Source organism: Tursiops truncatus, chromosome 15 (genome assembly GCF_011762595.2).
Source record: "Tursiops truncatus isolate mTurTru1 chromosome 15, mTurTru1.mat.Y, whole genome shotgun sequence".
Classification (NCBI taxonomy): Eukaryota; Metazoa; Chordata; class Mammalia; order Artiodactyla; family Delphinidae; genus Tursiops; species Tursiops truncatus.
Genome location: NC_047048.1, coordinates 43,604,041 through 43,742,815, shown reverse-complemented (window position 1 = coordinate 43,742,815; position 138,775 = coordinate 43,604,041). Strand labels below are relative to the sequence as shown.

Below are 138,775 nucleotides of genomic sequence, written 5' to 3'. Positions count from 1 at the left end.
CGCATCCCACTCCTAGCGCATCTGCGCTTTATGCTACCAGCCTGGCCGGGGACGGCTCCGAAAAGCCCGAGACGGCTGTCGTTGAGCCACTTACACCCCGGCCAGCCTCAGCCTGGCGTGGCGAGGAGCCGGGACGCGTCCAGGCAGGGAGAACGAGGGAAGCGGAGAGCACATTCGTGGCTGGCCACGGACAGGGGCTGGAAACTTTCCCTGGAAAATATTGAGCGGAGAAACCTTTACTGATTAGTTAAATCCCAGATAATCCTGGTTGATGAAGGCAGATCCGGACCCCTTAACGGATTTAGGGTTCCAACACGACTCCGGGGGTTGACCCAGGCGGGGCGCGCTAGATGGCTCTGGCTCTGTCCGCAGATTTGTATATGTTGGGAGGGGAGCTGGGAGGCGCCTACCTTCCACCCCGCCGGCGGCCGAGGGGTTCCCCAACGCTGTCGCCCACTTGCGTAGACTCGGCAACCGCCCGAGCGCCCGGAGGGACGCGCGGAACGTGGGTGGGCTCGGAGCCGGCTCGCTCCATTTCCAAGTCTCCTAAAGCACTGGACGCGCTTCCCCCACTGGGCGGACGCTGCGCAGAGCGCTCGCCGGCTCCCCAGGGGTGGGGTCTTCTGAGCCGATCCCGCAGAGTCGAGGGGCGCGAGTGGACCCGCGATCCCCCTCAGGAGCTAGGGGTGGGAGTGGTGGCGCGGATTAGCGTAGCAGGGCGGGGCGCTTCTTACCCGGGAATGGGCAGTAAGAATGCCCGCCCGCGCCGGGCTCCCGCCGCCGCCACGCCGCGGAAAGGAAGGCGCCCGGGGTTCAGCTCTCCCTCCATCCTGGTCCCTCCCGCGGTGTGGCCGGAGGAGGAGGCAATGACTCTTCTGTCCAGGAATTGCAATGTCCCCTTATAGCTCCAACCTCGGGGCTCTCGGGGTCTCTCTCTGCTTCGCTTTGCTCTCCTGATTTCTCTCTCCGTGTCAGGTGTGTCAGGTGTGAGCGGGTTAATACACCTCAGGTTCTCTCATCTGCAAAATGGGTTTTATAATATCCTTCCGAAGGGGTTGGAAACCGGTGTGCTGTTGGCACTGAGTGGCGGTCACCGTGTGGTGCTGTCGAAGTTGGCCTCCTCCCGGATGGCCTTTTGGTACCTCTGGATCCCTGGCCATCTACTCGAGGCCTCCTCTGACAGAGGCTGGGGGACAGAAACTTCGAGACCCGGGCCCAGGCGAGGGGGTGCCGTCGGCCCTCCAAGCTGCCGGTGCGGCGCACACGTCTGCCTCTGAGACCGGCCCTTGCAAATGTCCCGGGCGGGGCCACCTCAAGGCCAATTGTCCAGCCTGCCTGCTCCGGACGTCTGCAAATGTGTGCATCGTTAGCTGTCTTCCTTAACTGAGGCCCCAAATTATTATTTACAAACTTCTGCTCTGCCGGGCCAAGAGCCAGAGCATCTTGGCTGGGTCCTGTACCCCTAACACCTTCCCCTAAACCCAGAGATAAATTTAGGGAGAAATTACTGGCGGAGCCAAAAACGACGCTGGCGTCTGAAGCCGCCCCCACCCCGAGCGACTCAAAGGACAATTATCCCAAAGGAAAGTTATTGTTTTGCTAATCCCGGGAACAGCTTGCGATGGGGAGATTTGGGTCTTCTTTTAATAATGAGAAGTTAATGCGCAGCCTCTTGTAATTATCTTTATCGGAAGCCCCTCGTTTAATCCTCAGGTTTGCAGAGGACCCACCCCGAGGCGCAGCCAGCTGGAGATCCACTTTGCCGGGTTCGGCTCCAGCTCGGGTTCCTCCTCGGCTCGGGTTCCGGTTTGGCTCGGGCTCCGGCTCGTCCCCGCTCGGCTCGGGGTCCGACTCCGGCTCCAGCTGTGCTGATGGTGCGCGCAGAGACCCGTGGGGCGTCCGCGCGGCGCTCTGAGAGCTGCCGCACCCCTCGCTGGGCGCCCGCCTGGCCGCTCGCCCGGCCGCTCGCCCTCAGGGGCAGGACTGAGAGATTCTGCTTCCCGGGTTCCGCGTTGGAGAAGGGTGGGCTCAGGGCTCCGAGCGATTCAGGTTGGGTGGGCTCAAAATTTCGGAGTGCGAGCCAGGAGAGGTTTACCCACGTGTTTCGTTTCGCGCCCACTTTAACAAATATGGGCGCTGCACGTGAAAATCAGGCTTTCTTTGAATAGTCATAAAATCTGACAATAATTTGTTAGCCTCCATGAAGAGGGGTGGGTCCCAGTAGACAGGTCCTATTTTCCAATTTACCATCCCCACTTAGGGGTCGCCAGATAAAATACTGGTACACACTTATAATTGAAAAGAATCACAGTTCATCTGAAATTCTGATTTCACTGGACCTCCTGTAATGCAGTTTGCAAAACCTGGCGCCCTTCTCCGACGCCCTGGCCCGGCCCGGCCGCTCCCGCCTCTCTCTCCTTCTTCTTCTTCAGCTCCTTCAGTGTGTGCATTTTGCGACCCCGACGGCTCGGCCATTAGAACGCTGGGGTGGGTTTGGCTGGAGTTGGAGTGGGCACGGGTTAAATGAACGTTTTCCACTCCTTTCCCCTTGGGGATGTTCGGGGAAGGCCTTGCCTCCAGCGGTGGCGTTGGAGGGCTGGAGGGGGTCATATTGGTAGTGTTGAGGGTGTGGCTGGGAATGGGGCCTTGGTCTTAATGGGCGACTGGATGCGGGGAGGGAGGCTTCAGGGAGGCTGCGAGCGGGGCCTCCGCCGGGGTATCCGGAAGGGGAGAGAACAGAATCGGGATCTGGAACCTGCGGCTTTCAGAGTAGAGGTTGCGGGAGGGGACGACTCTACTTTAGGAATAGAGTTGTCTGCTGCCTATTTTCCTCCCACCGAGAACGGGAGTGGGGGTGGGCAGGGGGACAACTGGAAAGGAGAGGGGAGAGGGGAGAGGGAGCTGATTGAGGGGACCGCAGCTGGGAGGGCGGCGACCGAAGGGAGGGAAACTGGTGGCGTCCCCATCTCGCGGGGTCCAAGGCGTGACGCATCCGCGCCCCGCTGATTGGAGCCCTCCTGGCGCCCGACTGTATAAATCGTCCTCAGAGCTGCGCCCCCTCCGCAAAGGTGACCGAGAGAGGGTCCAGCCTCGCCGCCTAAGAAGCCATGACCGGTCGAGACGCGCTTTCCGACGGGCGTGCCAGGAGTAGGGCACTGGTGCCCGGAGGCCCGCCCACCGGCTCGCGCCCCCGGGGCTTTGCCATCACCGACCTGCTGGGCCTGGAGGCTGAGCTGCCCGCACCTGCTGGCCCCGGGCCGGGATCCGGCTGCGAAGGCCCCGCGGCCGCGCCGTGCGCGGGTCCACGGCTCTGGGGCTCCTGCTTGGCGCGCGGGGCCCTCCCTCTGGGGCTTGGCCTCCTCTGCGGCTTCGGCGCGCAGCCCCCTGCGGCCGCCCGGGCGCCCTGCCTCCTCCTCGCAGACGTGCCCTTCCTGCCGCCCGAGGGGCCTGAGCCCAGCGCCCCGCAAGTCCCCGGCCGCCCGCCGACCCCGGCCGCCCTCCAGAAGCGCAGCGAGAGCGTCTCGACGTCCGGTAAGGAGGCCAGTCCGTGCCACTCCTGTCCCTTCCCTCGGCTCGGGCGCGCAGGGTGACACTCCGGGGCCCCGCCAAGCCCAACGCAGCCCCCCAGATCTAGGGAAGTCGGGACCCCAGAGCGTGGCCTCGCCGGGGAAGGCATTCTCGCAGCCGCGCCCTCTGCCCCTGGCCTCTCCTCCGGGTCTGGTCGCCGCTGCCCCGCGGACACCACCACCACCCGGTCTGGACCCACCCTGGGGTCTTAGCGACCCGGCCGCGGTCTCCGGGGGCCTTTCCCCCGTGCCCGCGCGAGGTTCGGCCTCTGGGAACGGTGGAGGGCGGGAGGCCTGGCCCTGCCTCGTTTGTCAGTGGCACAGAACCCGGTGCCCGCCAGAGCTGGAGGGTTCGCTGAATTGATTGACGAATTGTCCGGCTCTTGGAGAGCGCGGGGCGGAGGCCTGGAACTGTCCTCCCTGTGCTGTAAAGCGAGTCTGGGTACCGCGCTTCTCCCCTCCTTCCAGCACATGAGAAGCGAGCTCGCCCGTCTTATGGTAGCTGTGCCCATCTCCTCAGACAAGTCGGGGTGGATTGTGGGGAACAGAAGGGAGCAATGGAAATCTACAAAGACAGGGCCGAGAAATAGAGAGGTTTGGGGTGTGGGGGAAGAGAACGGAGAATTACACGAGAAGGGGTGGATGGAGAGAAACTATGTAGCGGACCGCAGAGCTGAGCATCCAGGCAGCCGAGGCAGAAAGAGTGTAGTGGTCTCCACTGCTGATTAAAGGAAGCAGGCGGGGGACTTCCCTGGAGGTCCAGTGGTTAAGACTCCGCGCTTCCACTGAAGCGGGTACGGTGGTCCGGGAACAACTAAGGTCCTGCATGCCCCGCAGCAAGGCAAAAAAAAAAAAAAAAAAAAAAAAAATAAGCAGACGGGATCAGCAGGCAGGCCAGCGTCCACCCAGCTCTAAAAGGACTTTGTTTCATGAATGTCTAGATAAGATCAAATGAACCCCACTATTAGTTGTTTCACTAAAAATGCAGGAATCACCTTCATAGGATGGACTCTTTCCATGTGAGGACCATAAAACTAAAGGCAAAATGCAACTGCATCCTAGTCTGTGAGGGCGTTTCTCAAGACCAAGACCAACACTGTCCAGTAGAAACATCATGTGACTGCAAGTAACGATTTCTCAAAGCCACGTTAAAAAGGAAAAATAAATAGTTGAAACAAATTTAAATACTCTATCTTATTTAATCCAATACATACCAAACATTGTCATTTTACATGTACTCAATATAAAAATTATTAATATTTTACTTTGGGGGGTATTAGGTCTTCAAAATCCACTGACTATTTCACATTTACAGCTGGTCTCAATTCAGATTGGCCACATTTCACGTCTCAATAACCTTATATATCTACTGGTATACCAGATTGGACAGCATGGATAGCATAATATTATAATCCAATTTTTCTGGTGAAGTAATTGATGTAGGAGTAAAACTGACATTATTTTTACTATTTTTGCATTTCTTAATTCACTTGTTAGTGTTTTGAAGCAAATATGCTTTTTAACAATGAACCTGACAATAGTTTGGTCTTCTAACCTTCATTTCAACCTAGATCTTTTGATATAATGGATCTCAAAAGATAAAGCATAGTGGAGTGGGTTCTTAAAATTATTTCACCTGCCATCTATGAATCATCTGGGCCCATTTGCCAAGAATGAATTTCCCAGATCCCACTTCCAGAGGTTTGGAATCGGTACAGCAGGGCAGGGGGCCAGCTCTGATGAGGGTCTGATGTCACAAACCTCCGTCCTCCCTTTGAGAAATGTTGGTGTATTGGTTAAGATGAGGAAGGTGAGATGGAGGCAGAAGGAAGGGGATGCATTTGGAAGCTGAAGGGACAGGAAATGCAATTAGTGTTCAAGTAGCTTTGGCTTCACACAGTCTGGGGTTTGAATCCCAACCCCACTGTTGACTACCTGTGTGACCTTGGGCAAGTTACTTAATCTCTCTGTGACTTGGTTTCCTCCTCTGTAAAAAGAGAATAATAATAGCAGCTGTCTTGGAGTTGTTTTAATTTATGGAGAAGAACGGTGGCAATGCACGAGCAGTGCTAAGCTCAGCACCCGGAGCGTGGTGTGAAAAATGCGAACTTGTAAATATTCGCATCCCCAGCAGGTTCACAGCGTCAATCCTCAAAGTAAAATCCAGAAAACAAAGTGAAAAATGTGCTTACCTTGAAAGTCCTCCCTCTCTCCTTGTGCTCACAGATGAGGACAGCCCATGTGAAGACAGGAGTGACCTGAAGGCGTCCCCCGCCCCCGGCAAGAGGAAGAAGCGGAGGCATAGGTACCTGCCCTCACCCCTTTCCTTGGGACACAGTGCCTGAGAACCAGCTGGCCCTGCATTAGGGCAGCAGCGGGAAGGGCTCAGTAGCCACTTGGGAATGTAATTCTGCAGTTCCCAGGGGGCTGCAGGTCAGCCTTGGTAGCATTTTAAAGACACAGTTTTGTGGGGCTTTAAAATGGGTCTTCTTAGAATGAGTTGATGGAATTCACTGAGGAGAAAAAAAGACCTAAAGAACTTTGTTTGGTCTGAACTAAATTGTGGACTTTCCAGAGGCTAATCATTCAGAGGTGGGGCGTCCAGTTTTCATGAAGTAGACAAAGAGGGGCCAGGCATGGGGTCCTCTGAGGCTGGAAGCCTTGCAGCCTCCTGTGGACATGTGCCCACGTGTGTGTTCGGCCCTCCCTCCAGGACCGTCTTCACAGCCCACCAGCTGGAAGAGCTGGAGAAGGCCTTCAGCGAGGCCCACTACCCTGATGTGTACGCCCGGGAAATGCTGGCCGTGAAGACCGAACTCCCCGAAGACCGAATACAGGTGCAGGTCCCACCACCCAGAGACACCACAGAGAACATGCTGCCCTTACATGCAATGAGTCAGCCCATAGCCACCTCTAAACAGCCCAGCGCTTCCCCCTCCACACCCAAACCGCAGGTTACTTAGATGCTAGAGCTTTCCTTTGTGTTCATTTAGAGAGGATGACCCCTGTAACCGTCAAGCCTTTTTTCCTTTTATTAAATCATTCTTAAAAATTACACAGTGTGTGCTGCATCTAGAAACTATGTCAAGATATTAATGAAAAAATGACTATCACTCCATTGCAAACCCTCAAAGAAACCAGTGTAAATTGCCTGACGAGGCTTTTCTGTAAACTGCCCCCATGCCATATGCACATCTGGCCCTGGAACATGCACTCACGGGCACACAGGATTGGTCTTTGTCTTTCTAGAAAGCCGTCCTGTGTGTGCCTCAGCCTCTCTGCTGACAGCACATCCTCGCCAGGTCAGAAGATATGCCACTCACTCTTTTTAAACAGCTTAACAATAGTCGACACTATTATTAAGATAAAGCAATCCAACAACCGAGGTTAGAAGAGACCATTGCCCTGGTGAACTGCTCCCATCAGTGTAAAAATCAGCTTCTTTACACACTGTGGGATACTCTGATTTTGTTTTGTCATCCCTGACCCCGTGGAGACCTCGGTGGAAACTGGTCCCGATCACCCAGCACGACCAGTCCTGCGAGCCACGAGAAAGGCCTGGGTCCCAGGTGCCCCCAAGACGGTGCACCTGTGCCCCTCTGCGCTGCGGTCTCCTCCCGTAAGCCCTTCTGCTTCCCCTCCCGCCTCAATCCAGGTCTGGTTTCAAAACCGGCGGGCCAAGTGGCGGAAGCGGGAGAAGCGCTGGGACGGCAGCAGCGTGATGGCTGAGTACGGACTCTACGGGGCGATGGTGCGACACTGCATCCCGCTGCCCGACTCAGTCCTCGGCTCCGCGGAGGGCGGCCTGCTGGGGTCCTGTGTGCCCTGGCTCCTGGGTAAGGAAGAGGGTCCTGTGGCCGCGTCCTGCCAGAGATGTTGGGGGTCCCCATGCCCGGTGGCCGTTGCCAAGCCAAGCAATGTAAATTTACTCAGATTCAGGCCCAGAATATCACATCCGATTTTTAATGAATTACAAGGCTTGGACTCTGATCAGTTGCCTTATTTTTCATTGGAACTACGTAGGCAGTGTGTAGACAGATCCAATCAGGCCCTGGTTTTATGAGTGGAATGACACACTTTCATTATATGAAATATGTTTCCCAAATGTTGAGAGCTGTTAGAGGTTTTGGAAACCATACAGTTCAGAGCTCATGGTAATAGGAAGCGGGAAGGCACAGGCAGTGAACCTGCAGACTGTTAACCCCTTGCACCCTGGACTCAGGAGGTCCAGTTCCTGGTCCTGGCTCGGCCATTAATAATCTGCCGTGTAGCTGTTCTGTCCCCTAGTTCTTGGTGCTGGGACAGTCTTCACTGGTGAGGTCCAAGCTTTGAGGCTGGTCATTCTGAGGAGCTGGCACCCTTCCTGGTCTGTTGGCTGTTACCAGAGACACTCGGGCTTGGAGGAATGAGTGACAGACAGCACGCTGGGCAGGGTGTGAGATTAGGATTAGGGGGCCGAGGGGGCATTTTAGGCTGGGGAGGAGGAGGGGTTTTGTTCAGCAAACACTTTTTGAACCCCTACCCACCTGACACTATGCCGGGACTGAAGAAACCAATCACCTTTGCCCTCAAGGGTTGGAGAGCCTGGAGGGAACTTTGGGCAGGTAACCGGGCCCACCCCTCTGAGTTTACACGAGCAGGTGGGGTGGAGCTTACTGAGTCTGCAGGTCTGTGGCCGAACAAGAAACTGGGCCTCGTGCTGCCAGACGTCTGACTTTTTGAGAGAAGCTGGAAGTTTGACTTTTGATGTAAATCTCCTGATTTTAAAATGTTGCCAACAAGTTTTAAAATAAAAATTTAAAAATCACCATGTCATCCAAACAAGGCACTTTGCTGGCTGTGTCCAGCTGGCAGACACCAGTCTACAACCCCTGATGTTGAGAGTTACCTACGAGACTCTCCTGCAGGCCCCAAGACAGGTACCAATAAGGGAAATTCTAATGGGATGTAGAGAACAGTGACATGGAAGAAATTGACTTAATTGCTGTATTTAGAGATATGTTTTTATTTATTTTCCTTTTTTGCAAGGGATGCATAAAAAATCCACAGGGATGATAAGGAGAGCAGAAAGAGAAGAAAAGCTGGCAGGACTCTGGGGCTCTGACCATCTCAAGGAAGGTTCTAGCCCACATCAGGCAGGACCCCAGAGGGGCTTGGAGGAAGGCAGCCCTGAGAGCGGCTTGGAAGACGTGGCCATTGATCTCTCCAGCACCACACGTCAGGAGACCAAGAGAGCGCAGCAGGGGTCTGGTGCCCAAGGATGTTCAGACTCTGAGGGGCTAGAGGGGCTCCAGCCAGGGAAGGAGGGGGCCTTATGAGGCTGCAGGTCCCCTCTCCCCCACCAAAGGCTGGAAATGTGCACATTCCTCACCAGCTTTTTTCAAAAGACAAAAGTTGTCGAAGACAAATACTCTCAGTTGGATTTTCTTCTTCCGGTGTCAGGATGAAATGCAATGCCACTTGCTTTAAGAAGACAAATGGTGACTTACGGAAAATTCCATTTCATTCTAGAATGGAAATCATTCCTTAAAGGCACATGAATCAGTTAATTTGGTGTAAAACTTTTATTCTCTTCTGTAGAACTTGAGGAGGGAGGATATTAAGTCCAAAACCCATTTTCACTGCCAGACATCCCAAGATTTGGTTCAATGTACTGTGTAGACTCCCAGGTTAAGTCTGCTGTCCTTACTCTGAATCCAAAAATACAAAATTATTTAACCTACAGAGAATCATATATCTTCATAGATACTGAAGACTTCATGCAGACCTCATATGAATGAAACATAACATTTTTACCTTGAACTTGGCTTTGGACTTTTTCATTTTCTTGTTAGGCAATGATTCTATGTCCTCCTGAGTGTCATTTGATCGGGTCTGTCATTCCAACCAAGAAAGTCCTCTCTCCCTTCCCTTCTGAAACAGCACAGGACCATATCCGAACAACTGTTGAATATCTATAAACAGTGTTTTAAGTTCAGACCAGGCTTCTTGGTTTTTTAAAATTTATGTTTGAGAGCACTTTAGTGACTTGATTTCGTGAATGTTTCCTCGCCTGTATTTCCTTTATTTATTATTTTAAAATAAACGTTTTGTGGTGTGTTGGTGTCTCACACACCCCCTCTGTGTGCACGTGCACCTCCTGCTGCCCCTGCTGAGGGCACCTCCATTAGCCTGGAAACATTATACCCCAAGTGTTTCACGCTCGGGCTGCAGCACTTACCCTGTGTCGCTCTGTAAACTCCTATGGGGCAGCGTCGGTGTCTCATTCTCTTTTCTGAGTTCAGAGTCCAGAGCTTACACCTTGCTGATGGGGAGGCTGAGGGGGAAACACGGCTCTCCTTGAAGAAGAAAGCGTGGGAAGGAGGGTGAGGACCCTCTAAGCAGGTGGCTTCCTCTGGGAATGGGCGCCGCCGCCCTTCGGGCTGGGCCTAGCTCTGCCGTCTCTCCGAATGAGAAAACACAGTTTCCTTCCTTTGGTCTGTTTCTCTTATCCTGTGATTGTCCCAGACTTTTGTGAAAATTAAATGTCACCTATCCTTACTGCAGCAACAGCAGCTAACAATGAGCCCCACCTTCTCTCATTCATTCTGGCACCAAGAGCTCAGCTGAAGCCTGGGGCTGACGGGAGGGCAGGTGCTGGGAAGAATCTGGAAGTCACCATCTCTCTGTCCCGCTGGACCTGCAGAGCAGGCCCTGAGCGATGTGGCCACACCTGTTCTGGACCCTCTGCTGCCTCAGGCCGGTTCTCAGATTCTTGCCTCCATCTCTCTTCCTAGTTTATCCAGGCTTGAGTTTGGGGGAGGGAGCTAGTAACCTGTGCAACTTACATACAGCACACTCATCAAATAAAATATTATGCAGCCACTAAAAATGATAACAATGAGGCATACTTACATGGAAAGATGTTCATGAGATGTTGCCATGTGGGGGCTTCCCTGGTGGCTCAGTGGTTAAGAATCCGCCTGCCAATGCAGGAGACATGGGTTCGAGCCCTGGTCCAGGAACATCCCACATACCATGGAGCAACTAAGCCCCTGTGCCACAACTACTGAGCCCACAAGCCACAACTACTGAAGCACACACGCCTAGAGCCCGTGCTCCACAACAAGAGAAGCCACCACAATGAGAAGCCTGTGCACCGCAGTGAAGAGTAGCCCCTACTCGCCACAACTAGAGAAAACCCATGCGCAGCAACAAAGACCCAACGTAGCCAAAAATAAATTTTAAAAATTAAAAAAAAATTAAACGTAATTATAAGCTGATTGAAAACTCCTAAACGAACCCAAAAAAGGATACAAGTAGAAAAAAATATGTAAAGCAGAATAAAAATGAAATAAAGAAACTTAACTGCCATAGAACTATACAAATAGTGGACAAATTTCTAGGCAAAATTATCTAAAAAAGGAGAAAACAGGAAGAGGCAAAAGAGAAAGGGACTAGAACCAGTAATATAGACCATTTTAAATGTATAAGGACACTAATGTCTCAGTTTTTTCAGTCATAAAATGGGGATCATAATAGAACACCCTGGTTTTCGTGAGATTAAATGGAAGGATGTGAGTAAAGTGCTTACCTCGGTTTCCAGCGTGGTAGAGAAAGAGCAAAATAAATACTATTGTTACACTATTACTGGCATTCCCGTTAGTATCAAGACCCCAGTGAGAACACTTGTCATCATCATTATTTAGCAACATGGGATCCACTAAGTAAATCATGGGATAATAACCGGTTGGAACACTGTGCAAACAGCGTTTAAGAAGAGCCCCAGGGGCACAGCAGAACTCCACCCGGGGGCCGCTGGGCACAGGAGAGGGACATGCCCAACGTGGACAACCATGCACTGTCTGGTGAACTTAAACCTGGGCTGCGCCTTCCAGCAGCTGGGGGACCCAGGTAGGGTCTGTCCTTCTGCCTCCTTCGCCTGTCCTGTTTGTCCAGGCCAGGGTGCTTGGCGCTCGACAGGCTTCCTCACTCCCCATTGGTCAGAACTTCTGTCACTCTTGGGCCTAAACCAATCGTGAGTCAAGGGGGCAGAATTCCTCGTTGGGCTTAGACCAAAAATGCACCTGCATTCCCCAAGCTTCTCTCGCCCTAGAGCTAAGTATATTTGGGCTCCGTCCAGCAAAGAAAAAGGAGTGGCCGCTGACCAGCCAAGGGACAGGCTGGCCACAGGCAGGATGTGAAATAGTATATGTGACACTAAAAAAGAAGAAAAGAAGGCAGATGAAATTCCTTTGAAAGGTTCAGAGCATTTATCTTTGGATCATAGGTAAATGGATACTTTTGGTCTTTTTTTCATACTTTCTAAGTTTTGTAAAGTTAGTATGTAAAAATATAATAAAATAGTGATTATTATTATTAATAATATTATTAAAATAGAAATTCCTCTTTCTCAATTTAGGGCTAAGCACATACAGGACAAAATCTCATTTAAAAATACAATGAAAACGTTTAAGGATAGAGTCCGTATTTTGCCTGCATCTCCTGGCAGGTCACCAGAAGTGCCAACTTGACAGGAAACACAGAGTCCCCTTCAGCCCTTACTCAAATCATGCAGCAAATTGGAATCTGACCACTGACAGCAGGACTGAATTGTTTCCAGCTTTCAAAATTGCTTTCCAGCTGAAATGTGGCTATAAAAGCCTAAAAGGAGGTTTTTAAAAAATTATAATTTTAGCAAGGCCAATTTGGACAGACTCTTCCTATGAACCAGTGTCACCCCCGCTGCACTTTGGTGACAGGAGCAGCACATCAGTGCCTGAGAAACATGCGTGACTCCAGGAGATATTTTCAGAAATGACAGAAGAACAAGATATAGCAATCAGTGTCGTTTTCTTAAGTTTACCAGTATAAATACAATAAACTAAAACTATCATTCTCTGTGGTCTACAAATCATGTCCATATTGTCTTTTTTTATTCTCACAGCAGGTGAGAAACTGAGCTGCAGAGAAATTAAGTGGACTTGCTAAGCTGATTCTCAAGTTTATTAGGCTCAGGGCCAGAAGAGCTAAGCCAGCCTTGAAGCAGACGGAGGCGGCGACTTGCTTTTCCACATGTGGACACTTGGGTGAAGCTGTATGCTCAGGCCTGAGAGTGCTGGCTGGGGAAGCAGACAGACCCAATAGCAGGGAGCATACGCGCATGCGGATACAGAGGTGGCAAGGCCGGCCACGAAGGAGAGGGCTCACTGTTTGATATGTTATTGGGACAATTGTTTATCCAAACGGGGAAAAATGAAATGGACATCAGTTTCACACCTCACAGGAAAATATGTGCAGGTGGATTAGACAAATGTGAAAGGCAGAACTATAAAGCTTTTAGATGTTTGGGTCTGGAAGATGCTTCAGTTGCCCCAAGGCTGTGGTTCAAAACAACCATTTTATTTTGCTGACAGTTTTGTGGGTCTTTCTTCAGCGAGGCTTACCAAACCTCAGCCCCTCTTTCCATCCGTCTATCATCTCATCTCTCTGTCCACACATTATATTTTTCCGAACCATTTGAGATTAAGATGCATACACCATCAGACCCCTTATCTCTGTTTTTCCAGCTTGATTGAGATATAATTGATTGATATACCATTGTGTAAGTTTGAGGTGTACAATGCGATGATTTGACACATGTGTAATGGCAGCCAAAGAACCCTGGGCCATCGATCTGATATTGGTCTTGGGATTCTTAGAGCCTCACTTTGGAAGCTGAGTAGGGGTTGCAAAGGTTTCAGAATCCTGGGAATGGGACCAAGAATTTTGTCTTGGGTATAGCTCTAGGGAGACCTGCTCTCAGAGAATTACTGTGAAACTCTCTGTTTTCCAATGTTAACTTCTGCTCATTCAGGTCCCGTTCACAGGATTTCATCAGGGACCCCACAGGCTGCTTCATACCCTGTTTTGGTGCATGACCACCTTCAGCTACACCCTCTGATGTTGCCAAAGTTTGCTCCTCTGGGGAGTTTCTCACACAGCTGTGTTCTGCCCAAAATAAGCGTGCTGTGTCCCTGTCACCACTGATGGTCCCTGTTAGTGCGCGCCCCACGTGCAAGGCTCCCCGATGATGCAAAGGGTTCAACAACCTTAGGACAGAAAGCACTGATCTCCCCAGTGTATTGTATTCTTTCCCAAATCTATTACCCGGCTGGTGAGAGCAGAATCACACCCACGACATCTGGGCCCAAGGAAAGGTGCGCAAAGCTGTTCTTACAGAAGCGCCCTCCAAGTTAAGGCTTCCACACAGATATCTGTCAAGGGACTTCCCTGGTAGCACAGTGGTTAAGAATCTGCCTGCCAATGCACGGGACACGGATTCGAGCCCTGGTCCGGGAACATCCCACATGCCACGGAGCAACTAAGCCCGTGTGCCACACTACTGAAGCCTAGAGTCCGTGCTCCGCAACAAGAGAAGCCACCGCAGTTAGAAGCCTGCGCACCACAATGAAGAGTAGACCCCGCTTGTGGCAACTAGAGAAAGCCTGCGTGCAGCAAAGAAGACCCAACGCAGGCAAAAAAAAGGTATCTATCAAAAGGGAACGGTAGAGACCCATGGTTTCATTCTGACTTCTTTGGATCCTCCCCACTTAAAAATTCATCCAAGGCTGGCTGCCTTTTCGCCCTTTCCATCAAAATAAACGGATAAATAAATCAATCATCACCAATAACATGCTGGCGCCACCTGTTGGCAGGCATGTGGCTCTGCTCTGGCCTGACTTGCGGGTCAAATATCTAAAAGCACAGCTTGAACCCGTTTGTGTAGAGGAATTTGTTTTTCTACCCATCCTTCCAACCCACCCACTGAGTCACCGGTGGTGGTCGTCTCCCCTTTGAAATATCTACAGTCATGTAACTGTCTCGTTAGCCACCCTTTCTGTGGTTAAACTGCCCAGTTTATGATACTTTGTTATAGGAGCCCACACGGACTCAGACACAAAGGCCTCATCTTTTTTCAATTTATCATCATTTAAAATAAATAATTCCCGCTATTCCCTATGCCCAGTCCACCACCTTAATCTCTCTCTGCCGCTTACACTAGATCTCTCCTCTCCTTCCCCAGATTGTCTGTCCCTCAAGTTCAGGGCTGTTCTGGACGCAACTAGCCTTCGTTGATGAGGGCCTCATTGTTCAGGATATGCTCCTGGACTTCCCTTGATGGAGATGTGGCTTCGAGGCCCGCGCTGTGTTCTTTCTGTCCACTGGTCCTGAAGCAACTTTAAAGTTAAAGGCAGAATCCATCACTAGGTGGCAGTGTTGGCCAGCTTTAAAGTTTGTCCAAATGGGCACTGGGTACTAGAAATTTGATTGTTTTGTTTTCTATCCCTCATCTTCCCATTCAATCAATCCACAATCAATCAATCAATCCAGATTCATTGGGCCCCTGCTCAATCCACACACAGCTTCTGGGATTCTCAGCTGGTGCCTTCAGGGCTGGGCTCTGTTTAATTTCTTTGGGACCCCCAGGGGCCAGCCCCAGAGGAAGCGGTGTCCACCCCAGGCGGTCAGCACATGTTTGCTGGCTGACCCTTCCCTGTCGTGGCCTTTGTCTCAAGGTCGTGCTCATATCATAAACCCTCACTTTTGGGTTGATTGAGCTGAGAGGCTGGGGAGCCCCAGAGACATTCCTGAGGCCCCAGGTAGGGACGGTGATGTGTTTTCAGCTGCCTCTGCTGTCTCAGGCAGAAAAAGAGACCGATCTCTCAGACCAGCCCAGAAGCGTCTCCCTGGTTTCACTTCGTACCTCTCATCCTCCTCTGATCCTGAGGAGCCCAGCATCCAGGGCGATCACCGCCAAACGAGCGTCTGAGCAGGGATTTCCACTGGCCTGAGACCATGAAGGGGACAGGGCAGCCACCACTGAGCATCGGGACCTCGGGTTCAGAGTGAGGGCACTGCACAGGCCTCTGCCGGACGATGGACCTGCAGGATGAACCACGAGGACAAGTGGCCACGGGGGCTTTCTGGCGTGTGTGGGAAACCCACAGGCTGTTCAGGATGAGGTCTTGGTGTGGGAGCTGGCTCTTCTAAGCAGTGTTGCCCTTGGCCGTCCTGCCCCCTTGCCCTTGGCAGTAGACGCATCCTCCCCCTCTACCTGCCCGCTGCTCGCGGTTCGGTCTCAAAGGAAACTCCGAGACTCACCCGAGAGCACCTTCCCTAGCTGCCCAGCCCCTCAGTTTTTAATTTTATGCGTGTCAAAATACAAACGTTCCCAGCCAGAACTGCTGCCATTCCCAGAAGCTGTTGGACCAAAATCCGTTTATCCCTGGTTGCACTTGAGTCCAGGATACAGTTGGTTCTAGGGGGACCGGCTTCAACAGGAGACCGCAGGAAGTGAGCTGGGGTTCGGGGGTGAGGGGAGGGAGGCATGACTTCACTGCTGGAGCCCTGAAGTGGGAGGAGAAACAGCAGACTGAGGGGAACAGCAGCCCTCTAGCTGGGAGGGGGCAGTCTACTAGTTGGGAGCCAAAGAAAGACAAGGGAAGGGGCGGGGAGGGCATGAGACTTAAGCTCATTAGCCCTTAAATACGCCTGTGCGACCCCCATGCCTTAGAAGCTATGATTTTACGGAAACAGAAAAAGCCGGATACTCTGTCTGCCATATCCCCATCGGGATGAACACAGCACCTGGCGTTCGAGAGCCGAAGGATTCAGGGTCTGACTCCCACTCGTTCATCTTGCACATGACAACACCGAGGCGCTTACTGCACGGTGGGCTGGGGGCAGTGCAAAGGCCTGGTGCGCTTGTCCTGGCTCCCTGACAGCGCCCTCTGTCCACCCGGCTTCCTCGAGGTGGACGGAGGAGGAAGCCAGGGCTTGATCCACGGGTGACAGTGGCCACGGCTCACAGTTCCTAGAGCTCCGCCCTCAGAGGGACCTTCTGTGTCTGGTGATTGCCCCTGGCCTGCTGCCACAGCAAGTGTCCGTGCAGAGAGGCGGGAGGGGCCGTGGCTGTGAGGTCCCTGTGGACCTGGGCAGCGAGAGAACCGGTTCCTGGAGGTACCAAAGACACATCACAGGAGATGCCGCTGTCTTCTCTGATGGCGCTCTTGACCATTGTGGACTGTGGGAGTGTCTGCTGGGGGCCACGGAGAACTCAAAAGCCAAAGTCCTTCTTGTGGTTTGTGGATGGATGACACCTCAGTCTTTCCTGCTCACAGAGGGCTAGAGGGAGTTAAGGGGTTCCAGGATCTGGTGTTGACAGCATTTAGGGAGCTTGTTGCAAGAGCTGCATGAGAACAGACCCACCCCGAGGTCTGCTGGCTCCACATGGCCCCATCCTAAGCAGATGGGGGTCCCCAGCTCTGGGAGGACACCACTGCCAGCCCTGTGCCACCTGGAGTCTGTTCTGGTTTTCACATCTGGTCTCTCCCACTCGTTGGTGGTGAACCCTCCTGCCCTGGGGCTGCTGTGTGCATGCTCCCTCCCGGGGATCTGGTGTGCAGGGTTACAGGGCACTGCGTGGGGGTCCTGGAGACCCAACTGCTGAAGCCACGGATACGAGTGTGCCCACACGTCATCGCTGCCACTGAGGTCATGGGGACATCGGGAAATGCGGGCCTGGGGGCAGGGAGCCTGATACCCCTGTGCAACCCATCCCAGACCCCCAGCAGCTGCATCCTCTCCTTCCTCCTACCCACTTCAAGGCTCTTAGTGTGGATTTTCTGTATTGGTTTTGCTTTGCATTTCAGTCATTTGATTTGGTGCCTGTTTCCCTGTCTCCCCCTTTCCTTGGTCGTGCCCTTGGGCTCAGGGGCTGTGTCTAGTTCATTGCTGTTGAGCTGACAGCCTCCATGTTGGCCCAGGCACACGGGGTGGGTAGTGGTCCATCACTGAAGGGAGTTGTGGGAGTGAGGAGAACAGGGGCCAAGGAGCAGGGAGCTCTGGTGGCTCAGTGCTGGGTCTGCTGAGGGGGACAGGTGGGTCTCCCGAACCTGTATCTACAAAGCTGCTTCTCAGGAGGGTCCAGTGCTCCGAGCAATGTGGGAGGTAGGGCCTAAGAAGTTAAACACCCTAAAGCTGCTAAAGCTGTGAGCGCTGGGGGCCAAGGCCCCCAACTTGACAGCTGTGCCGCCTTAGGTGGGTGTGTCCCCTCTCTGTGTTTGCTTTTTCATGTGTAAAGTGGGGACCAGGGCAACCTTCTCTTAGGATTGTGAGGGTTGCTGTCTCCGAGTTGAACATCAGGCCTGAGACGTAAAGTGAGCCCAGCTCCCCTGAAAACCCTCCCAGGCCTCCCACATCGCACCTGCCAACTTGCAGCCTTCTGCAGCAGAGGGTCCTGCCTGTGTTAAGGGCAGGGGCTTCTGTGACCCACGCTGCCTAGACGACCGGCTGCTCTCAGAACTGCCGAGGCCCCATGGGAAGCTGCTCTGTGGATGTGGCCAGACGGGCGGTGGGGTATGGCTCTACCTGCCATAGTTCCCAGAGAGCCGCTTCCAGGAGGCAGCTGGTGGCCTTGGCCTCAGTGGCCTCATCCTGGGTAAACTGGGCTGCAGGAAGTGCAATCTGTGCCACCCGATTGGCTCAGCAGTGTTTTCTGTACCCACAATCACTTCTCTTTACCCAGCCTGAAGGAAACACCAGCTTTGTACTTCTTTCTTTCTTTTTTTGTTTTTTTAGATGTTGGGGGTAGGAGTTTATTAATTTATTTATTTTTTGCTGTGTTCGGTCTTCGTTTCTGTGCGAGGGCCTTCTCTAGCTGTGGCAAGCGGGGGCCACTCTTCATCACGGTGCGCGGGCCTCTCACTATCGCGGCCTCTCTTGTTGTGGAGCACAGGCTCCAGACGCGCAGGCTCAGTAGTTGTGGCTCACGGGCCTAGTTGCTCCGCGGCATATGGGATCCTCCCAGACGAGGGCTCGAACCCGTGTCCCCTGCATTAGCAGGTAGATTCTCAACCACTGCGCCACCAGGGAAGCCCCTGTACTTCTTTCTTTAGAGTCAATTCCATGTACATTGCCCACTGTTCTTGTAATAGGGGTGGGGCAGTGGAGCCACCTTTATGTGGCTGTTACAGTCAGCTGGCGGGTGTCCTGGTGGCAGAGAGTGAATTGAGAGGTGGATTGCGGCCATCTGCCCTGGGGGGCCCGGGGACAGGCTGGGGGCTGTGTCCCACGGAGCTCCAGAGCCCTGGCCTCGGCTGCCCACTGGCCGGGCCCAGGCCTTGAAGCAGAACGTACCTCTCCCCCATCCCCACCTCCGCAACCTGATGGCGGCGGCGGTCTCCATTGGTCACAGTCTGAGGGACCTGGCCCCACTTTGGGTGACCTGAGGGCCAGCTGGGTCCTGGGCACCTGGCTCCCTCAGTGATGATGGCTGGGCAGGGTCTGGGGACTTGGCCGTGAGGGTGCCGCCAGCTGAGATCTCCCTCTTCAGTCGGGCCTGGGCACTGGCAGGAGGAGCCGGACTGGGTGCTGGACGAATGCTCCCAGGTAAGGTAACCGGCCAGCGCATGCACCCCCTCCTTTTAGCCTTGGAGGGTGAAAGTCAAGCCTTGGGACCTTGAACAAGTAAAATGAAGGGTAATGATGTTGCTTTGCTTATGGGATTTGTTAAGTGTTAAAAGCCGCAAGGAGGCATGGAGACAGAACTAAATGCCTCCCCTTCCCTTTCTTGTCAGAACAGAGAATAACATTTGTTTTGGTGGAGGTTTTCTAGGAACATCGTCACCTGGCCATGACCTAACCTCAAGAACAAAGGATCTGACACCAAGAAGTCTGCAACAACTAACCACGCCCCTCCCTCACCTTTCCTATAAAAGGGCTTTGCTGAAATCTTCTGGGGAGTTCAGGGCTTTTAAGGCATGAGCCGCCTGTCTCCTTGCATGGCCCTGCAATGAATGTTTCTCTGCTCCAAACTCCGATGTTTTGATAATGTTTGGCCTTACAGTGCATCAGGCACACGGACTTGCATTTAGTAACATTCTCTCCATGGAGTCTCTTCCTCCAGAAGGCTAGAGCTTACAGTATGGCAGCTGGGTTCCAGGACAGCAGGAGCTGCAGCTGTGGCCTTGCAGGGCCTGGACTGGGACAGTCAGAGCAGCACTGCTTGCCCACTTGAGGGGGAGCTTCTCACTTACACAAAGGGGTGAAGTTGATGGCCATCTTTGGGGCCCCCAGCCACAGTTATGGTCTTTCCCTATTTCAATTTTATTTATTCTATTAAAAAGGTGATTCAGGCCAAGTGGTGAAGCAGAAATTGAGGTGGGAGTAGGGTTCTGCCCACCATGTGCCTATTTCTTAGGGCTCAGTGCCCTCATTTGTTCCACTCAGGAGTTGAGAGTGGGTGGGACTTGATAGCATTAGGTAATTTTTAAATTAAGTGAAAAATGCAGGTCAAGCACTTGGCACAGAGCAGGGCCCATGTCTAGTGCTAGTTATCACTGGTTCCCCAGCCTAGAACTCAACCAACCAGTTTTCAAAACTACCCTTTTCCTTCTGTTTACCTTATTTATTATGTATTTAGTTTGTGGGTGCTGTAATATTTAAGAGTCTGGTTGAGACAAGTTTCTGTGGGTTCCCTTCTATCTTTCCTGGCTTGACAACAAGAACACCACCCCCACTACTGGGCTTCCTGGGTACAGCCCAGGGAGGGAGGTATCACTCCTGTTTCCCCCTCCTCAGGGCTGCATAAGAATAAAAGAGTTGGTGCCTGAAACATGCAACCTGGAAGGGGCACTCAGTGAGTTCAGTAGTGGAGGTGGTGTAGGCACAGAGACGTTAAGGAACTCGCCAGAGGTCACAGAGCTAGAAATGCCGGGTTTTGAACCCAGGCCACAGATGCTGGAGCACTGAGCGAAAACTCCCCAGGGTTCCAAATCAGCTACGGTTAGGGGAGCGTTTACTTCTCTACCACATGAAAGCACCGGACCCCAGACCACCGCCCCAGGTCCCCACAGCCTCCTGCGCCCAGGGCCAGCCCATAGCCCACAGGGGCTGCTTATGTGTGTGGGCATCTTGGTGGGGGGCGGGGGACGGGTACAGGCCGACCAGGCCGCTAGAGGGTTCACTCGCAAGGGCGCCCAAAAGGATGAATACTTTGCCTTCAGCCTCTGAGATGTTGAATTGACCTAACTGGTGGTCCTCGGACCCACCTAAGCGCCTCGCTCCGTCGGTCTCCTGAGGCCGAGCCGGCTCCCTCCCATGCCAGACAGTTCCGGGCGCCCCGGAGAGCCTGCGTCCGCGGCGCGCGTATCTGCAGGTCCCCGCGCGGCGCAGCCGTCGGGGCTTGAGGACGCACCAACTGAAACCCCGGCAGCCCGCTCTGGGACCACTTCCCCAGCTGCTCCCTCTCGCTTCCCGGCTCCGCTCTAGGGTGGGAGAAGAGAGGCGAGGTGGGACGAGGTGGGACGAGGTGGGGCGGATAGATTCTTCAGACTGGGACCGGTAGGGCCCGGGGTTGGCCGGAGGGCGGGGTCGGGGGGTCTGGGCCTGGCCGGGGCGTTGACCGGAGGGTGGGGCCTGGGCTGGGCGTTGGCCGGAGGGCGGGGCGGGAGCGGGCGGGGCGGGCGGGGCGCGGGCACGCTAGGGCTCGGTTGCCACAGCCGCGCGGGGCTCTGAGGCGCGATGGCGGCGCGCTGCTTGGGCCGCGGTGTCGTACGGCTCCTGGGCGGCCTTCGCGGGGTTGGCGCGCGGGGCCTGGCGGCCCCCCGGCTCTGGGGCAGCGCCTCCGCCCTCGCCGCGCCGGCCGGCTCGTACCAGGAGCGGATCGCGCTGGCCGCCAGCGAGCCGGCAGCCTTCTGGGGGCCGCTGGCGCGGGATGTGCTCGTGTGGGACACCCCCTACCACACTGTGAGCGACTGCGACTTCCGCAGCGGCAGGATCGGCTGGTTCCTGGGAGGCCAGTTGAACGTGTCCGGTGAGTGGGCCTGGGGGCCGGGGCGCCCCAGCTCACGCGGCCCGAGGGGACCCCGAGCCCAGCCGGCGGCGGCCCCACATGCTCCCTCCTCAGCGTTCGGGACTCGACCCCGGCGAGCTGCGCAGTCACCCCGCCCCCAACCACTAGCCCCGGAGACTCCCGGCCCGGCCCGACTCCCCAGTCCCGGCTCGGTCACCCGGCGTCCCCCAAGTTTAACTGGGGCTCCCACCGTCCCGCACGGCGAGCGCGCCGGGCCGCGGTGGAGGCGGCGAGGGTCTCCAGGAGCAGGACTACCTGCTCTCGCCCCGGCGCCAGAGACAGAACCGAAAAGCTTCTGGCCGATGTCACCGCCGGGTGCCGGCCGGCGACCCGCCTGGGGAGCAGCCCTGCTCGTGTAAACAAATCGAGCCGTGGCGGGTGGCGGGGAGGAGGAAGCCCGGCCGGCAGCGGGAGTCAGCCCGCGGGCGGGAAGGAGGCAATGGTGGGGCCTCCCAGTGCTCAGTTTCCCCCTCGCCCCCAAGACCCACGGGGCTGGCTTTAGACCTCGTGCGACTGAGATCCCAGAAACCAGCTCCACCGCCAGTCAGTCCTCTGGTGTCTGCTGAGATTGGATCCACTACTGTTTTTGTCAAGATTGGGGTGGGGTGGGGAAGGGTGCACTGCACCCACCCCCTGCCCAGCAAGCGGAGAAGGCCCAGGAAATGAGGGAGGGCCCAGGCAGGCTAGGCCTCGGGTGGGGCGGCCAGAGGGGCTGCCTGTCAAGGAGGAAGTGGGTAACTGGGGATAGGTGAGATCTAGGGGGTGTTTAAGGAAAGGATCTGTAGGTCTTGGTGGCCAAGGCCTGAACTGGGCAGTGGGGTCTGAATCTCCCAGGCTCCACCATTTACTGGCCCACTTTTTCTGTTCCTCTGAGCCTCAGTCTCCTCCTGTGTAGACCGGAGGCAGTAATGCCCACCTGAGGGACTGGTTGTGAGGCCAAGGCACATAGAGCGATGGAACGGGCCTGGCACTTACTGGTGACCAATAAGTAGTAGTGATTTCAACTTGTGAAATTCAGAAATAGTCATAGAATTATAGGTAGTATCTTGCAGTTATTTTTCAAACAAAGAAACTTAAGGGAACTTCAGACCAGATTTTTTTTCATATGGTATATTGCTTTGCTGGTTTAATAAAAATGACTCAGTAGAGAAGTGTTTTCTCTAAACTTGAGTCAGCAGCGAGTGTCCTTGAACTATTGGGAAAAAACCAAACCCTTAGGTTTGCAGGGTTGGCGGAATGCGCCCTGGATGGGGGAGAGCTGAGTGCAGAGGGACGGCGCAGAAGGATGCAGCTCCTTTGGAAGCTGCCTTGGACTTGGGAGGCCTGAGGCTGCGGGACATTCAAGGTTGACTCTGAACATGTGCCACCTTTCAGTCTCAGATAAGACGGGGGTCGGGGGGTGGGGTGGGGTGGGGTGGGGTGGGGTGGGGGGGATGGGTAACGACAGACATAATGGGACAGGCAGCAAGGGCCTCCTGAGCCTCACTTGGTCAGGGTCAAGGTCAGGGTCAGGGTGCAGCAGCAAGCAACTCTTCTGCCCCCTTTTCTTCACTTATTTCTCCTTTATGGTTACCTTAGCCAGAAACTGAACTTCAGAAAACTGCCTTGTAGAAAAACAGCTTTTCAGCCGCATTCTCACCTCAAATGTGTATGCAACCCACTCATCTGTCAGGAATATCTCTGCTGTTCGCCAGTGTCTGCAAATCACAGAGGTGATGGTATGAAAAAGGACCAGGCCAAGCCATGGCTGCCCTGGGAGCCACTAGAAAGTTGTGGGCTGGGTGGGGTGTTTTGGCATGATCTGTCTGTGTGACGATTGTGTGATGATGGCTTGTTCCAAAGGAGCATCGCTTGAAACTCCCTTTACCCCTTCAGGAAGGTCTGTACATACAGTTCTCAAAGTGTGGTCCCTGGACCAGTGGCATCAGCACGACCTGCAAACTTTTTAGAAATACAAGTTCTCAGGTCCCATCCTAGGTGGCCAGAACCAGAAACCCAGGGGTGGGTCCTCCAGGTGCTCCTGATACATACTTGAGGCTGAGAGCCACTGACCTATGTCCAACCTGCTAAAGTGGGCAGAATTGGGAATTGTTTAACAGAGAGAACTCTGTTAAACAAACAAAAAGAGTCTGTGGGTGGTTCTGTACTGTTGAGTCATTCCAGGTGTGTCTTTGGAGTCACACCTGGGTTTGAATCCTTGTTTTCCCCAACTGTTCTTTTTTTTTTAAAGTCTTGCCAAGTGCTTTTTTTTTAGTTAATTTTTTTATTGGAGTATAGTTGCTTTACAATGTTGTGTTAGCTTCTGCTGTACAGCAAAGTGAGTCAGTTATACATATACATATGTCCACTCTTTTTTAGATTCTATTCCCATATAGGTCATTACAGAGTGTTGAATAGAGTTCCCTGCACTATACAGTAGCTTCTTATTAGTTATCTATTTTATATATAGTAGCATGTATAAGTCAATCCCAATCTCCCAATTTATCCCTCCCTCTCTCCCCTAACTGTTCTTTCGTGCGTCTCCTCTTCTGTAACATGAGAATAGTGCGTAACTGAATTCTGTTCCAGTTCCTATTGTTGCCATTTTATTAGTCTCACGGATTCCGTGGGTCAGGACTTTGGACAGGGCTGGCAGTGGCTTGCCTCTGCTCTCCGTCATCGACGTGACTCTCTTCATCTACGTGCTGCTGACTCCCAAGTCTGGGGCCTGAACTGCAGGCTGGGCTCAGCTGGAGCTGTGGCCCAAAGCACCTACAAGGGGCTTCTCGCAGGGTGGTGACTAGGCCCAGGGTCGTTGGTGGCCAGAGGTCCCAGAGACCAAGGCAGAGGCTGCTAGGCTTCTGACCAGCGCCGGGTGACCTGGGGACACCTGGGGCTGCTGTTACCATTGAATGAGAAAACACTTCGAAAGCACTCTGCACTGTCTTTAGAACATTCCTTGCACCCAATCACTGGCCTTTGTTAATTATTAATGAATCCTGGAAGGGAGGCTGGGACCTTGAACCTGGTGTTCATCAGTGCTGCTGAGCCTGCTGTGCTTCCTCTGAACGGGACCATGCAGATTTCCACCTGATCAACCTGTTCCAGGAAGCAGGCTGGGGAGGGCACACAGGTGGCTGACGTGGCTCTGAAAGCCCTTCTTGGATCCTGGGAGAGCCAGGCTGTTGTTGTAGGGGTGGGTAGGTCGTGGTGTCAGAGGCCCTGGGTTGGGGAGGTAAAGCCACACCCCCCTGCAGTGCCACGTTCTGGAAAGGATTCTTTCCAGCTTTTGAAGTTTGGCTCTTTCCCTTGTAGGGCTCAACAGATGTCTTTGCTCCTTGAGTATAAACTCCGAGATGTCAGGCAGTTGCAAGTGCAGAACTGGAGGGTAGTGACGCATTGCTTTCAAAACACAAAACTAAACTCTCCTTTGAGTCTGATTTTAAAAAACAAGTGTGTTTATTCTTACTTTCAAGCTCGGGTATAGAGACACTGTTGTTAACTAAGCATTGAACACAGAGATTCCTTGGACGCTTTTGAGAACGTTCCTTGCAGCAGTGGAAACCATTTCGCTGTAGCTCTCTCCTCTTCATGATGTGCCTCGAATAATTCAGATGGCAGACACACTGAGATGGCAAGAGCCTGCCCCCCGCGTTGCATTTCCTTCCAGCGACTGAAGTAGCTCTCTCAGGTCCTTCAAGGAACTCTAAGTGGACACATGACCTCAGGTCTCAGAAGGAGCGTCCCTCAGAAAAGTCTGAATCCTCCCCAGTTGTTAGAGACGCGACCTACTTTAAATAGCAGATGCTTCTGGAAGGTTGGCAAATACAATTTTTGTGACTGATGTAATACCTCAAATTGTACCAAGGAGGTTTTCTATTTAAAGAAAACCTATTGTGAGTTCTTTTGTGAATATTAACTCCCTTATCTCTTCGGATTAAAATTGAATTTCTGTAAAGTGGGGAGGGGCAGGGATGCATTTAAACAACAAGCAAGAGTTTGTTGAATGAAAATGTCTGCCTTTGTGTGTACATGTTTATGATGGAAATGATGACCCTCTCATCACCTTTTCTTAAAAACAAACCCAAACCCACCACACACACCAGCTTACCTGCTTGCAGAGCTGTGACAGGCCCGGGTGCAGACCTGTCCTTAGGTGAATGAGATGATGCTTCATCTCCCATCATACCTGTGACACCAACATGAAGTGTCTGGTGGCCCCCTTGTACAGATGGGGAAATAAAGGCTCCAACTCATGTTTGGTGGTGAACGGTGCAGAAAATGCACCAGTGCCTCGGAGCCTGCATTCTAATGAGACGGACCACAGATCAGTAAAGGAGCAGATCCACCCTGGGGAATGTTCTCAAGGTTTTTACAGCTGCTAAGGGGAGAATTAGGAAGTGTGTTCCACCATCCCCTGCCCCCCCTCCCGTGTTGAAGGAATCTTAGGGACATGGTCTCTGCCTGCAGGGACGTTCTGACCCGGATGGGGGAGGGTTTAGCGAGCTGGGAAGATGAGTGAGCGCTGAATGGTGTGGTGGGAGGGAGAGATCATTGTGTGCTGGGAAACTTGGAAAAGGCTTGAAATAAGAGGTCTGGTTTGAGCCAAGCCTTAAATTGCACTCTCTTCTTGCCCAGCTCTTCTTGGAAATACTTGGAAAGGAAATTCCCTTGTCCCACTGCCCAGTTCTTTGGGTGGAGACTTTTTTAAAAATGGGGGATGTAAGAGTTTCCTTCCCTTCCTCCTTCCTCTTCTGTTTTCCTCTCTGCTGTTGAGGCAATAGCGGGAGCCATGCATACGTGTTAAGAGCCAACATACACATGGCATCGTAGAGCCACGTCGCCCCACACCCTGCACTGTGCTTTTCTCTGGGCGCTGTGTCATCTGACTGTTGTCCATGGCAGTTGTGAACTGTGTTTCCCTTGGGGACACAGCCACAACATCTGACCCCATGGCAGGAAAACTCCAGTGGCATCTAATTACTACTGTGACTCCCAGAGTCTGGAATCATTACCACCACCACGGATTAGGAGAGTGAGATTTAGCGGTGCTGTTTAGAGATAAACAAGTGAGTCTGCAGTTAGTGGTTAGCGAGTGGTTGGACAGCGGCCTGGCTCTAGAGCATGGTTTTAACCATGACCCCAGGCTGCCATCCAGTGGAGGCGTGGCCAGATGTCTTACAGAGCTCGCAAGAGTCTTTAATTACTCCTGTCCCCATTGGAAAAAGAAAGCCCCCCTGGAATTGGGAATATACATACCAGGTAGACGTGAGTGCATGTGTGCGTATGTCCGCCTGTGTGAGCGTGGTCCTGGACCACAGCATCATGTCAGATCTTGGTAGAAGTGAAATGCTTAGGCCCACCCCGACCTGCTCAGTCAGAGACTTAGGGTGGAGCCTCGCTACATGCTCATAAGTCCTCTGGGGATCCTGGGGCATTTAGAAGCCCTAATTTAGACCAAAAAGAAAACTTCTTGAGGGACTAAGCCATGAAGATGAGAAGAGGTCTCTTCCCTCCCCTGGGCATGGGGCCAACCTGGTGTCATTTGGACCCCACATTGCCCTCCAGCTCAGGGACTTGGGAGGTCCATCCGTCATCCATAGCTTAGGTGCTTCCTCTGCTCTGAGCCCCGGGTCAGGCTGCAGGTGTCCAAACAGGAACAGGGCATCTGGCCCCTGCCCACAGAGGGGCAGCAAGTTGGATACATTGCAGGAAGAGTTAAGAGTCTGGGAGGCATGAGGTCCAAGGGAAGAGAAGTGCTCCATAACAGAGTGAGGACGTGTAGGCTGGGACCTGTGGGAGGGTGGGCACCAGATGAAGGGCAGGAGTGGTGAGGGTGGGACGGTGTACCCCAGACAGGGTGAATCTGTGCAAAGGCCCCGAGGCAGGAAGGCCTTCAGCAGACTCGGCACGGCCAGTGAGGGGAGGGGACGGGATCCACCCCTGCTGAGAGTGGTCACCACCTCAGCTGCCAGGCGAGAGTATGGCCTCATCTGCTGCTTGTTCAAGAGAAGCCAGAAATCTGTGGTTTTAGTGTGAAAACTCTTGATTTCTAAACTTTGGACCAGACTGACACACACATTGATGTTGGGTTTATTGTGTAAATCCAGGTTTTGCCACCAAGCCCCTTCTCAGTTTGCCTTCTTGCTTTCCTCTCTTCTATTTTTTGGGCATTTTTTCTCTTCTATTTTTCTAGGCATTCAAAGAACTTTCCTATGTAAGTAGTAATTTTTCCCATGACATCTATCTTTATTTATTAAATTTTTTGAGGTATAATTTATATACTTGTTAGGAGCCAGAAAGTTGAAATGAAACTTTTTAATTTGTAAGAGTAAATGACAGATAAAATAACCTGAGAGGGAAAAATGTGATACACACACACACAGACACACAGACACACACAGACACACACACACACACACACGCGCGCTAAAGTTTGTAAGTGTTTTCATGTGAGTTCACCCTGTTGAGGATTATGGGAATCACGTGGTTTGTTATGGGGAGGGCCTCCCATGACTTTTGTCAGAATGGTTTTCCATCAGGAATATTTGTAGTGACTCGCAGCAGGGTGATTATCAGGTGGTAGTTGACCTTGTGTTCCTGTGGTGGCACCTCAGTGTTGCCTTCCACCTGATTCTGACCCAGCCCTGTGAGTTAGATGCAGCAGTGGGTGCATCTCCCATTTATGTAGGAGGAGATTGATTTGGAGAAGGTAGTAACTGCCCCAAAAAGAAAAAAAAAAGAAAAATTTATGTACCTGGACATGAGGGCGACCCTGAAGACCAGGTGAGCAGTGGCTGCTGCCCCCAGAGCTGTTTGTGGTATTTATTCCTCTGCTGATGGGGAAGCGCGTAATGAAAACAGGCCACGAGGGCCGGCTGGAAGGGGCTCTGGCACAAACCGGCCAGAGCCAAGCTCACCCTGAAGTCCAGCCAGTGGTTGTGAATAGGAGGTTAGCAATGAACATGATCCTACTAATCTTCAGGTTGACGGTAAACCAGCACAACTGACCTGTTTTTGCGGGCAGTCATGTGACCTGAGCTTGGGTAATGGACGGGAAGGGAGCAGAGCCTCCCGGAAAACTAGCAAGGCATTTTGCCATCATTGCATCACTTCTTAGGGGAGGGTGCTGGCTGGACACCTGAGAAGGGATGTGGGCCCTTGTCCTGGATCGCACCTCCACCACATGAGAGCCCACCCCACGCACGTGCACTGATTCGGGGCACCCTGTTTGCATCGAGTCTTCTTTCCCACAGCACAGCCTGCGGCACTCAGCCCTGGCCATGCACGTTAGAACCGCCAGGGAGCCTTGAAAACCACGGGGCCAGTCAGGTCAGGGTCCCCTGGGTGGGGGCCGGGGTTGGGACTCCTGGTGTGAAGCACCTGCTTCAGAGCATTCCCAGGGGTCACCTGTACCTGCAAGGTCATCTTTGTGTAGTGACCACCTCGTTTCTGCAGGCTCTATCACCGTTCTCCTTGCAAGGAAGTAGAAACCCGCCTCAGATGAGGGAAGGGTCCACCCCAGTGAGAGCAGCGCAATCCACTGCAAACCTGACCCTCCCCTTTCCGACTCCAGTGGCACCAAGTGTAACGTCCATGAACCTGTTTTTGTGCAGTCAACTGCTTGGACCAGCATGTTCGGAAGTCCCCGGAGAGCGTCGCTTTGATCTGGGAGCAGGATGAGCCTGGAACTGAAGTGAGGATCACCTACAGGTACCATGTGTCCCCTGAGGGAGGGCGCCTCTGTCGTGCTGGACGTCAGCACCAAACGCTGCTGCCGGGCTGTGACAGGAGGAGCCCCGGCCTCCTTGCCTACCTGGGCAATACTTGTTGTCTCTAGATTCCCCTGGAAGGAACTGGGTCCTCAGAAACAAATATGACAAACGTTCAAGGCACAGGGCAGACTCTTGGTGCGGTCCCGTGTGACTGTGACCTCTTCTGGGCAGGGGGTTATATGAGTATCAGGGGCCATGTTTCCTCTTGGGAAATGTTCTCTGGTCTCAGGAAAAGTAAACATGAACATGGACTGAATAAAGTACACACTGGGGTAACTAAAATCAGCCCTCTTAGTGTGCTTACAACTGTGGCACAACAAATAAAATGGTCTTTAAAAAGGGGCTAAAATAAAACAAACAAAAAGGGGCTACACCTGATATTTGTATCTGTGACTCCTTAAATAAATTCTTCACGTATCGTGTACGCCAAGCCTGTGTGTTGGGGGGTTTGAGCGGACCCGGCGTCTGGGGGCAGGTGCTGGCCTTAAAGCCCTGCCCCCTCCCGGGACTGGCTTGCTCAGAGGTCTCTGGTCTGTCACCGCATCCCTGCGGGAAAAGCCCTTTGCTCAAGCTTCAACTTACCTTTCCAGCGCTATCTCAGGAGGAGGGTTCAGAGGAGCAGGTCCTGACCGCGGGGACCCCTGGTTTCCTGCTTGTTTTTCAGACGCAGGTTTTATCACAGATCCAGGGCACCAAGCCTGGGGAAGCTGTGTTCAGCTGAACTTCTGGATGGAGCAAAGTGACATTCGTTAATCTGCTGTGGCTCCTAGTGCGTCCTGCCTTGCTTGTCCCTCCCCTGCTCCCAATACCCCTCGGCCGTCACAGTCCCTCCCAGCCTTTACTGCCAGTCACTGCACTGACCTGGGTCCCCTGGACAGACACCCTCCTGACTCCATGGGGTCCACGCATCAGCAGCACTGTGGCCTGGGACCCCCGGGCCCTGCACACTGGAGTTGGGGGCACTGCTCTAATAGACAAGCTGCTCCACTGTTCTTCACCCTTATTGGCCCGACTTGATCTCTCTGTGATTGTCCAGTAGATTAAGTCTCTATGGGTGGGGGTGGAGGAGGTCAGGGGAGTTCAGCTGTGGGCTAATTTTCTCCGGTCCTCCCGTGGACCAGGACCCGGAACTGGGGTTGGGCCGAGTCAGGCCCCTGAGAGCTGCTCGGCTGGACTGCTGAGTGTGTGTTTGTAACTGGGGGGGAGTCTCAGGACTGCAGCCATCTTGTTAAAACAAAGAACAACTTCATTTCCATAGCAGAGCAGCCCCGGGCAAGGTATAAACCTGTAAGTACAGGCAAAGAATTTATTATTCTCTCTCTAAAAATAAACAAGCTCAGCCTGAAGAAATGGTTTTACAAACTTCAGCTGGTCTTAGTGCCAGGTGACTGTTGTTATTTACTGTTTGAGGGAAAAGAGAAGTGTGTGAACGGATTGTCTGTAATTGCAGCTAGTTTTTCTTTTCTTTTCTTTTTTTTTTTGTGGTACGCAGGCCTCTCACTGTTGTGGCCTCTCCCGTTGTGGAGCACAGGCTCCGGATGCGCAGGCTCAGTGGCCGTGGCTCACGGGCCCAGCCGCTCCGCGGAATGTGGGGTCTTCCCGGACCGGGGCACGAACCCGTGTCCCCTGCATCGGCAGGCGGACTCTCAACCACTGCGCCACCAGGGAAGCCCCTGCAGCTAGTTTTTGAGGGACTTGGATTCATAATTTTCCTGGTCATGTTAGGTTTTTGACATGAGATTTTCTTCCTCCTGTCTCAGAGGAGAGCTGACTACACTTGGTGCTTGTCGTCCTGCCAGCATACAAACTGCCACTAAGATAAAGTGCATTCCTGCCAAGTGTCTCACATGGTGGCACCCAAGGTGCCCCAGGATGGTCACAGGCCTTGGCGACCTGAAGACCAAGTTCCAGACCCATGGTCTGAGCCCTTGAAGGAAACTGCGTGGGGATGTGGTTCTCACGGGCTGGGGTGCTGGAGGTGGATTCCTGGGGACCACGCCTGCCTGGTCTGTCCTAAGCTTGGGGGACCCATCTCAGTCCTCAGGTGCACAGAGCCTCTCCCTCCTGCGTCTGCTGAATTCTTCTGAAGAGGTGCACTTCTGAAGAATCATCAGAGAGCTTGTAACGTGAACCCACTCCTGTCCCAAGCCCAGTGATATGTGGGTCCACATGTGTTGCACACGCCCTCGCACACACGCCCTAAACGTGCACGTGTCTACAACCTGCTCTTGGTGTTCAAGGATCCTCCGGAACCGCTCTCCCGGGTTGCAGGCACCACCCTGCTCCTGTTCTGGAAGTTGGGCCATTGCCTGGGGGTGGCCTGTCTGCTGTCTTCAAGGTTCTGAGCACTGGGGTGTATGTGCAGCTGCACCTCCCTAGGGTGGGGGAGGCCTGGCAGGACCAGCTTTGGGAACCCCGGGGCAGCAGAGTGTCCTCAGCCCGGCCCCACCCCGCCTGCAATTGTTGCTTGGCTGGCGGCAATTCCCAGGCGCACCCTGGCAGACGGGCTGAGGCCTCGGCGGCCTGCTAGGCAGCGCGTGGGGCGCCTCATGCTGGCGCCGGCTGCGTGGCTCTGGGAGAAGGACAGCCTCGTGGGCTGGGGTTCTGTCCTTCAGGCGCGGTGCTCCCTCCCTGATGGGAGGCGAAGGGGCAGGACCTCCGCTGTCTGGGATCAGCCTGGGATGGCCTGCACGTGTCTCCCGGGGAAGAGGGCAGCCTGTGACCTGAGGCCGGAGCCAGGGCCAGAGGGCCGCCCATCCGATTTCCAGCCTTCTTCTGCCCAGAGGTGTGTTCAGAACTGACCTGAGGGAGCTGTTCTCCCCAGCGAGCCAGCAGGCCTGCAAACCTGGGCCCCCTGGCACCGCCTGAGGCCTCCGAGGCCAGGGCTGCAGAGGCCAGGCAGGCACATAATCTGGGTGGCTCCCCGAGGCTGTGCAGCCAGATAGCACTGGGAGCAGTTCTTTCCAGCCGTCCACGTGCTTATTTCGCAAGATGGTCCTTCACATTCAGTTTAAGCAGACAGATTCTAGAGGCCCTTGGCGATGGGGATGTGGACAAACACAAATCCCTGTCCTCTAGGCAGGTGGTGCGGGGGCTCAAGACCATTGCCTGCCTGGAGCCCGGGCTCTGGGCCAGGGGTTTCCAAGCTGGGGACGGGCAGAGGGCATGGAGCAGAGCAGACGCTGTGGCTGGTCCTGGTGTTCTGTGCTCAGGACCTCTCAGTGGAGGGTGCCTGCGCTCGGACAGAGGCGAGAGCAGCCTGAGAGTATTCACCAGGCTCTGAACCAGGATCTCCCGTGTGAGGCTCTCTGAACAGGGGTCCAGACATGAGTCCTTTTAAAAAAAAAGTTTCTTAAAAATTTATTTTATTGAAGTGTAGTTGATTTACAATGTTGTGTTAATTTCTGCTGTACAGCAGGGTGATTCAGTTATACACATATATATTCTTTTTCATATTCTTTTCCGTTATGGTTTATCCCAGGATATTGAATATAGTTCCCTGAGCTCTACAGTAGGCCCTTGTTATTTATCTAAGATGTGACCTTCTAATTAATCTGTAGCATGTTTTAGCCCTGGCCTGGCCCTCCTCTGTGAACGCGGGTTGCCGTGAGGGCAGCACTGCTGTGGTCATGGCCAGGCTGTGCAGCTGAGCTGGGCGTCTGGGCTGCAGCGGGGAGAGCAGGCCTGGTACCCCCCATGTGCCCACACGTGAGCCGAGTGGAGTTTCCACTGTGGGTCCAGCCCTAGAGGCGATGATTTCTGTAGTTGTTCCAGCTGGGCCTTCTTATGGTGGGGCGTGCACAGTGGGGAGCCCCTGCCCAGAGGCGCAGAGCGGACGGAAGGCCCCCTCCCCGCTGCCTGCCTTAGAGCCCCTTGGCCAGCGCGGAGGACGCCTCCTGCCTGGGCCAGCCGACCAGGCACTGGGCGTTACTGGTGCCTAGCGTGGGGGGCCCACTGAGAATACAGAATGGGGCCCGGCCCCTGGGGCGGCCCTTTGTCTGGGGCAGCCACACCAGCACCCCTGGGTAGAGGGTGCCGCGAGCTCTGAAGCCTGGAGGCACCTCCTGAGAAGCTGGCTTGTGCCCCGGGCCCCGGGTGTCTTTACGTGGCCACTTGTTAAGGTCACGGAAGGGCCCTGTGGGCTCTGGTGGGAGGAAGCAGGAAGTTGCTGTAACGCCGTTGGAGAAGACTTTGAGGAAGTGCTGGGGGGTTGGGTTTTGGGAGGCCGAGGAGGGGAGGCCCGAGCATGGAGGCTGAGGGCAGGGCTGGCCAGCGCACTGTGGGGTGAGGTGGCGGGGTGGGTGGAGGCCTGTGTTCCCGCCTGCTTTGTCCCCAGCTGTGTGTGACCTGGAGCAAATCTCCAGCTCTCTGACCCTGTTTTCTCCTCCACTGGGTGCTGGGTGTTGAGCAGCACAGGGGAATGAAAGCCCAGACCTGGGTCTGGGAGGATGTGGGTCTGATTTGGCTGTAGGTCGGGGCAGGTGAAGGGAGGTCAGTAGAGGATTTCAGATTTGACGAGGGGAAGGGCACGGGTGGCCCTGCGGCTGCTGCGGCCGGGAGGGCCGGGTGGGGTTTGCAGGGAGAGGTCCTCACCTCAGGAGAACAGTTTGGAGCCCACTAAAAGGCAGCCCCCCGACCCTTGCACCTGGTGCTTCTCACCCCCAGATTAACTAGAGTTTGCAGTGAGCAAACTCCTTTATTAAAATATTAGGGCAACTGAAGGGGAAGATCATTAATGGACATAGTGAGGCTGAGGGTGGGGTGCTTTGGGGTGAGCCAGGGCCGGTGACCATGAGGCTCCAGGACAGGGGCCCCTGGCAGGCAGGGTGAGTGGGTTTGTCGGTGGGCTCTCCTCGGTGGAGGCACCGGAAGCTAGTGGCTGCCAGGCTTGTGTGCAGTGTCCCCTGCTGACCTCTGAGTAACTCTGATTGCAAAACTTGGTCAGGAATCCCCGTGCTGGCTCCCAGAATCCGGTAGGAGCTCTGGGTTACGTGGATGGAGCTGGTTTTAAACCAGCATTTAACTTTCCTTTAAGACTTGGCTCCAGATTTTGAAGCTGGCAAGTGCTTTGAATCTTTCTATACGTAACACTTAGTTTTCTTTCCCATTCTTTTGGGCAAGCTGAGGCTCTTGGAATTTCACATTTTACAATGGCCCTGTCTTGGGACTGCAGCAGGAATGACCTCCACAGAGAGTCGAACCTCCTTGATGGGGCCCTTTCTGGGAACCCTCTGGCGGACGTTTAGTTGGAGGACCACACATAACAGACGTCTCCCTTGGAGCTGGATGCCTGCTTTTTGTGAACTCCCCTCTGCTGTGCAGGGGATGCTGGAGGGGGCTGCATTGCGGGAGGTGGAGGGGCAGCAGCCTGCGGAGGGAAGGGGCGCTGGCCCCTTGGGGACCAGTCTTTAAGGAGGTGCTTCTGTTCCAGCTGTGTGGTTCGGCTTCCGGCAGCTGCAGACCTGGTGGTGGGAGGGGGGCCGACAGCCTTGCTGTGGCTGTGCTGGGCCCCCTCCGGGGCAGCACAGAGGCCTGCTCGGGTGCTTGTCACTCCAGGCCCCTCCCCCACCCTCCCCGCCTGCTCCTTGGCCTCTTCCTCTTCCGGCTGAGGTGGCAAATCGAGGCCCCTGGAAGGAGCACCCCGGCAGGCAGCCTTGAGACCCTGCAGGGCCGCCCTGATGCTCGGCTGACATGTAGCCCCCCGTGCTGGACCCTCTGTCTGCTGCCCAAGACCCGCTTGCAGGAGGGTTCCCTGTAACCAGCCAGGGGCTGGCTGTCCTCCAGGTCCCCAGGCCCTAACCCTGGCCCTGACCCTAAGGCTGGGGCAGCCCCCGCTGTGTGGGCCCCTGGCACTTACGATCTTCGTTTGGATTCCCGGTCACCCTGGGTTGTAAAGTGAGGGACCTGATGCCCAGCGAGCTGAGGGGGCTCTCAGGCTCACCCAGCTGGAAATGCCAGAAACAGGGTTTGGACCCAGCAATGTCTGATCTGCGAGATGTGCTGTGGCATCTTGGAGGCGGTGAAGGTGTAAATGGCGGGCTGCCCTGTGGCGCTAACTTGGTGACAGGCCTGTAGGTCTGTGTGTAGACGTCGCACCCCTTCACTGACCAGGGCTATGTGTTCCAGGACCTCCAAGACAAGGAGTCGCATGTTAACCGCGATTCCAGCTGGGGAGGAGAGGTCAGTCCCTGAGGGCTCCAGGTGGCATCTAGGAGGGACAAGGGATGGCTGCGGAACAAGGTGGGCCTAAAGACTGTGGAGTCCTGGTGTGACGGCGGGGCCGTGAGGAGCAGAAAGTGCACGTGCTGGAGGGGCTCTGGGGACCTCGGGGCCCTGGAGGCAGGAGGGGTCACTTTGGGTACGAGAGGAGGGGCAATGGGCCAGGTTAGGGGGCCTGCCTGGCCCTTCATTCTGTCTCCTGACCCCCTGTGTCTGTCTTGGACCTCATCCGAACCTGGGAACAGTGGGGATCTGGATGGGGGAGAGGCCTGGCAATTTCCCATCAACAGATCCAGTTAAACTTCCTCTGGGAAGCTGGAGCGAGGTTTCTGGGCCACTGGGAGGGTGGATTCCTTTGCTCCATCTGGGCCGACAGCCCCATTCTCCCTGCTGGTTGTCCTTGGTAGCTCAGGGCTACCAGCCTGCGGGAGCCTCTGGGGTTCTTCGTGTGTTGGCACTGCCTGCCTCGATGTGAGCAGGGCTCTGAGTCTGGAAAGGAAAGAACTTCTTTTCCGGAGACAAGACTCGGGCTGAAGGCCAGTGCCGAGGTCCAAGGGAGATCAGGCGTGAATCAGGGAAGAGGGCAGACCTTTTCTCAAGTCTGACCCGTCACTTCTGTTCCACCAGGGCTGCGTCAAGAGTGGGAGAGAAAGACTTAGGCTGAGGGGGAGCTGGACCCTGGGGCAGGTGGTTCTGAATGTGGAGCCAAACACTGAAGCGTGAAGAAAAGCACGCCCACCCCGCCCCAGTTCTGCTCTGTCCTGATTAGAGGAAGGCTCGATTCAACCACAGTGAGCAGCTTTGAACACTTCTCTTGCTCATTTCAATCCAAGGAAAAATGTTACATAAATAACGATGGAGTTGGCAGACGGCAAACATCCTCAGGTTTGGGAACCTTTGAAATAGGGTGTCAGCTATTCTGAAGCTGTGGGTTTTGAGAGCTGCCCTTGGAGCCAGGCTTGGGTTTGAATCCTGACCTGACCCTTGACCCTTTCAGCTGAATAGCCTTGAGAAGTCACTTAACTCCTCTGTGCCTCAGTTTCCTCATCTGGAAAATGGGGTCGTGATGGTAGCCCCCAGCCCACGGGCTGTTGTGAGTGCTCCACGGATGTGCCTAGGGTTCAGACCAGCGCTGTTCCTGCTGTCACTGAAGGAACTGTGCATGTGGTGGCAGTGGGCGGGCAGGAGGAGGCTTCCCTGGGCAGTAACACGAGCGGGTTGGGGAAGGCTGAGGAGGCAGGAGCCCGTGGGCCTGCAGGTGGCCGAGGCTGGCCCGGAGAGGAGGCTCCTTGTGGTCACAGTGGGTGGTAAGCGTGGCTGGAGAAGACGGGGCAGCTGGTGGAGGTGGTGGGGTGACACGGCAGGTGGCGGATGGGCGGGGTGCACAGGCATGGCGGTGGGCCTACCTTCCCTCCAGGCTCCCGGAACCCCAGGCCATTGCCAAGTGCCTGGAATCTGTAGCTGGCAGCAGCCCTGACTGTGGATGATGCATCCTCAGACCCACCTCCCACCCCAAACGAGGGCTTCCCATCAACAGCCACGGCAGGGCGCGTGGAGCAGGTGGGCCTTCAGGGGAGGGATTCTCAAACCGCATTCAAATACACTGGTGACTCTCATTCACCCTGAGCCAGTGACACGGCTGCCTAAGATTTACACAAAAGCAAACTGGCATTTTCACTCTCCTTCCTGCTGTTAAGGAACCACTGATTTTCACCAACTTTATTTTTCTGCCATTCTGCAATAATTATAGCTACTGTTTATAGGATCCCTTTATATGTGCCTAGGACTTCATATTTGGTCTTAAGTCTGTTTGGGCTGCTATGACAAAACACCACTGACTGGGCGGAGTGGGGGGGCTTATAAATAACAGAGACTTATTTCTCACAGTTGTGGAGGCTGGAAGTCCAAGATCAAGGTGCCAGCACGGTCACCTGCTGGTCAGGCCCTCCTCCTGGGTCACAGCCAGAGCCTTCCTTTTGTGTCCATACATGGTGGAAGGAAAAAGGGAGCTCTGTGGGGGTCTCACTTATAAGGGCACTAATCCCATGATGGGGCTCCACCCTCGTGCCCTAATTACCCCCCCCCCCCGAGGCCCCATCTCCTAATACTATCATCTTATCATCTTTGGGGGTTAGGATTCTGCAGACATTCAGACCACAGGAGTCCTCGAGACCACCTTAGTAGTGGTCCTATTATTAGGCCATTCTATGGTTGAGACAGTCTAGACCCTGGGTGTATGGGGAGCTGGGTGGGAGCCCCATCTCTGATCAGAGGTCGTTCACTGAGGCATTCTCCTGAGAGGCAAATTCTCTGAGTCCAGAACTTTCTGCAGAGTGTAGCAAAACCTCAAGGAGAATACATTTATTTTTTGTAATAAATTTAGAAAACATGCAGCTTTAGTGATTGCAAGTCCACTGGCTGGCCTGGCGTCAGCTGTGGCAGTTCAGCTCTTGTTTCCTGTGAACGCCGAGTGTGTGCGGGGCCTTCCTTGGCAACGGCAGCTTGGGCGTTTTTGTGTCGACATGTGGCAGCTGCTTTACAGTTCACTGCAGCTTACCTTCGCTCAAGGTCATGGTCACGTGATCAAATCATGACGTGAGAGGAATTTCATACTTGGGTTATGAGCCTGCCCAGCTGAATTTCCTGGGCTTCTGTTCTCTCGGTGGCAGTAAGTAGTAGAGTAAGCGCATGTCATTACGTTAGATTAGATTTAGTGGCTACAGTAATGTCTGGGCCAGAGGAGTCAGCCAGAGGGAAGGAGTTGGTCCCGAGGCCTGGTGAGCTTCTCCCTGTGAGAAGGGGACCCTCTTGCCGTGCTCCGCTTTCCGAAAGCCAGCCCTTGCTTCTCTCACCACCTCCATCTTCCAGAAATGGCTTGCTGAAGAGAATATCAAAGTCTAGAGAAGTGTACCGAAGAAAGATGTGTCCTGTCCAGTCCTGCATCTGGACCACGGCGTTGACCCCTCCCCTCAGCACCAGGCTTGGAGGAAAGAAGTGACTGTCACGGGCCTTCCACACACACATCGACACGGTTCCCCGGGTTCCTTCCCTTATCGGCAGAAGGAAACGCAGAGGACAGGAGCTGTGTGCTGGCCTATCAGTGGGGCGGCCCTGCCCATCGCCCTCTCTGAGGGGCAGGATGTCTCCTGCCAGGGTACAGGAGGTACAGGAGGCTGGGAGGCATTTGCGGGGTGGACCCGGCGCTCATGGTTAGAGCTCGGGCTCCAGTCGCCCTGCACCCGCTAGGGCTCTCGTCCTTTCTTGCTTACCTGCTCTTCCTTTCCAGTCCACAGATATCTGTTGCATACCTTCTCTGAGCTAGGCCCGGTTCCGGACGCTGGGAGGAAGGCAAAGAACAAATCCCTGCCCAAGTAAAGCTCATACTCAGTGGGGCAGGTGGACAAAGAAGGAGGTAGCCTCTTTTCCAGTGTTTAATGAGCACAAGAGCCAGAGTAATGGTAATGGTAACAAGTAAGCAAGGCATGCATTCCGGATGCGTTTCTTAAATACAACAGCACCACACACACACACACACACACATACACACACACACACACACGCACACGCACACAAACACACCCGGCTTATCTTACTTCCCCTGGGGCTGTCCAGCTGTGTCCTGTTTTGGATTGAGCTGGGCCAGAGGTGCCTTTCTTCCGTCTGTGTCTGGGCAGATGTCGTGTTGGTTACGGATTAGCATTGGATGAATGCTCCTCCCACTTGAAGCTTAGAGTTGGCTGTAGAAGGTTTCCTTCCTTCCCCCAAGGCCAGGCAGCATTTTGCTGGTGTTCAGCACCCTGAATACGAGGCCAGTCTGTGTATTTGTGCCTGTCATTTGCATGCGTCCACGTGGAAGGCATGGCCCTGAGGAGTCTACTCACAGACAAACGTAGATATCTTATTCAGAACCTGCATGACGAATGCTATATTTCTCCTGGCACTTGAAAATAGAACTCTAACTCATTTTGTTGAGATCATTTCTCAGAAAGCTGCGTGTCACTGTCCCTTGGAAAGATCTCGCAGGCCAGGAGGAAGCCAGTGCATCCTGCAGTCAGCCCAGAGCACCCATCACTGAGTGGCTGCATTCTCTGTTTGATAAGAAACAGCATTTCGGTTTGTGAAAGTCTGAGAAGTTATGAGTATCCAAGAACTGCTTTTGAATGATTTTTGAGTACCTCACGTAACAGGATCACTTGAATAGCACTTACTTTTTTGTGATTTGAAGACCTAGGTTTGCTGACCATATATTCCAGTGGTCTAAGTCTGGAGAAGATTGCTAATGAAAAGCAAAAGCTTAAAATGAAAAATCCAAGTTTAAAAATATAATGGATGAACTGGAAAGATGAGGAGAAATTGAGATGGAATTAAATAGGGACAAATGGACAGTCTGGAAAGTCCGATTTTAAAAATTAATTTACTGACTGTGATATGGAGGACCCCTGTTCAGAGTCCTGTTCTGTGTGTGGCGATGGTCAGTGGGTTAGTGACCTCATGTTGAATTTGGGCCACCTTTGTCAGGCATTAGAAAATAAATGTATTCTTCATTTACATGGTTAAATATAGAGTTGGGGTCAAGGGTCTGCGTTCCATATTCTGACCTGGGCAGATACCATGGGAATGCCGGGGTCCGTTTGGTAACCTGGGGGTTTCTAGAGAATGGGAGTGGCGTCACGGAGGGCTGGGCGAGAGAACCTGGGAGAGAAAAGGCTTTGCGAGGTAGTGGTGGGGGGTATTCAGAAATCTGAAGGGCTATCATTGAATGACAGATTTTCTCTGGACATCTTTAAAGGGCTGAACTGGGACCAAGGGTTGGAAGTGGAACAGCTACAAGTCTTGGCCTGATTCTAGGAAGACTGTTTAGTGCTGTGCGGGGTGATTCCCAGCAATGTGATGTTTAAGCAGAGGCTGGACCGCTGTGGCCAGGAGCCTCAGGGAGGCTTCAAGGATCTCTTCGACCTTGAGTTTTATGGCCTTGGCAGAGAGGATGGGAAGGGGAGTGAACTCGAGAGATTTACCCCGATCAGATTCTTTACCAGAAACTTCTCTGGATGCAGCGGCAAGGGTGTGGGACCCAGCAGACTCAGTTCCAGGGCCCATGAGAAGGCCCCTCGATCCTCCAGGGAACACCTGGGCTACCTCAGCTTGGTCTCCAGACCTTCCCGGGGCTATAGGTCAGCTGCCCAGCTCTGACCGCCAGGCAACTTCTGCCCCTGAAGGGGAGTCCTTTCCCCTTTGCTGCCTTTCTCCTCCTCCCCACGGCCAACCTTTCCAGAAAGCTCTCCCTGCTGCCTCAGTAATTGTACCAGAAGCTGAGGTGATAAACGCCCATCACACTTTCATGTGCCTTCATTTCCCTAGTGGGAGCTGGATTGCAGGAGGACACTTCCCCTCTCATTTCTTTTGTCTGGTGCCCTACTCGCCCCCATGGTGCCTAGAATGGAATTTTTAACATCTTACAAATTCATCAAAATGAATTAGTTGATTTTAGTACTTCTAGAAAGTAATTTCAAACAAAGACGTCTGATGGTAAAGATAATCTCTACTGAATGTTTGGCCGAGTCCTGAGTGGGTGAAGCTTTTCATTAACACTCGTGACAGTTAAACAAGGTGGAAGGGGCCTGCTGTTTCTCAGGTGATCTTGTGGCAGCTGAGAAAGGTGAGCTCCCATGCCCGTGCAACTCCTACAGAAAGTAACCCAGGCCTCTCTGTCTGGGCGGCTCTGTGCCTTCCTCGACTTCAAAATGCTGCCTTCCGTCTGCAGAAAAAGGACTGGATGTCGTCACCACTGATCTCTGACGCACTTGAGCCTCCATCTCCCCAGCACCGACTCCTTAAGTCCTTAGCGCTGTTGAAAATGGCACCTGCGCTGGGCTGAAGTTATCCTTCTGTGGGACTGACCGTAGCTGCCTCTCGAGTGCTGTCACAGAGTGTCCTAGTCTCCTCCCCGCGCGCAGGAGGCGTGTTTCTGGGCCCTGGCTCCGGGGAGTTTGCTGTTGGGGGCTGTCGGGGTGCTCTTTCTTTCATCACAAGCTCAGGTGCGGGGTGGATGGGGTCAGTGAATGGTGCTTTTGTCCTCCTAAAGCCTTAAGGAGAAAGGATAGGGTCCTACCAGAGAGGCAGTGTGCCAGCCTGGGCAGGAGTCGAGGGGGAGCGCAGGCTGCACTCGTGTTACCCAAACCAAACTTGGGTCCATCCGCTTGCCCGTGCACAGTAAAGCCAATCTACTGACACCGGGTTGGAGTGAAGGAAAGTGCAGCGTTTACTGCAGACACCAAGCAAGGAGTCCAGGGCCGCTGGTGCTCAAAACACCCCACTCCCCGACGGGTTTCAGGAAAGCCTTTTTAGAGGCAAGGTGAGGGAGGGGAGTCCCAGGGTATGTGATCAGCTCACCACAGTTCTCTGGCTGATGGTGACTAACAGGGCTGTTAACATTATCAATCCTCAGGCTCCAGTAGGTCCAGAGGCTACAAGTAGTTAATTTCTTCCGTCTGGTGGGCGTTTTAGCATCTGTAAAACAACTCAGGAATGTGCATCAGATACTATTATCTAGGTACTTTAGAGACGAGCTAAAGCAGAGGATGTGGGGGCGGGGTCTGTCCCTGGAAGGCCCCATAAGGTCCTGCTTGGTTACACTAGTGATCTCTCGTCTGGTCTCCTCCAAGGCCTGTCACTGCCCACCCTTCATTTCCTGCTGGCCCTTGCTGGGCTGCCCCTTTCTGGGCCTCTGAGCACAGGGCAACCACAAACGCTCCTGGGTCTTGGCCAGGAGGGTAGAGCCACGTGGGTGGGGTGGACTTACTCTGCCCTTCCATGCCAGCTTTCTGTTAAATAACGAATACAGCAAGTCATTCACACTGACGTTATGAGCAACATTGGAGCTATGATTTTGAGTGTTTAAAATATTTCTGTTTAAATTGTTTTGATTTTGCTTAAAAATTATTTAAGAAACTAAGTTACAGATGTTGTATGTGCTTTAAAAGTCTACAGTGACCCTTAAATTTGTGTCCTCATATGCTGTATTGAAAAGAAACCATCAATGAATTTCAAATGCAATATAATTTTTTTCTTTGGAAGAAAAATAAAAAATATATATATATAAAAAACAAATACAATAAAACAAGAGCAGTGAAAATGGGAAATGTCCCTTCCTGTGGGAAGTGGGGTTCAGTGGGACCACGTCGGAAGCAGTGCTGAACCCAGCGTCCACCTGCTTCTGCTCTCCTGCACTTTCCTCCATTTCCTGCTCTGGTTTCTGGTAGGCTGTCATCCTCTCGGGGTTGTGTTGGGTCACGTGCTAACCCCAAGCATATCAGCTTGTTCAGCGGGATGCTGCTCTCTGACTGGCTGGCCAAGCCTAAGCCCCTGGAGTGGAGGCAGGGGCCATGTGGGCACAGGAGGCGGGGCACAGTGTCCTGGTCCCTCACCACCCAGCCCTGCCCCGGGCTGCGGGTCGCTTTCCTTCCCAAATCACTGAGGCTTCGCAGAGCTGGGGTCCCCTTCCCGGGGTCCCCTGCCCAGCAAGGCCTGTGCTGACCCAGAGAACAGGGGCCTCTCGGGGAGGATGTGTCAGAAGGCTCCGGGACCGGATGACCCAGGTCTCTGAGAAGCTCTGCTCTCAGTGGATGCAGGGACAGGCGATTTTTCTCAGCAGTGTGGCCGTGAATCTGTGTCAGGACAAGCCTACAAAGTTACAATGCTTTCTGAAAAGAGCCTTCCATGCATCAAGTGTTGGAGTGGCTGCCCTCCCCCTGGCTGGCCGGGGCTCCAGTGCCTGCAGTTTGCAGAATTATTCCAGCCAAATGACTATGCGTTCTGGCCCTCCCCCTTCTCTGACAGCCCTCCCTTCCTTGTGCCATAGGGAACTGCTGGAGACCACGTGCCGCCTGGCCAACACGCTCAAGAGGCATGGAGTCCACCGAGGGGACCGGGTAGCCATCTACATGCCTGTCTCCCCGCTGGCTGTGGCCGCAATGCTGGCTTGCGCCAGGATTGGAGCCATCCACACTGTTGTCTTTGCTGGCTTCAGTGCGGGGTCCTTGGCTGCGAGGATCAATGATGGTGAGCACGTGGGCAGTGGGAGGGAGGGAGGAACCTGGGTCGCCTAGCCTTCAGGGACTTAGCGTGGTGACAGACATCACTGAAAGTCACACATACAGATGATGGACACTACCAGGGACAGCACATGGCTGAATGAACATTTGCTCTATCAGCTGAGATCTGAGTGCGTTGGATTTAACCAGATGAAGGAAGGGAAGATTCCAGGTGGAGGGAGTGGCATATGTACCCACTGGAGGAGGCTGTGTGGCTGCAGTGCAGGAGGGAAGAAACGTAGGGTGAGATGAGGCTGGGGAGATATGGGGAAGATTCCACAGGTCAACAGCTGGAAGCCTTCTGTGATGAGGACTGATGGGGTGGGCCATCTCCTGAGGCTTGGAGTCAGGTGTGGGCCTCGTGGTGTGTCTTTAAGGCCTTCTGTCTGCAGGTAGGTCAGGGCCTCCCAGACAGGTGTGCAGAGCAATATTGTCTCCTTCCTTTTTCTGGTGTCGGAGGGCTGAGTGTCTGAATGGTGGCCTCATGTCTGTGCAGCCCGACCCCTGCTCCCTTGAGATCCTAGAGGGTTCCCTGAGCTGGCTCCCCTGGGGGCTGTTGGGAATTCTTTGTGTCTCATAGAAGACTTCCCTTTGGGTAATGGACAGAGCTGAAGGGCATAGTTCTCAGACCTCTGTTGACCACTCTCTTTAGGAAAGACTGGGGAGCCTTTCTGTTCCCTTTCAACATTTCCCCTCTAATTTCAAGCATTGGTGCTGCTACTCCTTTCTCTCTCTCTCTGAACTCTGTAGCACCTACTGTGTACCAGGTTTTGTTTTCAGCAGTTTGTGAAGGCCATCTCTCTTCATTTTAACTTAGTCTTCATAATATTATATGAGATAATACTCTTGCTATTTCTACCCTCTCTCTTTTTCTATTACCATTGAATCATTTTAAAGTGTACAGTTCAGAGACATTAAGCACATGCACAATGTTGTGCAACCGTCATCACTATTCCAGAACTTTCCCGTCATCCCAAATGGACATCTCATACCCATGAAGCAGGCATTCCTCATTTCCCCTCCATCCAGCCTCTGACAACCACTAATCTGCTTTCTCTCTCTCTATGACTTGCTTGTTCTGGAGGTTTTGTAAAAATGAACTCCTACAGTATGTGGCATTCTGTGTTCTACTTCTTTCACTAAGCATCATGTTTTCAAGGTGCATCTATGTTGTAGTGTGTATCAGTATTTCATTTCTTTTTGTAGATGAATGATATTTGACTGTATGGATAAACCACATTTTGTTTATCCATTTATCTGTTTATGGGTATTTTTACTTGTTTCTACTTTTTAGCTATTGTGAATAGAACTGCTGTGAACGTTTATGTATAAGAATACCTGCTTTCAATTATTTGGGTATATACCTAGGAATGGAATTGCTGGCACATATGGTAAATCTATGTTTAACTTACTGACAAACTGCAAAACTTTTCCAAAGGAGCTATTCTGTTTTACATTTCTACTAGCAATGTATGAGGGTTCCAACTTCTCCAAATCCACATCAACACTTGTTATTTTCCTTTTTAAAAAAATTATAGCCATCCCAATGGGTATGAAGTGGTATTTCATTGTAGTTTTGATTTGCATTTTTCTAATGACTAATATCATTGAATATCTTTTTATGTGCTTGTCCATTTGTGTCTTCTTTGGAGAAATATCTACTTAAGTCCTTTGCCCATTTTTTTAATTGGTCGTTCGTCTTTTTTATATTGTTGAGTTGTGAGTTCTCTAGATATTCTGGATACTGTACCTTTGTCAGATATATGATTTGCAATTATTTTATCCCATTCTGTGGGTTGTCTTTTTGCTTTCTCAGTATTGTCCTTTGAAGTACAAAAATTTTTAATTGTGATAAAGTCCAGTTCATCTGTTTCCTTTTGTTGTTTGTGTTTCTGGTATATTATTTAAGACTCCACTGCCAAGTACAACATTACAAAGATTTGCCTCTGTGTTTTCTTCTAAGAGTTTTTTATAGTTTTAGCTTTTTCATTTAGGTCTTTGATCCATTTTTTATTTTATTTTTATTTTTGTTTTTTTTGCGGTATGTGGGCCTCTCACTGTTGTGGCCTCTCCCGTTGTGGAGCACAGGCTCAGGACGCGCAGGCTCAGCGGCCATGGCTCACGGGCCCAGCCGCTCCGCGGCATGTGGGATCTTCCCAGACCGGGGCACAAACCCGTGTCCCCTGCATTGGCAGGCGGACTCTCAACCACTGTGCCACCAGGGAAGCCCCCTTTGATCCATTTTTAAAAAAAATATTTATTTATTTTGGTTGTGCCAGATCTTAGTAGTGGCAGGCGGGCTCCTTAGTTGCAGTTCCAGGGCTTGCCGGCTCCTTAGTTGTGGGATATGGGCTCCTTAGTTGCAGCAGGCAGGTTCCTTAGTTGTGGCATGCAAAGTCTTAGGACTCCTTAGTTGCAGCTCCAGGGTTCCTTAGTTGCAGCCCATGGGCTCCTTAGTTGTGGCATGCGGGTTTCTTAGTTGTGGCATGCGAACTCTCAGTCGCAGCATGCATATGGGATCTAGTTCCCTGACCAGGGATCAAACCTGGGCCCCCTGCATTGGGAGCGCGGAGTCTTATCCACTGCGCCACCAGGGAAGTCCCAGGTCTTTGATCCATTTTGAGTTAATTTTTGCATATGGTGTGAGGTAAGGACCCAGCTTCATTTTGTTTGGCCTGTGCATATCCAGTGATACCATTTATTGAAGAGACTATTGTTTCCTTTGTTGAATGGTCTTGGAACTCTTGTCAAAAATAACTTGACTGTATATGTGAGTGCTCATTTCTGAGTTCTCTATTCTGTTCCACTGATCTATATATCTATCTTTGATTTTCGTATGCTGCACCATCCATGCATTCCAGGAATAAATCCCACTTGGTCATGATGTATAATCTTGTTAATATGCTGCTGGATACAGTTTGTTAGCATTTGGTTGAGGATTTTTGCATCAGTGTTTATAAGGGATATTGGTCCATAGTTTTCTTTTCTTGTGATCTGTTTGTCTGGTTTTGGTATCAGGGTAAAGCTGGCCACACAGAATGAGTAAGAAAGTGTTTCCTCCTCTGCAATTTTTAGGAAGAGTTTGAGAAAGATTGCTGTTAATTTGTCTTTATCTATTTGGTAGAATTCACCAGTGAAGCCATCTGGTCTTGGAAACTAAGGCACAGAAAGGTTAAGTGACTTGCCTAAGGTCACACTGCTACTTAGTGACAGACCCAGGATTTGAACCCAGGCATTCTACCAATGCTTTTAACATTACATTAGCTGCTCCTTTCCTCTCTTGCTGATGTGGCCACAGTTACCAAGTGTTTCTGTTAAGATTCTTTGAAACAAGCAAAAGCAATTGACTCTGGAGAATTAGTAACTGGATGCCAGGCAACTCCCAGAACTCAGGAATCCTAAACAGCCAGGCCATGGGAAGGCAGGGGCCCAGTCAGCTCTGAGGGACTCAGCAGGGGAAAGTCCTATAACTTTTCTCTAGAACTTTGCCATTAAGTGGCTCTTCCCCAGCACCCTACAGCCTCCATGTTCAGCTATTCAGGTGTCAGTTTCCTGGGGGCAAGACCCTGTTGGGACAAGTGTCTGTGTTCTCTTGGCTCAGTGAGGGTGGTATTTTGGTTTATTGCTGTGTTACAAGCTACTCCAAAAGTAAGTACTTAGAACAGTATATTTTCTTATTATGTTTCATGATTCTGTGGGGCAGGAGTCAGGTGGGCGTAGTGGGAATGGCTTCCCTCTGCTTTGTGATATCTGGGATATTGGCTGGATTGGTTTGAATGTTTGGGGGTGGCCAGGGGTCTCTTTCTGTTCATGTAGCCTCTTCACATGACTAACTTGGGCTTCCCCATAGCAAGGCAGCCTCAGGTGGTCAGACTTGTTACATGGTGGCTTATGGCTCCACGAGGAAGCAAGGAGACTGCCACTCGCCCTACAGGCTGACCCTGGAATCAGTAGAGCATCATTCTGGCTCTACTCCATTGGTCAAACCAGTCTGTAGCCACCCCAAATTTAAGGGGAGGGGGCCTAGACCCTACTTGTCCATGAGAAGTGGCGTGAGACCAGGTCAGAGAATTCACAGCTGTCTTTTGTCCACCACGGGGAAGGAGAGTGTCAGTGTGGCGACCAGGTCTCACCGTGAGTAGGCAGCTTCTCCGGTTAGTATGTCCTATTCTACGGCCCCGGCCCCCTGGCCTGGCCTCTGGTCTCTGGCCACTCCTCTTCCTTTATCTTCCCTCCTGGTCTAGGCTGTGTGAGGAGTGGAGAGAGGGAGGCGTGGGGAGGGTGGAGAATGGCTCTGCGAGATGCTGTGAGGGCAGATTAGTGGCCCAAGCAGTTGTCCACGCCCGAATTCCCCAGTACCTGTGAATATGTACCTTACGTGGCGGAAGGCCTCTGCAGATGTGATGGGACCCCAAAGTGGGGGGATGATGCTGGTCCGCCCGGTGTAACCACCGATCCTTAAAAGCAGAGAACTTTCTCTGGCTGAAGCAGAAAACATGTGGCAGAGAGGGAGGTGAGAGAGATTGCAAGTGACAAGGACTTGACCTGCCTTTGCTGGCTTTGAGGATGAAGGAGGTTGTGTGCATGGGGTGTAGGTGGCTCTAAAAGCTGAGGACGACCCCTGACTGACAGCAAGGAAATGGGGGCCTCAGTCCTACAGCCACACGGACCTGACTTCTGCCAACACCCTGAGCAACCTGAAAGCAGATTCTCCCCAGAGCCTCCGGGTGAGATCTTCCCCCACCCCCACCGGCACCTTGATTTTGGCCGTGAGACTCTAAGCAGAGAACCCAGCTTAGAGTCTCACGGCCGAGCTCACCCAGACTATAGAACCGTGAGCTAAAAAAAAAAATGGGGGTTCTGAGCCACTAAATTTGTGGTAATTGGCTATGGGAGCAATTAAAAACAAATACAGAAGCTGAGACCTGATCAAAAGCCAGGGTGAAAGTGAATCCTCCCCAGACCAAAGTGTCTGCTGATCCTGCCTGTGCTGATGCTGTGCACCTGCCACGGCCCCGCTGCCCGCCCTCGGGGACCGCAGAGAGAGGGTGCTCCTCAAGCACCTCCTGGGGACTGGGCATGTCGGGCCCGGAGGTTCCTGCCCTGGAGAACCACTCGGGCAGGGAGGCCTCACACAGATGGGCACCGGGAGTGAGGCCTGTGTCTCGGAGGCTGGGATTCCAGCACCCAGGTTGGGCCGGGGCCACTGTTTTCTCCAGAGGGTCCTGAGCTTTCTTTGTCTCTCATCCCCTTGAGCAGGGTCGCTTTCTACCTGCTTGGCCATCTCCCTTCCTGCCCCACAGGGAGCTTCCCTGGACAGCCCCAGCTCAGGGATGTAGGCCTGAGCGTCTCAGGTGGGCTCTGTCCACCTGACTTTGTCTCCCCACGGTGACCGATTGCCAAGGCTCGAGGAGCAAACAGTGTGTGTGGCCGGGGCCTGGCGTGCAGAGCTGATGACACTGTCCTAGGCGCCCCAAGCAGTCCAGAGCATCTCTCTGACCCAGGCAAAGGCCTGTGCTGGAGGGGTCACAGGTGGCCCGCGGGGCTGTGCCGCCTCTAGGGCTCTTGGGAGGAAGAGAGGCTGTGAGCATGTCTCTAGAAAGCACGTTTCAGACTGGAAAGCTGAGGGAGACTGGCGCCTCAGGTAGGGCCCCCAGGAGCCGCCCTGAGGCGAGAGTTCAAGTGCAGGCAGTTCACTGGGGAGGTGGTCCTGGAAGGTGCTGCGGGCTGCAGGGAGTGAGGCCGGGGAGCTCCCACTGTGGGTGCCCAGGGCTCAGACCGCGGGGAAACCCTGGAAGGCGATGGGGCCCGGGCGTCAGCATGAACCCCGAGGGGCTGCTTGAGGACTACTGGGTGGGGTGATTCCTCAACACTTCCGCCTGTGGCTCCAAATCAGGCCTCGGTGCCCACGTCACAGGTCTGAGGGCTGCGCTTGGCCATCAGCATGGCAGCTGGATGGTTGTTCCAGGCTCTTTCTCAGGGGCCAGTTGTACAATAGCCCACCTCAGCCGTGATCCCTCCGGGTCATCCCGGGTTGGGGCGTGGTGGGTGGAGGGTAGCCTGGGAAGGCCCTGGGGCAGGTGGGAGGGCGCGGGAGACTGGCAGAGTTGAGCTTCCAGTGGCTTAGCTCCAGTTACACCTGCTCCTCCCAGAGCTGGGAAGAGGCTGGCGCTTCTGCTCTGAGCACAAAGATCCCAAAGCAGGTGGAACTTCACTTTTTTGTGTTGACTCTCTTGCTCAAGGATGGACTTTATCCATCACACCCTTAGGCCTGGGGTGTGTGGCTGTCTGGGCTGTGAAGGTCGGAGTGGGGAGGAAACTGACCAGAAATACCTGCCTTTGACTCCGATAGCCAAGTGCAAGGTGGTTATCACCTTCAACCAAGGACTCCGGGGAGGGCGTGTGGTGGAGCTGAAGAAGATTGTGGACGAAGCCATAAAGCTCTGCCCAACCGTCCAGCATGTCCTCGTGGCTCACAGGACAGACAACAAGGTCCACATGGGGGATCTGGACATCCCCCTTGAGCAGGTGGGTTTATCTCCTTTTGTATAGTTTGAGGAGAAGAGGTTGTCATTGGATTAACTGAGTCTGAGTCTTGTCAGATTGTGGTTCTCAGTCTGGGTCCCCCAGAGGTGCCCAGAGTTCCCCTTTGCTATTTGATGGGCTTCCATCCGGGTAGGGAACATGGAACTCAAATTCCACAGACAGAGGGAAACATTTAACATAACAGAAATGACTGGATCCATCCTTTTATTTGGAATTAAACTGGGGCAGGCTAGAGAAGGTGAACTCTGAACCCTGTCTGCCGAGTCCTGAGGCCGAGGGGGAGAGGTGTTCTCGGGGATGCCGGGTGCAGGGGCGAGGTCACTGCCCTTGACGGGCTGTCTGGTCTTCTCCCTCACAGGAAATGGCCAAGGAGGAGCCAGTGTGCGCCCCAGAGAGCATGGGGAGTGAGGACACGCTCTTCCTGCTGTACACCTCGGGGAGCACTGGGACACCCAAGGGGCTTGTCCACACCCAGGCGGGCTACCTGCTGTACGCCGCTGTGACGCACCGGGTAGGGCGCTGCCCCGGGGGGCTCCAGGCGGGGGGCCAGAGCTCCTGCTAACGTCTTCTCCTCGCGTGTTCACGAGCAGGGCCGGGAGTCCTGGCATCAGCATGGTGGAGGGGTGGGCTTGGGGAGCTGAGTTTCTGTCCTTGTCGGAAGGACCTGGGTCCTTGGACCTGTGTCTTCTGCTGGTCTTTAGCCCGTCACACGTGTGCCAAGCCCTCCCTAGGCCTGACGTGCTGGCTGGCACGGCTGCTTTCAGCTGCTGGGAGTCCAGTGCTCTGGCCTTCCTGTGCCCTTCTCCTATACAACAAGGTTGGTGTAGATATGAGTACATTATTGTTATTTGTTAAGATGCGTTCTTCTACTTAAGATATCTTTTTCATCTGATTTTGAAAGAAAGTAAAACATTTTCATGGGCCCCTAAAAGTGCTGTGGCCTCTAGGCTCTGCTTACTGGGGCCACATTTTAAAAGGAAAATTTTTAAAAAGACTTGATTTTATGAGGAGGCTTAAATTTAGTGTATGGAAATTGTATTACAGGGGACCATCCTTTAAGGATTATAAAGCAAATGATCTGGCACAGTTTTATTATAGTAAATGCATTTAAAAATCAGCACTCATTTAAACATGGGTGGGTGGGGGGATTTTGGTTAACATGCATCCCTGGTTGCCCTGGGGAATAGCTGACGCTTCCCAGGTGGGATGGGGTCTCAGGATATCGTCTGTGGACTAGACTCTCTCTCTGGCTAAAGGCAGAACTCAGCCCCAGGCAATGCCAGCAGCAGGGGAGCCGACTGGCCATGTGACCGGGAAGCCCAGGCGCATCTAGGCAGGGCTTGGACGCTGAGAGCACCTACAGTCTGGCTGGGGACCAGGGCCCTGCCCACTCAGTCACTATGGTGGGGGTGGGAGTGGGGTATGCTGATCGGTCGTATCAGCATATATCCCAGGCCTGGTCATCCGGAGGTGGACCTTACGGATGAGCACGGACGACGAGCGGGTCCTGGGAGGGCAAAGATGAGGCCTGGGAGTGGCAGCCACTTGCGGGCAGCACTGAAGATGCGGAAGTGAGGCAGAAAGATAGACGTGTCACAGAACCAGGCCGGGAAGACGAGGTATTATGCTTGACACAGTCCATGCTAAAGCCGCTGTCTTCTGGCCGCTGGGTGACCGTGAGCATCACAGAGCTGTTCTCGTCTGAAAGCCCCTTGCTCAGCTCTGGGTGGGCATGTTGCAAAGAATGACACGTTGTGTAGGTCAGAACACTTTGGAAAATGTAGCTACTGAGACCGAACACCAAGAAGGTCACAGAATGGATCAACGTGTTTCCATCAATTTATAACAAAATTAGCATTAGGGGAGCTGTAAATGTGGTGAAAGAGTCTTCATTTTTTGTTTTCAAGCGTTACCAGGACACTGCCTACATGAGCAAAAGAAGTGGGGATGTGAGGACGGGACCATCTTTTGAATTTCTCTTCAATACAGTGAGGGCATTTTAAAGCATTAGGGATAGAAACTTTCAGCCTTCTGTACATAAGCGTGTGTCTATGAGTGTACGTCTGTGTGTGTGTGTGTGTGTCCGTCCGCGTACCCGCTGACGGTATTAGGACTGTTGGTTTCTTCAGGGAAAAGGACAGTTGACTCTGCAGGGACGGTGGGGACGTGGGCAGGTTTCAGGGTGAGCAGTGGGGTCAGGGTGCCCTTTGGAGAGTGGCTGGTCCCGGGCACCTGTTCTCCTTCCAAGAACAGCAGGTAGAGAGGTCGCCAGCCCCTTGAAAGATGTGGCACTGTGGGTCCTCATATTAAAAATCCTCTCAGTTCCGGAATGCTGTGGGCCTTGGGGTGTGGGAGTCCTGCTTCACCAGTGCAGTGGGAGTGGTTTCCTTGAAAGACCCCTCTGCCTTGGGTCACGGCTCCACAGGACCCTGGCAGACTCGAGACCACTGTGCTGTCTGGAAACTCCTGGGGGACCTCAGTGTGTGTCTGTGGCAGCAAGAGACTGGGCCTCTCGCCCAAAGGTTAAGAAAACATCTTTATTGCAAAATAGGACACAGATATAGAAAACCACCAAAATCAAATGTGTGGCTTAATGAATTATTGTTGGACAAACTCACTTCAGTCAAAAACTGGAACATCGCCAGCCTCACACAGAAGCCCCTTCATGGCCCATAGTGTCCCTGCCCTTTCTAGTTTTGTCACCCAAATGTGCATCCCTAGGTACTGTAGCTTACTCTTGCCCACTGACTGTTTTGGGTAAGCCTTTTAAGGCAAGTTTAACCAATGGGTTTTCCTCCATCCCTTCATTTCCTTGAATGTTGTCGGTTATAGCGCCCGGCTGTGTGCCTCTCTGTCCTCAGCATCTCCTGCAAAAGGGCAAGTGGACCCGCAGACAGGGTCAGGTTCAGGTTTGACTTTTTGGCAAGAATAAGGAGATGCCCGTGTCTCTCAGACTCTTAGAAGCTGATGATGCTTGGTGCGTTTCTTGGCCTTTTTGGCTTTTGTTTTTTGCAGTTTTAAAAGGATTTAAAAAACGATGGTGTTAAAAAACGATGGTGTAAAAAAACAAAAAAACAAAAAAAACTATGGTGTAACTTAATGCAGAAAGGTGCCCTTATTTTAGACATAGGACTGGATGGAGTTTTACCTGTGGGTACACGTGTGGCCAGCTCCTTCAGGCCCTGACATCCGCCCGCTCCCCCAAAACCCCCATCCCCGCCCGCCTCAGGACTAGTACTAGGTGACCTCCAGCGTATGCATGGGCTTTGTGCTGGGGCTCAAAGAGTGTCCCCTCTAAAGTCTGGCTTCTTTTGCTGTCATCTGCGGGCCTGGCGCTGCTGTCACCAGTGATTCCCCTCTCATCACCGCTGTGGTGCTCTGCCCTCACTCCTGCTCTCGGGGGCCATGGGAGCAGCTGTGCCTCGGTGACAGAACACGCCCTGTGATGTGTGGGAACGGGTGACAGGCTCCTGACAGCCCCTCCTCCTGTTTCTGCAGTTTGTGTTTGACTACCGGCCAGGTGACGTCTTTGGCTGCGTGGCTGACATCGGCTGGATTACGGGACACAGCTATGTGGTGTACGGGCCTCTGTGCAATGGAGCGACCAGCGTCCTTTTTGAGAGCACCCCGGTTTACCCCGACGCTGGTGCGGACTGCAGCAGGGGCAGGAGGAAGGAGGAGAGGTTGGGGGTGCGGGCTGCGGGGTGGAGGCTTTGCTCGGGTCGGGCTCGTGGGTTCCTGTGACAAAGCTGCCGGGCGGCAGGGGCCGGGCCAGGTCTGCAGTGGGATCACACACGCAATGGGAGGGGCTCCAGTCGCTGGAGCCTTCGGGAGACCACCCACGCTAGTGTCCCCCTAACCTCTGCGGCCACCTGCCCAGATCCTGCCCTTCCTCGAGGCCGAGGCCAGTGGCCAGCCTCCCCGGGCGCCCTGCTGCCCGTGCCTTCAGGCCACTCGGGCCGAGCTTGTGGTGTGTGGCCTGGAGCCGCCACCATGGAGAGGGATCCCTTTGAGGACCCACATCTTGCTCCCCTGGCATCTTCCTCCCTGTGGCACAGCGTCTTCAAGTGTTTGTTCAAACGTGACTGAAGGTTGGCGGCTCTGCGAGGCTCTTGCCCAGGCTCTTGCCCAGGCGGTCCACAGCGCTGACGGTTTGGTGCCTGGAACTTTGGTCCCCCGCTTCCAGGTCCTCTCCAGCCTCCCGCAGGGGCCAGATGTGCTCCTGGAGGGCGTGCAGGGGGCCCGGCTAGGGATGAGAGCCGAGTCTCAGGTGGCCTCAACCTCCTGTGTGCAGAGTGGTGGCGGCGAGCTGAGGGGTTGACGGGGCGCGTGCGTCCTGGGCGCCGCTGCTGCTCCAGGGGAAGCACGGGTCGCCACTAGAGACCATTTAAATGTGCCTGAATGCGGTTCTGCATTGGTGCTACTTCACGGTAATATCCCTTTGACCTGATTCCTCGCTGTGTCCCGTGGGTCAGGACATGGGCTGTCAGCATGTGGGTCGGCACCCAGGGCCAGGCGGAGGCTGCAGCCTCTGACGCGGGGAGTGCAGGAGGCAGCCCCATGGGGAGCCCCTCCCGTCCCAGAGGTGGATGCAGAGTGCGTTTCGTGGACACCGTGGGTGTCTGCACACGTCCGGCGCCTGGTAACGTGGGCCGCCTCTAAGTAAGGCTCACGGAGGTGACGTGACCCGGGGCCTCTCGTAGGTCGGTACTGGGAGATGGTGCAGAGGTTGAAGATCAATCAGTTCTATGGAGCCCCGACGGCCTTCCGGCTGCTGCTGAAATTCGAGGATTCCTGGGTGAAGAAGTATGACCGCTCCTCCCTGCGGACCCTGGGCTCAGGTAAGCGGCTGCAGGATCCTCCCTGTGGGCCCCGGGCTCAGGTGAGCGGCTGCAGGCGGCATGTGTGTGCCAGAGCCAGAGCAGGTCTCTGGATGGCTTCATCACAAAGGCTGTGTCTGCGCTGAGTTCATATGATGCGGTTGCAGCCAGTAGAAAGCAGATGTCCCACGTGGAAGCCCCTTCTGGGAGCCCACAGCCGTTAAGGGTCTGGGGCTCAGCATTGTGATGTTGTCTGTGCTCCGTCTTCATTATGAAAACTCACCACCGTTGGAAGGTCAGGCCCGAGCCCTTTCCCTAGTGGCTGCCCAGGATCTCACCCCCTGCTGTTCCCAGCGCTGTCATCACTGCCATTCTGCCCTTGGGTGCGTGTTTCCAGGCAGGGAGGGAGTTGTGAGATCAAAGGTTATCTCCACTCGTCCTCAGGATAGATGTCGCCAAGTCATGTGAGAACGTTTTGGAAAGGTGACCTGGGTTACCCTGAGTTGAGGTGGTCCTGGGAGGTGGAAGGCGCCAGGCCTGTTCTCCTGCAGGGGATTCGGTTACTAAGGAAGCAGGACGCAGGTGACAAGGCAGGTGCTCAGAGTGCTCTGCTGCGCGTCCCCTAGGCCAGGGGCAGGCTCCTATGGGCCTCACTCCCTAAGGGCTGTGACCAGAGCCACTCTCTGGTTGGACCAGGCAGGAGCGAGCGTGCAGGGACCCCCTACTCCCCCCAGGGAGTCCTCACCAGCTGGCTGGGCTCTGTGTCGCTTGGGGGCACCCCTGCTGCATAACGGGCTCCGACAGCAGAGCCCTGCGGGGGTTTCCTGAGACCAGGGTATTGTCGAGGAAAATAATCAGTAACCAATCTATAATAAGAATAGAAAAGAATTTTATTCAAACCAAGCTGAGGACTGTAAGCTCTAAGGGAAGTGCTCCAGAGAAGCATGGTTTTCAGCACTTTTATGTCTTATCAGGACAAAGAACGTCAAACCAGTCAGGGATAGTTCCTTCAAGGTTTCAAAAAAGCAGATCAGCACGTGCACAGAGAGTCAGTATAGCCTTGGCTCTGGGAAGGGAGTCTTATCATCAAAGGAGTCCCAGCATTGGCGTCCCAGGGAGGCATTTATCTCTATTTTCAGACATTCTTTACTTCTGGACAGCCTGCCCTTTTCTTTAATGATTAACGCAGATGTGCAGTGTATGTCTGACGGGCCACAGACAGGCTGTTCCAGTTAGCATAAGGTCTGAGTTAAAGGGTGTGTGAGCCAGAATGACTTTCCCGCACCTCCATGTGTGGACGTGTTTCTTCCATCAGGATCAGTGAGCCGTGCTGGCAGGTGGGTGAACAGCACGGCGGCTCCTGCACCTGGGCCAATTCATGCCTTGGCCGGTGGTGGTCCCTCACGAATGTGCCATGATTCACTTCGCCATTTTCCTCTCCACGGACAGTTTTTAGCTCTTGGCCATGGGAACATCCCCGTCCGTGTCTGCTTCTGGGGGTGGGTGCCTGGAGCGACCTTCTCCAGTCACAGGACGAGTGTGTCTGGCTTTAGTGGGTTCCGTAACCAGCAGGCATCCAAAGCAGTTGCCACGGGCGTGTGCACTTCTAAACGGGAAGAGAAACACCCGAATCGCTCTGCAAACCGCACTCCAGCAGTGTGTGTGGTGCTGTTTCCTCCACACTCTTGCCAACTTCTTGGCTTTTGACCCTCTAATGGTGAAAATATCTCATTGTCATTTGTGTTCTTCCATAGCCATAAACCTGATGATCTCACTGCTTTTTCAAGTCACCTTTTGTGTCTTTTGGGAAAATTATAGAGCTGTTTTCGTCGTGAAATCAGCTCCTTTTGGTTTCAGCCTTTTGGAGGTCTCTTAACACCTTCTCTCTCTCGTGTGGTTGCAGTGGGAGAGCCGATCAACCACGAGGCCTGGGAGTGGCTGCACAGAGTGGTGGGGGACAGCCGGTGCACGCTGGTGGACACCTGGTGGCAGACAGGTGAGCACGTCCCCGGGGGAGGGGCAGGGAGCACGGAGCGTCAGCTCAACGTGCACCTGGCGTGTGGGGAGAGGCAGCTTGGGGCAGCAGCTGCCGCTCTGCAGCTGTGAGACATGGGTGTGAAGGCTTCCCTGAGCCTTGGTTTCCTCGTCTGAAAGATGGGGCCCGGGAGGGGGCAGAGGGGCGACATAGGGCCCTGCAAAGGTTCCCTTCCTTGGCGGCCCACCTCCTGAACCCGGTACAGCCCAGTGATGGGTCCTGCCGTTTAAGCGACCTTGAGTCTAGATTTGGATCTAGAGGGAAAGGTTCTGCACCACTGTGTTTTGATTTGCCCCCCTCCTCTGGGGTGTCTGACTTATCAGGATTTTGGCGGCAAGAGACCACCACTGACGTAATAAACATGGCTGAGGTCTCGTCCTTCAAGAAGCCAGAAAGTGAGACGTTCCCAGTGGCGTGGGCCTCATGGTTCAGGAAGGCCCCAGGTGTTCCCTACAGCAGAGTCTTGGGGGGGCCCTTCCCATGCAGGCTGATGGAGGCCGGAGCCAGAGAAATGCCTGGGGGCAGGACCCGTGGGCGTTCTTTCCCTTTGCCCTCCTTTCCGACGTCCCCACGTCCCCACAACACGGGATGGGGGCCGTGGCTCCTGGGGCTGAACCTGGCCCCCGGCCCGCTCTCATTTCCACAGTGGAGGGGACCGGCACCCAAGCCTGGTTTCTCCTCAGAGGTCCTTTTGTCACTGGGGGCTGTTTTCTTGCCCCGGATGGGCAGGTCTACCCCCTCCCACTCTGGAGAGCAGCTGTGTGTGTGGACCCTGTGTCCATACGGTCTGGATACACGTGTCAGTAGCCCCAGGCCCACTGGTGTTTCTTTCTGTCCTCCCCGCAGAAACGGGGGGCATCTGCATCTCGCCGCGGCCCTCGGAGGAGGGGGCAGAAATCCTGCCCTGCATGGCAATGAGGCCCTTGTTTGGCATCGTCCCTGTTCTCATGGATGAGAAGGTGAGTCTCCCTGTCCACGTGCCCCGCCACCCCCTGGCCTCGGCTGCCCTCCCCCGTCGCGCGGCACCCACCGCAGGGTCTCCTCTCAGAGGAGAAAGCTCCGGGAGGCTCCCTCTGGGGCACTTGTCCTGTTCCTGTCTCAGGCCCGGCAGTTCGGAGAACGCGAGATGGTCACTCCTTCTGTCTCCCCATCTCCCGGGTCTGCAGGGAAATGTCCTGAAGGGTGGAGATGTGTCCGGGGCTCTGTGCCTGTCCCAGGCCTGGCCAGGCATGGCCCGGACCATCTTCGGAGATCACCAGCGATTCCTGGACGCCTACTTCAAGGCCTACCCGGGTGAGCCTTTCCTGCCGCCGCTGGACTCGGTCTCAGAACCGTTTCCGAGGGGCCAGGGGTTGCGTGAACGCTCCCTCCTTTCCTTACCTCTGAGCCAGGAGCGGTCCAGCTCGGGGTTCTCCCAGGGGCTCAGGCCATGGGCTCCCAGGAGAAGAGCAGGACGCCACCTTGGCGACAATCGTGGTGGCTCCAGGCCTCCCCCCCGGTCTCCATGTCGTTGTCTTCCCGGCTTGTGTCGTGTCGTTTGGTGGGAGTTCACGTACACGTGTGCCCCTGGGAACCGATGCTCTGCAGTCGCAAGCATGTCAGCAACACTTTTGGGGAAGCTCGAGTGGGCTCCTCGTATCTTCTGCTTCCAGACGTTCGCAGCCTCCTGCTGTCTGGCAGCCCCTCTGCCCTTTACTGGCACCAGCTTAGCAGCACCGGAGAGGTGTCTCCATGGGGGGTGGTGCGTCGGCAGGGGGGCTTCGGCGCTCCCTCCTGTCCAGGGAGTGTCCCTCACGGAAGGGTGGGAGCCCTGCTGGGTCCCAGTTTGGAGCTGGTGCTGAATCCCCCACTGTGGTGCAGGCTACTACTTCACAGGAGACGGGGCTTACCGAACTGAGGACGGCTACTACCAGATCACGGGGCGGATGGACGATGTCATCAACATCAGCGGCCACCGGCTGGGGACGGCGGAGATTGAGGACGCCATGGTGAGCCCAGCCGGCCTCTGTGCCCTGCACTGCCACCGGCTGCCGCTGCCTGGGGTCTGGGGTGGTTGTCACTGGCTGAGTCGCTGCCTCACCTCTGCATTCTCTGTCACGCCCAGGCTGACCACCCTGCAGTGCCCGAGACCGCCGTCATCGGCTACCCGCACGACATCAAGGGAGAAGGTGCGTGTCCCCCGAGGACCCTCCTGGCCCTGGGGCCACGGCTCCTGTATGAGAAGCAGACTCGGTGGGCGGGGGCCAGGGCTTTCTCGTGGGTCAGGCTGCTGGTTCACGTCTCTCTCAAGTGGAGATTTTGGGTGAGGAGGCTGAACAGGCACAAGTGTTAGAAAAAAGTCAGGACTCTGAAATGTCCTGGTTCTGCCGTCCTTTAAGGACACTCACCCACAAGCAGTCGTGACCTGTTTGGCCCAGCTGAGCTTGGGGAGCTTCCTCCCCGTCCACAGGGCCCTTGTGGCCCTGTCAGGGACAGCGTGTGCAAATGCCCTGTGCTGCCCACACGTCCCTCACATGTGCTCCGTCACAGCACCCCGTGCCTTGCAGCGGCTCCTTGACTGGCCTGAGACTCTTTGGAGGAGTCTGACCTGTGGTTCCCCCTGCACAGTGATGGGCCAGGGGAGCACAGAGCCAGTGATTGGACCGGTCCTTACTGGGGACACACTTTGTTCCAAAGTCCGTCAGTTCCTAAGGGGTGGGTCTGGGAAGGGGCCGGGTCACCTGAGTGTTGTAATGCCAGGCATGCAGCAGTCACACTGGCCTGGCCTGGCCGGGCGTGACCCAGACACTCCCTGACCTTATGCTGCACTGCTGGGCACACTGACGTCTACTGCCTGGCTGAGTGGCCGGGGCACTCTCCCTCCTGCTGTCAGGATGCACCATGACCCAGTGTCACCTGCCTCCCAGCCACGTCTGTGTGCTCTTCTTCTGTTACATACTGTCCCCAAGCCAACCTGTTGGAAAATTGAACACTCATTTAAGTGTTTTAAACAAGCGTTTTCAGTTGCCACAGAAGGATGTGCCCGTGAGGATGTTGCCCATGATAACAGGGGCGGGGATGTGGGGGGCTGTTGGGGGTCGAGGGGATGAGACAGGACGGGCCCTCGAGTGTGCGTCTCAGGGGCCTCGGCCCACATCACGCTCCCACCAGCAGCCCTTCCCTGCATCCTAAGCAACTCCGGCGTTGCCTGCCAGGCTTTGGGGGAGAATTTGTGTATTGGGTGTGATGAGGATGTGCGTTTTCCTGATTTCTAACAAATCTGAGCATTTGTCCACTTGTAAAACATGAACAACAGCAAAAGCTGTGGGTGTGTATTTGTCCCCACTCTCTCTGCACTCGATCTGACAGAGGGGAGCCCCCAGGTCTCGTGTGATTAGGACGCAGACCTGGAGAGCGACCTAAGTCCCTGCCCCGGGGGCTCATGTGCTGGAGGGGCTGGGGGAGAGGGGAGAGGCAGACAGACAGGACCAGTGGGGGTTAGGTGGTGCGCAGGGAGTGTAGATCAGGATGGGGTGGGCTCGGTGCAGGGACGGACAGGCCAGTGGGCAAGAAGGAGACTGTGGAGAGAGCTTTGGCTTGGAGGCAGGACAGTGTGGGTCAGGGGGAAAGGACAGACTGTCCTAAGTGGCGCTGGGATAGCGATTGCTCACGTGGAGAGAAATGGAGTTGGAGTTGGGTCCGTGTGTGAGATCATCCCCGGTGGGTTAAGGAGAAACGTGCTGGACACCCGTGGGAGCCATTCTGATCCTCACTGGAGTACTGAAAACAAAACCTGGTGTTTGTGCTAAAATACTGGTTGACCAGCGCAGCCCAACAGAACTTCCTGCCTCGACAGAGCCATTCTTTGTCTGTGCAGTCCACACGGTGGGCCCCGGCTACGCGTGGCTCACGTGACTGGGGAGCTGCATTTTACATTTAACTTACCTTTAAATAGCCACGTGGCTGGTGCCCACAGGCTGGACACGTGCCCAGAGACTAGTGCCTGGGCGGTGTTTCCACACCTGTCACACGGGGTGGAGAGTGAATCTTCTACAGCCCACGTCACGGCTGTGTCACGGGTGTGCAGACAGACGTGAGTCACGGCTCCAGGGTCTCTCCAAACATGCCCGCCACCTGGGGCGCTCAGAGGAGCCAATGGAGTCACTTCCACCTTGAATGAAAATGGAAATGCACCTTTGGGGTTGCAGCTAAAGAGACCAGCTGCCACAGGGTCACCAGCGTATGATTTAAAGCCCCTTCGGATTTATGGCGATTTGTGTGAAACATGCTGCCCCGGGAGGTGGGTCGTGGTCTGATGCGCCTGAACCTCTGGTCTCCTTCCAGCTGCGTTTGCCTTCATCGTGTTGAAAGATGACGCAGGTGACGCAGACGTGGTGGTGAAGGAGCTCCGGTCGGTGGTGGCCTCCAAGATCGCCAAGTATGCGGTGCCCGACCAGGTCCTGGTGAGTGGACGCGCCTCAGGGGCCACAGCACTGCTCCTCCTCGCTTCCCACCATTGACGGGGGACGGTGGCAGGAGGTGGGCAAGGGCGGTGGGCTGCTGCGTCCTCGGACGGAGGGAGACACAGCCACCTGTGCAGGGGCCGGGCTGGGCCGTGGAGCATCGTGGATTGTAAACAGAGGCCTGGAGTGGGACCAGAGGTCCCCGGGACGGTGAGGAGACACCACCAGACCCTGTCTGGGAGCCTATGTTGGGGTCAGTTTCAAGGAGGAACTGGGCCACCTTCTAAGCCCTGCTGGCTTTTCACTCCTTCCTTGGCTGGAAGCTGGGCCTCGGTGGCAGGAGGGCCCAGCTTCACTCAGTGCCGTACAAAGTCAGACTGTCGGTCCGGTGACCAGAGCTTCACCTGAACTCCCCGTAAGTTAACTGGACTCTTTCAAAAGACAGGCCACTGTTACAGGTCCCAAACGCATCCCTTAACATATCGCCTTGACGTTGGATGCCCGTAGTTGGAAAATGTCAAAGGCTAAGTTTCAAACACTAAGCAAGACATTTTCCTCTTGAGCACCCCTTGCTTCTTATGTTAGAAAAAGCCAATTACGGCCCCGGCTGGGGGAGGAGACAAGGCGCCCCGAGAATGCCTGGTTCTGCTGCCACCTGGGAACCCCCCAGTGTAGCGGGCAGGAGAAACGCATGTCGGCAGTGAGGTCCACCTGGGTAGGGGAGAGCCTCCCGGTGGAGGCTCAGCTAAACCCCTGACCACAGCTGATTTCAGCTTTAGGTCCAGATGGAGGAGGATAAAACCAGAGGCCACGGCCCTGCTCTTCTCTGGGATGGGCTGTACATCACCCATTCCTGTTGGGTCCCCAGGGAGGGGCGTCCTCCCTTGAGTAGTACCCTCCTCATCTCAACGCCATCGGACATGGGCTGGGAGTCTGGGCACCACCCGAAGTCTAATGCTGCGCCTTCCCTGCCAGGTAGTGAAGCGTCTTCCAAAAACTCGGTCTGGAAAAGTCATGCGGAGGCTCCTGAGGAAGATCGTCACAGGCGGAGCTCAGGACCTGGGGGACATCACCACAATGGAGGACCCCACTGTCATCACGGAGATACTGAGTGCCTACCAGGAGTACAAAGACAAGTGGGGGGCCGCCCAGTGACGATGGCTCTGCCGAGACCCCAAGCCAGGCCCCAAACTTACGCTCCTAGAACACAGCTCCCGAGTCGGCTTGTTCCTAGACGCCCCAGCGGAACCCACGCTACCCTCCACGCGAAGCCCCAAGTCCCTGCCTTCCCTCTACGTGGGGACCCATGACAGGTCCTCACACAGGGTGAGCTTTCTCCCACTTGCCCTGAATTTGGTTTCCCGGTGAAAAGTCCATCACCTCCATTCCCGTGCCTTCCCGACAGCACAGGAAGGTGGAGCCCCTGTGCCTGCTCAGGTGACTGGCAACTACAAGCAGTCATGTTTTCTCCAGGTGTTTCTAGAAACGCAAGGTGGAAATTTTATTTTTATACTTTTATATTTTAGAAGAAAAATGGTGCAAACAGATACGTGCAATGTGTGGTTTACTTGTACACACTCTTCTTAACACTTATGAAAAGCTCCTTCTTTGCTTCCGCTCTTGGGGAAATGTGGAGGGTTGGAGGGTGCACTTTTGGGTACCATTTGGCCTACTTGAAATCCGAATTGGAAATGTTTGTGCCTCTGTCTGAACACAGCCATCTTGAAATCTCTCAAGCCCACAGCATCTGTTTTTGGTGTATGTTTCCACTTCTCTTGGTTTGTGTGTGATGAAACCTAACTGCTAAAAGCACCTGTGGGGATGGGCTCCCTTTTCAGCTCTGAAGGGCTCCGGTCACATGTGGTTTCTGCAGCTTGCGGTCTGGAAACATTCCCCTCCCCCCGGCCTTGGACACTCAGCAGCCAGTTGGCGCGCTCCATGCCTAGGGCTGTTCAGGGAAGCCAGGGACTCAGTAATGCAGCCGGAACTGGGTCCCTGAAAACTGCCCTACCTCCCTACTCTGAGCCATGTCTTTCCCTTTTCCAATGTGCCTTCGGTTCTCTGGACTTAGCAAGACAACGTCGACCATTAGGTTGCAAAGTGCCTATTGATAGCCAAGCACGAGAGGGACCACTTGTGGAGTGCTGGGCGGGTGGCCTGCTGAGCTGGGTCCTGGAGGACAGGGAGGGCTGCCTCAACCTGCACCCCACAGAGGGCGGTACCCTGCAGCTGTGCAGGTGTTCACGGGGACCTGGAGTGCTCAACACCCGCCATACGTGGCTGTGCTGGCCTCTCGGTGACAAGGTGAGGACGGGTGGTCTCGGCTGTAGCACAGATTGGCAGCTCTCACCACCTGTACCGGCAGCAGTTTGCTGGACTTGGCAGATTATGGTTAGGGCGCTACTTATGAAATGACAGCTATAAGCTGGGACAGCGACCAGTGCTTCAAAATGATCTGCAGGGCTGTTCAAATAAAGCTTTATTTTGTTCATTCTCTTCTTTTTTGTGGTGATGTTTTTTGATCAAATAACACTATTCTTTGTTGTTGAATATAATCCTTGGCACAAAACTGGAAGAGACCTATTCACTCAAAAGAGAACACTTAAAAAATTCACTCTTACGGGGAGGAAATACACAACAAGCGCTCACCTATCTTAAACTGTTATTGGGTAAACTTAACCTGTCTCTAGACCACTGTGCTGGCCAATCACTAATCACAGGTGGCTAGTTAGATATAAGTAAAAAAAACAATAAAATAAAATACTTAGTCCCTTGGTGGCAGTGGCCATAGTTAAATACTCAGGTGCCACATGGCCAGGAGCTACTACGCTGGACGACACGAGACCCCCCTCGTCACGTGGAGCCCTGACCGTGGGTGGTGGCCTAGAGCACAGAGAACGAGGATGCAAAACCACACCCAGCAAGCGCCGCCCATGCAGACCCACAGGTGAGCAGCTCAGCCTGCCTGCGACCCACCCCCTGCCCAGGGGTGGGCAGGGTTTCTGTGTCCTTCAGTGGATGAGATGCAGGCTTTAGAGAAAAACGCACTGAACTGGTGCCCTGAGAGGTGGGACAAGAAATGTTCCTCCAGAGCAGGAGCTGGGCTGTCCCAGGGAGAGCGTCCATGCCGAGCCCCAGGTGTGGGGAGGGAGGCTGTGGAGGATGCTGAGTTTACAAAGGCGGCTCACCGGGGAACAACCCAGATCTGCACCTCTGGATGCCTGGGAAGTCACAGCAGGACTTTCCTCTTATCAGAATAGTCTGGCCCGGGGCAGGGCAGCAGGAGAGGGTTATAGAAGCTTTTAACAAGTCCAGTTGTGCAGCACCCCCCCCCCCCCCCACCGCCCTTCTGGTGAAGCCACCCTGGTTTCGTCTCCTGGCTGCTGGGGGCTTGTGAAGGTCATTCCCAGCATCACAGTCCCTGGCCATGTGATGCATCAGGCCACTGAGAGAGGACAGGACACGGAGGTGAGCCTCGAGCAGGGCCTGCCTGGGGCCCAGCCGGGGGATGCGCAGGGACATTTGAGCTGCCCCTGCCCATCCCGGCCCCAGGCTTCACTTCCTGCTTCGGATCTTCTGTCAAGGCTGAAATGTCCTGACAAAGACCCAACTCGGAGTGGCCAAGATGCAGAATGCAGAGCAGAGACGGATGTCGGATGGTGTGGAAGCAGCGAAGGGACCAGGCAGAACTCAGAGACCGTCGTGATGTGACCGCACATTTATCTAAGGGTAAATCTCGAGGTGATTCAGGCAAATGCCGGTCCCGGCTCACCCACAGCTGCTGAACTTGTAGTGCAGGAAAGGTAGTGTGAATTCTCACCCCACTGCCTCGGCCTGACTCGAGTGAAATTAACTCGAGTCCTCGCAGACTGACCTGCCCCCACCTCCAGCCCTCACAATACCCAATGTCGGAACAGAAATGCTTCTGCTGCTGAGCACAGTGGGCAAGGAGCACTGCCAGGTGCCCCACTCCTCAGCCCACTTCATCCCCATGGCGCCTCCTGAGCAGACACTTGTCCCCACTTGGTAGAGGAGGCGGGAAGGTGGCGGAGCTGGGTTTGGATGGAGCTGACTCCATCTTTGACCCCCATGCTCAGATCCCCTCCTGGAAGAGCTTAGGGGAACATCTACATTTTATTTTATAATTTTTAAGGCATCTTACTGTTGGCCTCTGTATTGGTATCTGGGCCGGGGACAGCAGCACCCAGGTGCAGGCCCAGAGAAAGCCTTCCCAGAGGCAGTGACTCTGGGGGGGGTAGGAGGCAAGGTGGTGACCTCCAATCTGAGTTAGAGGCTTTTCCTTCATCATTGGGAACTTCTGCTGTGTAACACGGTGAAACCAAGCAAACAGATCCTTTCTGGTCTGTGAAAACCATTTGTCTTTGGTTCCACAGTATTATTTTTCAATGACTTGTTTTTATTTATCCTGCCTGGGCTCCATAGGGCTTCTTGGGTCTGTGGCTTGATGTCCACCTGAATCAATTTTGGAAATATCTCCATCATTCATTATATCTTTAAATATAGTTTTTGTCATTCTCGCTTCTTTTCTGAGGACGCAGACATCCCACATGTTGGAACTTCTCATGTTCTAGTCTCTCTTCCTGCCTTGGTCTCGACTGCCCTGAAAGCAGAGCCTGAGATAAAGGCTTGTATGCAGCCTTCCCTGTTCTTACTTAGGAATGTGATTCCAGGAACAAGTTTGAGGGATGGGTGTGAAACAGGGAAGGAGGGTAACTAACACCATGGCAACCGCTGCTGACCTGGCAGGACTCACAAGGAATCCTATACATGTGTCTCGGAACTGGCTGGCCTCTCAACTTCCTCCTCTGGACCTGCGAATGCACTCGGGGGGAAAAGTGGCTCCCGACCCTGGGCTCATCTTCCTGGGCCTCTCTCTGTCCTTTCTGTTACCTGATAACCATGCTGGGCTTGCCCGTGTCTTCACGCAGATGTTTCAAATATTTCGTTCATCATTGTCCTCACTGCCAGCGTGAGTCTCAGTTATCTAATCTGCCATCACACGAACAGAAAGTCATGCATAATGTTCCTTAAATGTGAAAGGTTCTGAATTCCAACATCCACTTCACCCAAGCATTTCCTGTAAGTTACTGAGGCCCTTTACATATTACTTTGTACTTGTTTGTTCCCTCCCAATATAATGCAGGTATCTCCCCATCTTATTCCTTGTATTGATTGCACATGGCAAACCACTGAATTTGAGCATTTATTTAACCATTATTAATGGACACCTGAGGTGATTCCAATTTGTCTACATTAGAAACAAGACTGAAATGGACATCCATGCCCATCTTTGCACCATGGGATCAAAAGGAATGCTCGACCCCTGCAATGGCCTGAATGTTGCCCCCCTCCCCTCCTATTCACATGTTGAAATCCTATCCTTCAAGGTGATGGTGTCAGGATGTGGTGTCTTTGGGAGGCTGGGGTCTGGGAATCTGGGCTTTCAACAATTCCCAGGTGTTTTGCACAGTTGGCAAGGCCCTGGTCCAGTTTCGGGGATCACTGATCAAGCCCAACACTAAATGCATTTCCATTTCAATTTAAGAAAGTGATCCGGACAAAGACAGCTTTCAAACTAGGCAACAGCTTGCTTTCAGACATTTTTGGAGATGAAATATAACAAACATATATAGAAAGGTATTCAAAACATAAACGTACAGCTTAACAAATTGACATAAACAAACACCCAGATAACTCCCGTCAAGGTCATGATAGGAAACTGCCTGCGTGTGGGAAGCCACCCAGCCCATTCCTCATCATAATCTGTGTTCCCACTGACAAGTCACAGCCCCTCCGGTCCCAAGCCCTCAGGGTCATGCCTGAGTCCCCCCAGCCCCTCACGGCGCAGAGCTGCCTCTCTCATGTTTCCTGCAGACAGTCTCTGAGGCTTCCAAAGCAAAGTGGTGGTGGGGTGATTCTCTTGGTCTCCAATCTTAGGGACACTGGAATCAGACCCCTGTCCCCCCCAAACTGGAATGCTGCATATGTGTCTCTATTTCTTATTTCTTCTCTAAGCAGTGATGCTCGACTTCGGCTTTTAAAAGTGTCTGGGGAGGGACTTCCCTGGTAGTAAAGAATCCGCCTTCTAATGCAGGGGAAGAAGGTTCAATGCCTGGTCAGGGAACTAAGATCCCACATGCCGCGGGGCAACTAAGCCCGCGCGCCTCAACTAGAGAGCCCATGCGCCTCAACTAGCAAGCCTGCATGCTCTGGAGTCCGTGCACCACAACTAGAGAAGCCCGCGCGCCTCAGTGAAAGATCTCACATGCCGCAATGAAGATCCTGAGTGCTGCAACTAAGACCCAACGCAGCCAAAAAAAAAAAAAAGAAAAAAAGAAAAAGTGTCTGGGGACCCTTTAAAACTACCTATGCCCAAGCCACACCCCAGACCGATTACATTGGAATTTCTGGGATGGGACTGAGGCATCAGGATATTTCAAAGCTTCCTGGATGATTCTAATGTGCAGCTAAAGTTGAGAACCCCTGTCTTAAAGAGTGATAGCATCCTGGGGCAACACGGATCACAGTGACCAGCTGGGGCACTTGCCACTGCTGCCTGGCAGACATGTTTATTTTCACCCTCACGTCATGCCTTTCAGTCCAGGTGCCGACACTGTGAAGGCCTCAAGACTCTGATTATGGCGTCTAACCCCGGGACGGTCCTCCTGGCACAGGTGACTTAAAAACAAGTGACAGGGAAGCAGTACCGCTGGCACAGGCTCAGGGTGAGGGGAATGGGTTCTGGTTGGTCTAACCCATGGGACACTTGGTAAGGTCTGGAGACATTACTGATTATCATGACTGGGTGGAATGCTGCTGGCATCTAGTGGGTGGAGGCCAGGGATGCTGCTAAACATCCTACAGTGCACAGGACAGCTCCCCACTCTCCCTTCCCTCCAAGGAATTATCTGGCCCAAACTGTCAACACCACTGAGGTTGAGGGACCTGATCTAACCAATCAGAGTGGTCCCACCCTCCTGCCAGGAACGGGGTGTTAGCTATGCTGGAGGGTGGGTGGGGGGACTGAGAAGGAAAGAAACCACAGCTAGCAAAGTGGGCCTGACCATGACACCCAAACAGAAAAACAGGACTAAACCATGCCGTGCAACACACGTGACTCAGCTCATGCAGAGTACCTGCTCCAAGACAAAACCACTGACCCCTCCAGTGGCTCTCCCGATTACAAATTCTGACCCATCCTTGCCAAGACCATCTACGGCCAACTACAGCCCCACACCCCTCGAGGACCCTTCCATAACACCCCTGTTTTGAGGAGACTCACGTGTCCTCTGGGTCCTTCCTTTGCTGCAGCAAGTTGAATAAACCTAACCTTTTATTATTTTCTTGTACAGCTATGTTCCTGGCTGTTTTCAGTTGGCATGGAACACAAATAACTACAGTGAAAGTGCCTTAAACACTAGGAAGATATCCTGCTTGCGAAATTAGGGGAGGGATTTTCAGCAAATGAAGTGGGTCCTGAGTGATAAAACCGGTCTGACCAAGTGGAGGTGAAGGAACAATAAGGACCAAGGCAGGGAGGCACAGAATTAGAAATAGCAAGCAATCCTGAGTGTGTGAAACACAGGATTCAGGGTAGGGACACTCCAGACAGGCAGGAAAGGGCCGATCATGCAGCGCTGTTAAAACCATCCCTGGCAGAGCAGCTGTACTGGCTGCATCCCGCGGGGAATGAAGTAAGATGCTGCCAAGGCCTGAACTATAATCCGGGACCCTGCCGACCTGGATTCACACAAGGAATCTTCATTCCCCCACGCTGGGTCTTCCGAGCTTTTCTTGGGGACAGCTGGGTGGGAGTCCGGTGCCCTCGAGCACCCAGAAAGGCCGTGGCACACTGGCCTGGGGACCGCCTTGCCTAGTAGCAAGAAAATCGATTCTCAGGGTTTCATTTTGAGTGGCCTTTTCTGGAGACGCTGCCGAGTAACAGGAGCCGGCTTCCTCTGCCGGGAAAACTTCCTCCCAGTGTCTTCCCCAATCCCATACAACTTCAGCTCCGTCATCTGCCGGACGCCCTCACGAGCCCGTTGGTCTCCTTCGGCAAAATTCCTCATTAAAACCCCAAAGTGTCTCACGACGACCGGCTAGAGTCGGCTCTTCCGGGAGGAGATCGCGCGGGTCAGTCGGCGGGCGCGGCCCTCGGCTTGTCCGCTGCTCCTGGCGACAGCTCCGTCCACACGCTTACAAACCGCCGAACGTCGCTGTGACCGACACAATGGCGAACACGGCCGGCTGCCCTTTTCCGGCGCGTTTTCCCCTCAACCCCATCGGTTAGGAAACGGCCACGGGATTCTTGGTGGGCCTCGCCTCGAGGTCAGAACGGACGTGAAAGGCTGGGACGGCGGGCTAGGATGCGGCGATGCAGACGCCGGAAGCCGCCTCCAGGACGGCGCGCGGGCTCGGACTAGCGGGTGAGCACCTTGTAGCAACTCCCGCCCCGGCGGCCGGAAGGGGCGGGGCCCAAGTCACTTCCGCGCACGGCCGAGGAGGGAGGCGGGGCCTGTTCGTCACTTCCGCGCGCCGGGCCGTAGGCAGGGGGGACGGGGCTCAGGCAGCAGGCGCACGGGCGCCATGAGCGAGGCAGATGGGCTGCGGCAGCGCCGGCCCGTGCGGCCGCAGGTTGTCACGGACGATGCCCGGGTCCCGGAGGCCAAGGGCGGCAGGTAGGCCGGGCCCGGACCCCGAGGCGGTGACAGCGGCGAGCGCCTCATTTAGTCCCCGGGGGCCTCGCTTCACGGGAGGAAGCGGGCTCTCGTCGCGCGGTGCACCTGCGTCCCTTCGGTCATTGCCCGGCTCCCAGGCTCCCCTTCCCCCGGCCCTGCCGCACTTCCCCGTGGGGACGTCTGCGGAGCAGCCCGGGGCGCGCGGAGAGGGCCTCCGCACCTGCCCATTTTGCCGCGCCTTCAGGAAGAACGGGGAGCCGAAGGGACGTTTTTGGGCAGTTTTTGTGAGGGTCCAGGCTTGCACATTTTCCTGGTAGGGACGGAGATGCATAGGGACCTTCCGGAATTTAAATATACTTTGCTTTGTTAGCTAAAAACAAGCATAAGCCTATAAAATTCTCCTCTTAACTTTATGCCCTGAGTGTCCTAACTTTGGATTTTTAGGAAGAACCAAGAGGCCCCACACAGACCAAGTTCAAAGTGTGGAACTGATTGACTTATATGTTGATAGAAATATTGGGAATATTTCTTGGAGTGCCAGCGGGTATGGTACATACTGAATGCGGGACAGCTTTTGCCGAGAGAGACCGAATTTATTCCCTGATGATAATGAGAGGAACACATTTGAAGGAGAGACATGGCAGAGAGGAGCGTTTGGGCTCTAGAAAGGAGATTCATGGAGAGTTTTCAATAATATGTCTCGGGGCCAGTGGAAAGGTTGGATATATGTTTCGTATATAGTTCTCACTGTAGGGTGATCAGCTATCCTGGTTTGTCCTGGACGTGGGACTCTAAGTGCTGACCCTGGGCAAACCAGGACAGGTTGGACACCTTTTTGACTGTGGGTGTTGTGAAATCATCTGGTGATGACTCAGGAGCCTTTAGAGCACACATGATCGGACTGGCAGTGCTGTGCTCCAGAAACTGTGCCAACACCACACCGAGTCTCTACACACTCATGCCCAGAAGACCAGGAAGCAGCTGGCCTGGGTCTGTCTGAAGGTGCAGGGCATAGAGTGCCCGAGGGCACTCGTGCCATGGGCCCAACTCTCAGCTGGGCTCCCCCAGGCACTCCAGGCCCCAGGGCAGGGGGCGGAGTTAATTCAACTGTTTTTCAGTTTCTCTGGGGGTTTTTTCCTTAATGGTAGGGTTAATTGAATGTTCCAAAGTCCTCACCTGTTGCTGGTCTTTCCCTGGGTGCCTTTTGCACTGTGTTGATTTAAGACATTTTCTTGGCTTTCCTGTGTTTCCCTCTTTCTCTTCTTTGCTCTTCTTCTGTATCTTTGTAACTTTGTATCTGTATCTTTCCTGTCACCCACCTTCTTTCGTATGTGTATATTGTAATTCTTTAGTTTTTTCTTATTTTTACCATGCAGTTCTTCTCTATTTTTCACTTCTTTTGTGGTGGTTTCTAGTAGTTCATCTGATTGTCATCTTGGATTACCTTAAAAGTTGAGGGTTCACCCTAAGACGGGAAAACGTTGTGTATAATGGGTGAAGTAAAGGAATCTGAAGGAAGTAGAAACGTGATGATGATAGAGTAAACTTTAGACATGCTGAACAGAATAAAGGAAGCCTTGAAGGACATACTGTTCAGTTAACAGAAGCAAGACAATAGATTTCGGTGGACAGGACACTGAACGATACCTTGCTCAATCTCCTGACTCTTGGCATGAAAGGTGGCATTAGCTCTGTTTTCCTGGTGAGGTCATTGAGGTCTCTGTGAGTGACGTGGTTTATGTAAAGTTACAGAGGAATGAAGTCACAAGTGACATGAAAATGAATGAAGGACAGAATTGGCTGCTGGACAGTGAGAAGCATTGAGAAGAGTTGTGTGTGACTCTCAGGTTCCAGGTATACTTGGCACCTTGGGTTCCAGTCTCCCCTGGATTTGGGCCTAACAGGTTTTCCATAAAAATCACAGGTCTTTTTTGATCTCACTGAATCTGTTGGTCAGGACTTCTGTCTGCGACTCGAGGCCCTGATGTCCTGTGTGCAGAAGTGGTTAGAGAATGCCCTCTGCCGCATTTGGCTGGTGCCGCAACAGGATTTTGTAAGTCGTGGCTGAGCCCATGGTAGTTGTCAAATCCTGTTGCGTCACTGTGATCGCTCTCTTGCCTTAGAGACTGTAGGAAATTTCAGGGTGCAGGTGTAGAGGTTGGGGCAAACAAGTTGATTTCCCAGATGGCACCTGGGAGGGAAGTTGCTGACCTTCTGGGATGTGTCAGCCCAGATTGGGAAGGAGAGTAGGATGGGCACGTGCAGCACTTTGTCGGTGAAAACAGTACGGATGAATGGAGGGTCCTTTATTCGAGTGGACGCAGGGCAGGTGTGTGGTGGGGGCAGCCGTGCAGGAGAGGCAGAACTGTGGCTGACTGAGTTCACAGGAGCTGGCAGTGAGATGGGCCTGTCAAAGAGTTAATGAACCTTGGGCTAAAATAACCATGTGCCCAGAGCCTGGGTGGGAAGCCCTCCGACCTCACCCCCAGGACCTGTGCACCCAGCAGTTACAGGCTCAGTGCCCAGGGGAGTGCAGCTCTCGCCTGTGCCGAGAGCTCGTTGAGTCCTGTGTTTCCTCGGCTGCATGGCTCTGCTCAGTGGTTTCTCCTGAAGTTTCTGGGCAGAGCTCATGGGTTTCGAGCCCTCCCCACCCTCTGCCCGACCTGCTGTACTGTTCCCCTGTGTGCTTGTCACTCCCCGGTGGGCCGTGTTTACACCAGGATGCACGGAGGGCGGGAACTTGATGGGGCCTGGCATGCCTGCCGTGTGTGGAGGTGGTCATTAAATGCTCGTGGGCTCCCAGGTGGTGCTGTCTGATGTGGCAGCCACTTGGCCACATGTAGCTACTTAAGTCTAAATTAATTAAAATGAACCAAAATTAAAAATTCAGTCCCTTTTTGGTGTTATGTAGTGGGTTTGAGGGATGCTGGTGCTGATGAAGGAAAGTGATGTGACTGTGGGATGGCAGCAGCCACGTGAGCTTCGTGGGTGACACTGACGGGTTTGCGTGTGGGGGAATCTCACGGGGGAGGGGATGAGAGAGGCTCCCGGGTCAAGGCAGGTGGTCAGAGAGCTCCAAGGGCAGGAGTGGGGTGGGAGTGGCGAGGCTGTTTTATCGGTGGGTAATAGCTGTCTGGTGAGGTTTCACAGAGAATGCAAAGCAGGCAGGCTCTAAATGGCTAAAAATTTGTGTTTGGGCTATTTTTAAAGTAATTGGATATGTAAAGTTGGAGTTTGGCGCTGATGGGTCTTTTGAGCTAATGTGTCTCAGCCTGCAGTGAGGAAGTAAACAGCCTGGGGCCGAGCTGCTGTTTCTAAAACTTGACCCTGTGCAGAACTTTCCAAAGGGGCTGGCTGGCGGTCAGCCAGGGTGTTGATGGACTTCTTTCACTGGGGAGGGGTTTGGATCAGGTCAGCGGTGTCCGGCCGCACATCAGGCACAACTGGGGGGCTTGAACCTGCCAGACAGAATCTTGGGCCTTGTTTACAGCTGCCCCAGGGGAGGTGCCCCCTTCAGGAGCACTGGGCTGGGTGGCCTCCAAGTTCTTCTCCAGTTCTTTATACTCTGATTGTAAGAGGGGGCTGGCTGGGTCCCCGGCAAGGATGGGCCGTGTGGACACAGGCCTTTGTCTGAGTTCCAGCCGCCTTTCTAGCTGTATGCAGTTGCCTTCTGTCCTGGCTGGACTCCTCGTTTTCCCCGTCGTAGGAAGGGGCAACCAGGTCTTCAAGCATGCTGCCACAAGCTCTAAATCACATTCCTAAATTAAGATTTTCAAATGTACACAACAGTGTAGAAAAGGAGAGTTAACAACACAGAGTCCGAGCTAGATGGGACAGATCTGTCTTATGTGGAATCGTGTTCAGCAAGGAAAAGGGAAAGGGGCTCTTTGGCCAATGTCACCATTTTCGTTGGTGAGTTTGCACAAGGCAGCTTCCCCTGAGGAGCAGGGGCCGGGGGTAGGGGGATTACATCAGCCCCCTTTGCAGGACGGCCCGTCCTTCTTTGTGGGGGCCCTGCGGAAGGAAGGGTTTGTGCAGTGCCGTGTGGCCCGCTCTTTGGGACTCCACTTTTAAAGGAACCACAGGACCAGTCATTCCTTCCCTGCGCCCTTGCAGATGCCCTCTTGCTGTGCAGACACTGGCTGTGGCCATCACGCTGACAGACTGGGCACCGAGTGAGTGATGCATGTCCCAGCCTGTGGACGGGCGGTTTGCAGAGTTGGTCACTGACTTTGTTTACTTTCTTGACATCTTTGTTGAGATGTAATTCACATACCATCATTCTCCAGTTTAGAATGTCCAATTCAGGGGTTTTTAGTTTATTCAGAGAGATTTGCAACAGTCATCACAGTCTAAGTTAAGAATATTTTCATCACCGTTAACTTTTTTGGAGGTGAAATTCACATAAAATAAAGGGAACCACCTCAGAGTGTACAGTTCAGTGATGTTTAGCGTTGGGCAACCACCACCGTGGTTTCAAAACTTTTCCTCATCCTATGAAACTCCTTGTTCCCATTAAGTAATCACTCCCCATCTCCCCTCCCACCAAGTGTCCGTTAGCAGACGAGCGGATAAACGTTGGTGGTGTTGAGCTGCGGAAGGCAGGAGGTGCTGACACGTGCTGCAGCTTGGATGAAGCCGGACACGTCGTGTTGAGCGCAGGGAGCGGCTCACAGAGGCCACACCGGTAGCTCCATTTACCTGCAACGCCCAGAAGGGCAGACACAGTCAGCTTGTGCAGAGTGTTTCAAACGCTGCTCCAGGCTCCAGGTCCAGGTGTCTCCTCTGGTCCTTGGCAGTGGTGTTGCTAGCAGTGACTGTGGGCTTGGGGTCAGACCTGGCCCTCGGTCTCGTCCTTCTGGCAGTGGGCTGTGCGCCGGCCACCGTGCCCCATCCACTTGCCTCGTCCTGGAGCGGACGGTCCGGTTCTGCCTGGTCACCCTCCTGAGCACGTTGCATGGCACCTCTTGTTTTCACCATCTTTGTCATCACCCTTTTCGGGGCCCTTGCTCCTTGCCCCTCGCAGGCCTCTCAGGTCGTGCCCGCCTGCTGTTGTGTCTGGTGGTCAGTGCTCATCTGTGCCACGTGTGCACTGCATGCTCTCTGTTCTTGTACCCTTGACCACGTGAGTCAGTCACGCTAGAAGAAGGCTAATGGGGTTTGGAGACCGGCCTGGGAGGGAGGGGTTGCCTGATTTTCCCTTCCTGGTCACCTGTCTTCTGCCAGGAGCCTGGCAACTCGGCGTTTCATCTACTGGGGGTGCGTCCTCAACGCCATGTGAAAAGGGGGCTAGGAACAAAACTCGCTTTTTGGAGGTTATTAGAGGGAAAATAGGTGCAGTTTGGGATACTCATTAGCAGAAGGGAAGTGTCAAAGGTCAGCGCTGTCCCCTGTGCATGAAGGTACAGGTGCACCTCAGTTCTGCTTGGAGGTGTCCTGGCTCATCAGGTACAGGCGTGCTGTCCCCCTCACTGTGGGATACAGTCAGCCCGGCTCTCTGCTGCTTTCCTCCAGGTCTGGTCCTTGTCCTGGCATCCTCCTGAGGTCTCACCAGCAGTGCCTTCCGTGTCCGTGTTTCAGCTCACAGTCTGTTGTCACTTCGTACTGAGCCTTTGCCAGCAGAGTCTTTACGGTCCGTGTTTCTAACAACAGTCAGTTCGAGGAAATCTAGACCTTTTCTTTCCTGATCCTCACGATTCTTTCCTCCTCCACCTACAGCTCGATTCCAGAGCTACTTCCTCATTTTTAGGTATTCGTTATAGCAGCACCCCATTTCCAGGTAACAGATTTAGTTTAATCAGAAAACTGTATTAGGACTTCCATGGTGGCTCAGTGGTTAAGAATCCGCCTGCCAATGCAGGGGACACGGGTTCGAGCCATGGTCCGGGAGGATCCCATATGCCACGGAGCGACTAAGCCGTGTGCCACAACTACTGAGCCTGCGCTCTAGAGCTGGCGAGCCGCAGCTGCTGAGCCTACATGCTACAACTACTGAAGCCCGCATGCCTAGAGTCTGTGCTCCGTAACAAAGACAAGCCACAGCAACGAGAAGCCCGTGCACCACAATGAAGAGTAGCACCCGCTCTCCGCAACTAGAGAAAGCCCACGTGCAGCAACAAAGACCCAACGCAACCAAAAATAAATAATAAAATAAAATAAATAAATTAAAAAAAAACTGTATTAGTTTTCTGTGGCCGCCATGACAAGCAACCACACACTTAATGTAAACAACACAAATTGATTCTCTCACAGTTTCGGGCTCAGGAGTCATGCACAGTCTCACTTTGCTGAAACCAAGGTATCAGCAGGGCCACCACGTTCCTCCTGGCAGCTCTAAGGACAGTCTGTTCCTCCTGTTTAGACTGAGGGCAGGATTCAAGCACTTCAGCATGCTGTCCATGTGTCTGTAGGGGGCACTCTGTCATTCTTTCATTTCCACCTACCCCCAGTAGAAGCAGAACGATTTGTTTTCTGCTTTATTTGCTTATTAAAATCATGAATGTTCAGAACTGGGTAGGACTTTGAGGTTACTCTGCCACAAACCCTGAGTCACAGTAGGGAACCGTGGGCTTCGGGGTGCAACAGCTCACCTGAAGTGGCGTGGCTGTAGTTGGGACAGTTGGGGCTGGCACCCAGGCCCCCACATTTCTGCATTCTTCATTGAAACCATCTTGTCAAAAGTCAAGTGAAACATTGCCATCACGTCAAGTTGCTTTGTTAAGTGTGAGTCCTGATTTTTTTCAAGTCAACTTTTTTTGTTAGAAAAAGATTTTCCACTTTAGGAGCTCATGATTTTAATTTGCTTTAAGTTACTCTTGATTTCAGGTGTTCAGTGAATTTGAATACGCTGATGCAAGGAAACAGTGATCCTGGGCAGTTTATTTCTTAGCAGGAGGCTTCACGTGCTCCCTGGTCCATGGGTGAGTGAGGATGTGTGTGAAGATTGTTGGAGAGGAGTTTCAGTCCCCCATGGTCATTTGTCCACACGCTTCGCTAGAGGTCCCAGGGCACTGTCAGGTCTCCGCACGGCTTTCGCAGTGACGGCCTGGAGGTGTGATCTTGTAGGTTCTCTAACTGTCTGTATCTATCCGGCTTCTCCCAGGCAGAAGAGCTGGGGTCACCTCTTGAGCTCTTAGAGGTGCGATGCCCAAAATGGTTGGGGTTGGATGCTCAGGACGTTCTGCTTCTGTTTCCTTCTTCTTTTTTTTTTTAAAAATTAATTTTATGTATTTATTTACTTATTTTTGGCTGTGTTGGGTCTTCGTTGCTGCACACGGGCTTTCTCTAATTGTGGCGAGGGAGGGCTGTTGCAGTGTGTGGACTTCTCATTGCAGTGGCTTCTCTTGTTGCAGAGCACGGGCTCTAGGCATGTGGGCTTTAGTAGTTGTAGCACGTGGGCTCAGTCGTTGTGGCGCGTGGGCTCTAGAGCACAGGCTCAGTAGTTGTGGCGCATGGGCTTAGTTGCTCTGTGGCATGTGGGATCTTCCCAGACCGGGGCACGAACCTGCGTCCCCTGCATCGGCAGGCGGACTCTGAACCACTGCGCCACCAGGGAAGCCCAGGCAGATTCTTAGCCACTGCACCACCAGGGAAGCCCTATTTCCTTCTTGAGTTTGTCTCTGAGCGTTGCTTCTTTGAGTCCAGGCGGCTAGAGGTGGTGGCTGAGGGATGCTGTCTTCCCCGTGGATGAGGGTGGCTCCTTGCCTCAGCGCCACTCTCTCCTCTGTCACTTTGTGCCCATCAGTTCTTTGGGTTGCCCACTTTTAACCTCTGCTAGAGGATCCAAGATACAGCTTAGCAGACTACCTTGGAAATAACTGAGAGGAGTGTCCCACACGCTGAAAGGTTAACAAAAGAGCAAGGGCATGGAGTGCACAGTGCTGACCTTTAGTCACTGACGTGGAGGTGGTGGCGGGCAGGCCAGGCGGGAGGGCTGCCTCTGCCCAGAGGGCCGAGACTGCGGCCACTCCGCCTGAGCCCTGCCCAGTGCCTTCCTGTGCTTTGTCTCCGGCAGCTCCTTCAGTGGCAGAGTGTTCCGAGCCACCTTCCTGATGCTGGCTGTGTTCCTCACCGTCCCCCTGCTTGGTGCCATGATGCTGCTGGACTCTCCCATAGACCCACAGCCTCTCAGGTGAGCTGTTGCACAACTTGGGGGGCTGGGGGTGCTGCTTGACAAAATATAGTAAACGGGCTGAAATGACTTCTCGACTGATAAACCAACCTGCTCTGAAAGGTAGGTTATTATGGGAAGTAGAGATCTGTGATTTCTTTAGTGTCTTTGTTTCATGTTAAGTTAGATGTTGTACAGTATTATCCATGTTACTGTTTCAAAAACAAAACTGTACAAAGCAAAATTAAAAACCAGAAAAATCCCAAACAAGAGAAGCTTAAGTATTAGAGATGATTAACCTGAATTCATTTGAAGTGTCAAAAGCACACATAAACGAAGGTTAAGTTCAAGTTGCCTTCTTTAAATTTTTTAAGTAACTGATTTTTTTTAAAATTGATAAGTGCTATTTGTTCAGCAGTCACAAATATGTTTACTGGAATAAGGATTTATAAGTAGCTGATTTTTAGTAAACCTTGTAATTACTGTTCTGTTTTTCCTAAGTTACCCTTTATCAGTGGGGATCTGTGGGTAATGCAGTCCGTTATAACTTGAAAAAATAGTGTACACCTCAGGGTCTTGTGAATGTATTCACATTTGTAATTACAGTCACGCAGAGCCAGGCTCCTCTTGGTGTGATTATTTATGACATCAAGGGCTGTGCAGTCTGGTTCAGTAAGTTCCTGTTTCCCCTCAGAACCGCCCAGGGTGATGAGGCTGTCTGAAGTTTACTATGAGTGAGTTCATGTAAGACTTTAAAACTTTAGATAAGAACCCTGTCTCAGTATAGAGAGAATCTAACAGGTACAACTGAATAACACGTTGGTGGTTTGTGAGTGAGAGTTGAGGCTCCATGGTGGTGTGTTGGGCGTCCTGTCGAAGGGGCTCCCTCCTGCCGACCCCCTCACTGGGTAGAAGGATGCGGCTAAGCCTGCCCCAAATGCAAACTGCCTGGGCCTTTCTGGATAATCCAGTTGGCCAGGCAGGAGCATGAATTGTGTCCACAGCTGGGGATCAAAACCTGGGCTGGGGAGCCGGCCTTGGAGAGAGGAGGCAGTGAGGAGCAGGTGAGCATCCGGCATCTGAGGGGCAGGGAGGGTTAGAGCTTCCATGACCGAAGACCTGTGATCTCAGTAGAGGTCATTTATTGTGCAGAGTGGTGAAGAAATTCGGGGAAAGAAGGTGTGAAGCCCTGACAGCCTGGAGGGGAGCGAGGTCAGGAAGGCTTTGAGGTTGTGCAGAATGAGCCCTGTCTGTGGAGTAGATGTGCCGGGTGAGGAGAAACCCAGAGAAACCGGTGTGGCTGACGGGCCTCTCCTGGGCTCAGAGTTAGGGAATGACTGGGCCCACATTGGGGCTGTGGGCCCCCAAAGCCAGAACGAAGGCAGAAGGCTGGCAGATGGTGAGAACGGGAACGATCTGGGGTTTGGGGAAAAGTGCTGATAACAGCAGCAAACAGGACTTTTGTAAAACTCCCTTCAGAGCAAAATGAACAAGGAAGGGGGAGACTCACCGACTAGGGTGAGCAGTGCAGTCTCAGTGCTGGTGGGGCTCAGCTGGGGGAGGTGTCCTGGGGGCTCTGTCTGCAGGGGATTCAGGAAAACAGAGGACAGACAGACCCAGAGGGCGCAAGACTAGGGGAGACCCTTCCAGGGTGGCTTGTTATGCAGTTGGTGGCAGTCCTTAGGGAGCAGAGTCAGCGGGAAGGCTGCCAGACTTGGCCAGATCCTGCTGTGCAGAGCAGCCTTCTTTTCTTTGTTAGGAAGATTGGGGACTAGTGGACACGACATAAGTGACATCCCGATTCCTGGAGGGTGTTGCTCAGTGTACGTCAGGATACATTTTGCATGTGGAGAGATGGGAGCCCAGTGGTGTGGTCACCTGTGGTTGGCACTTGCATCAGCTTAGTGGTCCTCACTGCACAGGAGTGTCCGCTCGTGGAACCAGAGGGGTTGGGTGGCTCAAAGATTTCCTGAGCATCTCTGAGGACCCCAGTGTGTATCCCTCCTGAAGGGGTCAGGGGGCATGGGACACTGTCTCTCTCCTTCCCCTGCAGGTCTCCCGTGGGCCTTGCCTGAGTTTTATTTTTTGTGTTTCTATTTGCTCCTCACATCCCTGACCACCTGTAGCATTTTATTGCTACTATTTATTTATTATCTTTGAGTTTTACAGTTTCACTCTGCTAATAAAATGCATACTTTTGACAGTAATGGTAATAGCTTTCAGTTGCTAGAAGAATTATTATTCCTGTTGGTTTTTTAAATCATAGCCACAAAAATCTCTTCTTTAAAACACTGTGTTTTTTGTGTTAAATTTTACAGTAACTGAAAAATATGGTTTAAATATGGCAGAAACAGTCCTATCCTTTTATGAAAAATAATGTTTCTGTTCTTTTCTGGATGGAAGCTGAGTCCTTTCCACAAAGTGGTGGGTGGAGGCTGCGGTGACCACTGCTGAGTTGGGGCCCATGGGCCGTGTCCTGGCCACATGCTTGTGAGACACATTCACAGCTCACAGTCGGGGGGGCATTTCCTCAGTTCCACCTCAGAAGGAAGACTAAAGAGTGATCCTGATCAAATGGAACCATGGGGAGAAACAGGATAAAACTGGAAACTGAGCATAAGTGGTGACTGAAGTTAGGGGGAGTAGCACGAGTGAATAGGAGTTAACAATTAATGAGTTAATGCGAGTCCATGGACCTGGGCCGGCCCAAGGTGCTGGGCTGGGCCTCCTGGGCTGCTGTTCCCTGATGCTTCTGCACCCAGCGGCGGGCCTGGGAGCCCTTTTTGTGTGTCCTTTGCATTTTCTCCTATGTTTCCTTGTTTCCCCGTGGAGATTACTCAGACTCCTTGGGGGCAGGGACAGCACGTGATACACTGACTAGTTTGATGCTGCAGCCGTTCCCTGAGGACTTCCTGAGTGTAGGGAAACCGGCAGCGTCCACGTGGGCAGAGGGAGGTTGAGTCTCAGGGGAGGCTCCTCTGCCCCTGCTCTGTGTGCTCGTCTGTTGTTCCGTTTACACGTGTACCTGCACCTGGGAGGTGTGACCTTCCCGGGCAGAGTTTGAACCCAGGTGTGTTGCAGGTCATGGTCCTGCTCTCCCCCTTTGGAAATAAAACTCCTTAGTTAACCCAAGAGTGTGTTTTTGAAAAGCAGGTAGAAAGCCATAATTGGGAGGCAGCAGATGGTGAAGCGGGGGGATTTAATTTGGGGGGAGTTGGGCTGTGTCTTGAGTAGGGGGCGGAAGGGAGTGAAGAGTTCTGCCTGGAGGGGGATGGGGGTGGAGCGTTCCCACATCACCCCCGCCCCCCGCCTTGGTTGTCCCACTCTGGTGGGCGAAGTGGGGGGGAAGTGGGAGCTCTCCTCCCTTTCTCCCTCCCTCCCACGGTACTCCCCGGAAGCCTCCTGGGTGCCAGGTGTTCAGGATACAACAGGGAAAAAACAACAAATCCCTGATCTCGTGTGTTCTTGTGGGGACAGACAGTTGACATAGAGAAGTGAGAGCTGAAAAGTGCTGCCAACAAAGTCGAGTGGGGTGGGGTCTGTGCTTCTGGGGGCCGTGTTGGACGCTAAATTGGGTGGTGGGAGCAGGCTTCACTGAGAAGGTGATGGAGAGGAGGCAGCAGACTTAGGATGGGAGATGCCTGGTGCCCTCAGGGACCAGCAGGGAGGCAGAGTGAGGGGAGGAGAGTAGGCTGTGGCCGGACTTCAGGGCGAGGAGCTCATGGAAGACCTTGGCTCCGGGGGAGAGGGCCCGTTGCAGGGGTTTGAGGGGCGGTTGCCGTGATCTGTGTTTCCTAAAGTGCAGGTGGGCTGCTGGGTTGCGAGCAGACTGTGGGGGACAAGGGAGGAGGTGGGGAGGGAAGATGGTGGCGTGGACCAGGCTGGCAGCAGAGGACCTGACTTGTACAGGTGACATCAGCAAGAGTTGCTGACGGGTTGGGAGAAATGGCGTATTTGCCTGTGTGTGGAGAGGGGAGAGCTCCTGGGGTGGCTTCTTCGTGCGGGGAGGGGTCCAGGCCAGAGGGAGCTGGGGGGCCCCCGAGAGTGACAGGCGGGAGACAGGTGCGCGTGTGTGGACGCTGGGGCTGTGGCGCCAGGCCCAGCCGTCTTCTGTCCCCTCTGGAGTGGGAGGTGAGGCTGTCACTGTGAAATGTCCACTCCGCTCCCTCCGTCTCAGCTGGACCCGGATGGCCTGGCAGCCCCGGGGGAGAATAAAGGCCTGGGTGTGTGAACTGCAGGGTGGAGCAGGTTGGATGGGTGGGCGGAGGCCCGGTGGCTTCGGGTAGCTGCTCCTGCGGAGTTCTTGCATCAGCCTTGCTTACGTTCTCAGTTCTCTTTCGTGCTGTGACCTTTCCTGATATCCCAGGAAGTTCTTTTTCTTAACTTGTGCTTCTGGCAACTAAGGATGTTATTGGAACATGTGCTCTTTGTCAAAGAATGGGGAGTTATGCGTGTAGGTCCTTGTAGGCCCTCCGTAAATACTTTCTTCATGTACTTTTATAGACAAATCCCTATAATTGCGTTATTTTACAGCTTCAAAGAACCCCCGCTCTTGCTTGGTGTCCTGCAACCAAATACGAAGTTGCGACAGGCGGAAAGGCTTTTTGAAAATCAGCTTGTTGGGCCAGAGTCCATAGCACATATCGGGGGTAAGTAGACCCCTGGGACTTGGCGCTGTCTGTTGCCTGAGTGGGGTCCTGTGGGGGCAGCTCCGTGGGGAGCCCTGGGCAGCCTTCTTGGCTGCGGTCGTGCACGTGTTTGTCTACCAGATGCCCTGCGGGAGACTCTCACCTCTCTGAGTTGCAGGCCATTTTAGTGCTGGGTGATTTTGAGTTCATGTCTGTGAAGCATTTTATTCTGCTCAAACTGTTGGACCCTTTAAAGTGAAAGGAGAAAGGAAAAAATGTGGACAAACATTGGTGTTCAGTTCATTTATCACATTGGGTAGGTGTTACTTGATAGGACGTTCCTAGCACAGATTGTCTTTGTGTAGATTTCATTTTTGAAAAGAACAGGAACCATTCTCAATATTTCCACTTTTTTTTAAAGCTCACTTTGGTGGGTACATTTAAGGGTAACGATCTGCTTCAAACTTGCCCAAACCTAAGAACTGGAATAGGGTCTGGTTCTAATTCTTGAGTCTGTAGCAACCTGGAACAGGTCTTTTCTGTCTGTTAGAATGAGAATTAAGCTCAGGAATCAAAAAATATAGTTAATGAAAAGTTTGCCGAGGGTTGAGATGTGAGGATTTCCCAGCCACTTCTCACCTCTGCTCACTGGCTGTCTTTCCAAAGCACGGTGGAACGGCTGTGGGCATGGGTGGCCAGCGTGCTTCTGTTTCCTTCCGAAGGCCTGTCAGGCCCACACCTCCACTTCTGTTGCTGTGGACCAGCCCCTCTTTCCCAGCCCAACTGTTTGGCTGGCCCAAGGACTGAGTGTTTCTGCCAGTTGGTGGCAAAGTCAGAATTGTTCAGGAAGGATGGGCACTTCGTGATAGAGCTTCATGTTTCTCTTAAAAAGATTTTGATGTTTATTAATTTCACAGATTTTGTGTTTTTGGTTAAAAAAACCCGGTATTGACATTTAAAACTGGAACTTTGAGGAGTTATAGTGATTTTTTAAAAAATCTCTCAGAGAATGCTTTTCTTGTCTTTTCTACTTGGCCTGATGCCTCATCTTGCTCTCTCATCACGCCTCCCTTTTCTCTCTTAAAGGAGCTGCTTGTCCTTTGGTGATATTTCTGGTTACCCCCTGCAGGTGTGAACCGCACAAAGGCCCTGGGGACCCACTGCTGCTGACAGTGGAGGGAGGCACTAGCCTCCGGAGTTGCCGATGAACATCCTTTAAGTTTTTAAATAGACTATGTTTTAGAGCAGTTTTGGAGTCACAGCAAAATTGAGGGGAAGGTACAGATATTTACCATATATCCCATACCCCCTACTTTCCCCATTATTATTATTTTTTAAAATTTATTTTATTTGTTTATTTTTGGCTGCATCGGGTCTTCGGTTGCTGTGCGCGGGCTTTTCTCTAGTTGCGTTGAGCGGGGGCTACTCTTCGTGCGGTATATGGGCTTCTCATCCCAGTGGCTTCTCCTGTTGTGGAGCACGGGCTCTAGGCGTGGGGGCTTCAGTAGTTGTAGCATGCGGGCTCAGTAGTTGTGCCTCGCGGGCTCTAGAGCGCAGGCTCAAGTTGTGGTGCACGGGCTTAGTTGCTCTGCGGTATGTGGGATCTTCCTGGACCAGGGCTTGAACCTGTGTCCTGTGCATTGGCAGGCAGATTCTTAACCACTGTGCCACCAGGGAAGTCCCTTGCCCCGTTATTAACATCTCCCATAAGATGGTACATTTGTTATAATTGATGACCCTCCATTGACACATCATCATCACCAGATTCCACAGTTTACATTAGGGTTCACTCTTGGTGTGTACGTTCTATGGGTTTGGACAAATGTTTAATGACATGCATCCATCATTATAGTATCATACAGAAAATTTTTACTGCCTCTCCAGAAATCCTCTGTGCTCCACCTCTTCATCCCTCTCTGCCCCCAGCCTCTGGCAACCACTGATCTGTTTCCTGTCTCCTTAGTTTTGCCTTTTCCAAATGTCTTAGAGTTAGAATTATACAGCATATAGTTTTTTCACATTGACTTCTTTCACTTACTGATATGCATTTAAGGTTCCTCCATGTCTTTTCATGGCTTTATAGCTCATTCCTTTTTATTGCTGAATAATATTCTGTTGTCTGGATGTAGCGTAGTTTATTTTTCCATTCACCTACTGGAGGACATTTTGGTTGCTTCCAAGGTTTGGAAATTATAAATAAACCTGCTGTAAAGATCTGTGTGCAAATTATTTTGTGGACTTAAGTTTTCAGTTCATTTGGGCAAATACCAAAATAATTGCTGGATCATATAATAAGAGTATGTTTAGTTTCATAAGAAACTACCAAACTGTCTTTCAAAGTGGCTGCACCATTTTCCATTCCCCCTGAGCAGTGAATGAGAGTTCCTGTTGCTCCACATCCTCGCCAGCTGTAGGGCGCGGTCAGCTAACTGCTACGCGGCAGGAAGCTGAAATAAGCTGAGTCATCCTTCCTGTGGCCACTGCGCTTGCGCTGAGTATACTAATGAGGTTTTAAAGTAGCGACCTATCCGATGCTGGCTCACAAATCGCACCATCGGCGAAAGCCAATCATAGAGCGACACATGTTCTTAATCCCTATATAAGCAGACTGCTATAGGATTGCGGGGTCTTCCTTCCATCTTTCTTCAACCAAGCTGTGCTCCAATAAAGTGTGATACGAGAAGAATCTTGCGTGTGGCGGCTCGTTATTCTGCTGGTCGGAAACGGCCCGCCGCAAGATCTAAAGGTCCCTGGTTCGATCCCGGGTTTCGGCACCACTTGCGGCGGGCCGTTTCCGACCAGCAGAATAACGAGCCGCCACACGCAAGATTCTTCTCGTATCACACTTTATTGGAGCACAGCTTGGTTGAAGAAAGATGGAAGGAAGACCCCGCAATCCTATAGCAGTCTGCTTATATAGGGATTAAGAACATGTGTCGCTCTATGATTGGCTTTCGCCGATGGTGCGATTTGTGAGCCAGCATCGGATAGGTCGCTACTTTAAAACCTCATTAGTATACTTAGCGCAAGCGCAGTGGCCACAGGAAGGATGACTCAGCTTATTTCAGCTTCCTGCCGCGTAGCAGTTAGCTGACCGCGCCCTACAGCCAGCATTTGGTGTTGTCAGTGTTCTGGATTTTGGCCATTTTAATAGGTGTGAAGTGGTATCTCATGGCTGTTTTAATTTGCAATGTCCTGCTGGCATATGATGTGGAGCATCTTTTCATATGCTTATTTGCCATCTGTATATCTTCTGTGGTGAGGTGTCTGTTTAAGTCTTTGGGATATTTTTTAAATTGGATTATTCATTTTCTTATTGTTGAGTTTTAAGAGTTCTTCATATATTTTGAATACAAGTTCTTTATCAGATGCATCATTTGCAGATATTTTCTCCCAGTCTGTGGCTTGTCTTCTTATTCTCTAGATGGTGTCCTTCTCAGAGCAGAAGTTTTTAGTTTTAATGAAGTTCAGCTTATCAATTCTTTCTTTCATGGATCATGTCTTTGGTGTTATATTTAAAATGTCATCACCACACCCAAAGTCAACTAAGTTTTCTCCTTTTTTATCTTCTAGGAGTTTTGTAGTTTTGTGTTTTACTTGATCTAGGTCTGTGATCTATTTTGAGTTAATTTTTGTGAAGGGTGTAAGGTCTGTGTCTAGGTTCATCTTTTTGCAGGTGAATGTCCAGTTGTTCCAGCAACATTTGTTGAAGAGACCATCTGTACCTCATTATATTGCCTTTGCTTCTTTGTTAGAGATGAGTTGTGGATCTATTTCTGGGCTCTGTATTCTGTTACTTTGATCTATTTGTCTCTTCTTTTGCTATTACCACACTGCCTTCATTATTGTAGCTTTATAGTAAGTCTTGAAGTCAGGTAGTGTCAGTCCTCCAGCTTTTTGTGTTGGCTATTCTGGATCTTTTGCTTCTCCATATAAGCATTAGAATCATTTGGTGGATATCTACAAAATAGCTGCTTGGGATTGCTTTGAATCTATAGATCAAGATGGGAAGAACCTCTTGACAATGTTGAATCTTCCAATCCATGAACATGGAATATCTCTCCTTTTATTTAGTTCTTTGATTTCTGTTATCAGAGTTCCATGGTTTTCCTCATCTAGATCTTGTACATATTTTGTTATATTTAAACCAAATACTTCATTCTTTTGGAAGCTAGTGTAAATGGTATTCTGATTTTAATTTCAAATTTCACTTGTTCATTGCTGGTATGTAGGAAACTGATTGACTTTTGTATATTATCTTTGTATCCTGCAACCTTGCTGTAATTGCTTATTAGTTCCAGGAGTTTTTTTTGTTATTGTTGATCCTTTGGGATTTTCGACGTAGACAATCATGTCATCTACAAGTGAAGATAGTTTTATTTCCTCCTTCCCCATAAGTATACCTTTTATGTCCTTTTCTGGTCTTATTGCTTTAGCTAGAACTTTCAGTCCAGTATTGTAAAGGAGTTATGAGAGCAGACATCCTTGCTTTGTTCCTGATTTTAGTGGGAAAGCGTCTAGTTTTCACCATTAAGTATGATGTTAACTGTAGGTTTTTTGTAGATATTCTTTATCAAGTTGAGGAAGTTCCCCTCAACTCCTAATTTGCTAAAAGTTTTTATCATGAAATGATTGTTGGGTTTTTGTCAATGCTTTTTCTGCATCTATTGATATGTTCATGTAGTTTTTCTTTACTCTGTTGATATTGTGGATTACTTAACCGATTTTCAAATGCTAAACTAGCCTCACGTACTTGGGATAAATCCCACTTTGTTGGGGTGTATAATTCTTTTTATACATTGTTGGATTTGATTTGCTAATATTTTCTTGAGGATTTTTGCATCTTTGTACATGAGAGATGTTGGTCTGTAGTTTTCTTTTTTTTTAAAATTTATTTTAATTTATTTTTGGCTGCGTTGGGTCTTCGTTGCTGCGCGAGGGCTTTCTGTAGTTGCGGTGAGTGGGGGCTACTCTTCATTGCAGTGCGCGGGCTTCTCATTGCGGGGGCTTCTCTTGTTGCGGAGCACGGACTCTAGGTGTGCAGGCTTCAGTAGTTGTGGCACGTGGGCTCAGTAGTTGTGGCTCATGAGCTCTAGAGCACAGGCTCAGTAGTTGTGGCACATGGGCTTAGTTGCTCCACGGCATGTGGGATCTTCCTGGACCAGGGCTCGAACCCGTGTCCCCTGCATTGGCAGGCAGATTCTTAACCACTGCGCCACCAGGGAAGTCCGGTCTGTAGTTTTCTTGAAGTGACTTTGTCTGGTTTTGGTATTAGGGTGATGCTGGCTTCATAGAATGAGTTAAGAAGTATTTCCTCTGCTTCTATTTTCTGGAAGAGATTATAGAAAATTGGTATCATTTCTTCCTTAAATGTTTAATAGAATTCATCAGTGAACCCATCTCAGTCTGGTACTCTTTTGGAAGGTTATTAATTATTGATTCATTTTCTCAATAGATACAGACCTATTCAGATTGTCTCTTTTCTTCTTGTGTGAGTTTTGGCAGATTGTGTCTTTCAAGGAATTGGACCATTTCATCTACATTATCAAATTTGTGGACATAGAGTTGTTCATAGTGTTCCTTTATTATCCTTTTAATGTCCATGGGGTCTATAGTGATGTTCCCGCCTTCATTTCTGATATTGGTAATTTCTATCTTTTCTCTTTTGTTAGCCTGGCTAGAGGATTATTTATTGGGTTGGCCAAAAAGTGTATTTGGGTTTTCCGTAGCATCTTACGGAAAAACCCAAACGAACTTTTGGGCCAACCCAGTATTTTATTGATCTTTTCAAAGAACCAGCTTTTGTTTTGGTGATTTTTCTCTATTGATTTCCTGTTTTCAATTTCATTGATATCTGCTCTAATTTTTATTATTTCTTTCTTCTGCTTACCTGGGGTTTCATTTGCTCTTCTTTTTCTAGTTTCCTGAGATGGAAACTTAGATGATTGATTTTAGGTCTTTTTTCTTTTCTAATATATGCCTTTGATGCTACAACTTTCTTTCTAAGCACTGATTTCTCTGCAGCCAGAAAATTTTTATAAGTTGTATTTTCATTTTAATTTAGTTCAAAATGTTTTCTAATTTCTCTTGAGGTTTCTTCTTTGAATTATGTGTTATTTAGAAGTGCACGTTGTTTAATCTCCAAGTATTTTGTGATTTTCCAGCTCTCTTTCTGTTACTGATTTCTAGTTTAATTTCATTTTGGTCTGAGAGCAGACGTTGTATGATTTTTATTCTTTTAAATTTGTTAAGGTGTGTGTTGTGGCCCAGAATATGGTCTGTCTTGGTGAATGTTCCATGTGAACTTGAGAAAAATATATATTCTGCTGTTGTTTGGTTGAGGTAGTTGATATCCAGTTAGTCAGTGATGCTGTTGAGTTCAACTGTGTCTTTACTAATTTTCTGTCTGCAGGATCTTTCCATTTCTTTTTTATTTTTTTTATATCGAAGTATAGTTGATTTTCAATGTTGTGTTAATTTCTGCTGTACAGCAAAGTGACTCAGTTACACATATGTATACGTTCTTTTTCATATTCTTTTTCATTATGGGTTATCCCAGGACATTGAATATAGTTCCCTGTGCTGTACAGTCAGACCTTGTTGTCCATCAGTATCTGTCCATTTCTGAGAGAGGTATGCTGAGGTCTCTTCCCCTAATCATGGATTCATCTGCTTCCTTGCAGTTCTGTCAGTTTTGCCTCATGTGTTTTGATGATTGTTTTTAGGCACATACATATTAAGGACTGTTATGTCTTCTCTACAGTTGACCCTTTGTCATTACGTGGAGGCCTTCTTTATCCCTGATTGTGTTCCTAGGTCTGCAGCTGCTCTGAGATTAATAGAACTACTCCAGCTTTCTTTTGATTAGTGTTAGTGTAGTATATCTTTCTCTGTCCCTTCATTTTTAATCTATATGTGTCTGTATATCTAAAGAGGGTTTCTTGTAGACTGCATATAGTTGGGTCTTGTTTTTTGATACACTCTGACAGTCTCTGTTTTTTAATTGGGGTTTTTATACCATTGATGTTGAAAATGATAATTGATATACAGTTGACCCTTGAACAAGTCGGGTTTGAACTGCGTGGGTCCACTTACACGTGGATTTTTTTTCCAGTAAATACATTCTGCAGCACTACTCGATCCGCAGTTGCTTAAATCCACGGGTGCAGAACCTTGCGATGCAGAACCTCTTGAATGCAGAACCTGGAGGATGTGAGGGCTGACCATAAAGTTATACACAGGCTTTCGACAGTGCACAGGGTGACAGTTGACACCCTTAACTCCCAGGTTGTTCAAGGGTTAACTGTAGTTGGATTTCTATTTCCCATATTTGTTACTGTTTTCTGTTCATTGCCTTTGTTTTTTTATTTCTTATTTTCTCTTCCACTCTCCTTCTGACTTTCTAGTTTCAGCTGAACATTTATGATTCTGTTTTCTCTCCTTTCTTCGCATATGAGTTATACTTATTTTAAAAACTTTTTTTAGTGGTTGCCCTAGAGTTTGCAATATACATTTAAAAATATGGAGCATTTCATGAATTTGCACATCATCTTTGTGGTTCCAGTTCTCGTGTATGTGCTGCTGAAGTGAGCACTTAATTTTACACCGAGGGCCTTCCTAGCAGTTCTTCCCCTTTGGTTGGGTGTAATCGGCTTCAGCAGCAGACACTGACATGAAGCAGACGTGAACAGCCCGAGGGTCCCCGCTTCTTTGAGGGTAGAAAATCCTGCTTTTATCCCTGACTGGTGTCTGCTGTGCCCTGGATCCAGCCTCGGGGTCACGACCATGCTGTCTGAGGCCCCCGTGGGGTTTATCGCTGCACGTCTTAAGACTTTTGTCCCCAGACACCACTTGCCTTCATCTTCAAAACTGCCGTTTCCTCTCTGGAGATAAAAAGCACAGACTGGCCGCCTCTGTTGTAGAAGGTTGTGAGAGCACAGTTTTTAGGCTAACCCAGTAATACCCTTATTCCCTCCTGTCTTTAAACAGATGTAATGTTCACTGGTACAGCAGATGGCCGAGTCGTAAAACTTGAAAACGGTGAAGTAGAGACCATCGCCCGGTTTGGCTCAGGCCCATGCAGTAAGTCAGTGACCCCTGACGTGTGTCTCTTCCAGGCACCCAGGAGGGTGCCAGGAGGAGCTGTCTTCCCCAGAAGTCGGGTCCTTGGAGGAGGAGAGCCTGACGGCCCAGCTAGAGGCTGCCTGGGCTCCTCATTTACCACCTGTGCTTGCAGTTTCCCATCCAGCTGTGGCCGTGGCCCTGCCGGGCCCCCACACCCCAGAGCTGCTGCAGGAGGTGCTGGGCTTTGTTCCTCACGTGCTGGAGCGCATTCCTGTACTAGCCCCTCAGGAACCTCAGCCCTGCATCCAGAGTGAAATACCCTTAGGTCACTCAGCTGTTAGAAACTCACTGTTTAAAAACTGGTAGCTCCCAGACTTATTTTTTTAAGAGCTAGAATGTTTTTCTAAAAATGATGCATTTTTATGGTGAAATGCAAACAACGCAGAGAAGAAAGTAAAAATCACCTCAGAGTCTTCTCAGATGTAAGTGTTAACAATTTAATGAATAACTTTTCAGATTTCTTTCTGTTCATGGATACTCACACCCACACATGGTTTTATGTGATGGAATCATACTCTACATTTGGGTATTTAACCTGCTTTTTCCCACTCTGTATTTTGCCTGTAAGTGCCTCTGCAGTAAGTGCCCTGCAGTATACACCCTGAGGAGCACACCCTGCAGTAAGCACCCTGCGGTGAGCACCCTGTAGTAAGCACTCTGCCGTAAGTGCCCTGCAGTGAGTGCCCAGCAATAAATATGCTCCGCCACGGGTTTAAAAAGAGTATAGGTAGCAGAGCAGGAGAGTGGGTCTCAGCAGGAACATAGGAGCTTTCCCTCTATGACGGGAGGAGGGACCCTGCCATGTCCCTGGATGGGCACAGCATTCAGGTCCAGCTGTTGGGCCTAAATCCCACTCCTGAGGTTCTGGGGGATTTGGGAGTGGGGCCTGTGTCTGCTGACATCCCTGAGTTAACTGTTTGAGTCTCAGGATGCTGATGTGAACTTGATTCTTGGGTATCAGTTGCTGTGCTTATGTCCACATCCAGATTCTCGGGTGGTCCCTCTAGACATGCTGGACAATTGTCCTAAGCTCTAGGGGGGCTGGAACATGGGGGGCCGAGTCTGTCTCTGAAGCCATGGTCTGTTTTGTTCTCTACATCATGATGCAGGTTTAGGACGGGGTGGAGGAAGTGTTTGGACACTGAGGGGCCACAAATCTTGGACCAGCCACTGATTCCTGTCTGTTTGTTTCCCTAGAAACCCGAGATGATGAGCCTGCTTGTGGGAGACCCCTGGGCATCCGGGCCGGGCCCAACGGGACCCTTTTTGTGGCTGATGCATACAAAGGGCTATTTGAAGTAAACCCCTGGAAACGTAAGTGACAGTAACTTGTTTCCTTCTATGATGATTGCTGATCTTTTAAACAGTATGTGCATTTATTTATAAATGGATTTAGTAGAATTTGTTCAGTACAGTCTACTGGAGACGCTGATGTTTTTCTTATTCACTGAATGGAACTGAAAATATTACCTGCAGATACCAGCCAGTATTCACACCGTGTGGCTCCTCACTTATGCCTGCTTCTGGCCCATTCCCTCCTTTCCCCTGGCCTTTGTGTTTGAGCCACAGAATCTCAGAAGGACTCATGTTGAGGATGTTAGGCTCCTCTTCCTATCTTTACTTCTCTGTATTTCTCTGCATCTGGTCTTGCTGTTTGTTTTCTGCCTCTCTGTCTTTTCCTTCCTCCAGTTCCTTCTCCTCTTTCTCTCCCCTGACTGAGCACGATGTCACGTCGATCAGTGCCACAGTATTGCTGTGTGTGCTTCAGCGGGAGGTTCATGCTGAGGGAGGAGTTGCCATCGTGGGTGGTGCACCGGGCCCCTGGGCGGCCCCCGCTCTGCTGGGTGCTGGCTGTGTGAGAGTTACTCAGCCTCTCTGTGCCTGCTTTCCTCACCCACGGGGCAGGGTTGACGGGAGTGCCTGCCTTGCGCGATAGTGGTGGGGGGTTTAAATGGGATTATATGTGGGAAGCGCTGAGCGCTCCTTGAACGTTTGTGCTACAATCTAAAAAGATTTACTATGATTCCTGCCTTTTAAATTTAAAAGCAGATGAGGTGAACATTCTATATTTCTCTCAAGCAGACAAATAGAAAATTGCCTTTTTAACCTAAGATTCTTACCAGATTTTTAAGTCAGTTGGTCTTGATAAAAGGAGTTCCTCATCCTTAGAGGGGGGATTCTGCCTTTAGTGGAGCTGGTCTAAAAAAATTCATCACCTAATAGAAAGAAAGGAAAACACTGATTTTTACTGTAAGAAGGAATAAATCTTCTGTCGGGACACGGAGAAGCTCATTTAGTTTTTCCTTGTAAATCAGTTAGGCCGATTGATATTTTGAAATTATTGAGTTACACGTTCTTAGAATACAAGCAAGTCTCTCCCCTTCTTTCTTCTTTCTTTCTTCCCTTCTTTCCTTTTCTTCCTCCCCCCGCCTTCCCTCAGGTGAAGTAAAGCTGCTGCTGTCCTCCGAGACACCCATTGAGGGGAGGAAGATGTCCTTCGTGAATGATCTTACAGTAACTCGGGACGGGAGGAAGATTTATTTTACGGATTCTAGCAGCAAATGGCAAAGACGAGATTATCTGCTGCTGGTGATGGAGGGGACAGATGATGGTCGGTGAGTGTTCCTTCTGGATCTTCTCCTCAGGGAGGCCGTAGACAGGCAGGGTGACTTCGCAGAGCTTACTGCATCCAGGAATTGTTGGGGTGTTTCTGAGCATAGTACTCAGCTTTTAAGGGAGGATCTTACTGTCTCCTGGAAACAGGTGGCGGACACAATGAAACAGCGAGATGTTCTCACTTTCTTCTTTGGAGAAATGAAGGTAGAATGGCCAGGCTGTCTGAGGGTGTGGTCTCGCAGCGGGGGGAGACCTCACAGGCGACCTCTGAAGGGGACTCCTGTGAGGCTGCAGCCACGGTGGCCCTCCCTGGTGCTGAACCAGTGCTCAGGTCCGCGAGAGAGCTGACCGTGGGCTTGTCTGGAGGAGGGTGCCTGAGGGCCCCGACCGGGAGCAGGGCTCTAACCCAGCAGGGGCCCCCAGACACCCCATGTGACCTCCGCTGTTGGCGCCCGCAGCCTGCTGGAGTACGACACCGAGACCAAGGAGGTAAAGGTTTTGCTGGACCACTTGCGGTTTCCCAACGGGGTACAGCTCTCGCCTGCGGAGGACTTTGTCCTGGTGGCAGAATTGACCATGGCGAGGATCAGGAGGTGCGTGAGCTGATGTCAAGTCCACCGAGCTGTGGGCCGGGCGGCTGTGAGGTGTCAGCTGCAGAGCCTGGGACGCAGTGGGTGCCTGTCCTGTGTGATGAGAGAGTCATCTTCCCTCTCCCTTCCTCAGCCTTCTTGCGCGTCATGGGCTGGGAGAGTCTTGATGGAATGCTGGCTGCGATCCCGGCCCTTTTCCCTGCTGGTGGGCCTGGTCCGGCCCTGCTTCCCGCACCTGCTTCTTGTTGGGTGGGCCCAGGGCTCTGAGGGCTTCTTGGAGCAGCCGTGCCATCGTTCGTGATGGACGGGTTTAAAGTTGTATCCATTTGGTTATTAGGACCAAGACCAATTTGGTGCTTGGCTAAAATTTTTCCTTCAGTTGGGGGGCTGCCACTCATTGCCTGCTTGGGCGAATTTTTCAGGTTCTACGTGTCTGGCCTGATGAAGGGAGGGGCCGACCTGTTTGTGGAGAACTTGCCTGGATTCCCAGACAACATCCGAGCCAGCAGCTCCGGGGGTTACTGGGTCGGCATGTCGACCATTCGCTCCAATCCTGGGTTTTCCATGTTGGATTTCTTATCTGAGAGACCGTATCTTAAAAGAATGATTTTTAAGGTAACTATGAGAACTATTGATTTCAAAAAACAAAATGAAAATGCATCTAATTATGGGTTTTTTGACCTTTATGGAAGCTCTGAAAATTCTAGTTCTGCTTATAGTATTTGGTGCTTTTAATGACTTCTTTAAAACATATTTTATTCTTTGCCTTGTAACGTAAATGTAAACATCTGAGCCCTCTGAGTTTTTTCTCTTGGTTTCCTTGTCTGGGTATTTTTATCATCACCCTCCCCGTTGTGACCTGTTGGGGCCTCTAGCCCTGCCTCTTGCTCTCCGCTCTCCCCGAGACCCCGTCCTCAGCAAGCCCAGCTCTTCCTTGAGTGGTTGCAGGTGCCCCTTCCTCCTGCCCCGCTTCCTCCTGCCTCCTCGGAGCCTCATCACGCCCTTCATGGGATTTCGCCCATGTCCTTAGTTGCAAATACTAAACTATTTGAGCCTGAAGGTCCTGGAAGGTGCTGGGCAGCAGTTGCTGAGTCTGTGTGGCATGTAGCCCTGTGTCTGGGCCCTGCCAAGGGCTGTGGGCACCTTCTCAGTGAGGCTGGCCCATGGCCTTCAGTGTTGTTCCAAGTTCGGCAGGTCACTGTTCAGAAATGATGCATCGTCGGCTGCAGAGTTACATCTGTTCGCTGGGGCCTGGAGGGCGCAGAATGGCAGTGTGCAAGGAGAAGGGTCTTGAGGAAGGCCTGACTAGCTGTGGGGCCCTGGGCAGGGGGTGTGGGCTCTCTGCCTCAGTTTCTCCATCTGTCAAGTGGGAAGAATAATAGCACTTCATTAGGTGATGGAAAAATTTAATGAGAATATGCAGATGATGCCCTTAGCTGAGTATAGTGAGTGCTTGAAGCTGGTACCCATCAGAGGATGTGCTCTGTCCGTGGTGATCGCATCTCCCCCCTGGTTGATAGACTGCATCTCTGCACCATCAGAGCAGAGGTGCTTCTTCTGTTGAGTGCTTCTTCTGTTGAGTTCTCTCCATTATCCTCAGCGCCTAGAACAGTGTCTGCATCAGGAGCCAAGACCGTGTGTGAGAAAGGGCCAGCGGGGTGGGCGTGTTCCCTGACATGGGCGTCCTGGGTAGGAGTGGCCCGGCGTCGTCATGTGGCTGGGAGATAGATGGTGGGTCTGGGGCAGGTGGGAGGTGGGAGGTGGGAGAGGACCACAGGCCTTGGAGACTTGAAAAGGAGGTTAGATTTTCTTCAGAATGTTGTTGAAGTCTTTGAGGATTTTCTTTTTTTAGTTTTGAGGCAACATCAGACCTAAAAAGCAGCAGGAAGGGAACAGAGGATGTCTTTCCCTCAGCTGTTTGCAGGCAGGTGGCTGACCTGTCGCCCCCGGATGCTCCAAGCGCTGTTCCTATAGCAGGGATGACTCCCTTGGGACAGGATGTCCCGCGGATACGGGTGACCCTCCGGTGCACAGACCCAGCTCAGGCTCGTCAGTGGCCCAGGGGTGTCCTTTGTAATGGGACTGGGCCCAGGATCGGGCTGGCTTAGTCGCCACCTGTCCTTGTCCCCTTCAGCCTGGAGCGGCTCCCAGACCTGACCGTCAGGATCCCAAGTCAGCTCTGCTGCAGAATGTCCCTGCCTCGGGCTGCCTGGTGTTTCTCACGGTCAGGTTCAGGCTGTGCCTCTCCAGTGCCCTCAGTGTGACCTGTCGGGAGGTGCGTGGTGTCCACTTGTCCCTGCAGTGCCTGTCACCTCATCCAGTGGTGGGTGCCGGGTTTCTGCTGTGAAGTTACTCTTTATCATTTGTAATTAACAAGTATTTTGTGGGGATAGTTAGTAAGTGTCATTATGATCTCGGGGTTGATGGTTTCATCAGTGATTATGATCTGTTAACCATCGTTGCTTACTTTGACGCTCACACTGTCCGGCTGTGGCCAGTGGGAGCCCCTTCCGTATGGCCCCTTGACCTTTGCATGTGTCCCAGTCGTTCTTGGAGTAGTTCCTGCTTCCTGGCCCCGCACATTGTTCAGGCTCCTCTTGTTCTTTCCCTGCCCGGCTCTGGGATCAGCCGTTTGTCAGGGAGCCCGGCTTCTCCTAGAGTGGACAGGTGCTAAGTGTGCTTACTGACGGGGGGTCACTGTTCCCAGGCCCTCGTGAGAGAGCTGGGTATGTATGCACACGTGTTCGTGCACAGACCCTCACACCTACATTTATGTGTCTTCATCTGTTTCTTTAAATTGAAAACCGTAAGTAAGGCTGTATCTCTGCTTCCGGTCCCATACCACAGGATTTATGCCAGTTTTCTTACTGTCTGTGTTTGTACTTCCCTTCTCTAAGGTGAGAAACCCGGGTCTCATGCTCCTTCATACCTATGCGATCAGATTCCCCAGTTGTCCCTGTCTGTAGCCATTGTCCCCTGTCACGTGGCCTCAGCTGTCATGTGGCTCGGCTGTCCTGTGGCCCCAGCATCACATGGCCCCGGCTAGGGCTCTAGCACCCATGCCAGCCCTTTTCCCTCCTCCCAGCCGTGTGCAGGGGCCTTACCTCTTAAGGGCTCATGGCCTGTGCCAGGTCACCCTGCTGCAGGACACCATCTCCCCTGCTTGGGCCCTGACACCCTGCTTGGAGCCACGGCCCTCTCTCTTCTCCAGCGTGGACTCTCCCTGCTCAGACTGACTCTCTGGTCTGGGCCACCCCTGCACGCATCTACCCTGCTTGGCTCCACAAGCTACTTCTTGACTGAATTGTTCAGGTGTGGGGTGTGCCGGTATTTTAAAAAGGCAGCTGCAGTGCCGTGTGGAAGCGAGCCGGTGGGGAGGTGGGGGGCAGGGTGGGTGGGACGTGCCCAGCAGGTGACAAGAGCCACAGTGCCCGGCCTGCAGGACTCCACGTGGCCCGTGTCACGCTCTCCTCTCACTGTGCTTCCCTTTCAGCTGTTCAGCCAGGAGACGGTGATGAAGTTCGTGCCGCGGTACAGCCTCGTCCTGGAGCTCAGTGACAGCGGGGCCTTCCGGAGGAGCCTGCACGACCCCGATGGGCAGGTGGCTGCTTACGTGAGCGAGGTGCACGAGCACGACGGGCACCTGTACCTGGGCTCCTTTAGGTCCCCTTTCCTCTGCAGACTACGCCTGCAGTCTGCTTAGGCCCGTCGTTGCCCTGTGCGCCACCCCTGGGCCAGGAGGTGCGTGGACACACCCTTCCCACCTGCACCTGCCGGTCCGCAGAGGTGTGGTGCAGCCTCTCGGGGCACTGTTACCTGGACACCTGGACTTGGCCTTGCATCTGCCCTGGGGAAGATGAGTCCCTTGTCTCTTAAAAACCTTCCCAAGTGCAGTGATTCTTTAGGCCCCGGGGACTTGGTGCACTTAACAGGCTTCAGGTGTGGGGATGGAGCTGTGGGTGAGTCGGCTGGCGTCTCGCTTTTGCTGCTGGCTGTGTCCCGCCAGCCTCGATGTCTTTGTTGTTAAATGGGTGATACCTGTCTTCGTGAGAGGGGCTCCGGGAGGGCGCAGAGAGCTCAGAGGAAACTTGTGTGAAGCCTCGGATGGGCTGTGCAGGTGAAGAGGGCACGGCTACGTTCCCCAGAATCAAGTGAGACCCGAGCCTCGGCCCTGGGCGTCCCTCCCGTGGCTCCCACCCTCCTGCTGCACCTGGCCCCTCCCTACCCGGGTACCTGCCAGCGCTCTGCAGGCAAGGACCCGGGTGTGTGTGGAGGAAGAGCACGTTGATTCCAGCAGCTCAGAGGACTCACCGGCTTCTCCATGGACAGCGTGCCGTGTGGATCAGAGGATGGGGAGTGAAGGTGGGCGCTGGGCACCAGGAGTCCTGTTCACACACCTGGTTCCTCACTCCAGACCCAGGTGTGAATAGTGCACGTGCTGGGGTTGCGTCTGCTCTAGTGTTACAAGCCTGACGCTGCTCTGTATCCTGACGGGTGTGTCCACACATGGTCCCGGTTGTGGGGTGATCCATGTGATTATGGTAATTAAATGGACTTTTCTGCTGATTAACCTCTTGATGGTGTTGCCTGGGAAGTTCTTCTGTGCTTTAATCTACTTTAACAGCGAGTAAGGTCTTGTCCTCCACCTGTCGTAGGGGCCGTTCTGCTGGGGTCATGCTTAGATTTGCTCGGGGCCTCCCCTGTGGCCGCCTGCCTCCCACGCTGACTCAGTCCACGTGACACTCCTCTCCTGTTTCCATTCTGCAAGGTGGGGCTGATGTCTGCTCCTTCCTTTCCTGCATATTTGTGAGAACACATCAGGGATTGTGTCTCTGGAATTGTCTTTGTAACTTGAAAAGGCAGTATTTTGAGTAGGGGATGACATTGAACGTAAAGGATGGCCGACATCGTGGTGAGACTTGAACCGTTTGTGTCTTGTGCTGGTTCATAGCTCCTTTCCCCTCCCTGCTCTGCGCCATTTTAGGGGAGAGAGTCAGTGTCTGATGGGGGCTCATTCCGAGTTGCCTGCTTGGGGCCAGCTTTACGCATAGCTGTGTACAGCAGAGTCAGACTGGCTGCATGGCCGTGATGTGACCCGTGTCCTGTCAGGTGTTGTAACTTCATAGGAAATGCTTTTTAACAGGCAGCAGTGCACGTGTGTATCGAGTCTGCAGGAATAGTAAGGTGAAACCTGACCATTCTGCCTCGAAAACACAGAACCCAAGCGTGCTGACCCTGAACATTTCTTCTTGGTTGGGAACTGAGGGCTGTGCTCTCAGTGCAGAGAAGCTGGTAGCTTTTCACAGTTTTCAGCAAAGGTGTCTTTTTTTTGCTTTGACTCAGATGTTGATTTTCTGTCTCAAAGTGTCATTTCCTGTATTTTATCTGGTAATTTGCCATGATGAGATGCAAAATAAACCTCGTTAGGCTTAAATATATGATAGGTTTTTGTTGTAAACATGAAACGGATTTACTCTAATGGGAATTACTAACATGATCTTAAAATTAAATTAAGTGATTCATTCACTGTGTGCTGCTTTGTCATCATTACAAAAACTCCATCAGGACTCAGTTGCTGCCTTTTATAGGACAGAGGCCCTGCGTTGAGGTTTTTGTCATCAGCCTTCTCTCTGCCATGTTGAGTTGTCATGTGCACTGACCTCTTTGTGATATAAAGAGACGTGGCCGCGTCTCATGGGGGAACCAAGGCTGGGGAGGGACCTGCCTAGGGGCACAGGCGGCTGGGGGTGAGGAGGCAGGGTGGCTGCCCAGTCCAGGGGTCAGGCCTGCGGGTGGCTATGTCCCGGGCACCGAGGTGGGACAGCAGCGGGGCTAAGCCTTGCAGGTGGTCCTCTGGGTGGCTGCGTTCCTCAGGGCCTGGCCTGTCTGCAACCCGGGGAGGGCTGGGCTGCATCTGGAGTGGAGGCCCTGAAGCTGGATCCCAGAGTCTGCACGGCTGGTGAGCAGGGGTGGAGGGCCTGGCGGGGAGGCTCTGGAACACAGAGCAGGGCAGGCCTGTCTGTCGGGAGTTTGACTGGTTTTGGTCAGTTTGAGACCTCAAGTGTTTCTTCTTCTTGGTCATAATTCTGGTACCGTATGTCTTAGAATCCTGTGTCCTTAACTTTACATTTTCCCAGTGACAGTGAATGAGATGAAGGTGCAGCTTCCCACTGTCAGAATCATTCCCTCTTAGAGCAAAGCTGGTAAGTTTTAAGAAACAGGTAGAATTGGGTGGCAGCATGGGACTTCAGGCCACCACTGGTTGACATCCACTCCCTGTGGTAAGTGACGCTGTCACGGGCACGGGGGAGTTGGGGGCAGGGGTGCCATGAGGCTGCTCCCCGTCACACCTCCCTTTCTCACACCATGTGAGGCCTGTGGGGCAGCGTCCGGTTGGTCTCACAGTTGTCAGGAGACACTTGGCCTTGTGCTCTGGTGCGTGTTTGAAAGTGAGGACGGAGGGGACCTTAGAGCTTGTGTCCCCTGCATCAGTCACGGGGGCCCCACAGGTGTGTCCTGAAGCGTCTGGCCCTGGTGCTGGACCCCGGTGTGCCTGCCGTCCTGCTGACGGACGGGGTCAAGCAGGGGCTGAACTTGCTTGTGTTCACGAGAGGGCTGCCTTCAGGGGCCTTCAGAGTCTCGAATGAGTCCAGCCTCGCGTGGCACAGTGGCCGCCACTGCCCCTGAATTAGTGGCCGCAGAAATGGAGGCGGCTGTGGAATTATCGTGACTTTAATCGCCGCAGGAGTCAGAGGAACTTCACTTGGGGGTTCGCGTTTGTCACGTTTATGACAGCGAGCTAAGTCGCCGAATTTAATGCACATTTTCTGTTTCCTGTGAATTACCGAGTTGTTCTTTTAAAGGTGACAGCACGTTTGGCGCTGATCCGTAGTTGGACGAGGACGCCCGGGCTCACGGTGCAGGCGTCTGGGTCCCCTGCTCCCGCTTGGCCCAGCCTTGTGCCGCCTCCACTGCGAAGGCCTTCCCGCCTTCCCACCCACGGCGGTGCCCCCGCCCAGCAGGTCCCCCGCCCTGCCTCCCTGTCCGGGCCGAGCCGTGGGATCTGCTCCGTCCCTGCCCACCTACCTGCCCAGGTGCAGCTGCCGAGCCTCAGGCAGCAGAGAACGTGGGGGTGGGATGCGCAGAGGACAGCGCAGCTGGAGGTGGGGGGCCTTGGGGCTTTGGTCTTCAGTACGGTTCAGTGGCGAGGCCCCCCAGGGCTTTGTGGAGGGAAGGGGGCCTCCTGACTTCCCCGTTCTCCCCTTAGCAGGTCAAGCAGCAGGCATTGCTTCAAGGTGATCAGTTCTTTATTCAGGTTTATTCCTAACTATTCACACAAGACATCACTGATGCCTGGTCCCTGCCCAGTGCAGGGACAGTTATTCAGATGGAAAGATGGCCCTCTGGGCTTTCCTCGAGGGCCTGGGATCTCAGGGCAGTGAGGTGGGAGGGCCCCTCGGGGTCGAGAACCCGTGTAATCCCCACTGGAGGACTCGCCCTGTCTGTGCAGACCCTGAATCTAGGTGCACAGCGTCGGGGAGACTAGTTAAGTTTGGAGGAGGCTTGATGTGTTCAATGCAGCCATCTGCCATTCTGCTCTCAGGAGATGGTTTCCCAGGGCCCGCGACAGCAGGGATGGAGCTGGGAGGCGGGAGTCAGTGACAGCGGAGGACGGGCACCGTGAAGCTCTGGAGCCAGGGGATGACCCAGACTTCAGAGTAGCAGCTCAGAGTCTGAAACGAGGGTGACCTGAGAGTCCCCCCTTCACGGAGGCTTCCCACCCCGCCAGGGTAACCTCACCCGCCGCAGAGGTGGGTTCCCAGTGCCACTGCCTCAGGCGGGTGTGTGTGTGTGTGTGTGTGTGTGTGTGTGTGTGTGTGTGTGTGTGTGTGTGTGTGTGTGTGTGTGTGTGTGTGTGTGTGTGTGTGTGTGTGTGTGTGTGTGTGTGTGTGTGTTTGTACACGTGTGTGCTTGTGTGCTCACGTGTCTGTGTGTGCGCCCACGCATGTGCATGTGTGTTTTCTTTACTGAAGAATTCACTCCCTGCCCTGACTTTATTTTGAAAAACTTCAAACCTACAGAAAAGTTGAAAGAATAATTCAAAAATATATACTCAACACATGTATTTACAAATTACCAGATTTTGCCACATCTGCTCTCCCCGTGTGTGTATATAAAATTTCTCAATTATGTACAAGTTTTCTTTTGCTCTCCTCCCACCCCCAAACCTGCAGTGTTTACTCCCTGGAGGTGTGCCTGTGGGAGCGAGGAGGGGTGTCGTTTGGGAAGTCCTGGGGGGCTGCCTCTCGCTCTCCCGTGTCGGGGGTGGACGTGGGCGCTGCTCAGGGGTGGGGTCAGAACCTCGCAGGTAGAGCAGTGCCGAGGGTGATTTCCGAGGCTGCGGAGCTGGCTGGGGGGTGGCGAGCAGTGGGGAGGCCAGAGCCCTCTTACCTGCTTCAGGGTGCGGTTGGTCTGGAAGCTGCAGTCGTCCAGGCTCGAGTGCCTGGTCTTCTTGCAGCTGGTTCTGCTGATGTCCAGGTCCAGCATGAACTTCAGGCCCTTCACTATCTGAGGGGATAGAGGGCGGGCCTGGGTCACTGGGTCTAGGACATGGTGAGAGATGGGGTGAGCTGGGGGCCCACTTCCCTCCCCCCAGGCTTGGGCATGCACTCCTGCAGACGGTGGAGGCTGAAGACCCCAGTCCCCGGGTCTGGGCCCCTGGAGTCCTGACATTGGCTACTTATACCCATGCAGACCACCCTCCATGATAGGGACAGCATCCCGCCCTGAGAGTTTGCGGTTACCAAAGAGAAGAGACATAATAGAGTCACCCCCCCACCAGTCCTGTATCCAGGGGTGACCATTATCGTGAGTCAGCCTGTGGGGTGGTGTCGGGCAGCACACATCCTCGGGGCTGTGGGTCTCTCTCCCCAAGGCCAGCTCCCCGGTCAGTGACTGCGAAGCTTGCTGACCGGCTGCACCGAGCCCCTGCTTTTCGAGAGTGGCTGCGTCCTGTCACTGACTGTGTCCTGTACCCTCATTGACCTGTGTTCTCGGGACCCAGGACGAGCCAGGCCTGGCTGCCTCGTGGTGTCCCCGTGGGAGGGGGAGCACTAGGCTGCTCGTATGGGGCCGCTGAGAAGTGTGGGGACCTCGCAGGGTGTGACACTTCTGCAGGGACGGGGCAGTGGTTGGGGGACGTGGCCGCAAGTGCTTTGGGGTCGTGGAGCAGTGGCCTGCGGGCAGCCCGGCAGGCAGGCAGCCCTGAAGGTGGGCGGTGGGGCAGCTTGTGGCCCGTGGTAGCCGCCCTCGCCCGCCCTCCTCCCTGTGTGCTGTCCGGGAGGAGCCTGGTGCAGTGAGAGGCGGCGCCGGCCTCGGTGCCTGATTCTGGTGGCCCCGGTCCGGTTCTGGCCGCCTTGGGCAGTCCTGAGCCCAGACCCCACCTGGACGAGGGCTCTGCTGATGTGTGACTCCCGGAACAGGAAGGCGTCGTTGCTGCAGTTGTTGAAGCTCTCAGCGCTGTGTCTGGCTGCCTTGAGGACGTCCGGGTCGTTGGTCTTGATAGTCTTGGGAAATCCTGGCTTCACACCTGAGTTAAGGATCTTGGAACAAAAATCTGGATGAGAAGCAGAACCAGACAAGAACGTTAACTGGGGGGGGGGGGGTCCTTGGTCCAGGGATCATGCCTCCCGCCTCTGCTCCCAGTGTGGTGCCCGGTCCACCCGGCCTGTTCTCCCCTCGCACGGCCGTGTACCCTGCCGGCCCGTCCATGTCTCGCCCCCCGGTGCGTCTGCCCTCCATCCCCGTGGTCGCCCCATCCTCAGCCAAGGGCCAGTGCGGTGGGCGGCGCAGAGGTGGGTAAGATGTGGTCCCGTCCTGTCCCTGCCCGCATGTGTCCCTGGGTTCTGTCCTTTCAGAACCCAGGTTGTTTCCAACAGTTACGGGAGCCTGGACACCCCTGCCCACCCTCAGGCCTGGAGCCTCTGTCAGGATGAGCCCTGGTGTTCCGAGAAGTCGGCCGTGGCCTATGAGGCCGCCCTCTGGCTTCGACCCCTCCGCTTGTCCCCAGCAAGTGGCCGAGGGGAAGTGCTCGAAGGCCGTCCTCCGCCCCCAGGACTCTCGACCGAATCCGCCCAGCTGCCAGGTCCCCGCGGCACCCGTGTGTTGCCTCCTTTGGGGTGTTTGGGCAGCAGGTGGGTGGTGGCTTTTCTAGTTGGTGGCTCAGGGGTGACCTGATTTCAAATTTATGTTTCTCAGTTTTGCTGCAGTGGTCACGGACTACTTTTATATTAAAATCTAAACTGAGGGGAGGGAGAATGGGAAGAGGGTTTAGGGTTGTAGATTACTTCTCTTTTCTAAGAATTCCCCAGATTTTCCTGAAATCATCTTGTGCCAGAAGTGACTCGGAGCTGACCCACCCCCTGGGGCCAGCTCAGCTGTTTTCTTTCACTGAGTCACGTGGAGAGTGGGGTCCGCGCCTCGTGCACGGCCTGCATCGGGGATCAGCTGCGTCCTGGCCGGTGTGGAGGGTCCACTGCCTTGCACTGCCCTGGAAGGTCACTCTGCCTCCCTTGGCCGTGACCTTGGGGAGCACCTGTGGTGCATTCAGTGGGGGTGGGGTCAGCACGTGGTGGACCCGCTGGAGCCACAGGAAGTAGAGACTCGTGGACGAGCTTCTGGGTGTTGCATGTAGAAAGGAGGGGTCAGTGCTGCCCGGGTCCCCTCCTCACGGGGTACTCGCTGGGACTGCAGACCCAGGGTGCTGGGTGTGGACCCCGCTGTATTGAGGACACACGGTTCCCTGGTTGTGAAGAAGTCTCGACTCATGGGAGGAAAACAGTGGTGTGAGGTCGGCAGTGCTTGGGGGTTTTATTCCTCAGGGGCTGGACGGGGGTGTCCCACTGGAGACAGGGCCCCCCAGCTGAGGACCTTCACCTCAGCTGGGGGTTGGGGTCAGGGTCAGTGGCCTTGCTGGGCCGGGACCCAGGCACCTGGCAGGACGGCCCGTGTGCAGCTATGTGTCCAGGAGCCTCGGCCAGGGTCAGTCCAGAACGCTGGGACCTCTTCTGGGGGCCGGCCTGTACGTGGGTCACAGCAGAGGGTGAGACATGGTGGATGCCAGCTCAGCTCAACTCAGTGGGGAGGTCTTGCCAGGGTGTCAGTGAGCCCTTTAGCCCAGAGCGAGGTTTTCGGAGGAGGCTGTTTCCACCGTCCGCCGCCTGAGGTCTGCACAGAGCCCTCCTTAGAACTGGACATCTTCTGTGGCAGTGGGCACACGAGACCCCCACCGGGTGCGAGAACCAGGACGGCCAGAGCCGGCCCTATGCGGCCTCGCTGAGGGGTCTCCTCTCCAGTTGGGTGGAGCGGTGGAGGGGGCTCTGGCAGTGGGCAGAGGAGGCGTGGGTCTGGTCTGGGTAGAATCTGCAGAGGGCCCATGATCCTGGGGGTGAGCCGCTGGCGCTCATGACAGCCTGTTTGTAAGGGGGGCTGGCACTGCCCACCCAAGCGGGACCCCTCCTGGCAGGTGGGCCCCAGCTGGGTCCCTGGGTCGAGATGGAGCTCTGGATGGCTCTGTGAGGCCCCCTCAGCTGGGAGGCCTGCTCCACCCCCATGAGAGCTTCCCAGCAGGTGAGGTTGTCGCTCTTCCCCCACGAAGCTTTGTCCCCAACGTCTCTGAGAGTCTCCTTTGCCATAATCCGGCCCTCACATGACGTCCCCAAAGACTGGGCTGGGCCGTGGCTGAGGTCTCTGGACGCGGCAGCTGGGTTGGTCGGCTGGCTGGGCCCTGAGCCCGTGGCTCTGACTCTGGTGCTTTGAGGGCTGCTGGCCTGCTGTTGACGACAGGAAGTCCAGTGTGTTTTTCTGTTTTGAAAACCGTTTGATTTCTGCTTGTCAGCATAGTCTGAACAGCAGACGGGAAGGACCACCTGGTGGACGGTCCAGTCGCCCATGTGTTTGTGGGTCTATATCCACGGCTATTTTTTCTTTGTACAAATTACATATATTGCTTTTTCTGATTATAAGCTTACTTGTTTGGTAGGAAACTTGAAAAACACAGAAAAGTACAACAGAAACATTAGAGCTCACTCTCAGTGTTGCAAAGGTAACCACTGCTACCTGTTTTTTAAATAAAGTATACTACATTTGATTTCGCTTGAACTTAACATGATTATAAATAATGAAGTGAAACTAGGTGAGGCCAAACCTCTGATGATGTCTCTGCCAAACGTGTGATGTCAGTTCCTAAGCAATTTTGGTAAAGTTACAAAGAGGTTGTAGGAAACTTGAAGTTGGCTTATTTTTAACTACATTTCCTGAAATATAGGCTTCAGTTAAGTGAGGTTTCATCAGCAGAGTTATCTAAACAAACAGTAAAACCCCATTTTTAATTTTAAGAAGTTGAAAAGTCAAACCTATTTTCAGAGCGATTCTTCAGAACGTCCACAGGGCAAGGTTGGTGCAGAATAAGCCCAAAGAGGGGCTCTCCTTCTGGAAGAAGACAGGCAGCCGGGGGCCCTGGGCCCCAGCCAGCTAGCCCCCTCCCACCACCGCCAAGGGGTCCCCCCCCTGGGCTGGCCGTGGTCCCATCTACAGGGAGGAAACAGGCCTCGAAGGAGTGCAGGGCGGGTTAAACCTAGGTGTGAAAGCTGTGCTCTTTTTCTCTCAAGAAGTATTTCTCAGTAGGGGCTGTGGGCAACTCCAGGTTGGGGGCAGGACAGTGATCTGGCAGAAGGGGCTCAAAGAGGGAGCTGGGGGTGGGGACCAGTTAGGAGGCGTGGAGATGGGCCAGGGGAGCAGAGAGCAGAGCACGAGGCAGACCTGACTGCCCTTAGCTTCAGGCTGGGTGCGGGGGCCACAGGGGGGGATCGTGAGTCACTCTGGTGGCAGGTGGTGGCCTGGTGATGTGGACTGAAAGGACAACCAGAAGGAGAGGTTGTGAGGAGGAACAAACACTCTTCATCACACACGCTGGGGTGGGGGAGGGCCGGGCGGCGCAGAGAAGTGAGGTTTCCAAATAAGCCGGACTCCCTCCCCCATCCCCTGCCAGGCAGGGCATGGAGGCTTAGGCCCAGAAAGGCACTGGGAAGAGGGAGGTGGGCAGACCCCTTGGTGAGGGGCGGGCTGAGTCAGGAAGGAGAGAAGAGGGCCCCTTACTGCTCTTGGGAGAGAAGTAGCTCTTCAGCTGGTCTTGAAAAAAATGACTCAAGACGGCAAGAGATTGGGCAAGAGATGGGGGGCCGGAGACTTGGGAAGATTAGGGTGACAAAAGCGCTGTGCTGGGTACTGACCGGGGGCTCCAGCCGCCCCCGGATGCACCATTGTAAGAGCACCGGGTGAGCGCAGTGTGCAGGGGTGCGAGGCTTGGAGGGAGGACGGCAGAGGCCCAGCTTCCCTGGGGCCAGAGCAGACTCCCAGGGCAGAAATGCGAGCGCCTGTCGTCTCAGACCTGGGCGGTGGAGCTGGCCCTGGAACTGAGAGCGTGGGCAGGAACCAGTGCGGGACCTGCCCCTGGCAGATCCTTCCCACCTGCCCTGGCACAGCTGGGACCTGCTCCAGGAGCCAGCACGGCTGGGGATCCTGCAGGCCCCTGGGCTGCTCAGGCTGCACCAGTGGACTCCCGGCCACCTGTTTCTGTGAAGTCACCCCAGGCCCCTTCGACACCCCCTTATTCAACCTGATACAAGGGAGTCAAGGAGTCTCTCCTCATGTGATCAGAATGGGAAGCAAAACGTCAAGGAAACATTCTGATGTTTCTTGCTGAAAAGTAACTTTCCATCTAAATCACAAGTGATTCCTACTCCAGCTCCTGTCCTGTCCTGTCCCTACACCCCCTTCTTCAGAACTAACACTGGCCCCAAAGATTTCGGTGGCCAGGCTCTGCGCTTGCCCTCACCAGTTGGGGCACTCAGTTCCCTCCACCAGTGTGTGGGCACTTCACAAACATCGAGGGGCTCAAGGCAGATCCACAGTTGAGCAGGTGGGGCTGGAGCTTGGGGGACATGGTCAGCAGCCCTTTGGGTTGCGGCAACAGTTAACTGTTTCTGTGCAGGTTAAAGAGGATGGAGTCTGCCCTCCAATTACCACCAAACATGCAGCAAATGTCCCAGGAGAGGACAGTAACTTCCTGACAAAGAACAGCTGGTAAAATGAGTCAGCAGCAAATGTTTTTGGTAAACATCCCTCAACTTGCTTTTCTGAAAAATGAAGCCGTGGGATGATGTCCTGTAGGAGGCGCTGGAGCCTGGGACGCTGGCTGTGATTCCAGGGGTGCTGGGCCCTTTGGAGAGTCCAGTGCCTCAGGCCGCGCAGCCCCTCCCTCCCTGGTGTGGAAGGGAGAGGGGGCTGCTCAGGCAGCTGAGGCTCCCCACCCCTTCCTGTTTCAGGAGTGTCCTGTGTGTGGCTGGGAGGTGGGGAGACCCTAGAAGGGAGCCAGGGTGCCCAGGAGCCAAACACTGAGGCCCCCACTGGAGGCTGCCCCACCGTGTCCCTGCTGGTCTCCTCGTGGTGGCTGCTTCCCTGCCAGCATCACGGGGCCCTTGTCATGTCACGGGCGGGGTCCTGGAGGGCTGTGCCCAGAGAGCGGGGTGCTGGTGTCCACTGCCCACCTGGAGGTTCACTCCGAGCCTCGCCCCCTCACGTGACACCAGAACTCAGTGTGCTGGTGGTTGCCCTTAATTCCGTGGGGCCACACCCACCCGGCTGTGCTCTGGGGGCTCTGACTAATGAGTAGCCCCGTTGTTTTGAGAGCATAGGTGTCCCCCGGCACAAACAAGATGCTGGTTAGCCCCCGCCTTAATCCACTGGGACATGCCCAGAGTGAGTCCCAAGTCTGCCTCAAAGGCTGCTCGGCCTTCCTGAGCCTCCGTGTCCCCATCTGTATAATGGGGTGATGATGGCGCCAACCCCACAGGGTTGTGGTGGGGATACAGGAGACCATCCGCAGGAAGATCTTGTCGATAAAGGACATGCCATGGTGTCATGATTATCAAATATGGGAAATGGCTGCAGTGGCGCTCTGAGGGCAAATGGGTGTCCCCACTGGAAAAAAGAAACCTCAAAACGCAGAGGGTGGGTCACTGGCCCTCATGCCGAGATGCAGCAGTTCCCCCCCACCCCCCACCCTGGGATGCAGGCCGGCGTGGGCCTCCCTTGTGGTGGGTGGTCTCCGGGTCCTGCCACTGGTGACGATGGCTGCTGGACCCCAGACCCTGCCAGGCGGCCTGTGATGGGAAGATGGGCCCCTGTGAGCCCAACTGGGAGGGCTTCCCAGGAGAGATGAGAGTCAGGTTGAAAAAGGGCTTCCATTTTCAACTGAAGGAATAGTGGCTGAAGAAATCGATGTAGCAATTTCCTAGGTTCTGAAGGGCTTGGGGAGGGAGGCTGCCGGGGTCAGGTCAGCGTAGTTGAGCGCCAGGGGCGGGGAGAAGCCAGGTACCCAGGTGGCGACACTTGGGGCCCCTGTCCTCCCACCACGGAAGGCTCTAGGATCTGTTCTTAGAGGAAGGCCGTGGGGCTGAGGGGCGGACTCGGGTCTGGGGCCGAGCTGTCTCTTCTCGACCCCCAGACAGGGGCCTCCAAGCCACTCACTCGAGCCCGAGGCCCTCGCTGGGGCCGTCACCTGTCACCTGGAGGCAGCAGAAAGGATCTGTGTGGCGTAGGGGCTGCGGCCAGCAGAGGCTCAGGAGCAGGGGTGCGGGTGGGCAGCTGCCCCCCACCCCAGGCCCGGGGCATTGCCTTCCGTGGGCCACCGCAGCCAGGCGCCTCCAGGGCCTGAGGGGTGCAGTGGTTTACCCATTTCATGGACAGTGAGACTGAGGTTCAGAGAGGCTCCAGGTCCCAAGGCCTCTGCATGTGGCTTGGACTCTGGACCCTCCTCCATCTGGGCTGTGGGGCTGAGAGCAGGCCTGATGGGGGAGGGCCAGGCCAGCCAGAGGGCTGTGTCAAGGGCAGGCAGTCTTCCACCTCCCGAGGGGGCAGGTGCGGGACTGGGTTGGGGAGGGTTTGGTCCAGCACCAAACCCCAGCAGAGGGGAGGCAGTCCTGCCAAGGGAAGGCGGCCAGCGTCCAGCACCTCCTGGGCCAGGATTCCCCACACAATCCTGCTCTGCCCCGCTTGTTAGGGGAGGGAATGAGGCCGGCAGAAGCAGCTTAGGAAAGCGGGACAGAGGACACGAACGTTACATCCCAGTGCGGTGGAGATGGCAGGCCCCTCACTCAGGCTTTCTGAGGGAGTCACTTCCCTGGCGTGGCCTCCTCGGTTGGGCACTAAGGGGGCCCAGGAGGACAGAGACAGCTCCCGGAGGAGAGGACCTGTGAGGCTTCATGGTGTGAGCTAAGACCGCGGCTGGGGGAGGGGACAGAGGCAGGATGTCCCGTCCTCATGGTGCGTGAGATGGTCCTGAGGTTTCACCCACTTCCGAGGCTGTGACTTCCAGGGACTGAGAGGCTCAGGCTGTCCCCTGGGCACCTGCCTGGGCACCCCAGACCTGGTCACCCGTGGCCAGGCTCCAGACCTCTTCAAAGAGGGAGGAGGGCAAAGACCAGTCGCTACCTGGGGGCTGTATCCTCCACCTCCCGCTGGTCACTTCAGCCCCGGCTACCAGCTTCCTCGTGCGCATGGGGCAGGTGCTCACGGGCTGTGTTACTGGGCAAGTCGCCTAACCTCTCTGTGCCTCATTTCCTGGCCTACAGGTGGCGGCTCCCCTCGCCCTCCCCCCAGCTCTGGCCTGGCTGGAAGGATGAAGACTTAGGTTCCCCCGAGCCAAGTCACAGGGCAGCAGCAGAGGCAGGAAGCGTGCACCATCAAATAGAAACGGCCTGACTGCTGCCCTGTGCGCTGTCTCCGTGGAGGGGCCGTGGCGGGCCTCCCTTGGCTACTTGCAGACCCCTGGAGCGGTGGGGGACAGAAGGCACGTCCCCGGTCCCCAGACCCCCCCAGTCCCCCTCTGCCGAAGCTTGCTCCCCACAAAGGCAGCTGCTGTGAGGTCCCCTGGAACGTGCCTTGGGAACGGGGTTGGGGGTCAAGCTCACGGCGCCTGGACGGTGGGGAGGTCCCCTCTTACCTTGCGAAGGGTCCCCCGTGGCACCCAGGACGAGGCCACAGACGACCAGCAGTACGCCGGCAGGATGCATGGCTGCACGCAGGGCTGTGCTGAGCAGGGGCGCCGGCAGCGAGGTGCTGGGGGAGCCCCGCCCCGCGAACCGCCTGCCTGGGGTGCGGGTGGTGGTTTCTTGCTATTCATCTCCACATCTGGCAGCTACAAGCTCAACCGCTTCCTTTCTAAAAGTTTCCAAACAGCGATTATTTGCAGGGGAGGGAAGAGGTGATAGCTGTGAGCAAAACTTTTGCGATTTTCTACCCTTGAAACACACAGAAGAGACGTTGCAGCAGAAAAATGAGCAGGGATTTTCAGAAGCACACGCACTTGGGGTTCCTTCTCCAAAGGGTACGCTCCTCAGGCCTAGATTCTGGGGTCTGACTGGCCCCCTGCAGGAGACTGTCCTCCTGCTGGCATGAATTAGGTGACTTTCCCTGGGAAGTAGCAGGAAAACAGGGTGCAGACTGCAGTTCAGAGGATGAACTTCGCCAGGCCTGGAACCGGGTGAGGAACAGCGTTTGCTGAAGAGTGATGGATTCTTGAACCTTTTTGGCTCAGAGCTGGCAAAGGAGAGGAACAGTGTCTGGGCTAGAGGTCCCGGCGCTCTGCTCAACCTCTAGACCAGGCCCACGGTTAGGAGTGGGAGCTCTGGAGCCAAGAGGCTTGAGGCTCTACCTCTGAACACCTGGCTCACCTTGGGCGGGGGTCTCCAAGCCTCAGTTCCTCAGGTTATGCTGAGGATTTGGGGATGTCGTGAATGTAAACGGCCACTGTGCCTGCGCCCTCCACCAGGCATGGCAAGGAGTTGGGCTTCCCCTGTGCTCACGGCTTGACCCTGCAGTACCTCGGGAGCCGGCGGTCACTCCTGCATGTCCTCAGTGCGGTGGCTCATTCCCACTTTCAGAAGTTCCGGGGGTTGGGGAGCTCAGAGCGGTTACGGGACCTGCCTGTCACTGCACTGTCTCTGGCCCACTGCACTGTCTCTGGCCCTCGGCCCTGTTGTCCGTGAATGTGGGTGATGGTGCACCTCACCGCCCAGGCCTGGGGGCGAGCAGAGGCCCAGAGAGGAGGAAGGAACTGGGGTTAGAGCAGCGTTACGGGCCCCCGGGGAAGTGTGCATGTGTGCGCTGTGTACATGTGTCATGTGTATGCGTGTGCATCCAGTCTTTACATGTGTCTGAATGTGAACATGTGGAAGTGTGTTTTTCTGAGTGTGAATGAAAGGTGTGTATGTGCTTACACGCAGATGTGTATAAGTCTGTGTGTGTTTTGTATATATGTTGTGATGTTGATTTTATGTGTCCACTGGGCCACTGAGGGCCCGGACACTTGGTCAAACATGATCCCATGTGTGTCCACGAGGAGTGTTTCTGGAGGAGATCAGTGCTGGAGCCAGTAAACTTACTAAGGCACCCGGCCCTCCTGCGTGGTGGGCCTTGTCCATTCAGTCGAAGGCCTGAATAGAACTAAGCCCAGGAACTAAGAATCCTCTCTGCCTGCCTATCTTCCAGCTGGGACATCGGTCTTCTCCAGCCTTCAGACTCGGACTCAGACTGTCCTAGGTCTGGACTTCTCAGCCTCCTTAATCCCATGAGCCAATTCCTTGTGATAAATGTCTTCACACATACACACACCCTACTGCCTTTGTTTTTCTGGAGACCACTGACCCATACATTTGTGCAGGTGTCTGTGCCTGTATGTATCTGTGTGTGAGAGTGTACATTGCTTTCGAGTCTGTGTGTTCATATGTGTCTGTGTCTCTGTGTCTCTGTGCATGTGTGTGACTGTAGGTGTGTACGTGCACTATTTCTGCCTCATCCTCGGCCTGCTGAGGGTTGTGGGCTCTGCACTGAGCCCCACTCATTCATTGGCGGGTCTGTTCATCACTCACCCTTCCTGCCACCCCTTCCTGCTTGAAATGTGGTCCCCTGCCCAGTGCCCAGTCAGCACTTCCTGGGCCCTTGATGGAAATGCAGCTTCTCAGGCTCTGCCCGTGATCAGGCTCTATGAGTGGGGCCCAGGAATCTGTTTTCACAACCACCCCCCCCAGACTTTTTCTTTTGGCCTCCACGCTGTGCCCCCTGCTGGTTGGCTGGAGCAGTCCAGTTCTCAGGCTGTCCTCCCCCCACCCCCGCCCGCCCCCCGAGGAGCGAACCGGACACCTGAGCCATCCTGCTGCTTCCAGGTCCCGAGCTTCCTGCCTCGTGCAGCCCGTCTTGGCCACAGCCGGGCTCAGGGAGCCTGGGGCTCCGCCAGAAGTGTTGCTGCATTCGTTCTGATCACAGCCGCGGTGTTGGTGAGAGGGCATGTTCCAGCACTTGCTGTGTGCCGGGCACTTTTCTCAAATCCCCACACCATTTGACAGTTGAGGAAACTGAGGCACAAGGGGGTGAGAAGTTGCGGGAAGTTCTGCAGAGTTGGGGCCCAGGCCCAGCGCTGTGGTCCCGGCCGCTGCCCTGCACTCCTTGCCCCCCGTCCCCCCTGCCCCCGGCCTGGGGCCCCAAGCCTGGGGCTGTCCGTGCCAGCCACGCTGGCACCGGCCAGCCTGCAGATGCCAGCTTGGCCATGGGGGTCCCCGATGGTGGCCCGAGTGAGCCGACATCCTGTCCAGCACGACTGTTGGCAAAAGCATCAGCGAGCCCTGCAGAGCAGGAGTGTGGGAGGCCTTGGAAGGAGCCTAGGGTTGTGTGTGTGTGTGTGTGACTTTTGTGCACCCAAACAATGTACAGAAGAAGCACAAAAAAACTGGTTGTCCCAGGAGAGGATTGCCCGATGGGCTTCTGAGACCTTAACGTCCTGCGTGTACTTTATTTTCTAAAGTCCACGGTGGTTGTCTGAGTGGAGGGGTAGGAATGTGCTTTTTTGGTCTGCGAAGAGCTGCTGGGTGGCGAGCAGACTTTGTCCACACGGTGGCGCCGTGATCCAAGAAACGAGCAGGTCTCGCCCGGCGTTTCCCACGCTGGGGGCTGGGGGCTTCCTCCTCTGCTCTGGGAACCCCCCTGCTTCTGTCGCTACATCTGCTGTACTGGTGATGGATTTCAGCAGTCCTGGGCCCTCTCTGGGGAAATACAGTTCTCAGTGGGGTGGGAGGGACCCTGCAAATCTTCGGCCTGGGGGCTCTTCACTCTCCCCAGGCTGGGCCTCCTCCTGGGGGATCTTGGTGCTTGTGCGGGTGGGGTTCCTGCACCCAGTGCCGCCTGCAACCATCCGTCATGATCACACATTCTGCACGTGGGGGGCTGCATGTGTCGGCATGTCCATCTCCATGGGGTCTGGGGCATCCCTGGGAAGAGCCACAGGCTGGGCCTGGAATCACCCTAAGATGCTGGTGCCGCGTCTGGACTTGGTCTCAGCGGGGCTGTTGGTGTAGTGGCCCCTGGAGTGGCAGGTGACAAACCCCTGGATCAAACCTACCCTGAAGCTCATGTGCTGCTAGATTTTCCAGTTACGAGTTCCCATCCAGTCTCTTGCTGCTTAAGACCATTCTAGTTGGATTTTCTAGGTTTGTTTTCCTTTCCCTCAGCATAAAAGGCCCCAACTGACAGATGGGAAACAAGTTTGTGGCTGGGTCGGTATCAGGGGTATGTGCTTGCCAGTTGGGAGGCTGAAGAAGTTGGTAATGCTATTGACCAGGAGAACTGAGAACCTTTCCGGTGGTGACGGGAGCCTGGATCCACAGGTGGAGCTGAACTCACGTGCCACAGGCACAGTGGGGCTTGGTTCCTAGATACTGCACACAACCTGCCTTACCTGTCTCAGTGCTGTGGCTTCTGCCCAGAGGTCACGTAAAGGCCTGGCCTGGCTTCTGACACCCGTTACCTAAGGTTGCCAGTTAAAATACAGGGCACCCTGTTAACTTGAATTTCAGAGAAACAACAAATAAATTTTTAGTATAAGTATATCCTAAATATCGCATGGGATGTACTTATACTGAAATCATTCATTCTATAAAGTCCAAATTTTGTGTATTTTTATGTGCTAAACCTGGCAGCCCAACCCTTGCTTGGTCTGGTGACCTGGCTGGAAGGACAGAGTTGCCAGCTCTTTACATGTGATTCTTCTGTGTGGATCCGGGGGCTCTCAGCTCAGGGCCCTGGTGGGTCAGCCTGACCGCACCGGCCAGCCCTGGGTCCTGGTTTGGAGCAGCACCTGGTGTGACGGGACGGGACGAGATTCCGCTGCTCCTCTTGCCCTTACGCTTTGCGGGTAAGAAGCGTCCTCAGGGGCCCTGATACTTGCTCGCCTGGGTGGGCTGGATGCTGCCCCTCACCTGGGGACTCCACGAGGGCGGGGCTGCTTGGCCTCCCGCTGTGTCACCCAGACAGCGACTCTGCTTTCTACTTTTGTAATTGAGATGTACATAGACTCTCTGAGCTGGGATTGTAAGTTTAGTTTTTTGAATTAGAAAATTTCATTATTCCCTGAAATATGACACAAATGAATCTATCTATGAAACAGAAACAGAATCATGGACATAGAGAACAGACTGGTGGTTGCCAAGGGAGGGGGGGTTGGGGGAGGGATGGAGTGGGAGGTTGGGGTCAGCAGATGTAAGCTTTTATATATAGAATGGATAAACAACAAGGTCCTACTGTATAGCACAGGGAACTATATTCAATATCCTGTGATAAACCATAATGGAAAAGAATATAAAAAATAATGTATATATATGCATAACTGAATCACTTTGCTGTACAGCAGTGATTAACACAACATTGTAAATCAACTATACTTCAATTAAAAAAAAAGTAAAAAATTTCATTATTCCCATGATACATCCCCTGCTCACCCCAAGGTAACTGGCGTTGGCAGCCTCACCTGTATCCTCCTTCACCTTTCTCCACGCTGCAAACACACCCACGTGAGATTGCCCTTTTTTTTTTTCACTTAGATGGGCCTGGACTCCACACTCAGGGACTGGCCTTCTCACGTCACAGCACAGTGGTTCATCCACGGAGGCAACACAGATGGAGATCTGACACCTTCTTTTTCGTTGCTGCTTAATATTCCAGAGAATGGCTGTGCCATGGTTTATTTAACTCCTCTTTTTAAAGAATTTTATCGTTTTATTTTGCTGGGAATTCAGGTTGTTTCCAGTTTCTTGCTGCCTCAAACAATGCTGGGATCTGAGCACACAGCTCTCACACCACCTCACCATGTCACAGGCCTTGGAAGCTGCTGCCTTTTTCCTGTGGGATAAATTCCCAGTGTGAGACCTTTGGGTCATTGAGTGTGTGGTTTTGAGACCTTGACAGGTCTGGCAGATTCTTCCCCCAAAGACTGTGGGAATTCACAGCAGTGGGTGAGGTTCTGTGTCCCGTTCACAAGCACTGGCTGTTGTCACTTAACGTATACGTCAGTCTGATGGGCGATGACACTCGTACTCATCCCCCTGCAGCCCAGTTGTGCTTTTCTATGAACTCATCTTAAAAACTGACTTGCACAGATTATCTACAGATTTCTTTGCTGTTCAGAAATGTTCTTTTTCTCTCTTTCTCCCCATTTTGTCTTCAACACTCTCCCTTGCTCTTCACCTTGTCCTTCTCAAATGACGTGTTTCAAACCAATTCTTAGGAGATCTTTGGTTCTCATTCAGTGATTTCCCATCTTTTGAAATGGATGTGACTCTCCCCACGTGTTTTCCTCCAGCCTCAGGCCCTGCCGACAGGCCTTGTGGCCGCTTGAGCTCCCTGGGAATCCAGTGCGCAGCTTCTGGGTAAGACTTTGATCACGGCTGGCTTTATAGGGACCGTCTCAGTTTTGTAATTGCGCCCTAGTGTCCTGGACGTGGTTTCTTTTTAGAGGACTGATCCTACCCGCGCCGGGATCAGATTCATCTTGGCTGAATCTGAACCTCCCTCCATGGTGACTGAGCTTGTTTCTGAGCCTTTCTTCCCGAGAGTGGGTTTCGTGGCTGGAGAACCAGCTCCTGGCCACTGTGGAACTGGCACCACCGCTGGCCACTGTGGAACTGGCACCGCCATGGTGACTGAGCTTGTTTCTGAGCCTTTCTTCCCGAGAGTGGGTTTCGTGGCTGGAGAACCAGCTCCTGGCCACTGTGGAACTGGCACCGCCGGCCTCGGTGTGGCGTGGTTCCATCCCAACCACCAGCAGGGCGTCTGCACCCCGGGAAGGAGGGTGCCCTTAGAGCCCAGGAAGCGGTGTGCATGCAGGGCCACAGCCTTGTCCAGAGCATGAGGAACACGCCCAGCCGCTCTCTCCTCCTCCACTCTGGGGCGCTTTGTGGGGACTGGGGCCAGGCAACCAAAGCACGGAAATGCTTTTCAAAGCGTCAAAACCTATTTGACTAGAGGTTGAGCCTTTCAGCATTTCAACTGTCCATACGTGTCCACGTGTCAAGTGACATGTCAAGTGAAGGGGCCTCCATGAAATTAATTTCTTTCTCTCTCTCTCTTTTTTCTTTTAAATATTACCTAGAGTACAGGGCCTGCACAAGTACAGCACTTTATTATTTTTAAAAATATTTATTTATTTATTTTGGCTGTGCCGGGTCTTAGTTGTGGCACACAGGATCTTTAGTTGCGGCATGTGGGATCTAGTTCCCCGACCAGGGATGGAACCCGGGCCCCCTGCATTGGGAGCTCAGAGTCTTACCCAGTGGACCACCAAGGAAGTCCCTCTTTCTTCTTTCTTTCTCTCTCCCTCCCTCCTCCTTCCTTCCTTCCTTCCTTCCTTCCTTCCTTCCTTCCTCTCTCTCTTCTTTCTTTTCCTCCTCCTTCCCTCCCTCCCTTCCTCTCTCCATCTAATAATGCTCTATGTAGAACATTTGAATGATTATACCACAGAGTATAATGAATAAAAGAAAGCTTGCAGAAAGCTTCCCTGGTGGTCCAGTGGTTAAGACTCTGTGCTTCCACTGCAGGGGGCACAAGTTTGATCCCTGGTCGGGGAACTAAGATCCTGCATGTCATGTGGTGCGGCCAAAGGAATAAAAAAAGAAAAAGAAAAAAAGTTTGCAAACTTGCACATAATCTCACTATCCTCAGGTAATCTCCCACACTAGCTTTGTGGATTTCTTTCAGTGATACACATACATTTATACACATATAATATATATATTAAATGTTGTGTGTATTTAAAATTTGACTCCTATTATGTATACAGTTCTCTCTTACTTAACATTATATTATCTGCATGTAACGATGTCATTAAGTATTCTTTTTTTTTTTTTTTGTGGTACGCGGGCCTCTCACTGCTGTGGCCTCTCCCGTTGCGGAGCACAGGCTCCGGACGCGCAGGCTCAGCGGCCATGGCTCACGGGCCCAGCCGCTCCGCGGCATGTGGGATCCTCCCGGACCGGGGCACGAACCCGTGTCCCCTGCATCGGCGGCGGACTCTCAACCACTGCGCCACCAGGGAAGCCCAAGTATTCTTTAAAAGTGTAATTTTTGGGTAAGCTTTTTACTGAAGTATAATATACACAAAAGAGTGCACGCACCATAAATGTTTAGCTCAACTGGTTTTTCACATGAAAATGTGATTTTTACACAAAGTAATCTGTTGCATGTAACTTATCCGAGCAGCCTGTTGTTTGTAATTTTGCATGATGGTAAATAACTCTGTAACAGACCTCCTTGTGCACAAATCTGTGGGTGCATCCTGAGTGACTGATTTTTCATTAAACATACACGATTGTAGGAATCACCCTCCCAGACTTCAGACTATGCTACTCAGCTACAGTCATCAAAACCACATGGTCCTGGCACAAAAACAGATACATGGGTCAATGAAACAGAATAGCGAGCCCAGAAATAAACTCACACATGTATGGTCAATTAATCTACGACACAGGAGGCAAGAATATACAATGGAGAGAAGACAGTCTCTTTAGCAAGTGGTGCTGGGAAAGCTGGACAGCCGCATGTAAAACAACGAAATTAGAACATTCCCTAACACCGTGTACAAAAATAAACTTACAATGGATTAAAGACCTAAATGTAAGACCTGAAACCGTAAAACTCCTAGAAGAAAACATAGGCAGAACACTCTTTGACATAAATCATAGCAATATTTTTTGGATCTGTCTCTGAAGGCAAAAGAAATAAAAGCAAAAATAAACAAATGGGACCTCAGTAAATTTAAAAGCTTTTACACAGCAGAGGAAACCATCAACAAAACAAAAGGAAACCTATGGAATAGGAGAATATATTTACAAATGATGATCAACAAGGGGTTAATATTCAAAATACATAAACAGCTCATACAACTCGACCTCAAAAAAAAAAAAACAAAAAAACAACCCAAACAAATATGGGCAGAAAACCTGAATAGAATTTTTTTTCCCCAAAGAAGACATAGAGATGGCCAGCAGGCACAAGAAAAAATGCTCATCATTGCTAATTATTAGAACAATGCAAATCAAAACCACAGTGAGGTATCACTTCACACCTGTCAGAATGGCTATCATGCTTCGTATGTGAGAAGATTTTAACTTCTTATTTAATTTCTTTAATTGTTATGAGAAAATTTGGGCCATCATTCTTAGAAAGGTTTTCAAATTGAGTGTAACTTACATTTGGAAACGTGCCCAGTTTGTGTTATAACTTGATGGGTCTTCCATGTCACCATCACCCAGGTCAGCCCCACTATGGTCCCTTGTGTCCCCACCTGTGTGTGGCTGTTTGACCAAATACTTATCTGCACCTACTGATATGGCCTTGTACTTTCCCATTATTCTTTTAATGTGGTGAAACACAGTAAGTGATTTTCAATGACAGGTCAACCTTGCATTTCTGGAATAAACCCAACTTGGACATGCTATTACCGTTTGCATATATTGCTGGATTGGATTTGCTAATGTTTTCTTTAAGATATTTGTGTCTATGCTTATGAAAAAGATTGACCTCTAATTTTCCGTTCTCAAAATATTCCTTTGATGCAAAACCGATTTTGTCAGACAGAAGGTAGAAGGTTTAGCCCTCTGGAAGGCAGCTGGTGGGGAGGGGAGGGAGTTGGTAGTGGCTCAAGAGCTACAGATTCTGGTAATTTTCACTGAGATTTAGCAGGTTTTCTTGCACAAATATTTTTTCAGTTGCTCTATGCCCTTAGGGCGGTTTCCAGAGACTTCAAAACGGTTATGATTATTTAAAAATACTTTTCACCAGTTGTGGCTGTCTCACTGCAGAACGTGGACTGTTTCGTTATCTTTGTTGATAGGATTTCCACTATTAGTGCTTTTCTTTCTTTTGCATTTCTTTTCTCTCAGGTGAGACTTCCGTGTCATTTTGTCAGCTCTGCTCTGCAATGGACTATTTCTCCAGCTAAATCTATTCTGCTCTTCAACCCATGGAGTTTTCAATTTCAATTATTATATTTTTCATTTTCAGAAATTCCACTTTGTACTTTATTAAAACTATATGGTCAATTTTGAGAGTCTCTTGTTCCTTTGGTTTTTATCCATTTCAGCATATTAAGCATCTTTATATTTTTGAATTTGATAATTCCCTTTCATTTTCTCAGTGAATCCTCTCTCCTCACTTTTTGTTGTTGTCATTGATTCTAGATTGAAATGGTTTGTTTCCTCATACATATCATGATTAAAAAAATTCAAGTTTATCTGTGGGGATTCTTTGTGGCCTGAATTTAAAATACCTCCAGAAAGGATATACGTTTGCTTCTGTCAGGAGTCTGGAGATTGTGAATCTAGGTCTGTTGTAACCTGGATTTTCAGCTTTTATTTTCCACACAGAGGCAGCGTGACTCCCATCCCCAAAGCCCTGGGCGTGTTGTCTTCTTGGGGGAGATTCCTTCCCTTTTCAAAGCTCCCAAGTCTCTGTCCAGCGTCAGGGATGCTCAGTGACCCCTTGTGGGAAGGCAGACCTCCGGCCTTGTTCTCTGGCAGGTTCTGCATTGGACAGGCCAACTCCTCTGCCTGCCGGGTGCCTGTGGGTGACCCTCCACCTCAGCAGACCCGGGGTCCAGTCCGCTTACCCCCCTCTGCCGATGCACAGGCTTGCATCCTGGCATCAAAGCTCAGCAGCTCTGTGACCTTGGGTTGGTTTTTAAAAAACGTCTCTGAACCTCAGTTTCCTCATCTGTAACGTGGCCACATAGCAGTACTCTAATGGCAGTTAAATTATTTCTTTCCTTCCCTTTCTTTCGTCTTTTATACCCATTTTCCCTCACTTAGAGTAACTATTAAGCCCAGACCACCAGAAAACCTGAACTGTGTATTAAATTAGATTGAAGCTCTCCTTGCAATATAATAGCGGTTCTTTGAAAGTATTTCACCTCTTAATCTGTTCCGCTGGTGTCTTCTTGCCTCTCTGATTTGCCAGGAGGGCAGAAAACCCCAAAAAAAGCTTCGACATAAAAAGTCTCTTGGTAGCTGGTGTAATAAATCTTCAACCGGAATTCAGGTAACTCTCACCTTTGAGCCACGATGAGGAAGAGGGGAAGAGCTGGGCAGAGGGACATCCCACGCGGCTGCCCCCCTTGGAAGGCGTTCTCAGACATGGCGTTTAAGGTCTGCTGGGGTGTCTTCAGGTAGCTGGAGCTCCCAAGACTGGGGTGTCATGTCCTTTGAATATTTCTCGAAAGATAAAATACTCTGACTGCCCGTGTATTTCAAGTCTTGTGCATGTAATGAGAACCTTTGCTTCCAGTGCCAGATGCTCTGAAAGGGGGTAAGATGTTAATTCACAGTCAGTAAAGTTCCCTCCTGCTTTCACTGTGAAGGATCTGGGATCCCGCCCAGCTGAACTGTCGGGGCTGCATGGCAGTCACAGCTGTGAAGGGTTCAGGAGGTTTGTTTGTCACCTCTTCTGGGTGGCAGGCCCCTTGCTCCCTTTTCCATCAAGGCCTTGTGTTCCTGTAAGAGATGACACACATGACGACTCCTCTCTCGTCCTGGGTTCACTTGCCCGTCCGGAAAGGCCCCCTTCTCCTCTGGCAGGTGGTGCCTCAGCTCCAGAAGCAGCCCCTCCGGAGGCTGTGTTGCTGTGCCCAGAGGCTTCTGTGCGTCACAGCGTTTCTTATTGGAAACCCTCCCCAAGGCACGCTTGCACATTGGGGGGCCGTGGGCTGGCCTTGGAAGGACAGTCCTGCTGCTGTAAATGGCACCCGAGAAGATGCCTGGGGAAGATTTCGCTGGTGTAGGCAGGAGGGGGAGATGCAATATGCAAAGGGATGGAGCGGGGTGGGACCCATCTATCCATCCGTCCATCCATCCATGCACTTAGGTATGGATTTATTAATTTCTTTTCTTTTTTTCAGCAGGTATTTGAAGGCTCTAAGCCTAGTGCTGGAGTTACAAACACAGGACACTCTCGTGTCCTGCTCTCTCATGGCCAAGAGTGACATATAAACAGAGATTCATTCCACAGTGTGAAAATCACCAAGGTGAAGTGCATGCGGGTGGAGAGGAGGGTAGAGATTTGGGAGCAGGGCTGGGTGACCAGGGGACGCTCCAGAGTTCACCTTCAGGCCAGCTCTTGAACTAGGGGGGCTGAAAGGGCTGAGTTACTGTCCGCATGAGAGTCCGGCATGGACGAAAGTGTGGCCCGTGGCAGGACGTCCTCCAGGTGGACGAGATGACAGGTGCAGGTTCTGATCACCCGGGGCCCCGGGGACCTGGCTACGGGATTTTCACTTTATTCTACAGGAGCTGGGGCCTTAGGCAGGGATGTGATAACAGTCAGAAGTGCATTTTGTAAAATCGTTCTGCAGGGCTCTTTGGTGGACGAGGAAAAGAGGCCAGATGGGAAGCAGGTGTCCAGGCAGGAGGTGCCGATGCTGAGCTGAGGGGAGCAGTGTGGAGGTCAGTGGCAGCTGCTTCCCAGGAAGAGGCTTTGGCAGGAGGTGAGGGAGAGACATGGACGGAGGTGAGACAAGGCTCAGGGGCTGATGCCGGGACCACCAGGAGATCCGGAAAACAGGCCGCAGGTGTGACGGGTGTGCTGGGTGGGTAATGGATGTTGGTGAGTATTGTTCAGGTTTAGGGGTCTGTGCACATTCAGGTGGGGAGGTCTCACAGACAGTTGTAAACACGTCTGAGCTCAGGAGGGAGGAGGGAGAGACACGGGGGTGATGGGCAGCACAGGCATGGGGGTGATGGGCAGTAGCCATAGAAATTATCTGGAAGCCCTCTGACGAGGTCCTAGCTTATTAATTGGCATCATCTCTACAGCACATCACAGTGTTGGTTCATATTAAGCTTATGATGAGCTCAAAATGTAGGACTTTTCCATCAGAACTGCCGACAGTTTAAGTCTCTGCCATCGCATTCCTGGACGACTGATCCTTTGAGTTCAAATGCACGACCTCACGTCTGGTTATCTCTAGTCTGACTCTGGCCTACGGGGCCCGGCTGATGTGCGGCCCTCTGAGTCCTGTGGCCCCTGCCTCCATGGTGCGGTCCCACTGGCGGGGCTGTTGACCAAGCAGGTCCCTGCGGCTCCTCCGGGTGTGGCCCTGACCCTGGGAGCTCCTGCCTGCAGCTCAGCGCCCCCCAGTTCTGTGCGTGGGGCACAAAGACGCCACCTGCTCGAGGGGCAGTGGTCGTTGTCATGAGGTCCCTGAATGAGTGTGTGGGCAGAGGTCACAGGTCATGTGCCTTGGCCGTCCTGGACGTACCCACCTGACTGTGGTTTTGGGCCCCCTTTCCTGTCCCTGGAAGAGTTTTAAACTGGAAGGACGCTTAGACGGCCCGCTGTGTTGAAGGGAAAACAGGAGTCAGAAAAAGCCCCGCTCTCTGCCAGGGACTGTCCCAACCCAAATCACAAGACAATTTCTTTGTTATTTGTGGAAAGATGGTGAGGAATGGTATAAGTGGTTAAAATCTTTTACTTCGTCTTTCTTAAACATCACATTTTCAGAGATTGGCAGGCAAATTAGAAGGGAAGAGCAGGCGTGTGGGTGGCGTGTGGGAGCCCAGTTTGAAGCTGTGATGTCTGTTCCCCAGCAGCACATGGGTTCCAGGTTTAGATGCTCCCCAAGATTCGCCCCAGTTTGGGGCGTTCGACCTCGCCAGTCCTGGCCTAGTTGTTGGGGGCAGGGTGTGCGGCCAGGATGGCCCGGAACCAAGAAGGCCGTGGAAATCCAACCACCTCTGCACTTAGCAGCTAACTTCTTTTACATTAGCCAGGGGCAAGGAAAAGTTTGTTTTTTTTTAAATTGGGGTAGAGTTGTTTTACAATGTTGCGTTCGTTTCTACTGTACAGTGAAGTGGAGTTCCCCGAGCTGTACAGCAGGTTCTTATTACTTATCCATTTTATACCTGTTAGTGTACACATGTCAATCTCAATCTCCCAATTCATCCCACCTCCCTCCCCGCTTCCCCACTTTCCCCCCTTGGTGTCCATATGTTTGTTCTCTACATCTGTGTCTCTATTTCTGCCTTGCAAACCAGTTCATCTGTACCATTTTTCTAGATTCCACATATATGCGTTAGCATACGGTATTTGTTTTTCTCTTTCTGACTTACTTCACTCTGTATGACAGTCTCTAGGTCCATCCATGTCTCTACAAATGACCCAACAAGGAAACGTTTTGTCGACAAGGAATATCTCCTGTGGTTGGTTAGCAGGTTAAAAAGTTGTGAGTCAGGCATAAACAATTTCTCCTTCAGTTTGCGTGTCACGCAGACCATGAGATGGGCAGACGAGGCCAAATCGATTAGAAGTGAGGAGCAGCTGCCCCTGTGTGGATCCTCAGCGTGTCCTTCCCGGGACTTACACCCCCTCCCCCCGGCCCTGTCCCCCCACCCCCACCCCATCCCATCGCCTCTGGCTGCTGGTCCACTCACCTTGTCTTGCTCTGTCCACCGGGATCCGGGCAGCAGTGCAGCGTCAGTGCCCTGGCCCTGGGGGGGTGGGAGCGCACACCCCTCCTCCCCCTCCTGCAGGTGAGGGTGGTCATGATGGCCCCCTCCCCCAACAAAGCTATCGATGCCCCTCGCCGAGCCGTGGTCCCCTGTGGTCAGAGGGCCGCTCAGCCTCGGGCTGCCTTTTTGAAGGGACCTGAGCTCCCTATGGACACTCCGGCCCAGTGCAGGCAGGGAGGGGCTTCGGGAGGGCCTTGGAGAGAGGTGCTGCCTGGGAGCGGGGTGGGTGGGTGGGGAAGGTTCCAGGAGGTGCTCCTGTGGTCAGAGGGGAGGCATGCGGCGTGGGCCCCGATGCACCAGCGTCTCCTCCGTCGTGCCAGCCGGGTTGGTTCTGTGCAGCCTCCACCCCAACACTCGGTGCAGGTCCTTCCTGAGGGGTTGGCTCAAAACAATAAACACTGAGTCAATGTGCTCGGGGCATTTTCACCTTTCTTGGTCTCCAGCTTTGTGAGACAGAAAGACGGCCTTGGCTCTTCCACAGCTCAGGCTTTCCCTGGGAACAGGAAGCCGTCTGGGTTTCGGCGCTGGAGGGGTGCTGGGCGAGGTCCCACGCCAGTGCACACTGTCTTTATTTCTGTAGCTCTACAGTAATGCTTATCATTGAAAATAACTGTATTGTAAAGATAAAGTGCATTTTGTGTGTGTGTGTGTGGTACGCGGGCCTCTCACCGTTGTGGCCTCTCCCGTTGCGGAGCACAGGCTCCGGATGCGCAGGCTCAGCGGCCACGGCTCACGGGCCCAGGCGCTCCGCGGCGTGTGGGATCTTCCCGGACTGGGGCACGAACCCGTGTTCCCTGCGTCGGCAGGCGGACTCTCGACCACTGCGCCACCAGGGGAGCCCCTTGCTGTGGTTAACTTGCGCTTCCTGGTCATGATGACGCCTGGCTTCTCTACTATGCTGCTGCCATTTTTCACATGATCTCCTGTCAACTCTCTGCTCAAGTCCTTTGCTCTCCCTTCCTTAACGTCCCCGTTCAACCCCTCGTCCTGCTCTTCACTGGATGAGGTAGGTGGACGCAGAAATCAGTGGTGAATTGGTACTGATGGCAAGAAAAATTTGGAGAAATATGTTAATTCCAGAAGCTGGGGAAGTTCTAGTCCAATGCTGTCTTTACCTTCTCTTTGGTCGTTTCTGGTTTTTCGAGGCCTCTCTCAGTCGGGAGTTATTCTGTCCTCTTCATGCTTTTACAATACACCTGTGGGACCTCTGTCTGTCCACCCACACATCTGTCCACTCGGTGGCCTGCTTGGGGAGAGGCAGTGCCTGGGCTCTCTCCCTGTCCCTGCTGGTCTTGGGATGGGACCCTACTGGGCACCCCTTTGGTCCTCCCGGCCCCTGTCCTACTGCAGGCTGCGACCAGCCTCATACAGCCCTACATGGCCTGGCTCTGTCCTCTCGTTCCAGTGGTCCCCAACCCCCGGGCCGTGGACGGGTACCGGTCCACGGCCCGTTAGGAACCGGGCTGCATAGAAAGAGGTGAGTGGTGGGCGAGTGAGTGAAGCTTCATCTGCCGCCCCCCATTGCTCCCCATCGCTCACATTACCGCCTGAACCATGCCCACACCCTGTCCATGGAAAAATTATCTTCCACGAACCCGGTCCCTGGTGCCAAAAAGGTTGGGGACCGCTGTCCTGCTCGGTCCTTCTCTGATACCTCAGTGAGGGACATCCTGGACCCATGTGGCCCCCACACATCCCTCCTGGACATCTGGGGCAGGACAGCCTTCCAGGGAGCCGAGGGGTAGACGAGGGGGGTCGTGAGGCTTCTCACCCAGTGCCCCCCCGATTGAGTGTCTGGGGGCCTGAGCTGCGGCCAGGCAGCAAGGTGGACGTTCCCTTCCCTCTCTCACCCCCGCCCCTCACCCCTGCTCCTGGGATCACAGCCCCACATGCCCTTGACTCAGACTCTGCTTTTGGAGGCTGCAGGCTGAGGGAGTCCAGAATGTGGCGCCTGATCCTGCTTCCATGTGGAAAGCCCCGCAGTGGCTGACCTTTAGAACAAGATGCCGTGTTACAGTGCGGCTGCGGGGCTCCCCCGGGGCCAGCCCCTGCCTCCCTCCACCACCCCTACTTCTCTAACAGAACCCAGACTCCCCTCAAAAGGGATGCACAGTGAATTCTGCTTGGGCTGCGGGTGGCAGGGAGCTCAGGGAAGTCTTCCCGGGAGAAGGATGCTTGAGCAGCCTCTTGAATTGTGTCTGTGGAGTTGTAGGGGTCATAGTGTAGAGGTCATGTTATAGGGGTCATAGTGTAGCGGTTAGGGTGTAGGGGTCATGTTTTCGGGGTTAAGGTGTAGGGGTTATAGTGTAGAGGTCACAGTGTAGGGGGTCACGGTATGGGGGTCAGAGTGTAGGGGTTATAGTGTAGAGGTCATAGTGTAGTGGTCACGGTGTAGGGGCCAGAGTGTAGAGGTCATGGTGTAGAGGTCATGGTGTAGTGGGTTAAGGTGTAGAGGCCATGTAGAGGGGTAGGGTCTAGAGGTCATTGAGTAGGAGTCAGAGTATAATGGTTAGTGTGTAGGGGTTATGAGTACAAGTTTGGAAGTCAGACTGTTGATTTCAGCTCCAATTCTGCCCCCCTCCTAGCTGTGTCAAATTACTTACCTCTCTGAGACACAGTTCCTTCATCTGTGAAAACAGGTTGTCGCCCACATCTACGGTGTAGGATTGCTATGGGGTTTAAGGGGTGGCTGGTGTACGCTGCCTGGCACTTGGTGACTGGTCAGTCAGTGCTCTTTGTATGTGCTAAGTGTGTTTTCTGAGTGGGTCCCCCCAGGGCCTGAGTGTTGAGGCCATTCACTCACTCAGTAGAGTATGTCCTCCTAAGGATGGAGACCTGTGTTAAACACCCAGGAATTACTGCTCTGCTCAGGAAGCCTGAGGATTGAGCAGATAATGAGTCATGTGCTGTGATGAACGGTACTCCAGGTGGGGTCTACAAGAGTGTCTGGTGCAGCCCAGAGGTTCTCAAAGTAGCGTCCCCAGAACAGCTTCAGCACCACCTGGATATTTGTTAGAAATGCAGATTCTTGGAGCCCGTCCCAGACTTGCTAGATCAGAGGCTCTGGGCTGAGGTCTCCCAATCTGTGTTTTAACCCGCCCTCTGGGTGTTCTGGTGACCTAGAAAACCCCTGGGGGGCAGGACAATGCAGCATCCTGCCCTAAGGACCCAAATAAGACGAGGCTTACTTCCCCAGTAAACCAAGTGTTCCTGCCCTGCGCCCATCCTGATTTCCACCCTTACTCTTGGGATGGCCATTGACTAGTCACATCTCTCAGGCTGACCTGGATACTCTCTCCACTCTCTGCCTCTGCCCTGTGTCTGCCATGTCACCCTCGCTGGAGGGAATGCACTGGAATTTCCAGGGGCTGATAAAGATGACAAGACAGCTGCCGCTACTCTTTGGACAGAAAAGCTTGTCCCCATAACCAGCAGGGCCAGACTAAGAGAGAGGATTTAGATCTGTGTCTGTCCATGGGTGCAACGCCCCTAACGCAGATACAGTTTCTGGAAGTCTCCATAAGCTTCGTCAGCCCAGGCTGACCCCCAGTGGCTGAGGAGAGAGGAGGCCCCGGAACCAGACCCTAAGATGGTTCATGGGCAGGTGATTTCTAAGGAAGTGCTCCCAGGTGAAGCTGGCAGGGAGTGGGGGAGGCGGGTGGGAGGGGAGAGGCTGCCAATGTGGGCTGACCCCACGGGGAGATCTCTGTCTTGCCTGGGTTCCACCTGTCTTTGGCCACGGGAGCACAGTAAAGAGGGGACCCTGGTCTTCTCTAGGGAGACGCTGGTCATCTCTTATCTAATTGTTGCCCATCCACCTCCCCTGCCACAGTGACACAGGCTAGTGGAAAACTGTGAGGATGATCCCCAAGGCGGAGGTGATTGATGCTCATACTTGATCCTTGGGGAAGATAAACCAATAGCAGGTACGAAGATTCAGGCGGATGATGTCTTAATAATAGCAATAAAGAGCAGGGGTACTTCGTTCCCCTGCAAAGCACCCCAAACGGACACACTTACCTGCTCTTTACAAACAAAGCACCCGTGGGTGTTTGTCCAGTAGAAGGACCTTATCGCATGTTGGTCACGACCCAGAGCACGTGTCTCTGGAAGGCCCCATAGCCAGGTGGCATTAGCAGATGGTTGGAATCGTTTCTGAGTTGGGAGGCGGCCAGCCCTGGGCTCCTGTGGCTGCACCATGTGTGATTTCAAAAGGAAAACCCAACAAGGATCTCTGCGGTCACTGGAGCCGGGGCTCGTGGCCGTTCAAGCAGCATGTTTTCCGGAGAGGTTTTACCATTAACCTTTGATTTTGCGCATACGTTCAGGCCGTCTCGTTCAAACAAGGGCAGTAAAAGACATATTTCCAAAGAAATCAAGGACTGTGTCTGGGGGAGAGGACAGACTGGCAGATGGGAAAACTGCTGGTTGGGGTCACATATGCCCAGATTTTCTGCAGCAGGAAAGCACCCCAGAGGGTCATCTCACTCGGGCATTTCGGATGTGTTCCCGGGTCCTGGGAGGGTGACACTGAAGGGGCCGGGCTAGGGTGGGTGGAAGAAAGCTCTCACTGTATCAGAGGTGCCCATTTACAATTTCTACATGTGTGCCTGCCGTGGACAAGCCGTTTTGACTTCAGTGCGTGCAGGGCTTTGCTTGAAAACATAGTTCTGCTATGAAAACGTTAGAAAAGCACCGAGCCCATTTCCTCCTCTCCCTTTGCACTGACGAACCAGAGGCACAAGAGGCTCAGCAAAGCACATCGCTGGTTGCCCTGCGAGACGGTGACAGACACCAGCCTTATCAACGCCAGTCTGGCTTTTACTCCACCAAATGATTATCTGATTAAAAACTTGGCAGGTTCACTTGAAATGGGACATCGGACCTCCAGAAACATACTGTCCTGAGGGGGGGCAACCATGGGCTGGCGTGGAGCCTGGCTCTTCCTGAATACAGGGTCTGGTCTTTCCCCTGAATCTTCCCGACATCGAAATCTGTCCTGTCTCTGTCTTTTTTGGACTTAAGCCTTTATTTGTTTGAAATCGGCTTGAAACACCTGCTGTGCCTTTTCCATCATCGTCACCAGCTCATTTGCACAACGTGTTAGGGTTTACGACAGCTTTTCCAGGGATGGTCCACACTAGGTTAACAGTAGTGCCGTGAAGCAGGTTGTTATGTCCCTAATGGATCCGAGGTGACTTGTCTAACTTTTCTCCACCCGTAGGTACTGGTGGCAGCGGACGTGCGCCCCAGAATTGTCTCCTACTCATTCCACGGCAGGCAGAAGGCTCGCTCCTGTAGGGTCGGCTGCTTCTGTTGGCTCCTTATTCAGCAAATACCTCTGGCATGTCTGCTCTGTTGCAGGCACTGTTCCAGACACTGGGGGACAGCAGAGGACAGAGTCCCTGAACCCAAGGGTCTGGACGCCAGCGGGGCTGGTCTTCAGAATCCCTGGGCCGCCTGCGTTGATACCCACCTGTGTTTAACCACCGAGTTCTAGGCTCCAGGGGTGTCCTGCAGTCTTCTCTCCTCCACTTACCTGGCACAGGAAGGTCCCTAGGGCCAGATGTCCAGACCATCCTTCGCTCCTCACCTTCCTGGTTTATCTCTGCCGGCTCTTCTCTCAGGAAGGGAATCCACAATTTCTTATGCCTTTGGGCTCATTGCCCGTTTGTTTGACTTGAATTTTAGAAACCAGGGAGGGTAGAATAGTCCTCACTTTCTTCACCAGCTCCCCCATTGCAGACCCTGAGTACGTCCTGTCTGTCTCTGGAAGACAGTCCCCCGGCTGGACCCCTGTCAGTGGCTGAGCCCCCATCTGTGGGCCTGTGGTGCCGTGGGGACGCCTCGCTGATGCAGGACGTGTGGCCAGCGGCTCCCAGGCCAGGGGCTCCGGAGCCCAGCGTGGAGGGGACACGTGGGGCTGGGCGGAGGAGGGGCACCAGTTTCTCCCGGGAGGATGAGGCAGCTGAGCGGGGACCAGGACAGCGGCTGGGGGATACAAGGTCCCGTAATATTGCATTGACTCAGCCTTCAGTCTGATGGGTAAGGCCCTCTTGGTAAAATGTGTGTGGCTTAAAACCGAGACTGTAAACCAAATAGGAATTTGGTTTGCTTCACGAGTCAAGATAATTGTACTTTGAAAAATGTTTTCAACATAACATTAATTTTGACCTTTATGTGAAGTGTGACGTGTGTTTTTAAAATGGGTATTCATGCGTGACACATTTTCCATTATCACCTTATCAGATTTTCTGAGTTGCTGCCGCAGTAGATTGGTCAGGTGTTTAACATAAGCAATCAGTTATTTTTATGCTCCTGCAAGGACAGGTTATAGTGGGGATTGAACGGAATTTTATTTTTTTTTCCTTCCAGGAGTCTCAGGAACAAAGGCCACGGGAGGGTGGTGGGTCCTGACCCAGGACCCGCTGGCTGGGATGGAGGGATGGAAAGTGAGGGAGGGGACAGCAAGGCATCGGCCCGTCAGCGTACTCCTCACTCCTGCCCCTGGAGGGACTTTTGACGGGACCTGGCAGTGCTTTCCTGTACCCTTTGATCTAAGATCTCCTTGTGAAATACCTGAAACGCAGGTTGAAGATTTTTGTGGATTCCCGCTGGAGCCACTGGCTTCCTGAGCTGACTTTCCCTTCTGCCAGAGCTGTCCCAGCCCAGGGACTGAGGGGCCCAGAAGCTGGGCTCTCTCCCTCCAATCCCCATTTCTAGTCGGCTAAGGGCTCCTTCTGGGGATCCACCCTCTGTCCCTTCCCGCCGGACCCCACGATAGGAAAGCCCTCAGGCAGGGTCTCCAGGGCCCGCAGGGGAAGCTACGGATGTGCCAGGAGCCAGGAGAGCTGGGGTTTGTGGCCAGGGTACCCTAGGCGCCATCGTTTTTATGGGACAATCTGGGAACATGGTGACCGGTGTAAAACCTTTGGGAATTAGTATGGAGCAGAGTCTGTTTAGATGGGAAAAAAGTATATTGTCTGTGCTTCCAGTTAACTGGGGAACTCAGGGACTAGAGGATTGGGATAAAGCCACGTGACCTGGATTCCCATTTAACAGAACAAGCACACGCACTGCATTGTTCTAGCCGTCCACACTCAGTTTTCAAAATCACTTGGCAGCAATAGTGGCCTTAGCTGCTGAATACATATGGTTACTGAAAATCTAAAATAATACATTATAAACTATTTAAAGCAGTAAGAGAATTCACACTATTAGGAGCTTGGAGGAAATTAGCCATCTTTAAATACCTCAGTAAACAAAGACTGCATTACACTTCGTAAGCACAAAGATTGCAGGGACTGCTTTGTTCATTTCAGAGGAGAGACACCAAGCACTGTTTGGTATTCGGGTATTTGCCCGCAAGTGTTTAGGTGCTTCTTTGGGGAAGAGAACCCGAGATCTTTCCACTGAGAGGCGGTCTGGGCCCGGCGCGTGGGAGGTGGTGGTGTGTCTGGGGGGGTGTGGGGTGGGAAGAACGGAGCTGGAATCCAGCGGGAATTCTTTCCGTCTCACCTCACTGTGTGCACTTGCATCCCTTTCCCGTCCTTTCACAGCCTGGTTTCCTTTTCGGGAATTACACTTTCTCCAAGGGGCCAGCGTAGGGGCCAGTTCAGGCCAAGCCGCCAGGTATTCCCTCCGCAGTGTTTGCATCTTGAGTCAACAGTGGCTGCTATATCCACCCCAGTGATGGCAGCCGGGAGAGATCACCCACTGCAGTGAGTATCCTTTTTTCTCCTTGTCCCCGGGGCGCCTGTCCCCAGCCTCGCCCCTGGACCTATGGGCTTCTGATAACTTCCAGTGAATTCTCTGGGTCGGAGCAGTTCTTACGAGCACTGAATTCTGGCTGATATACTTCCCCACCACCAGCTGCTCTATAACCCACGGCTGTGACGGTCCTTCCATCCTTCTCACGTCTCGTCGATGTGATGCACGCGGTCTGTGATTTAGGTTTGAGGACTCACATCATAGCAGATGTTGCCAGGGGCCTTCCCTTACCTCTGTAGCTCATGCCAGCCAGACTCCACTGCCAGCACCTATGTCTCTCGGCCCCCTGCGCTCAGGAGCCCCAGACATTGTAGGGCAGACACAACTGTCCCTGCTGTGCCCTTTCTGAAGTCCAGTTGCCAATGCAGCGCAGCAGCCATACTGAAATTAATGGTGCAAAGCGTGATGAAGCAGCGCTGAAATTAATGGTGTGAAGCGTGATGAAGCAGTGCTTCCCACCATTAACTTCTGGATGGCTGTTGCGCTGCATTGGCAGCTGGAACGGGCTGGGGTGGGGCGAGAGCTGGGAGCAGGGAGGGCACCCCCGGTCATCCCAGGATGAGCAAGGCCAAAGGTACATGGGACAGAGCAGAGGCCCCTGGGTGGGAAGTGGCCAGGCTGGGCTGGGGCTCAGAAGCCACCCTAGGGCCTCTGGACGTTTCTGTCTTTTCTGCAGTGGGGAGGGGGGAGGCAGGTGGAAGCCAGCCTGTGGCGAAGCTCCATGGTTTGTTACAAAAGTGCCGACGTAAACAACTGCACCCGAGGAGCCTATGTTTGGTGTAAACCCTGCAGCAACCGAATTCCTGAAGTTCAGAGATGCACATGTTACTCCCCACATCTGTCCCTTCACTGGGATGGAAGCTGCATGGCTGCCCTGGTCTCTGTCACATCTCAAAGGGGGGAATTGTCCACCTGAAGAAACCATGATCTGAGGGCATGTGCCTGGATGCCCTTCAGGTGTCGTGCTCAGCCCTGGGTGGGTGCACCAGCTCTCACACGGGGAGAGGTGCGGGAGCGGGGGGCGTCCATGCCCCCAGCAGGGATCGCAGACGCTGTGGCCCGTCCGAGGCAGGGTGGGAACAGACCCCAGAGCAGAGTCCCTGGTAAGGCCAGTGCCGTGCTGGACTCCAGGCCCCATGGGCCAGTCAGGGGCCCAGCGGGACATGGAGGGTCCTGACGGTCACAGGCATCGGCCCTGGGGTCCAACAGGAGTGGATGCAAGGCCAGCTCTCCTTGCGTTTGGGATGTAGAGTAAGACTCTTGAGACCTTATTCTCACGAGCAAATGGGGTGATAATTGTCCCCAAACCACAGAGTTGTTGTGGGGCTACAGGGGATCTGTGACATGCCCTTAGGTGCACAGCGTGTGATGGGTGCAGCCATCCTCCCTAGTGGTTCTTTTCCTGCTCCTTCGGTGATGACCGGGGCTTGAGGGCAGGATGTCTGGACACTCCCTGCAGAGGAGCTCCATAGACCCCGGGGCTCCTGGAAGCAGTTTGGAGAAGAAGGCTTTGCCTGACTTCCTTCTGGACAAGGGTGGTGGCTGGAGCCCAGAGGTGAGGGACTGTCCCCACTGCTGGGCTAGGGACCGAGGCTGTGTGTGTTTCTGAGGCAAGGGCTTGTTCATACTGCACTGCGCGTGGAGAGACCCTCAGAGGCTGGGAGGCGACCTGCCTTTGCTGGGCTGCGGCTGGTGTGGAAACGCATCCCTATGGTTTCCTCCTTTGGGCTAAAGAGTTGGCCTTTGATAGTGTGCACATTCAGCTGCCTTCTTTTGTTTGGATCTAGTTCATGCATTCATTCAAATATATGTTGGGTAGCTCCTGTGTGCTAGGAAATTTTCTGGGTGCTGGGGGAGAAAGTGGTGAGATAAATGGACAAAAATCCTTGTCTATGAAGAGTTTCATCCCAGTGGGAAAGGAGGAAGACTGTAGACAAGACAAATAAGAACAGGGCACAGGTTGTTGGGAACTGGTGAGTTCTAGGAAGAAGAATAAGGAAGGAGATAAGAATTGATGATGGAGGGAGGGAGGATGGGGGAGGGACAAGGGCGGCGTCCAGGCAGAGCAACAGCAAATGCAGACGCCTCCCCAGCTCCGTGTTCCGTGGTCCTGGTATGGGCAGACGTGTGGGGGGGAAACAGCGACTGAGAATTCAGGGCAGTGGACAGTGGTGCTCTGGGCGGCGGGTCTGGACGGGGTCCTGCCATGGCCGTGGTGAGCGTGGTGGGAATGGCTGCTTTGCCCAGGAGAGTGACTGCTATGTTGTCCAACCTCCCCTGCAGAACAGGGCCAGGAAGCATGAGGCCACCCACGTCCCCTCCCTGACCACTCAGTGCCACAGCCTGGTGGGCTGGTGTCCTCCCCGTCCCGCCTCCCATCTGCTCCGGCTGCGTCTCTGGTGTGTCTTCCCAGACAAGCCTCTTGCCCTCACGTCCTGCCTCAGGGTCTGGTTCTGGGGAGACCCAGCCCGGATGCTGTGAGCATCACCCTCATGGCTCCATACACGCACACAATGTGGTGACTGTGGCCTCGGGTTGAGGGCCCCTCTGCCACGCAGGTGGGCGCTGGGGGGCTGGGAACACAGCCCGTCCTCACTGAGTGAGAAGCCCTCTGTGCTCCTCGCCGGCATCACACGTGGGAGTGTGAACTGGGCCAGTGTGAACTGTGAGCCCTTAGCACCCCCGTCTCTGCGCTGAGCTGCGGTCTGCTGGGGGCGGGTGGTGGCTCTCGTGCGCTGTCCCCAGGCATGGGGACTTGGTTAAGTACATACACTCGGTCACCTCACTGTGCAAACAGGTACTCCTGAGGGAAATACGTTAGGGAATTTTGCTTTAGGCCACAGAGAGCGACCCGGTTTAAGTGGCGTGAGCAGAGGGTTGTTTAGAACTAGAACCTTGCGAAACGGGCTCTTTGGTGGGACCCTCGCCCCTCACTTGGGACGTTTCCGTCCAGGAAAGGAACACCTCTGGCCTCTCATTTCCCCCTTGCTCCTTCCTCCCCCGGTGATGAGGGGCGCTTTATTGGGTTGGACAGGGTAGGGAGAAGGAATCCGGCTCCTTCTTGCCTTGGTTTTAGGGCTGTACTTCCCTGCAGGGAGTGGCTGGTAAGCACAGGGCACCCTGCCCAGGCCGAGGGCTGTGCGCTCAGCGCTCCTGTCACTGGTGGTGAAGGGCCTCTTCCAAGGCTCAGGACGCGGAAGCTTATCTGCGCACCTTGCATCTTGGCTGCGTCTCCAGGATGGGTGGTGCTGGTTTCTGACGACTAGATTGGCAGTTGATGTGTCTCAGTTGGTTTTGAAATTGGTAATTAGTGTGACTCTGTTGGTTCTGAACTTGAGTGGGAAACAGAGGCACACGATCCATGGACCCCTCTGAACGTGAGCACGTGAGCTTTTCTTGTGGCTGCTGCGCACGGTGGCAGCCTGGCTGGTTTCTTGTGACAGGAGGACACTGGTGGGCGACCTTCATTTCCCCGGTGATGTGCACTGTGGCGGGAACATGGCAGCGGGTCCTGCCAGCCCTGCCGAGGCCGGGCCACCTCCGGGTGACCAGGTGGCCCCCCCCATCAGCCTCGGAAAGTCGCTCCTGTTCCACAGCTGCAGGGGTGCTGGGCGTTACTGTCAGCCCCAACGTGTGAACAACCAGACTTTTGGGAAACTTTTCCAAGGAACTCCTCCAGGGTATGGACAGTTTCTCCCATTCATGGGGTGGAGCTGCCCCAGGAAGCCAGGAGACGGGCCCCAAGTCATCCATGGCATCCTCCCCTCACCCAGCCTGGAGGAGATAAACTGTAACAGCTAAGACAGAAACTCAACAAAAGCAAGCAAAATTTTGATGTAAATGCCATTTTGGAGAACTGATTAATATGTCAAAATATTCAGCTCCCAAGGTGTGTCATAAAAATAACCAGAGTTCTCTGCAATTTCGTGATTTAACATTCAAATGAATGATCTAAATTCCATTTCATCAACTCCTTTTCAAACCTGTCTCCTCTTTCCTGGGGCTTTGGGCAGCTTCTTTGCTGGACCCTGAACTGGTGCGGGCCGGAATTCCGGGGGGTGGGGGGAACAATGGGTTCTGGAGAAACCCCGGTGTGGCGGGGGGCAGGCCGTATGTTATCCTAAAAGGAGAGATGTGCCTTCGTACAGTCCTGTCCTTTGTTTCCAGCACAGAGAGGAGGCCAGGGACAGGGTTGCCAGGCAGTCACAGCCCCTGCTCCTGGCGGGAGCGGGATGGTGACCCGTGTGAGGTCATCTTCTGGTTCATGCATCCTGGCTGAGTCTCCCAGAAGGCAGTGCCTGAGACATACAGAGCCTGCTCTCACCTTTTATGGGGGCTGGAGGTGTGATCCCGGGGATACGAGGCAGTGGGGGTGGGGAGGGAAAGGGGAGCAAAGGTGAAGGCCTGAGCACTGGGTGTGTCTGCCCCTCAGAGACGCTTTAGGACCCACGGTGGAGGGGCAGGGGCCCCACCTCCCATTGCCCGTGGCTCCAGTTACCATCCTGCCTCTGTGTCTTCAAAGAGCTGTGAGTCTGGGCATCAGACGCCCCTAACCCTAACTCCCCATCCCCTCGCACGGCCGTGCCTTCCAGCCCGGCAGCTGCAGGGAACCTGGGGAGGGCAGGGCGGCAACGGACAGAAGCCCCCCCGGCAGCCGAGACCCAGCTCCACGGTCAGGAGCCCCGTCGGAGGGCATCTGGCACCGCGCTGCTTACACGTGGCTCTAGAAGGACGCCGACGGCGGACTGGTTGGGAAGCAGTCAACCCGCAGGACAGAAGGAACCCTTGAGAATCAGCGGCTCGCGGGCGCCGCTCAGGGATGGAGTTGACACGGGTACCGTGACCCTGGCGTCCCTGCTCGTGGAGTCCGGGGTTGGGGTGAAGGGCAGGGGCCTCGTGGTCCCTTCATCTCGGGGAAGCAAGGGGCGCTTTCGCTGCATTCGAGCCGAGGGGGAGTCCCGGGGGCGGGAGCGCCCTCCGCCCACAGCGCTCTCACACCCGCACCCACGCAAGGCAGAGTCAGCTCGGATTCCTTATTTGATCAGCCAAGGGCACGACATTTCCCCAGGAGCGTGCGGGCCGAGGGGTGGGAGGGGTAAGGTGCTCCATGTAGACCAGCACCCACCCCGCCCCCCACCCCCCCACCCCGGCCCGCACGAGGTGGGGGGCGGCTGCAGGATCCCCGAGGGGTCCTCAGAGAGTCCAGGGGTGGCAGCTGAAAAGACCAGCGGAGGTCGCACTGGGAGAAGAAGTCTGGGGCTGAGCTAGGGGCTCTGATGCCAGGCCAGAGCCTACTGATGTTGCCCTGAGGACCCCGGACCCCGGCTGGTGGATGGACACCCCCATCCCCACCTCACCAGACCGCCAGGCCCCAGCCCGGGGAGGGGGCGTTTGCTAATTTTTCACGCTATTTTCTTGCCGCACGGGCGACCTCAGAACCCTTCCCCGCAGCACTCCAGGTGGCTGGTGTTGGTGTGGCCATCACGAGCTGCCCTGCTGTCGCTCAGGGGAGCTCTTGTTGTCTCCCAGCAGAGGAAAAAAAACAGAAAAAGCATCCGTGAGCTAGAAATAGAAATTGAGGCCACTAAGCAAATGTCCAATTATCTTTCGAGATGGTGCCCAAGTGCCGTCTGCCTGCTGATCTGCAGCCTTTTGGAGCGGCCAGCTGCCTGGCTGGGCAGTGACTGTCTGGGGACGGCAGCCGAGGGCTAGCCAGGCTTAGTGTCCTGGCCGGCGTACATTTCAGTGCATTAATGTGAATAAAGCACGCTTGCTTCCACGTGCAGCCAGACACATTTTATCAGTATCTCTCTTTTCCGGGACAGGAATATTCCTGTACTTGTCTCACCCCAGTGCCCCAGCCTGCACATTGCAACGTGAATGGCGGAATCTGTACAAAGCCCTGGGACCTGCCTGCATCTGGCCGTGACGCTGCTTCTCTCCTTTAGAC

At 53.3% G+C, this 138,775-nt stretch overlaps 4 protein-coding genes across 8 annotated transcripts; 3 read left to right on the top strand and 1 right to left on the bottom strand.

Annotated features, from left to right (window-relative positions):
• The first annotated feature begins 2,990 nt into the window (after positions 1-2,990).
• Positions 2,991-8,884, top strand: VSX1 (visual system homeobox 1). Its single transcript, XM_019927612.2, has 5 exons — positions 2,991-3,531; positions 5,793-5,871; positions 6,280-6,403; positions 7,222-7,402; positions 8,595-8,884. The coding sequence occupies exons 1-5, from the start codon at positions 3,108-3,110 to the stop codon at positions 8,882-8,884; spliced, it is 1,098 nt and encodes a 365-aa protein (XP_019783171.1). The 5' UTR covers positions 2,991-3,107.
• A 12,195-nt stretch (positions 8,885-21,079) lies between these two features.
• ACSS1 (acyl-CoA synthetase short chain family member 1) lies at positions 21,080-63,843 on the top strand. Of its 4 annotated transcripts, XM_033841035.2 has the most exons (15): positions 21,081-21,402; positions 29,037-29,133; positions 43,273-43,472; positions 49,857-50,032; positions 50,409-50,561; positions 53,549-53,696; positions 54,754-54,891; positions 56,774-56,866; positions 57,229-57,300; positions 57,752-57,864; positions 58,072-58,198; positions 58,766-58,893; positions 59,010-59,073; positions 61,229-61,347; positions 62,323-63,843. In XM_033841035.2, the coding sequence occupies exons 1-15, from the start codon at positions 21,111-21,113 to the stop codon at positions 62,500-62,502; spliced, it is 2,100 nt and encodes a 699-aa protein (XP_033696926.1). In that variant the 5' UTR covers positions 21,081-21,110; the 3' UTR covers positions 62,503-63,843. The 4 variants fall into 4 exon arrangements, with proteins under 4 accessions (XP_033696929.1, XP_073648730.1, XP_033696926.1 ...); XM_033841038.2 differs by lacking the exon at positions 50,409-50,561 and having other exon boundaries at positions 21,080-21,402; XM_033841037.2 differs by lacking the exon at positions 57,229-57,300 and having other exon boundaries at positions 21,082-21,402.
• Positions 63,844-69,888: 6,045 nt separating this feature from the next.
• Positions 69,889-99,640, top strand: APMAP (adipocyte plasma membrane associated protein). 2 transcript variants are annotated; one of them, XM_019927564.2, is made up of 9 exons: positions 69,889-70,046; positions 78,061-78,177; positions 82,690-82,805; positions 90,774-90,866; positions 92,106-92,222; positions 93,349-93,523; positions 93,983-94,117; positions 94,537-94,729; positions 97,608-99,640. In XM_019927564.2, the coding sequence occupies exons 1-9, from the start codon at positions 69,955-69,957 to the stop codon at positions 97,815-97,817; spliced, it is 1,248 nt and encodes a 415-aa protein (XP_019783123.1). In that variant the 5' UTR covers positions 69,889-69,954; the 3' UTR covers positions 97,818-99,640. The 2 variants fall into 2 exon arrangements, with proteins under 2 accessions (XP_019783123.1, XP_019783124.1); XM_019927565.3 differs by lacking the exon at positions 93,983-94,117.
• Positions 99,641-101,403: 1,763 nt separating this feature from the next.
• CST7 (cystatin F) lies at positions 101,404-111,306 on the bottom strand. Its single transcript, XM_033840688.2, has 4 exons — positions 111,177-111,306; positions 103,558-103,730; positions 102,566-102,682; positions 101,404-101,847 (listed from the first exon to the last, which is right to left on the bottom strand). The coding sequence occupies exons 1-4, from the start codon at positions 111,244-111,246 to the stop codon at positions 101,770-101,772; spliced, it is 438 nt and encodes a 145-aa protein (XP_033696579.1). The 5' UTR covers positions 111,247-111,306; the 3' UTR covers positions 101,404-101,769.
• Between the last annotated feature and the right edge of the window lie 27,469 nt (positions 111,307-138,775).

Excerpts from the sequence above, each read along its gene's own strand:
- VSX1 (XM_019927612.2), top strand. The coding sequence starts at position 3,108 with ATGACCGGTCGAGACGCGCTTTCCGACGGGCGTGCCAGGAGTAGGGCA. Across the intron at positions 3,532-5,792 it reads CGAGAGCGTCTCGACGTCCG|ATGAGGACAGCCCATGTGAA; the intron begins GTAAGGAGGCCA and ends TTGTGCTCACAG. Across the intron at positions 6,404-7,221 it reads TCCCCGAAGACCGAATACAG|GTCTGGTTTCAAAACCGGCG; the intron begins GTGCAGGTCCCA and ends GCCTCAATCCAG.
- ACSS1 (XM_033841035.2), top strand. The coding sequence starts at position 21,111 with ATGGCGGCGCGCTGCTTGGGCCGCGGTGTCGTACGGCTCCTGGGCGGC. Across the intron at positions 50,562-53,548 it reads ACGCCGCTGTGACGCACCGG|TTTGTGTTTGACTACCGGCC; the intron begins GTAGGGCGCTGC and ends CTGTTTCTGCAG. Across the intron at positions 54,892-56,773 it reads CCTGCGGACCCTGGGCTCAG|TGGGAGAGCCGATCAACCAC; the intron begins GTAAGCGGCTGC and ends GTGTGGTTGCAG.
- APMAP (XM_019927564.2), top strand. The coding sequence starts at position 69,955 with ATGAGCGAGGCAGATGGGCTGCGGCAGCGCCGGCCCGTGCGGCCGCAG. Across the intron at positions 92,223-93,348 it reads TGAAGTAAACCCCTGGAAAC|GTGAAGTAAAGCTGCTGCTG; the intron begins GTAAGTGACAGT and ends GCCTTCCCTCAG. Across the intron at positions 94,118-94,536 it reads ACCATGGCGAGGATCAGGAG|GTTCTACGTGTCTGGCCTGA; the intron begins GTGCGTGAGCTG and ends CGAATTTTTCAG.
- CST7 (XM_033840688.2), bottom strand. The coding sequence starts at position 111,246 with ATGCATCCTGCCGGCGTACTGCTGGTCGTCTGTGGCCTCGTCCTGGGT. Across the intron at positions 103,731-111,176 it reads CACGGGGGACCCTTCGCAAG|ATTTTTGTTCCAAGATCCTT; the intron begins GTAAGAGGGGAC and ends CTTCTCATCCAG. Across the intron at positions 102,683-103,557 it reads TCAGCAGAGCCCTCGTCCAG|ATAGTGAAGGGCCTGAAGTT; the intron begins GTGGGGTCTGGG and ends CTATCCCCTCAG.